General features: G+C 53.4%; 9 protein-coding genes across 15 annotated transcripts in view; 5 read left to right on the top strand and 4 right to left on the bottom strand.

Annotated features, from left to right (window-relative positions):
- Window positions 1-6,826, bottom strand: part of LOC141735039 (uncharacterized) — a 10,038-nt gene extending 3,212 nt beyond the window's left edge. Inside the window, exons 1-7 of the mRNA XM_074567465.1 lie at window positions 6,277-6,826; window positions 5,521-5,835; window positions 5,331-5,438; window positions 4,775-5,089; window positions 3,943-4,098; window positions 1,029-3,830; window positions 1-429 (exon numbers count right to left, since the gene is read on the bottom strand). The exon at window positions 1-429 is cut by the window's left edge and continues 372 nt beyond it. Coding sequence (XP_074423566.1) covers window positions 1-429; window positions 1,029-3,830; window positions 3,943-4,098; window positions 4,775-5,089; window positions 5,331-5,438; window positions 5,521-5,835; window positions 6,277-6,460 — 4,309 coding nt within the window. The 5' untranslated portion in view covers window positions 6,461-6,826. The remainder of the gene's footprint in view (window positions 430-1,028; window positions 3,831-3,942; window positions 4,099-4,774; window positions 5,090-5,330; window positions 5,439-5,520; window positions 5,836-6,276) is intronic.
- A 3,706-nt stretch (window positions 6,827-10,532) lies between these two features.
- Window positions 10,533-16,193, bottom strand: ZNF628 (zinc finger protein 628). The gene is made up of 2 exons (XM_074567483.1): window positions 16,055-16,193; window positions 10,533-15,480 (listed from the first exon to the last, which is right to left on the bottom strand). The coding sequence occupies exon 2, from the start codon at window positions 15,468-15,470 to the stop codon at window positions 10,866-10,868; it is 4,605 nt and encodes a 1,534-aa protein (XP_074423584.1). The 5' UTR covers window positions 15,471-15,480; window positions 16,055-16,193; the 3' UTR covers window positions 10,533-10,865.
- Window positions 16,194-17,433: 1,240 nt separating this feature from the next.
- LOC141735057 (scavenger receptor cysteine-rich domain-containing protein DMBT1-like) lies at window positions 17,434-29,412 on the top strand. Of its 2 annotated transcripts, XR_012584629.1 has the most exons (12): window positions 17,434-18,511; window positions 19,707-20,027; window positions 20,675-21,004; window positions 21,387-21,701; window positions 22,636-22,950; window positions 23,360-23,674; window positions 23,924-24,238; window positions 24,891-25,205; window positions 25,922-26,236; window positions 28,067-28,213; window positions 28,472-28,620; window positions 28,995-29,412. XR_012584629.1 is itself a non-coding variant. In XM_074567487.1 (11 exons), exons 1-11 carry the CDS (start codon window positions 18,439-18,441, stop codon window positions 29,144-29,146), a joined length of 2,913 nt encoding a protein of 970 aa, XP_074423588.1. In that variant the 5' UTR covers window positions 17,434-18,438; the 3' UTR covers window positions 29,147-29,412. The 2 variants fall into 2 exon arrangements, 1 of the variants encoding a protein (XP_074423588.1); XM_074567487.1 differs by lacking the exon at window positions 28,472-28,620.
- Window positions 29,413-37,093: 7,681 nt separating this feature from the next.
- Window positions 37,094-44,274, top strand: LOC141735058 (scavenger receptor cysteine-rich domain-containing protein DMBT1-like). The gene is made up of 8 exons (XM_074567489.1): window positions 37,094-37,223; window positions 38,271-38,600; window positions 39,700-40,047; window positions 40,756-41,094; window positions 41,624-41,953; window positions 42,553-42,882; window positions 43,342-43,461; window positions 43,604-44,274. The coding sequence occupies exons 1-8, from the start codon at window positions 37,130-37,132 to the stop codon at window positions 43,654-43,656; spliced, it is 1,944 nt and encodes a 647-aa protein (XP_074423590.1). The 5' UTR covers window positions 37,094-37,129; the 3' UTR covers window positions 43,657-44,274.
- Window positions 44,275-46,955: 2,681 nt separating this feature from the next.
- LOC141735053 (scavenger receptor cysteine-rich domain-containing protein DMBT1-like) lies at window positions 46,956-63,412 on the top strand. 3 transcript variants are annotated; one of them, XR_012584628.1, is made up of 16 exons: window positions 47,374-47,684; window positions 50,034-50,366; window positions 50,483-50,812; window positions 51,597-51,926; window positions 52,305-52,628; window positions 53,206-53,535; window positions 53,806-54,135; window positions 55,195-55,533; window positions 56,177-56,506; window positions 58,787-59,116; window positions 59,308-59,637; window positions 60,205-60,525; window positions 61,056-61,385; window positions 61,741-62,070; window positions 62,629-62,822; window positions 62,968-63,000. XR_012584628.1 is itself a non-coding variant. In XM_074567481.1 (16 exons), exons 1-16 carry the CDS (start codon window positions 47,573-47,575, stop codon window positions 63,102-63,104), a joined length of 4,653 nt encoding a protein of 1,550 aa, XP_074423582.1. In that variant the 5' UTR covers window positions 47,389-47,572; the 3' UTR covers window positions 63,105-63,412. The 3 variants fall into 3 exon arrangements, 2 of the variants coding, with proteins under 2 accessions (XP_074423583.1, XP_074423582.1); XM_074567481.1 differs by having other exon boundaries at window positions 47,389-47,684; window positions 62,706-62,822; window positions 62,968-63,412; XM_074567482.1 differs by lacking the exons at window positions 58,787-59,116; window positions 59,308-59,637; window positions 60,205-60,525; ... (2 more) ...; window positions 62,629-62,822; window positions 62,968-63,000 and having other exon boundaries at window positions 46,956-47,684; window positions 55,195-55,543; window positions 56,177-56,342.
- A 2,228-nt stretch (window positions 63,413-65,640) lies between these two features.
- On the bottom strand, window positions 65,641-75,036 carry LOC141735059 (uncharacterized). 2 transcript variants are annotated; one of them, XM_074567490.1, is made up of 4 exons: window positions 74,939-74,995; window positions 71,495-71,554; window positions 71,352-71,418; window positions 65,641-68,342 (listed from the first exon to the last, which is right to left on the bottom strand). In XM_074567490.1, the coding sequence occupies exon 4, from the start codon at window positions 68,332-68,334 to the stop codon at window positions 66,667-66,669; it is 1,668 nt and encodes a 555-aa protein (XP_074423591.1). In that variant the 5' UTR covers window positions 68,335-68,342; window positions 71,352-71,418; window positions 71,495-71,554; window positions 74,939-74,995; the 3' UTR covers window positions 65,641-66,666. The 2 variants fall into 2 exon arrangements, with proteins under 2 accessions (XP_074423591.1, XP_074423592.1); XM_074567491.1 differs by lacking the exons at window positions 71,352-71,418; window positions 71,495-71,554 and having other exon boundaries at window positions 74,939-75,036.
- A 7,311-nt stretch (window positions 75,037-82,347) lies between these two features.
- On the top strand, window positions 82,348-86,217 carry SULT2B1 (sulfotransferase family 2B member 1). The gene is made up of 6 exons (XM_074567500.1): window positions 82,348-82,483; window positions 82,785-82,993; window positions 83,363-83,489; window positions 84,003-84,097; window positions 84,185-84,365; window positions 84,791-86,217. The coding sequence occupies exons 1-6, from the start codon at window positions 82,348-82,350 to the stop codon at window positions 84,904-84,906; spliced, it is 864 nt and encodes a 287-aa protein (XP_074423601.1). The 3' UTR covers window positions 84,907-86,217.
- A 5,708-nt stretch (window positions 86,218-91,925) lies between these two features.
- LOC141735056 (scavenger receptor cysteine-rich domain-containing protein DMBT1-like) lies at window positions 91,926-112,405 on the top strand. Of its 3 annotated transcripts, XM_074567484.1 has the most exons (13): window positions 91,926-91,970; window positions 93,520-93,648; window positions 96,763-96,942; window positions 98,907-99,230; window positions 100,675-100,998; window positions 102,309-102,632; window positions 103,241-103,564; window positions 104,023-104,346; window positions 104,767-105,090; window positions 107,058-107,381; window positions 108,135-108,458; window positions 110,783-111,106; window positions 111,423-112,405. In XM_074567484.1, exons 3-13 carry the CDS (start codon window positions 96,834-96,836, stop codon window positions 111,431-111,433), a joined length of 3,036 nt encoding a protein of 1,011 aa, XP_074423585.1. In that variant the 5' UTR covers window positions 91,926-91,970; window positions 93,520-93,648; window positions 96,763-96,833; the 3' UTR covers window positions 111,434-112,405. The 3 variants fall into 3 exon arrangements, with proteins under 3 accessions (XP_074423585.1, XP_074423586.1, XP_074423587.1); XM_074567485.1 differs by lacking the exons at window positions 91,926-91,970; window positions 93,520-93,648 and adding an exon at window positions 93,702-96,426; XM_074567486.1 differs by lacking the exons at window positions 91,926-91,970; window positions 93,520-93,648 and having other exon boundaries at window positions 93,703-96,942; window positions 99,046-99,230.
- A 621-nt stretch (window positions 112,406-113,026) lies between these two features.
- LOC141735060 (scavenger receptor cysteine-rich domain-containing group B protein-like) lies at window positions 113,027-120,901 on the bottom strand. Its single transcript, XM_074567492.1, has 7 exons — window positions 120,778-120,901; window positions 118,895-118,921; window positions 117,544-117,873; window positions 115,939-116,268; window positions 115,222-115,551; window positions 114,225-114,554; window positions 113,027-113,331 (listed from the first exon to the last, which is right to left on the bottom strand). Exons 1-7 carry the CDS (start codon window positions 120,806-120,808, stop codon window positions 113,297-113,299), a joined length of 1,413 nt encoding a protein of 470 aa, XP_074423593.1. The 5' UTR covers window positions 120,809-120,901; the 3' UTR covers window positions 113,027-113,296.
- Window positions 120,902-134,435: the final 13,534 nt, after the last annotated feature.

Raw genomic sequence — 134,435 nt, forward strand, 5'->3', positions numbered from 1 at the left:
ATGCTGGGGGGGTCTGAGTGTTGAGGGTCTCTGTGGGGTGCTGGGAGGGTACTGGGGGGGGCTGGGTGCCGAGGGTCTCTGTGGGGTGCTGGGAGGGTACTGGGGGTGTCTGGCTGCTGAGGGTCTCCATGGGATGCTGAAGGAGTGCTGGGGCTATGTGGGGGCTGGCGATTTCCATGGGGTGCTGGGGGGGTGCTGGGGGGGGCTGTGCACTAGGGGTGTCCTTGGGGAGCTGGGTGGGTACTGGGGGGCTCTGGGTGCTGGAGGGCTCTGGGGGGCTCTCGGAGGGGATGCTGGAGCCTGTATCCAGTTGTACTGCAAGGGCAGGAGGGGCTGCTGACATCAGGGTGGGGTTCTGTGATGGAGGGGGTGATGGGGGCTCTGTGGGGGGAGCAGAAACCCCAGAGGGGCTTGGGTCCAGGTCTGCACCTGGGGAGGGAAGGGACACAAAGATCTGTGAGGCCCCTGCACCACTGTCTCCAGGCCCCTTCACCCTGGGTGCTGGGTGAAGAGCACCACATCCATCCATCCATCCATCCATCCATCCATCTATCCATCCATCCATCCATCCAAACAGCTGTCCATCCATCCAAACATCCATCCAAACATCCATCCAAACATCCATCCATCCTTCCGTCCATCCATCCAAACATCCATCCATCCGTCCATCCATCCAAACATCCATGCATCCAAACATCCATCCGTCCATCCAACAATCCATCTGTCCGTCCATCCATCCATCCAACCATCCCTCCATCCTTCCATCCACCCACCCGTCCATCCATTCCTCTTTCGTTACTGTCCATGCCTTCATTCTCCAACAAATCCTTCCTTGCCATCCATCCATCAATCCATCTACCCTTTCTCCTAACTTTCTGTCCTTCCTTCCCTCCACCTTTCTCTCCATTCAGTCACCCCTTCCCCTCTCAGTCTACCCATGCATAGCCCCTACTGTCTTTCCACCCACCCCAGCCCTCCAACATTTTATCCTTGTCCTGAAAATTTCTTCCATGAGATTTCTTGCTTACTACCATCTGGATCCAGATTTGCTGGAGGATGTGTGCTCCTCGTGGTAGCTTCTGGACCATGTTTGGCTCCTGGATGTATGCTCCATGTGATAGCATCTGGACTCAGTTCTGCTGGAGAATGTATGCTCCTCATGGTACCATCTGGACCCGATTCTGATGCAGGATGCGTGCTCATCATGGTACCTTCTGGATCTGGTGCTGCTGCAGGGTGTGTGCTCCTCAGGGTATCATCTAGACTGAAATCTGCTAAAGAACCTGTGCTCTGTGTGGTACCATCTGCATCCAGTTCTCCTGAAGGATGTGCATATGGTGTGGCACCACTGGGACCAGGTTCTGCTGTGGGATGTGCACTCCACATGGTATCATCCAGACCCCTTTCTGCTGAAGAATGTGCTCTCTCCATTGTGCCACCCGGACCCAGATCTGCTGGAGGACGAGTGCTCCTCATAGTACCTTCAGGATCTAGTTCTTCTGCAGGACGTGTGCTTTGCATGCTACCTTCTGGACCTGGTTCTGCTGGAGGACGTGTGCTCATCATGGTATCTTCAGGACCTGATTCTGCTGGAGGATGTGTGCTCCATGTGGTACCACCTGGAACCAGTTCCACTGGAGGACGTGTGCTTCTCATGGTACCTTCTGGACCTGGTTCTGCTGGAGGATGTGTGCTCCATGTGGTACCATCTGGAACCAGTTCCACTGGAGGACGTGTGCTTCTCATGGTACCTTCTGGACCTGGTTCTGCTGGAGGATGTGTGCTCCTCATGCTACTTTCTGGACCTGATTCTGCTGCAGGATATGTGCCCCATGTGGTACCATCTGAATCCAGTTCCACTGGAGAACGTGTGCTCCACATGGTACCACCTGGAACCAGTTCCACTGGAGGATGTGTGCTTCTTGGGGTACCTTCTGGACCCAGTTCTGCTGCGGGATCTGTGCCCCTTGTGGTACCATCTGAATCCAGTTCCACTGGAGAACGTGTGCTCCACATGGTACCACCTGGAACCAGTTCCACTGGAGGACGTGTGCTTCTCATGGTACCTTCTGGACCCAGTTCTGCTGCAGGATGTGTGCTCCGTGTGGTACCATCTGGAACCAGTTCCACTGGAGGATGTGTGCTTCTCATGGTACCTTCTGGACCCGGTTCTGCTGCAGGATGTGTGCTCCGTGTGGTACCATCTGGAACCAGTTCCACTGGAGGATGTGTGCTTCTCATGGTACCTTCTGGACCTGGTTCTGCTGCAGGATATGTGCTCCATGTGGTACCATCTGGAACCAGTTCCACTGGAGGACGTGTGCTTCTCATGGTACCACCCGGAACCAGTTCCACTGGAGGATGTGTGCTTCTCGTGGTACCTTCTGGACCTGGTTCTGCTGGAGGATGTGTGCTCATCATGGCACTTTCTGGACCTGATTCGGCTGCAGGATATGTGCCCCATGTGGTACCATCTGAATCCAGTTCCACTGGAGAACGTGTGCTCCACATGGTACCACCTGGAAACAGTTCCACTGGAGGACCTGTGCTCATCATGGTACCTTCTGGACCCAGTTCTGCTGCAGGATGTGTAGTACTCATGGTCCCTTCAGGACCTGGTTCTTTTGCTGTAGGATGTGTTCTCTGCATGGTACCTTCAGGACCTGGTTCTGCTGCAGGACGTGTGCTCCTCAGGGTATCATCTAGACCAAAATCTGTTGAAGAATGTGTTGCCCATTTGGTACCATCTACATCCAGTTCTGCTGGAGGACGTGTGCTCTTCATGGTACCTTCAGGACCTGGTTCTGTCACGTTCTGGTTACTCCACATGGTATCCCCTGTTGGGACCACCATGGTGGGGGCCAACTCCTGCCTTGCTTTGGGCCTGGTCCCTTGTGTAGTTCTAACCAGATGCTGCCCCACTTTGGCTTGAGTGGCATCAACAGGATGCTTTCCTGGTAGGGGCTGGGTGGGCTGGATGTCAACTGCCACATCCTGCCCTGTTGGTGGTTGAGTGGCACCAAGTAGATCCCACCCTGCTTTGAGCTTGGTACCTTGCATAGTCCCAACCAAACCCCGCCCTGGTGGTTTTCTGGTGGTCCGGTTGGCACCTGCCAGAATCTGCCCAGCTTTGGGTTGGGTGATCTGTATGGTACTGGTTGGATCCCGCCCTGCTTTGGGCCGGATGACACGGATGGTACCGACTGGATCCCGTCCTGCCTTGGACCTGTTGGTACTGACTGGATCCCGTCCTGCCTTGGACCTGTTGGTGCCAGCTGAATCCCATCCTGCCTTGGACCTGTTGGTGCCAGCAGGATGCCATCCTGCCTTGGACCTGTTGATACTGGCTGGATCCCGTCCTGCCTTGGACCTGTTGGTGCCAGCTGGATTCCATCCTGCCTTGGACCTGTTGGTGCCAGCTGGATCCCGTCCTGCCTTGGACCTGGTGGCACCAGCTGGATCCCGTCCCACTTTAGACCTGGTGGCACCAGCTGGATCCCGTCCTGCCTTGGGCTTGGTGCTCTGGATGATGCCAGCGGGGTCCTGTTCTGCCTTGAGTCGGGTGATCCTGATGATACGAATGGGATCTCGTACCGCTTTGGCTTGCGTGACACCGATTCGACTTTGTCCTGTGGGGCGCTGCGTGCCGGGGGTGGCACCAGTTGAATCCCATCCTGCAGGCTGCTGGGTGCTGGGGGTGACACCAGTTGCATCCCATTCCGTGGGGCGCTGGGTGCCAGGGGTGGTGTTGGCCGGACCCTGTCCTGCAGGGTGCTGGGTGCTGCTGGCCGGTGGAGATGTCCCCGTTGGTGACAGCAGGTCCCCTTGCCCTGCAGCAACGAGAGGGTCGCTCAGCCCAGCTCTTGGGGGACACTCAGCCCCAGAGGTGTGGGCATCTCTTGGGGACAGGGTCTCTGGGACCCCCATCCCTGCTCCTCCTACCCTTGCGGGCTATCCGTGCGGCGGGTGGGATGGCTGCGGTGCTCCGGGGAGAGCCAGGAATGTGGGGCCGGGCGGAGGGGAGCACCCGGGATGGCTTCGTCGTCGGCTGGTGGCGAGTGGGCTCTGCAGGGCGGACATCCAGGGTGGCCAGCTCATCTGCGGGTGGAGGAGACCAGCGTGAGCCCTGCAGTGCGTGCACTGGATGTGCACTGTATACACACTGCATCCTGCCTACGAATGCACTGCATGCATGCACCCTGCCCTCACATGCACTGCACAGACTCGGTGTCCCCATGCAGCGGAAACACGCACTGCACACACACTGCACCCTGCCCATGCACGCACTGCACAGACCCCATGTCCCCGCGCACTGCACCCACACGGCACCGTGCCCACGCATGCACTGCACACACACGCTCCACCCTGCCCACATACACACTACACACGTGCGCTGCACCCTGCCTACACACGCGCTGCACAGACTCCTTGTGTCCGTGTGCTGCACACACGCACTGCACCCTGACCATGCATGCACTGCACACACGCATGCACAGCACGCACTCACTGCACCCTGCCCACGTGCGCACTGCACAGACTCGGTGTCCCCATGCACTGCGCACACACACACGCTGCACCCTGCCCACGTGCACACTGCACCTGCACTGCACTCTCACTGCAGCCGCTTGCGGCAAAGCCGCGCTGCACCCTGCAGACCCTGCACCCACAGGGTTTGCAATTCAGACGCGGTGTCCCTGTGCCCACCCACTGCCCCGTGCCCACTGCATGGGTACGGGGACTGCCCGGCCCCCAGCCGCCCCCCCATCGCGGGTACCTGCGCAGACAACAGCCGCATCCTCCCGGTGCTGGCAGTTGGTGAGGCCCCAGGGGGAAGCCGGGCACCCCAGCAGAGACGACTCGTTCCCCTGACACCGCACGTCGTCCAGCCAGATGGGCCCAGTGCCCTCGCCGAAAAAAGCTGCCCGGGGTGCATCAAGGGCGGCACCGCAGCCCAGCTGCCGGCAGACCACCGCCGCATCCGGCAGCCCCCACAGGTCATCGCAGACGGTGCCCCAGTGCCCGTCGTGGAAGATCTCCAGCCGGCCGGCGCAGCGCCCCGCGGCCCCCACTAGCCGCACGGTGGGAGCCCCTGGGAGAGAGACCGGGGTCAGCACCGGTGCAACCCAGGGGAGCCGTGGGTGGGGGGTGCCTGTGCACACCCTGCCTGGGCACACCGTGACCGTGCACGCTGTACCCGTGCATGCCATGCATATGCACACTGAACCTGCGCACGCTGTACCTGTGCACGCCGTACCTGCACACACTGTATCTGTGCACGCTGTACCCGTGGCATGCTGTACCCGTGCACAACGTCCCCGTGCACACCGTACCTGCACATGCTGCGCCTGCACAGGCTGTAAGGGGTGGCGGGGTGAGGGTGGGCGGCGGGGTGGGCATCCAGGGGGGCTCGGTGGTGCCGAGGGGCTGGAAGCGGTGAGCTGTGGGGAGCGGCAGTCAGGCGAGGGGTCCCCAGCTCGGGTCCCCCCGCCCCGGCTCACCCACCTGCCCGCTGCAGCCCACCTGAGCAGACGGCGCTGGCATCCTCTTCGTGGGCGCAGACGTGGGGACGCCAACCCCGGTGCCGGCATAGGACCAGGCGCTCCTCGGTGCCCCGGCACCGCAACCCGTTGAGCCAGATGGGACCCAAGCCCTCTCCAAACCAGGCTCCTGGGGGGGCAGCCAGGGCGGCCCCGCAGCCCAGCTGCCTGCAGACCACCGCCGCGTCTGGCAGCCCCCAATCATCGTCGCAGACAGTGCCCCAGCGCCCGTTGTGCTGCACCTCCACTCGCCCGGCACAGCGCCCGGGGCCCCCAGCCAGCCGCACCGGGAAGGGCCCTGGGGACAGCCCGCGCTCAGGCACCGGGGCCAATGGCACCCCACAACACCCGCTGGGACCCACTGGGATCCTGGGACCTGCTGGGACCTACTGGGACCCGCTGGGCTCCTTTGCGCACACTGGGACCTGCTGGGATCCTTTGCACAAACGGGGACCCACTGGGATCCTGGGACCTGCTGGGACCTACTGGGACCCGCTGGGCTCCTTTGCACACTAGGGAACCTCGTGGGACCTTCTGTGACCCCTGCACCCACTGGGACCCACTGGGACCCTCTGCACACACTGGGACCTGCTGGGATCCTGGGACCTGCTGGGACCTACTGGGATCCTTTGCACAAACTGGGACCCCCCAAGAGCTCCCCCTCACTGGGACTCACTGGGAGCCACTGGGTCAGACCCCTCCCCACCGCGCTGCCCCCCTCCCCCCCCCACCCCAGTACCTGTGCTGCGGGGTCCCAGCAGCCCCACTGGAGACCAAGTGGAAGGATGAGTGGGGGACACAGGCGCCTGGGCATCTCCCCCCATCCCAGGCTCCCCCGGGGGGCCCGGGGCACCCAGCAGTGGGCACCAGTGCCCAGAGGCCAGTGCCCTTCCCAGTTCCCTGTGCCCACTGCCCAGTGCCATTCACAGTTCCCTGTGCCCAGTGCCTTTCCCAGTGCCTGGTGCCCCACGACCAGTGCCCTTCCCAGTGTCCATGACCAGTGCCTGGTGCCCTTCTCAGTGTCCAGTGCCATTCCCTGGACCCAGTGACCAGTGCCCTGCCCAGTGCCCACTGCTCCATGCCCAGTGGCCTCCTGCAGGTCCCAGTCCCTACTGCCCCAAGCACAGTGCCCCTCCCAGAGACCAGTGCCCAGTGCCCAGTGCCCTTCCCAGTGCCCAGTGCCCTGTGACCACTGCCCTTCCCAGTGCCCGGTGCCCCATGCCCAGTGCCCAGTGCCCTTCCCAGTTCCCAGCACCCAACGACCAGTTCCCTGTGACCAGTGACTGGTGATTTTCCCAGTGCCTGGTGCCCCATGGCCAGTGCCCACTGCCCTTCCCGGTTCCCAGAGCCCAGTGCCCCATGTCTTTCCCAGTGCCCACTGCCCCATGACCATGACCAGTGCCCTTCTCAGTGCCCACTGCCCAGTGCCTTTCCCAGATCCTGGAGCCCAGTGCCCAGTATCCGGTGCCCCATGATCAGTGCCCAGCGCCCTTCCCGGTTCCCAGAGCCCAGTGCCCCATCATCAGCAACCAGTGCCCAGTGCCCATCCCAGTGTCCATGCCCAGTGCCCAGTGCCCTTCCCAGTTCCCAGAGCCCAGTGCCCCATCACCAGCGACCAGTGCCCTTCCCAGTGCCCATCACAGCCCACCCTACACAGTTCCCCTCCCAGTGACCAGTTCCCAGGACAGCCCAGACCACCCAGTGCCCTGCCCAGTGTGTCACAGCCTTCCCAGTATCCTGCAGAGCCCAGTACCCAGTTACCAGCACAGCCCGCTGTGCCCCACACCCAGTGCCCATTATGGCCCATGGCACCCAGTGCCCTTTCCCAGTGCCCAGTTCCCAGTGCCCCATGCCCTTCCCAGTGCCCATTATGGCCCGTGGCACCCAGCGCCCTTCCCAGTGCCCAGTGCCCCATGCCCTTCCCAGTGCCCATTATGGCCCGTGGCACCCAGTGCCCTTCCCAGTGCCCAGTGCCCCATGCCCTTCCCAGTGCCCATTATGGCCCATGGCACCCAGTACAATTCCCAGTGCCCAGTTCCCAGTGCCCCATGCCCTTCCCAGTACCCAGTATGGCCCATGGCACCCAGTGCAATCCCCAGTGACAACTGCCCAGTGCCCCACACCCCTCCCAGTGCCCAGTATGGCCCATGGCACCCAGTGCCCTTTCCCAGTGCCCAGTTCCCAGTGCCCCATGCCCTTCCCAGTGCCCATTATGGCCCATGGCACCCAGTGCCCTTTCCCAGTGCCCAGTTCCCAGTGCCCCATGTCCTTCCCAGTGCCCAGTATGGCCCATGGCACCCAATGCCCTTCCCAGTGACAAGTGCCCAGTGCCCCACACCCCTCCCAGTGCCCATTATGGCCCATGGCACCCAGTGCCCTTCCCAGTGCCCAGTTCCCAGTGCCCAGCCCAGCTCCCAGCACCACCCACGGTGCCCAGTGCCTGTCCCCCCCCCCGCAGTGTCCCACAGCCCCATGCAGTGCCCCTGCAGCGCCCAGCCCCCTTTGCAGCTCCCAGTGCCCCCCCCCAGCAGTGCCCTTCCCTTCCAGTGCCCAGTGCAGCGCCCAGTCCTGTGCAGTGCCCAGGGCAGTACCCAGCCCCCCCGTGCAGTGCCCACTGCAGTGCCTGTGCAGTGCCAGTGCCATGCCCAGTCCTGTATTTACCCCCCCCCAGCACCCACGCCACCCCCGTGCTCTAGCGCTGCCATACGCACACCAACCCCATGCAGTGCCCGTGCAGTGCCAGTGCGGTGCCAGCACTGTGCCTGTGCAGCACCCAGTGCCGTGTTCAACCCCCCCCTCCCAGCACCCATGCCATAGCCGTGCCATACGCACACCAACCCTGTGCAGCGGCAGTGCCCGTGCAGTGCCAGTGCCAGTGCCAGTGCCGTGTCATCTCGGTGCCTGTGCAGTGCCTGGTGCTGTATCCAACCCCTTTCCAAGCTCCCGCACCGCAGCCATGCCATACGCACATCAACCCTGTGCAGTGCCCGTGCAGTGCCCGTGCCGTGCAGCGCCAGCACAACACCCTTGCAGCGCCTGGCGTTTTATTTCACCCCCCCTCCGAGCACCCACGCCGTACCCGTGCCGCATGCACACCCACCCCGTGCAGGGACTTTGCCAGTGCCAGTGCCAGTGCCATGCAGTGCCAGTGCAGTGCCAGGGCCCATGCAGCGCCCATGCACCCTTCCCAGCACCCACGCCGTACCTGTGCCACACGCACACCCACCCTTGCAGTGCCGTGCCGTGCCATGCAGCGCAGTGCGGTGCAGTGCCAGTGTCAGTGTCAGTGCCAGTGCCAGTGCCAGCACAGGCAGTGCTGCCCGGGCTCACCCAGCAGCAGGATGGCGAAGGCCATGGTGGGTGCTGGTGGCGCTGGGGCCAGCGGGGGGGGCGAGGCCGAGCCGGGGCTGCCGGGCCAAGGATGACTCAGTCCGTCCGTCCATCCATCCAGGGGCCAGGCTGGGGGGCGGGGGGGGGGTGCTGGGACCCCCTGGGCTGGGGACGGGTTGGGGGGGGGTGGAAGGGGCAGGAGGGTCCCCCGGTTGTGTGTCACCCCCCCTCCCCCCCCAGCCCCAGGGCCAGCGGGGGGCAACGCCGGAGCCACGTGGCGCCCAGGGGACACACGTGCAGCGCCCACGCGTGTGCACGTGGCCTCCCGCCGCCCCAACACACGTGGGCACGTGGCCTCTCACCAACGCACGTGTGCACGGGGCCTCCCACGACCCCGACACGCGTGGGCACGGGGCCTCCCCCCAACACGCGTGGGCACGGGGCCTCCCATCAACACGGGTGTGCATGTGGCCTCCCACCAACACACCTGGGCACGTGGCCTCCCACCAACACACGTGTGCACGTGGTCTCCCGCCGCCCTGCCATGTGTGGGCACATGCCCTCCGCCACCCCGCCATGTGTGTGCATGTGGCCTCCCACCAACACGTGTGTCCACGGAGCCTCCTGTTACCCCAACACGCGTGGGCACATGCCCTCTGCCGCCCCGCCACGCGTGTGCATGTGGCCTCCCACAAACACGCGTGTGCACGGGGCCTCCCGCAGCACGACACATGAGCACAGGGCACATGCAGCCGCTGCCCACACGCTCATACGTGCACGGAGATGGGCACACGCGTGGGCACAGATATGCACACGTGCACACACATGTGCAGATGCACACACGCACTTGCACACACTTGTGCATACATACGCACGCTTGCACACACGCGCACACGTGTAAACGAAGACACGCACATGGGCACATACATGTGCAAACACGTGCACATGCAGGCGGGTAGACACACATGCACATGCACACACGTGTAGACACACACACACGCGTGCACACACACACACACACGCAGGCAAACACATCCAGATGTACACATGCACATGCACACACACGCGTACATGCACACAGGAGCAGACATGTACACGCCCCTCCCACACGGGTACATACATGTGCACGGACACGCGTACACATGCAGGCACACACGTGCGCGCACACAAATGCACACACACCCCCCCCTGCACACACATACTGGGCGTCAGCGGGAACATACTGGGGAAAGTTCCAGCACCACACTGGGGGCCATACTGGGGTCAGTTGGGCTGCACTGGGGGGGGCTCACAGGCACGGTAGGGCTGATGGGGGGGGATGAGGAGGACTGGGAGCATGGCCGGGGGCAGCGAGGCAGGGTTCGGGGTCCCCCGATGTCCCTCAGAGCCCACCCCTCGCCTCCCAGTGCCCTCTATTCCCCCTCCCCAGTGTTCCCAGTACGCGCCACCCCCCCCCCCCGCTATAGTCCCTCCCGCGCTCCCCCCTCCCCGCCACGCTCATGGACCCGCCCGCGGCCGCGCTGCACCGCCCCCGCCACGGGTGCAGCGGCCCCGCCCCCTAGCGACGCCCCGCCCCCTAGCGACCAGCCCGTAGCAACAGCGCCCCCCCCCTCCCCGCCTCCCGCCGCGAAGGAAGAGCCGCACGGCGCTGGGGCGGGGGGAGACGGGGGGGGGCACCGTTTATTGACCCATCCCACGGCGGACCCAGCCCCCCCCCTTCCCCCGCAGGCGGATCCAGGCGTCAGGGGGGGCCGACCCACCCCCCTCTCCCCCCGGGACTCCACGGCTAAGAACCCCCACTCCAGCTCCAGCTCCGCAGGGGGGGCCGGGGCGGGGGAGGTCCTGGGTGCCCGTGGTGGGGGGCCCTGGATGTCTCGAGGGTCATGGGGGACCGCCCCCCCCAGAAGATGTGCATAAGTGGGACCCCAATGAGCCCCCCCAGCTCCGGCTGCACAGCGGTGTTCGCGAGGGTCCCGGGGAGGTCCGCCCCGCCCCCCCTCAGAAGGTGTGAACCAGGGGGACACTGGGCAGCTCTGGGGTGGGGGGGCCCGTCCCCCCTCCACTGCTGCCACCCCCAGCCGCCCCCAGGGCCGGGGTGGGGGGCTGCCCCCCGTCGCTGCCCCCCGGTGCTGACTCACCCCGGACCAGGAGGATCCGGGGGGGGCCGGGGGGGGGCAGCTGGGCCAGTGCCTGCAGGCAGAGGCGGGCAGGTCCCCCCCCGGCCCCCCGCAGCAGCAGGACGGGGGGCAGCCCTCCGGCAGCCCCCACCACCGCCAGCCGTGGGGATGCGGAGGGGGACGGGCACCCCCCCGCCACCAGCACCTCGGGGGGCTGAGGCTGGATATTGGGTTCTTCTGCGGCCTGGAGATGGACATTTGTCACCTCCGCGGGCTCGAGGTGGACACTGGGCACCTCCATGGTCTGGAGCTGAATGTTGGGCACCTCAACAGTCTTCAGTTGGATGTTGGGCACCTCCACCGTCTTGAGTTGGACGCTGGGCAGCTCCATGGCCTTCAGTTGGATGTTGGGCACCTCAACAGTCTTCAGCTGGATGTTGGGTACCTCCTCCACAGTCTTGAGTTGGACGCTGGGCACCTCCATGGTCTTGAGTTGAATGTTGGGGACCTCCTCTGTGGTCTTGAGTTGGACATTAGGTACGCCCATGGTCTTGAGAGGCATGTTAGGCATCTCTGTGGCCCTGAGTTGCACGCTGGGCACCTCCATCATTTGGTGACAGGCATTGGGCACCTCAGTGGCCTGGAGATGCACATCTGTCACCTCCATTGTCTTCAGTTGGATGTTGGGAGCCTCTGTGATCTTGAGATGGATGTTGGGCACCTCCATCATTTGATGATGGACACTGGACACTTTGGTGTCTTGGAGATGGACATTGGCCATCTCCGTGGTCTGGAGATGGATGCTGGGCACCTCCGTGACTTGTAGCTGGACACTGGGCACCTCAGTGGTTTGGTGACACACACTGGGCACCTCAGTGGTCTGGAGATGGACACTGGGCACCTCTGCGGCCTCAAGATGGACATTTGCCACCTCCACGGTTTGGGGATGGACACTGGGCACCTCAGTGGCTTGCAGCTGGACAGTGGTCACCTCTGCATCCTGGAGATGGACGGTGGGCACCTCCACAGTTTGGTGATGGATGCTGGTCACCTCGGTGGCATGCAGGTTAACGTTCGTCACCTCTGTGGCTTGGAGATGGATGTTGGGCACCTCAGTGGTTTCAAGATGGACATCGGGCACCTCAGTGGATTCCAGATGGACATTAGGCACCTCTGTGCTCTGCATCTGGATGTCAGACACCTCCGTGGCCTGGAGCTGGATGTCGGGCACCTCCGTGGCCTGGAGCTGGACATTGGGCACCTCTGTGGCCTGGAGCTGGACGTTGGGCACCTCCATGGCTTGGAGCTGGATGTTGGGCACCTCCGTGGCCTCGAGATGCACACTGGGGACCTCTGTGGTTTGGAGACGGATGTTGGACACCTCTGTGGCTTGGAGATGGATGTTAGGTACCTCTGTGGCCTGGAGATGGACATTTGCCACCTCTGTGGTCTGCAGCTGGATGTCAGGTACCTCCGTGGCCTGGAGATGGACACTGGGCACCTCTGTGGCCTGGAGATGGACATCGGGCACCTCCAAGGCCTGGAGATGGACGCTGGGCGCCTCCGTGGCCTGGAGATGGACATCTGTCACCTCCGTGGCCTGGAGATGGATGCTGGGTGTCTCTGAGGGCTGCGGCAGGGCTTGGAGCTGGATGTTGGTGATGTCCGAGGGCTGTGGCAGGGCTTGGAGCTGAACATTTGTCACCTCAGTGGCCTGCAGCTGGATGTTGGTGACATCCAAGGGTTGTGGTAGGGTTTGGAGCTGGATGTTGGTCACCTTGGAGGGTTGCGGCAGGGCTTGGAGCTGGATGTTGGCGACATCCAAAGGTTGTGGCAGGGCTTGCAGCTGGACATTTGTCACCTCGGTGGCCTGCAGCTGGATGTTGGTGACATCTGAAGGTTGTGGCACAGCTTGGAGCTGGATGTTGGTGACATCTGAGGGTTGTGGCAAGGCATGGAGCTGGATGTTGGCCACCTTGGAGGGCTGTGGCAGGGCTTGCAGCTGGACATTTGTCACCTCACTGGCTTGGAGCTGGATGTTGGTGACATCCAAGGGCTGCGGCAAGGCTTGCAGCTGGACATTTGTCACCTCGGCAGCCTGGAGATGGATGTTAGTGACGTCCAGAGGCTGTGGCAGAGCTTGGAGCTGAACGTTAGTCACCTTGGAGCGTTGCGGCAGGGCTTGGAGCTGGACATTTGTCACCTCGGCAGCTTGGAGCTGGATGTTGGTGACATCCAAGGGCTGTGGCAGGGCTTGGAGCTGCACACTTGTCACCTCCGTGGCTTGGAGCTGGACATTCGTCACCTCGGCGGCTTGGAGTTGGATATTGGTGACCTCCAAGGGTTGTGGCAGGGCTTGCAGCTGGATGTTGGTCACCTCGGCTGCCTGCAGCTGGACACTGCTGACCTCGGGCGGCTGCGGCCCCCGCGGGGGGAGGACACCACTGACGCCACCCCTCAAGACGATGACATTGGCCCCCGCCGGGGTCCCCGCCACAGCCTGGAGCTGGATACTGGGCAGCGCCTGCCCTGTGCCGGGTACCAAGAGGATGCTCTGCCCGGCAGCAGGGGATGCCGACACCTGGGGGCCCTTCCCCACCTGGGGCGGGGGACCCTCAGTAGGCAGAAGGGTGAAGGTGGGGGGCTCGGCTGGGGTGCTGGGGAGCAGGAGCACCTTCCGCGGGGGTGCCGGGGGGCTGGGGATGAGCTGCAGGCCCTGGGGGGTCTGCACCAGCAGGAAGGTTTGGGGTTCAGGGGGAGGTGGAGGGGGACGGTGGGGGGTTCCGCGAGGACCAGGGGTGTGGGTGCGGAGGTGACGCTGGAGGTAGGAGGCCATGACGAAGGCCTTGGGGCAGAGTGGGCAGCGGTAGGGCCGGGCAGCGGAGTGCGTGCGGCGGTGGAGCTGGAGGTTAGAGGAGTGGGTGAAGGTCTTGCCGCACTGGGGGCAGGCGTAGGGCCGCTCGCCGGTGTGGACCCGCTGGTGTTGCCGGAGGTTGGAAGTTTGGGCGAAGGCTTTGCCGCAGATGGGGCAGGCGTGGGGCCGCTCGCCGGTGTGGAGCTGGCGATGGCGGCGGAGGCAGGAGGTGTTCTTGAAGGCTTTGGGGCAGTCGGGGCAGCGGTAGGGTCGTTCACCGGTATGCTGCCGGAGGTGGTACTGGTAGTGGGACGCCCACTTGAAGGTGAGACCGCACTGGGCGCACTCGAAGGCCCGCAGTCCCGTATGAACCCGCTGGTGGATCTGGAGGAGGGAAGATCGCTTGAAGGCCTTGCCACACTCACGGCAGGCGTACGGCCGCTCACCTGTATGGTCCCGCATGTGGTACCGCAGCCCCGAGGAGCCCTTGAAAGCTTTGCCGCACTCAGTGCATTGGTAAGGGCGCTCCGGGGTGGGCTGGGACACTGCCGGGGGGTGAGGAGCCTCGGGGAGGGGACGCGGTGGGACAGCAGTGGTGTGGCTGCGTTGGTGGGCCAACAGCCCAGCCAACTGGGTGAAGGTCTTGGGGCAGACGGTGCACTTGAAGGGCCGCTCGGCAGCGTGGCCATGCCGGTGCCGGGCCAGCCCCGAGCTGTTTTTGAAGGTCTTGCCACAGGTGGAGCAATGGTGGGGAGTAGCTGGCGGGGTCATGTCTGTCACCGAGTGGCTGCTTCGGTGGCCCAGCAGCTCCTCCTCACTGGTGAAGCTCATGGGGCAGGTGGAGCACCTCCAGAGTGTCTCCGGCAGGGTGGCGGGGGCTGGGAGGAGCGGCGGCACAGCGGCGTGGCTCTGCAGGTGTTTCTGCAGGCAGGCGTCGGAGACGAAGGCCTTGGCGCAGGTGGGGCACTCGTGGGGCCGGGCAGTGGCGTGGGTGCGGCGGTGGAGGAGGAGGTTGGAGGAGTGGGTGAAGGTCTTGCCGCACTGGGGGCAGGCATAGGGCCGCTCACCGGTGTGGACCCGCTGGTGTTGCCGGAGGTTAGTGGCTTGGGCGAAGGCTTTGCCACAGATGGGGCAGGCGTGGGGCCGCTCGCCAGTGTGGGTGTGCCGGTGCCGGCGGAGGCTGGAAGAGTTCTTGAAGGCTTTGGGACAAGCCGGGCAGCGGTAGGGTCGTTCGCCGGTGTGCTGACGGAGGTGGTACTGGTAGTGGGACGCCCACTTGAAGGTGAGACCGCACTGGGCGCACTCGAAGGCCCGCAGCCCCGTGTGGACCCGCTGGTGGGTCTGGAGGAGGGAGGACCGCTTGAAGGCCTTGCCACACTGGGGGCAGGCGTAGGGCCGCTCGCCCGTGTGGCCCCGCTGGTGGTAGAGGAGGGCGGAGGAGCCCTTGAAGGCTTTGGGGCACTCGGGGCACTTGTAGGGCCGCTCGCCTGTGTGGCTGCGTTGATGGTGGGCCAGGCGGGAGGACCACCTGAAGGCCTTGCCACATTCCCGGCAAGCGTAGGGCTGATCGGGCGTCCCCGGAGCCCCGGCCCGGGGTCCAGCTGGCCCCGCTGGTGGCGTGGCTCCCGTCATGGTGACAGTCCTGGGGGTTGGGGACATTGTGGAGTTGGGTGGGCAGGATGCGACATCCCCCCAAGACACAGACACACACGCGCACACACACACCCCCCCCCCCCCCCCCCCCATCAGAGGGACCCGGCGCGGCCACGTGGACAGTGGGGGGCGTGGCCTGGCAGGTGGGGGGCGTAGCCACCGCACTGAAGGCCCACCCGCCCGCCGGTGCTCCCCGCCAGGCGACGCCCCCACGGGCCCCAAAGCCGCCTCAGGCCCCGCCCCCGTCCAGCTCCTCCCTACAGACCACGCCCCCGCCCCACTTTCCCCCTCAGGCCCCGCCCACACCGAGCCGTGAGCCCCGCCAGGCCCCGCCCCCGCCGTCCCTTAAGTCCCGCCCGCCGCCCGCCGTCAAGCTCCATCAGGCCACGCCCCCGCCGCGCTTTTCCCTTCAGGCCACGCCCCCACCTCGCCTACAGGCCGTGCCCCCTCCTCCCCTCAGCCTCCCCCCCCAACCCCAAGCAGGCCCCGCCCCGCGCAGGCGCCGCCGCCGCCGCCCCGGCTTTGCCGCTGCTGCCGCTCCCACCCCCCCGCTGCCCGCTCACCTGCCAGGAAGGGCGCGGGGAGGCGCCGCCGCAGCGCGGCCAGGCCAGGCCGGGCCGGGCTGGGCAGGGCACGGCAGGGCCCGCTCCTGCCGCCGCCGCCGCCGCCGAGCGACGACTGGGCCGCGCCGCGCGCGGAGCCACGCCCCTCCCCCCCCCCGGCGCCGCGCCGTGCCGTGCCGCGCCGCGCGCGCCCAGGGGGCGGGGGCGGGCCCGCGCGGGGGCTGCTGGGAAATGGAGTCCGCGGCGCCGCCATCTTGGAGTGGGGCGGGGGGTGAGATGAGGGGTGCGACCTGCAACGGGGGCCGGGGGTGCCCCTGTCCCCTCTTCCAGGGAGACGCAGGGGATTTGGCGGGGTCGGAGGGAGTTGGAGGGATTGGGGGCCTGGGGTGGTTCAGGGGGGTCCGGAAGGTGTTGGAGGGACTGGGGCCCTGGCGGGGGGGTGCTCAGAGGAGCGTGGCTGTGGGAGGGGATGAGGGAGGATGCGGGAGGTTGGGGGGCTCGTGGGGATTTTGGGGGCTGATGGTGATTTGGAGGGGTTGGGGGCTCAGAGTATAGTTGGGGAGGCTCAGGAGGGTTGGGGGAACTGGGGGGCAGAAGGTTGGGGGGCTGATGGGGATTTGGGGTTTAGGGAGGCTCAGGGGGGTTGGGGGAACGGGGGGGGCAGGGGCTTAGGGGAAGCTGGGGGGGCTTGGGGGGCTCGGAGAGGCTTGGGGGGAGCTGGGAGAAAGGAGTTGGAGGAATTGGGGGGGGCTCAGAGGGGGTTGGGGCAACTGGAGCACTGTTGGGGGGCAGGGTTTTGGGGGAATTGGGGGGCTGGAAGTGACTGGGGGGGAGCTGGAAGTGATTGGGGGGACCCAGGACACCCCCAAGACCGCCAAGAGGACGTGGTTCCACTGGGATGTGGGGTGGGGACAGGAACAGGCAGGATCCCAGGACCCCTGTCACCTCTTGTCCCCATGTCCCCTAGCCCCCCCAGCAATGTCCCCTCTCCCGCAGGCCACCCCCTCCCTGGGACACGAAGGACGCAGTGATGGGGGCAGAACAGGAGCACACACACACGCCCTCACCCCAGCCAAGGAGCCTCCTGAGGGGGCCACCCCACTGCCCCCCCCAAACTTGGGGACTCCCCCCCCGCCACGTCCCTTCGGGGATGCTTGTCACTTGGGCAGGGTTGCCATAAGAAAGAGGGTGGGGGTCCCCTTGTTGTCCCCCTGCTTACAACCCCCCCACATCCTCCTCTCTCTTCCCCCCTCCACATTGTTGCCCCATCTCGCTCGCAGCCCCCGGGACTGGGATCGAGCAGATCACCACCCTGGAGCCACCAACGCGTTGTGTCCCCCCTGGGGGCGGGTGGGTGGGTGGCAGGGGAACAGCGGAGGTGGGGGGGCAGCATGTCTTGGAGGTTGTGGTGGCCCATGTGTCCCTGTGCCTGGGGTGCCCCATAGCCCCCTGGGGGGCTGGAGCTTGGCATGGGGCAGGGGACCCTCCTGCTGGCCTGGGCCACCAGTACAGGGGGGCTGCCCCACTCCTGCCTGCCCCACGTGTCCACGTTTGCTCCTGCACACCCCCCTTGCCCCACATCTCCCCCTTTCTCCTGCACCCCCTCCCTGCCCCACATCTTCCGTTGCTGCAGGGCCGCGTGCATCTTCTCTGTCCCTATATTGTCCGATGCTATATATTCCTTATATCGTTTATTTTTGTATTGCCCCTCCTTCTATTGTCCATCTTTATGAATGAGGTGGCAGCTGAAAGTGGATGAGGCTGCTCTCCTTCCCCGCGAGAGCCCCTGCTCCTGGCCCAAGCGGCTGAGATGCTCCTGGAGGGTTGCCGTGCTGGTGCCCGCACCTGATCTGCTGGTTTTAGCCCCCTTGGTGGGGCCGGACCTGAGGCTGCTCCTCACCAAGGCGATGGGCCATTTGAAGCTTGTCCATTTTCTTGTCTGTTGGCTGTGGAGTCTACTTCGCTTACGAGCAGACGCACTCACTCAGCAAAGTTACAAGCCTACAACCAAGCCCTGCAGCTCCCTCAGCCCTCCCCGTCCACATTCTGATGTCCTCTTGCGCGGTGGACCCATGGGACGTCACCCACAGCAGCTGAGGCCAGAGGATGCTTGCTGGTCACCAAGGATCAAGCTGAAAGCAGAAGATTCAGTTCCCCTTTATCCACTGGACTCCACGTGATGCAAGTGCCACCAGGGAGCTGGGGGACAGAGCGACACGTAAAGTGTCCTCTCCCAGCTGCCTTCATCAGGTCTTCGGTGTATTTCTTCTCCAGCTGGTGATGGTGGACCTGATCTCCGCCTCTGCCAAGCCTACCTCTTCCCGCACCCCTGACACGCTGGGAGCAGCTTCTCCAAAAGTCCGTTGCTGTCAGCTGGGCACCCTATGGGCGACAGACTATCTACCCATGCCGGGCTTGGGGCTGCAGAGGTCCTCCTTGTCCTAGCAGGGCTGTGTGGTGAGTGCTCTCGCATTTTTCCCCCACATCCCCCCATCCTCAGTGCTGGCCGCATGCCGCATTTTGTGACCGCGGCGTGTCAGAGGGCTGCCGCTCCTCTTTGTTTCTGGACAATTTGATTGTGGTTGCTGCAAATTTGGAAGGTGCACGCTTAGAGCAACACCCATGGTTTCATGGTTAAGGCGCACGTGTAGATCAACCCCCATGGCTTCATGGTTTCTTAAGGTGCGTGCTTAGAGCAATACCCACGGTTCCATGGCTTCATAAGGTGCGCGTGTAGAGCAAGGCCCATGGTTTCATGGGTGCTTCTGCGAGTAGGGTGGACACAGACCTGTGAAGCCGAGCTGCAACGAGCAGCTCTCCTCCAGCTGTGGGCTGCAGAGGGCTTGAAGCTCCCTCAAGTGCCAATATCTTCTAGAAAGTGCAGGCCGCAAAGAGGGGGGGAATTTTTATGCAGTAGAGTCACACAGCACATTAGGAATAAGCAGTGAAATGGGGGAAAAGTGTAGAAACCAAGTGTGTCCTTGCCATTTCAGTAGTGCTGACGATGGGCTATGGAGCTTGAATGGCCAAAAAAATGAGGAGGAATGGGATTTACCTGCCCTGTGATGGGGAAGGAAATATCACGGTGTTGATGTGCTTGGGTCAGGCTGATCCGAGGAAGCAGGGTGGGTGCTTGCAGAAAATACAAGAGCCCTTTGCTCGGCTCCATTCTTTACCCTGGGGGAAGGCTGCTCATCCAGCAGAGCCAGGTTCCAGCTGTCGGTGCAGAGTTCCTGGCATCTTGTGCTCTGCCTGCACGGTCTTCCTCAAAATCTCTCCCACAAAGAGCCCACAACTCAGTTGCCCACGCTGGTGTTGTGCTTAGGGAGTTCATCCCGCAGCCTGCGCAGAGCCGCGCACTTAAAAAGCAATTAGCAAAATGTCTTCATGTATTTTGGCCTTCCTGGTTTTGAGGGACTGTATTCTCAGCTGGAAAAGCCTGGAGTTTGCTCAAGGGCCAGCTTCCATGTGTCTCCCTGAAAATAATTATAATAAAATTATAATTACTCATGTCTCTGTCTTTTTCTTACTTGCTCTTCTCCATTCTTTTTGGCCAACAAGTATCAAGATGCTTTCCCAGCTGCTGCCCAGCCTCTTCTTTTGCGTGATTTCCCATTAACATCTCCTTCCCTTTGCTCTCCATCGTTGACAGCGTCAGGTCCTGCCAGCGTCAGGCTGGTGAACGGCCCCGACTCCTGCACGGGACGGCTGGAGGTGTTCTACAATGGCACCTGGGGGACCGTGTGCGATGACCACTGGGACCTCAATGGAGCCCGTGTGGTCTGCCGGCAGCTGGGCTGCGGGACGGCGCTATCGGCCATTGGCGGGGCTCGCTACGGGCGAGGAGCAGACCCCATCTGGCTGGACAACGTACGCTGCGCCGGGACGGAGGCCGCCCTTTCCGAGTGCCAGGCACGGCCCTGGGGAGCCCACAACTGTGGGCACGGGGAAGACGCCAGCGTTGTGTGCTCGGGTGAGGAACACGCAGCCACCATGACTTGCATCAGCCACTGTGGACAACCAGCAGGGATATAGTCTTGCCCCTTGCGGTTGACTGGTGGCCAGTTCTTGTTGACGGGTTGCCCCTTGTTGACTGGTGACCAGTTCTTGTTGATGGGTTGCTTCTTGCTGTCGACTGGCTGCCCCTTGTTGGCTGGTAGCCATTTCTTGTTGATGCATTGCCTTTTGCTGTTGACTGGGTGTCCTCTGATTGTACAGTGAGTGCAGGCACCCAGCTCACAGATAGACACGTACCTATGGCCACTGGCAGGTAGGAGCCGTAATTTTGAGCTGGAGCTGGCCCCTACAGGTAGACAGAATTACTCCCTCCCTACCTAACTTTGTGAAGATTTAGCCTCTTCACACCATTACTCCAGGCGATTTCCAGCTGCCATTCTCACCTTCCAAAGCTCCCCATGTCGCCTGGCATCGAGGCTGCAGCTCCCTGGCCATTTCTCAGCCCAACAACCTCTTTGGTTTTGTGGGGATGAACCCCTTCAGGGGCACAGCCTGTTGGATGCCACCCAGGCTTGCTGGGCAGGAGACCCAGCTCCTGTGCGTTGCCGGTGATGGCATGCCCAGCAAAGTCTCTGACCATTTGCTCCCTGGGGGTGTTTACAGGGGCACCCGCTCCAGGTGCGACCCGTACCAGGCTGGTGAACGGCTCAAGTTTCTGCTCCGGCAGAGTTGAAGTCTTCCACAATGGCAAATGGGGCACCGTGTGTGACGACAGCTGGAGCCTGATGGACGCCGAAGTGGTGTGCAGGGAGGTGGGCTGCGGCCAAGCACAGTCAGCTCTGTTCCAGGCTGCCTTCGGGCAGGGGTCAGGGCCCATCTGGCTGGATGAAGTGACCTGTGCTGGGACGGAGGCCACCCTTTCTCTGTGCTCGGCCAGGTCCTGGGGAACCCACAACTGCCACCACGGAGAGGATGCTGGTGTTGAATGCGCAGGTAACTCTTGACTCCTACTCCATCAGGGCTGGCACACAATTTTTTATTTTTTTTTTTTTGAGGGAGAGGTAGAGAAAAGAGAAGACCTTTGAAGTGGTCCTGGATGTAGATGTCTCCATTGCAGCTCTGATGGCTGTATGTGCGCTGGGAAAGGGAAGAGGGAGCTTCGGAGGGGACACCCATCCAGATGCCCCCTGCTAGGGAGGGTGATGAGTCTGGGGAGGTGGTGAGCACCTGAGGGGAGCCTGCTCTTCTCGTTTTGGGTGGGCAACCTCCTCACCCTCCAGCTGTGAGAATATGGAATGATTGAAGGACGGGGCAGCTCCAGCCCTGTCACCTCTCCTGGGATATCCGGATGTTTTTCGTGCTTGTCTCTTTCCAGAACCAACTCAGGTCCGGCTGGTGAATGGCTCCAGCCGCTGCTCGGGGCGAGTCGAGGTCCACCACAACCAGCAGTGGGGGACAGTGTGCGATGACAGCTGGGACCTGAGTGATGCCGAGGTGGTCTGCCGTCAGCTGGGCTGTGGGCTGGCCGTGTCAGCCCCTGGCAGGGCACTGTTTGGGCAAGGACACGGTCCCATCTGGCTGGATGAAATGAACTGCACAGGGACAGAAGGTGCCATCACTGAATGCAGCTTCAGGCCCTGGGGAGCCCATAACTGCATCCATGGTGAAGATGCAGGTGTTGTGTGCTCAGGTAAGCCCGGTCCAGGTCATGGCTTCAGGGAGAAGTTTTTCTGTAGGTGCGCTTGCATCTAGTTTAGTTTGCTTCCCTCTCTGCACACGTTCTTTCCCTTTGGGCATAACGCCATTGCAAGCAACAGTCAAAAATGCTTGGGAGGTGAGGTGAGGTAGCTCTGCTTCTGTAGGCATCATATCAATGGACTATCTGTATGCAATCCTGCCTGTTTGCGGTAATCCTCTATCTGAGACCTTAAAATGTCAGTTCTCAAGTGGCTCGCCAGGTCCATCATGCACACCTGCATGTGGTCAGAGGAGGCATTTGGCCATCAGTGCTTTCCATGCATGGCTACAAGCTTCTCCATCTCTGCGTCCCAAGCTTCTGGATCTCTAGAGGTGGTCCAAGATGGAAAGACAACCTCCCCATCCCTCCAGCTTGCAATGGGATGCCAGCCCTGTCTTACCAGAAGACAAAACCTGGGTGACTTCATGGAATATTTCCAAGGAGCTGCAGTGGAGCAGAGAAAACAGAGAAACAGCATGGAAAGACTCTCCTCCTTGACAGAACCAAGCCTTAATTTGGCTAGAGTAAATGCATGCAGGTTTTAAGTCTTTCCTCATTAGATGTGTTCTCCAAGGCAGATGTAGTCACCCTAGCAGATGTCAGAAGCACACTCATAATTTGGACATGGATGTCCAAGAGTCTTCTTGCCTTTGCCCAAGGGAAGCGCTCTCTGTGAGGCATCCCACAGTGTTTTTACCTTCTCCTAAAGACAACCGGGTCTTTCTGTTGCTTCCAACTGAAGATGCTGATGTGGATTGGGGAAGCATGACTGTACACTCATACCTTGTATGGTTGCATGTTGTCGCCAACATTAGCAGGACATCTGCCTCAGAGGGTTGAGGTGCACCATGCCTCCATTTATTCATTTGTCTCATTCCCCCTTTAGACCCCACGGAGCTACGGCTGGTGAATGGCCCAAATCGCTGTGCTGGGCGCCTTGAGGTGCTTCATGACCAACAGTGGGGGTCTGTGTGTGACAACGATTGGGACATGGAGGACGCCAAAGTTGTGTGCCGGCAGCTGGGCTGCGGCGCTCCAATCTCTGCTCCAGGCTGGTCTAGGTTTGGCAGGGGCTATGACCCCATCTGGCTGGAGACCGTCAGCTGCCAGGGGACGGAGGCTGCCCTTTCTGAGTGCAGAGCCCAGATGTGGGGCACCCACAGCTGCCACCACGGGGAGGACGCCAGTGTGGTGTGCTCAGGTAACCCCACCATGTTCCTCCTGCGTGTCCATAGGAAGAGCCGTGCCACCACCAAGCTATAGCTCCCTTTCCTCCAGAGGGCAAGGGAATGATAATTCCCTTCATACTAATGATAATAATAATGGTAATAATGGTAATAAGGGCAAGGGATGCAGGGGGGATCCCATCACTGCTGTTTTTCCCATGTTCCCTGGCTCATTTTCAGTCCAAGTGGACAACCACACATGGTGGACATTCACACCATGGTGTGAATGACTATGCTGGGGTCCCACAGGAATCCCTGTTTCGTGAGGGTGTCATGTCAGGGAGCTGAGAGTAGAGGGGGCTACGCTCCTGCATGAGATCCCCTGCCCAGGACGATCTCCACCAGTGCTTCCTGAAGGGTTGTTGGTGTCTTTCTTTGTTCCAGACCCCATGGCGATTCGGTTGGTGGATGGCCCACGCCGCTGTGCCGGGAGGGTTGAGGTGCTTCATCAGCAGCAGTGGGGAACGGTGTGTGACGATGGCTGGGACCTGCACGATGCCGAGGTGGTGTGCTGGCAGCTGGGCTGCGGGGCAGCCGTTGCAGCCCTGGGCTCGGCTCACTTTGGCCGGGGACGTGATCCCATCTGGCTGGCTGAGGTGAACTGCGCGGGGACTGAGTCTGCCCTCTCTGAATGTGGGTCCAAGCCAAAAGAAGTCAATAGGTGCCACCACGGAGAAGATGCTGGTGTGGTGTGCTCAGGTAGCTGTTGTTCCTCTGCTGATAAGCTCCTGGGTACCAACACTGCAGGAGTTCTGTGACCAGTTTTCCTTGCTTATCTCTGGCGATGGTCTTTCCACATCAGAATCCTCACATCTCTGAGTCAAGACAAAGGGGAATTCATGTGGGGGAACATGTGCGGATTCATTCTCCATCTCATATCCAACACTTGCTTTCTCCATCACTAGGTCCACCACCAGAAGGCGACACCTCTCTATCTTTCCATTTCAGACCCTATTGAGGTACGGCTGGTGAACGGCTCAAGTCGCTGCTCTGGGAGAGTTGAGGTGCTGCACAACCACCGATGGGGAAGTGTGTGTGATGACGGCTGGGACCTGGATGATGCACAAGTGGTGTGCCAGCAGCTGGGCTGCGGGATGGCTGTAGCTGCTCCGCCCAGAGCTCAGTTTGGGATGGGGTACGAGCCCATCTGGCTGGACGATGTGAACTGCACCGGCGCTGAAGCTGCCCTCTCCCAGTGCAGGGCCAGGCCATGGGGAGACAGTAACTGTGACCACCGAGAAGATGCCAGCGTGGTGTGCCTGGGTAAGCCACCCCATACCCCATCATGGTGCAGCTCTGGAAGAAGCAACATTGGCACATGGATAACTCGGTAGAGAAGCGCCTCTGCTCTGCTCACGTTAAGCTTCTTGTGTCTGTATAGCAACAAATTTCAGGTTGTCTGAGAGCAGCAACTCCTCTTGGCCATTGTGAGGACTTTCTCCCAGAACAAGTGTCCATCCACAACAACCACCTTGCTCTCCCCTATAGCTCCTTAACTGGTCCCTTGACTCTTCTGCTATGAGCATCCCTTCCTTTTTCACACGTGTACAGTGCTAACATGAGATGCCTTGTCACCATACCCTAAAGTCCATTGAATATCCCTTCTACCTTGGGTCGATCTTGTCTGGTTGGACGGCCAGGACACCAGCATCTAGTGCCACTTGCGATGCACTGGCCTCCTGCTATGACTCCAGATGGGGGTGGGTCTCCCATTCAGCACTGTGTCACAGCTGCCCACCCCTCCAGGGTTTCTTGAGTGCCTGAGGGCACCTAAAATGGGATCAGATGCCTGTGTTTGTGCTGGTGATGGTCTCCACATCACCTTGCAGGTGGCCACCGTTTGAGAACCCATCTTCTAATGCATGGGCAAGAAATACGTATGTGTTTGACTTCCACATGTCTTTCATCATTCCAGGACCAGCTCAGCTCCGGCTGGTGAATGGCTCCAGCCGCTGCTCCGGGAGGGTTGAGGTGCTTCATAACCAGCTGTGGGGGACGGTGTGTGGCAACGGCTGGGACCTGAGTGATGCCGAGGTGGTCTGCCGGCAGCTGGGCTGCGGGGCAGCCCTGTCAGCTCCAGTCTCAGCTCAGTTTGGGCCAGGGTCCAACCATATCTGGCTGGGTGATGTTGAGTGCACGGGGGCAGAAGCTTCCCTCTCCGAATGCAGGTCCAGGATGGGGGAACCCATTAATTGCCACCATGGGGAAGATGCTGGTGTTGTGTGCTCAGGTAATTTTATTTTTTTAGTCTTGAATGGCATTATTCAGGGGAGCGTTGGGTTGTGTGGCTGGAAAGGTGGAGGGTGACTGCTGGTGGCATGGTCCCCTCTGAGCCTGGGTAGCACCAAACCCCACAGAAGAGCTCAGGTCACTCTTCTGCAGAGGTCTGTCTGCCTTGTTTGGTGACTGGTCTTGCTGATGAAACCCCAGGGGGTAGAGCACCTGAGCAACCTGAGAAATGCTGCGCACAAGAATCAGCAAAGCAATGAGAGATGCATGACCAAGGCATCAAGGGGACAGGAAGAAAGAGGCTTTGCTTAGGGAACTAGAGGGTGAGATGTAGAGTTTGTTGCAATCCAGAAAACCACCAAAAGCTGCTGGATTGAGAGCAGGGTAGGAAGAAAGGACCTATTGTACAAATGGTTAGGAAGGGAAGAGTTTTACGACTTCCACTACTTTTACACCGTTCCAGCAAGTGTGTCTGAATTTTCTCTATTTCAGCAGTTTTCTTATTCTAGCTGATGTTAATTAAAGCCTAGCTTTAAATATCCAACATCCCTCCGGTGTTTGAGGATGTTCAGTATAACGGCAGGACCAAGTACATCTTTCTCAAAGGCCCAGGTTGGCAATGGCATAAAAGGAGCAAAAATGGGCGATTAGCCACTATGAGCAGCGCAGGTGTGGAAGGAGACCTCCAAAAAGGGTGTCTGCCTCATCCCGTTTCAGACCCCACAGTGCTGCGGCTGGTGAACGGCTCAAGCCTCTGTGCTGGGAGAGTTGAAGTGCTCTACAAGCATCACTGGGGAACCGTGTGCGATGACAGCTGGGATGAAGAGGACGCCGCGGTTGTGTGCCGGCAGCTGGGCTGCGGGACGGTGATCTCAGCAACTGGCGCGGCTCAGTTTGGGCAAGGGCGTGATGCCATCTGGCTGGACGACGTGAACTGCACGGGGAGGGAGGACACCCTCTCCGAGTGCCTGGCCAGGCCATGGGGGACGCACAACTGCAACCACGGGGAAGACGCTGGTGTTGTGTGTTCAGGTGACGTGGCCACCATTGGTTTGGAAAAGGGTGTGAGCGTGCCCCAACCTGAAAAAATGGGAGGTCACAGGGCTCTGAGCAACCTGATTGCGTTGAAGGTGTCCCTGCTCATTGCAGGGGCGTTGGGCTAGATGACCTAGAGTCTAGAGAACAAGTCTTGTGAGGAGCAGCTGAGGGAGCTGAGGTTGTTTAGCCTGGAGAAAAGGAGACTGAGGGGAGACCTTCTCACTCTCTACAACTACCTGAAAGGAGGGTGTAGAGAGGTGGGGGTCAGTCTCTTCTCCCAAGTAACAAGTGATAGGATGAGAGGAAATGGCCTCAAGTTGCACCAGGGGAGGTTTACATTGGTTATTAGGAAAAATTTCTTCACCGAGAAGGTTGGAACAGGCTGCCCAGGGAAGTGGTTGAATCACCATCCCTGGAGGTCTTTAAAAGATGTGTAGATGGGGCATCTGGGACATGGTTTACTTCTGGACTTGGCAGTGTTAGGTTTACAGTTGGACTCAATGATCATACGGGTCTTTTGCAACCTAGACAATTCTACGATTCTGTGACCTTTAAAGGTCCCTTCCAGCCCAAAGTGTTCTCTGCTGGTGTGGTCTCCTTGCTTAAGCTCAAAAAGTGCATGCCTGCTAGTGACTCAGGTGACAGAAACAGGGATATTTCACGCTGGAGAGTGAAAATGGGCTTTCATTCAGCAGAAGCTGGGTCCTACACTTGTAGACCCCACTGGAATCAACTCGAGCACCACAGCCTACAACATCATCTCAGGATGGGGGTTCCCGAGTATGTGTTCAGGAGCAGAATGATCCTGGCCATAGGCAATATTATGATGAAAACCTTCCAGGAGGAAAAGCTACAGCATGGGGAATGTCCTCATGGCTGAGCTGGGAAGATGAGGGTGGTGGTTGTTGTTGGAAAGACTTGTCCCAGTATCCAGCCTTGCCCTTCTCTTCCCACCCAACTTCAGACAAACCTCAAGGCTTCTGTGGTCCCCTCAAGGCCAGTGGAAACAGAGAGGTATCTCTGTTTCCATGTCCTTCTAAGAAGGATGTCTGCATCCAGTGAGTTATCCAGGATTGGATGCACTTGCTTGGGAGCCATCTGGACTCAAACACAGTCTCCTTGAGGAGAGTACCACAAGGGTGGCACATCCCATGGGCACCTCTGTCTTTATGGTCCCCCAGGCTTCTTTGAGAGGAGAACCAGGTGACCATGGGGTGTTATGCACCATTATGCAATCGTCCAGCTCTAGTAGGGCCCACCAGGAATAAGCTGCTGTGCAGATTGCCCTGCTTGGAGCAGTCAGAGTGGTGTCACCTTGCATGGCCTTGGCTTCCCCAGCAGCCCACCCTTGAAGCATAGACAGTTGTGATGCAGCAGATGGCACGTGAATGTGGGCATTGAACAGCCATGACCAGTGCAAAGGTGCTGTAGCACCGGTGGGACTGTGCCTGATGGTGACAGGGTCTTTGCAGAAGCTTTCTTTGTATCTCCTTTCCTGAATCATATGACCACAAAACAATGTAGATTGGAAGGGATCTCTGGAGAGCTCTGGTCTAATCTTCCACCCGCTCTTAGACAAACTAGACCATGGTGTTCATTGCATTGACCAGTGAAGATGTGAAAGTCCCCAAGGATGGAGATCCAAATGCCTTTCTCATCTCTGTTGCAATATTTAACCATCCTCATGGGGGGAAAAAAGTATTTTCTGCTGCCTAATGTGAATTGGCCACGGCACACGCTGTGCCCATCTCCTCATGTCCTTGTGATGTCCGTTTATCTCCTGAATTAGCTCTGGATGAAGAGACGTTTGCTTTCTCTCCCCAGGCTCCATTACCATCAGACCTCCGCAGCCTCTGCCGCTGCTCCCATTGCTGGTGTCAGTCATCCCTCCAGTCTCGATGCTGCTCTGTGGGGCCCTTCTGTACCTCAGGAGGAGGCGAATGCAAAGCAGGACTTTTAATTTCCCCCCAGGTAAGCTCTGCTGTGGGTGAAGAGGGCAACGGAGTTTGCAGAAGAAATGTGGAGTTGGAAGTGAGTTTTGTTTAAAACATTGGTGTCAGCAGAGCTGGGGCAGAAAGTTTTTTTTTTTCCTGTGGCTTGTGTTGAAAGGAACTTCTTTTTCTGGTTTGACCACTTCTCTGGACATCCCTTTCCCCTTTCGCTTTCTTTCCACTCTTCCCCTTTCACTTTGACACCATCTTCCCTGCTGGGTTATGGAAACGCTGGGAGGTGAGACAACCCTTGAAGCCTCCTCGAACACAGCCTTTGCTTCCCTCTGCCTCCACTGCCTGTACGTTGGAGAGGAGCTCTGAGAAGAGGATGGCTCTATGGATTCCTAGCTCCCCGTTGGCAAGGGATGTTCCATCCTTTAACCCAAGGTGTGAGAAAAGACCAAGAATTGTGTCTGTTCCTGAAGTTTTAAGGCTGTGGTGGAGACTGTTGGAAAGTGGGGTTGAGCACTTGGGGTTGCCCGTGTTGAACATCCCCATGTTGTCTTGTTGAACGTCCATCACATTGATGAAAGGTGCTGTGTGTGGACCAAATGCTGGATCAAGGGTGGTTTCTGCAAAGCAGGCTTCACATCTGGGTGCTGGCAGGGGTGATGGTGGTACGTCCTGTGCTGCCACTGTTGTTGGCCAAGCCAAAGTGATTTGTGCTGTCTCTAATGGAGCGAGCATCCTCGGTCGTGTTAAAAACAGGAAAATTCGGGCTGTGTGGAGCAAACTGTTGACTGAATCACCGTTCTCTGCAGGTTTTGTGCGCATGGAGGAGCTGGTTGTCTCTGACATATCCCTCTCTACACCTGGAGAAGAGCAAGCAGCAGCCAAGGTGGCTCCTGCTGGGAATGCTGACAAGAAGACCTCAGCACAGCCTGTGACCAGTCCAGGCCTAAAATTCCAGTGATGCAGCAATGTCCCAGCACACACCTCTTTCGCCGAGGGCCCTGGACCACCTTGTCTCTACAGAGCTAGGTCACTAGATCCACCACCCATCTCCATCTCCACCTCATACAGTTACCCCAAGTGGTACAAGGCGTGACAGACACCGTGCAGCACCAATGGTCTGCACGCAGAAGATATTTGAAGCGTAGAAATTTTAATTTTTTTTTTAATTTCTCTTTCAAATTTTTTTTCGTGCATTTGTGAAAATAAAAACATTCTCTAAGACTCGCGCAGCGTTTTACTCTTGGACGGTTTTCTTTTTTCTTTTTTTTTGTGGAGACTACAAAGTTTAACCTGAAGTATTTGCCAGCAGTTAAGTTGAACAGTTTTGCAAAATCCACCTGAGAGCTCAGTTTAGGCCTCAGGCAGATCTTTAGAGTCATCCGAGATGCCCTAGTTCTCAGACATTGATATGTCACTGGCAAGCCTGACAAAGGACCTACACCTCACTAGATGGGTGGAAGCAACTTGATTTCACTGATCTGTTCCATCTGCTGTGCTCCCAAACACGCTCCTGTGCTGTGTGTCCTTGGACATTAGTCTCCTGGATTCTCTCAGAGGTCAGGGCTTCTTGAGAAGGGCTTGGATGTGCAAGTCAGCCATGCAGAGGGACACTGGCAGGAGGTTTAAGAAACTGGTCGTAGAAATAAGCACTGGGCACCACTGTGGCTCGCGCCAACCCAAGTGGTGTGGGACTACAAGCAGCCGAGCAGGACCCCGTGCAAGCGCCCTGCAGTGTGTTGGCAGGACAGTCCTGCTCACAAAAGACCAAGAAAATAGCCAACCAGAGGGAAAGGGGATGAGGGATGTGATCAATACCATGGATGTGGTGGGGTAAAAGCATGAACATCTGCAAGGCAGGGGACGAGAGGAAACAGAGGATGCGTGCTGGGTTGTAGGGGCTCAGAAGATGAAGGCTTGGAGTACCCTGAGAGGACTGACCAAGCTGGAAAACAGAAGATTGCTTGCAAGATATGTGGAAAGTATCTGCCAAGGGAAACAAAGGAGTGCATAAAGAGCCCAAACAGGCCAAAAACCTGGAGAACTAATGAGTAAAAGCTGACCCTACAGCATGCAGGACACTCGCAAAGGAGAATCAGGAAAGATTATGGCCAAGTCTATGGCTGTGGTATGTACAGAGAGGTATTTAGAGTGTTCCCTCAATCTGAAGGTCAATGGCACCAGTTTTCTTTATGCAAGGGGGCTCAGCAGCAGGTTGTCAGGGGTCCAAGATTTTTCCAGGGAAGAGTGTCATGTTGATGGGGGGGTTTATTCTTCCTCCTCACCTTCTTCAATTTTTGGATTCACATGTTTTCTGACATACTTTCACATTTTGTTCTTCCCTTATCCATCTGCAAATCAATATTACATCCAAACTGACTATACGTGGGGCTTTTTGACTGTGTTGGATGCTTTTTCTTCGTTACCCCTAAAGCTGTTTTTGTCCAGATCCAGGCCTGCAAGCTGAAAATCAATGAGCTGCTGATTTGGGCTTTCCAGTGTGCCCTATCTCTTATCATCCCATGCCTGTCCTCTACACCAACCTGTGTCTCAAGGCTTCTGCTGTAACACCAGGTGAATGTTTCTTTGCGGGTTTGAGAGCCCCAGAACACCCCCAGATGTCCTGCACTCCATGGGCTGCTTCTGGGGGGTGGTAGGGACTAAAGCAGGGCTGGATCCTTCACCCCTTATCCAGTTTTCCAAAGCTATCTCAGCAGGGCTTGTCCCACTGGGCACCCAGGTCCTGGGGAATGCAACACATGGTACCTTGTGCCGCAAAAACACCCCTTAGGCAGCTGAAACACACCTTATTTCAGGCACTTTGAGATGAAAATGTACATCAGAATGAATAGTTCTGCCTTAGGCCACAAGGACATCCTGTGTTGACCCCGGACTGCCTTGATCCTACTCTCTGCTAATGAGCAGGGTAACGGTCACTCCCCTGACGACCCAAATGAGGGTAACAGAGTTGCATGCATCAGACTTTGCAAAGTTAGCTTTTCTTTCTTCTCCTTCCCAAAGCTGTGGCCCAGGGTTACACTCTACTTACTTTCACCCCTCAGAAGCACAGTTCCCTTTTCAGCCTTTTCCCGGCATGGTTTAGAGTTCAGCTCTGGGGTCCTCTCTCGTATGGCTGGGTGATCATCTCAGGCTGCTGCAGAGCCTCCCACTCCTTGCTCAGCCTGGAGAAGAGAAGGCTCCGGGGAGACTTTAGAGCACCTTGCAGTACCTCAAGGGGCTCCAAGAAAGCTGGGGAGGGACTCTGGAGCAGGGAGGGGAGTGGTAGGACAAGGGGGAACAGTTTCAAACTGAAAGAGGGGAGATTTAGATGAGATCTGAGGAAGAAATTCTTTATTCTGAGGGTGGTGAGGTGCTGGCCCAGCTTGCCCAGAGAAGCTATGGCTGCGCCATCCCTGGAGATGTTCAAGGGGCTTGAGGTTGGACGGGGCTTTGAGCAACCTGGTCTGGTGGGCGGTGTCCCTGCCCAGGGCAGGGCGGTTGGAACAAGGTGATCTTTAAGGTCCCTTCCAACCCCAACCATTCCATGATTCATCTCCTCTGCAGACGAACTATTCTGGACACATCCATGAGTTGCTCCAGTTCGATGCAAGCTGGATATTTGACCAGGGATGTTCAGTTGGATCTCTGCAGAGGGCTGGGAGGTGAGACAGGAGATCCAGCCACCAATGTGGTGGGACAGGCAATCCACATACCACGCAATGTCTCCTTGGGCACTAACTTTGACCCTACAACCTGCCCAGCTTTCAAGTTGTGTTTAAAGGCCATGAAGGTGTCAAGAAAGGGTTAGGAGTGGGGTAAAACTCCTTTTAAGGGTAGAAATGGGATCTGGGTACCTGAGTGCATGTGTTTGACAGCCCTGAGGGACATAAGGGCACCTTGCAAAAAGGAATTGACACCCACACACAGGTCTCAGAAACATCCAAGGTTGGGGTGTGCTGATCCTACAGGCATTTTCCAGCCTGTCCCCACAGTCCCCCTCAGTGCCCTCTGCAAATGGGCCCTGGGGGTAACTCTGGTCCATGCTCTGCCACCCCAGGCCACTGACACTTCTGACCCATCAGTCACGCTGCGTTCTCTGAGGGATGATAAATAAGGCAGTGGCCCTTGCTAACAGAGATACTTCTCCATGGGGTATCCGGTTTTGTGCCTCCTGAGTATCACTGCAGTGATGATCCCCTGGGAGGGAGCTCTTTCAGGAGGTCCTTGAGGGACATTCCGTACGGAGGACATCAAAGGATGGGCAGATGAAGGGGAGGGGGGATCAGTGTCTGAGCAGGCAGTGATTTGCTTTGTACCCTCCTTCTCTATTCCCCAGTTGGGGCCATGACACTGAGCACAGATTAGGTCGCTCCCTCGTACCATCTCCTCCCCACTCCCAGCCCTGATGGGCTGACTCAGCCCCTGGAGGCTCTGGGAGAGCGTTTGGGTCTGCTTGGCTGCCTGTGCCAGATCCAGAACTACAAGGATCCTTAGGAGCTCTAGGGTGGATCTGAGGGGCTGCCAGGGCATGTGGCAGCCCAAACGTCCAGGGATGGGGCTGGGGAGTCCTAGAGCTTATCTGCAGGGTGAGAGGCATTAGGTGTGTTGGAGAAAATCAAGTCATTGCCAGCATCAGGCCATTTATAAGAAAAATCTTCAAGCTGTGTGCTTCCCCCTGCTATGGCTGATGGATTTTCCCCAGCTCAAGTTATTCCCTGGTATCTCTTCTTTACCTGTATCTAGACACAGTTTGCAACATGGTTAAAGGGAGGATGAGAAATTTTGGATGCTTCAGATCAGCGGGAGGTGCTGAGATGTGAAGGCCACGGGATAGCACAAGATGAGTCCTTGTTGCGTGGTGTTCAGCCGTGGTGGGCTGAACCATGGAGGTGCTGGCACATGCAGATCTCACTCATTTGCAAAGACCTCAAGTGCTGATCTGTGCTGGGCTGCCATTACAGTCACGGGGAGCAGTCAGCAGAGAAAAACGAGCTGTGTGAGAAGATTGTGATGGCTTCTGCCATCTTGCATCCTTGCCTTGCGAAGAACTGTTGGTGACGCTCAGCTCTTGGCACATATGTGATCTCTTTGCTTTCCCTGGAAGGTGCGAGCAAGCATGAAGACTGCGAGGCAGTCACAGGATAGTGTTTCTAACTGCTTGCCCTCGAATAATAAGGCGATTTTCTGCCATCTAGCTACACATGTGTGCAATGCAATGCAATGAAGTTCATGGTGCACCATGTCAGGCTGAGAGAGTTGGGGGGGTTTCAGCCTGGAGAAGAGAAGGCTCATGGAGACCTTAGAGCCCCTTGCAGTACCTCAAGGGGCTCCAGGAAAGCTGGGAAGGGACTCTGGATCAGGGAGGGGAGTGATATGACGAGGGGGAACAGTTTTAGAATGAAAGAGGGGAGACTGAGATTAGACATCTCTTCAACTACCTCCCTCTTCAACTACCTGAAAGGAGGGTGTAGAGAGGTGAGTGTTGGCCTCTTCTCCCATGTGAATAATGACAGGACCAGAGGAAATGGTCTGAAGTTGCGGCAGGGGAGGTTTAGATTAGATATTAGGAAGAATGACTTTACTGAAAGAGTGGTCAGGCACTGGATCAGCCTGCCCAGGGAGGGGGTTGAGTCACCATCCCTAGAGGTGTTTAAGAAACGTCTAGATGTGGCACTTCAGGGCATGCTCTAGTGGCAGAGATTGTAGGTTGTTTGGTTGGACTCGATGATCTCCAAGGTCCTTTCCAACCATGAAGATTCTATGATTCTATGATATTAGGAAAAAATTTTTCACTATGGGGGAGGTGAGCCCCTGGCCCAGGTTGCCCAGAGAAGCTGTGGCTGCCCCATTCCTGGAGGTGTTCAAAGAACAGGTTGGACGGGGCTTTGAGCAACCTGGTCTGGTGGGAGGTGTCCCTGCCCAGGGCAGGGGGTTGGATGTAGGTGGTCTTCAAGGTCCATTCCAACTCTTACCATTCTATGATTCTATGAATATTTTCCTTTTCCAGTACCCAGCTGCAAATGTGTTCTCCAAAATCATCATCTCCATGTGCTGCAGTAGCCAAAAAAAGAACCCCAAAATGTTGCATACCCTAAGAAGAACACTGAGGACAAGACAAGGGGTATAATATTGCTGTGATATACGAACCTGGTTCTTCCACGTCTTTTGTAGTGTGTGTAGTGCCGGACACCACATCTCAGGAAGGGTGCACTGCAACTAGAGCAGGTCCAGAGACTGCACAAAGGACTGGAAGCTTCTAGAAACTGCCGCCCCAGGGAGGGTTTTGGGGGCTGATGCTGTCAGCTAGTTCAAAGAGAAATTAGGCAAAAGTGTGAACGAAGTGTCTAAAAGCAGATGCTGAAGGGAACATGCTTAATGCAAGAAGTCTAGATGCTGCGAGGCTGGAGGCCATCAGAAGTGGCCTGGTTTGCTTGTTGACGCCATCTCCTGTGCCACTTATGGGGTGGATTGAATCAAAAAATTCTCAGACCCAGTGGGAAATGCTGTATAACTTCCCTTTAGCTCTTACTTAGGAGTTAGAGTTAAAGGTAAGTTATGCAATGATCTCTTGGTCAAATACTTGGCCAAAATGGGCATCCCCCAACCCCAAACTTGCTTCCATGCCTCTGTTCCACAGAACCCTTAAAAATGGGTCCATGAGGGATGTCAGCTCCCATCGCACGAACGCAAACCCCTTTGCACTTGCGCTCAACAAATGCAGAGAGGGTTGGGTTTCAAAACGCAGCTGCTGGGATAGCAATGCTGAAAGTGGAGCACAGTTTTGGTTGGTTTTTTTTTTTTCCTCTGTGTACTGTATTACTAGCCGAAATTCATTTGTTTACCCTGGACATCAGTGACTTCATGAGCATCAGGCATTTCACACCTTGCAGGACACCGCAGCCCATCATAGGCAAGCCTGCAGGGATGCAATCTTACTCTGTTCTTCTGGCTTCAGTTATTGCACAGTGCTTACATGGCTTCTCAAGGAGACGTTGCACCATCCAGGCTTGTGTTTCCAGGTTGAAGGGTACTAGTAGCTGGGCAAGCAAATCACGGTGGCAAATTGTCATGCTTCCATGCTGTGTCATGACAAAGGCTGCACCTTAATTACCAGGGTGGAGCAGGTAACAAACTTTCATGCAGCCCCTAAGATGATGTTCAGGCTACTGGGAGCTGGAGGTGGGCAAGGAAGCCTTTAGAGCTCTTCTTCTTGGCATGAGCCTCCCATGGTGACAGCCGTGAACTGAGAAGATGGGCAAGCTCTCTTTAGAAAAGGCTTAAACTTTGCAACCACAAAAGGCTGAAAATTAACCGTCATCTTCCACCAGAAGGCAGTAAGGATTTTATGTAGGGGCCGGACTGTCTCCAGCTGGGCAATGTGGGCACTGAAACTGCTCTCTCCAAGTGCCCAGCTCAGCCCTGGGTTGCAGGCTCCCGCTACAGCGGGGAAGATGCCAGTGCTGTGTGCTCAGGCAACTCTTCCCCAGGCCACGTTTGGCACTGGGAGGAACACGGAGCATCCTTTTGGGACTGCTTTTTTTGCTGAGAATCTTTATATTTGTTTCAGCTCGCCTTGCACGGCCATGGGAGCCCTGGGGAGCCAGCAGCCCAGCATGGACTGAATGGGTTGTAGTCATTTCCCATCTCACAGTCATGAAGAGGGGTGGTGTGCCCCACGGGGTCATCTCAGAAATGCCAATGCCTGTTGTCCATTGTGCCTGGTGTTGTGGGGGCTGCAGGCTGGATTTGAGTGGAGGTAGCCCAGGAGAAGACTCATCTCTGGAGAATGGGTGACCTTCCTCCCTGGCCAGGAGCTGGGAAGGGAAACAGCCTGCAGGATGCTTGGCTGCGGAGTCAGGAGGTGATGAGCTGCCCTTTTATGCTCCCTTTGCCAGGCATGAACATGCCCAGCTCCATCATCTCTGATGATGGCATGGCCAAGATTCCACTTGGTCCAGTGTCCTGGTCCCGGGGCTGCGCGATGCTCTTGCACCAGCCCCTGGAACCAGGCAGGCTCCTTGCCCCATAACCATGCCTCTGACCCCAGCCTTGGGACGCAAAAACCTGCAGGTCATCCCATCCTGCTGCTTGCAGTTGACCAGACTATTTACCAAAGCCCCAAATTATAGTAGGAGCATGGGGATGTTTAGCGCAAACCCGAGGGTTTCTGCCAAACTGTCACCCGCCTCAGAGTTTAGTCGTAAATTCCCTGAATTCCCTTAAACTCAGGATGAGAATCAACACAACAGGGGAACCCCAAACCTGAGTGTTTTTGCAGCTTAATCTCAGTGGCTACAGCACAGTTTCCGGACCAACACCTCCCCACTCCCCCTTTTTCTTTACATTCTGTGATACACCCAGAACACAGGCTGGGCATTTTATACACGCAGTGGGATCAGTGACGTGACTTCAGGAGAGATTCCAGCCAGAGCATGCTATTCAGTGTACACAGCCCTGCGAAACTCATTATTTTGGCAGGGGAAGGGAGGCTTCTTGCCCTCTGCAAGCAGCCTGGGGGTATCTCCGGGTGGCAGGAGTCCACCTTTAGATATCTGCAAGATGAGACTCGGCTTTTCCCAAGGGTGCAAACCTCTGTAAGTGAGCATTGCAAACCCTCCTGCTGCCGGATCCGCAGCCCGGAACCTGGCTGTGGACCGGCGAGGTGGGGATGAAATGGGGCAGATGCATCTGTAAAAAGTGGGGAGCCTCCCAGTAGATGTGTCTGTGGTGGTGAGGGGTGACCTAAACCCCTTACAACCAGAGGGCAAAATCTCGGGGAGAGCAGGGAGGAGGGGTCAGTGCAGGAGGAGGGATGAATGCCGGGCAAACACGGGGCACGTCGCTGCAGAGGAGGGGACAAACCTGCTCTCGCCACCCACCGCACCCAGCTCAGCTTGCAGCTCACACTGGGACAGTCGCCTGTCCTAAGGCACATGCGACGGGCATGGGGCTTTGGGGATGTTGCCTCCTGTCCCTGCACAGCAACCTGGCTGGCTTCGCTGGAGCAGGGCTCCTCATCTACCTGGCATGCCTCTGTGGTGAGTGGCTCTTGCACGTGGGAAGGAGCATCCTAGAAGAAAGACAGGGTCAGAGATCTGCAGGAATGGGGGAGGGGCGCGGCTTGCAGATGGATAGGCAAAACCTTCTTTGACCCACCAGCCTTTAAAAGGAAGAGAAAGCGGCGTATAGGGAAGGAGACCTCGTTAGCTGGGTAATTATCCTGGCCTGTGTGCTGCTGCCCTTGCACAGAGCAGTTGGGAAATGCTTGGAACCTTCCCAACTGATGACAGTCAAGACCAGAAATTGCTTATTTGTGTTGGCCACCTCTTCAGGGACGGCCAGTTCATTTACAAAAGGCACAAAGTCCTCTTCCCGCCAGCGCAAACAGGAGCATTTATTCTGTTCTGTGCCCTGCAGACACAAAGGCTTTCACGTAGGTGACCAGTTGTGCTGCAAGTGGGATGCTAAGGGGCTTTTCTTATTTTTTTCTGCCTCCACCTGCCTTGTTTTGCATCCAGGAGATGCTGCAACCTCTACCTAGACCCTAACCCAGGCATCCCACAGCGGTTCCACAGTGATTAAACACCTCATATTTACCTTTCTTGCTGTAGTTTCAGCCCATTTAATGCCCTTCTCTAAGACGCACCTTCCATTTGGCTGGGGGCCATGGGCCAATTTACTGTGCAAGCTATCGCGTCTTGCAAATTGCTAATTAAAGCACCAGCTTGCACACAGACAGGCCCCCCCTTTCCATCAGACAGCTGGCAGCTACTCCCTACATGCAGTTGCCCAGAGTTTTCCATCCAGCCGGCAGTGTTTTCTTTTTCGTTGATTGGGAATACTAAGCAAAAAAATACCTGAAGCCCCTTTAAAGATAATTGTCTTTCAGAAAGGTGTTTGCAGAGGATTTTCTCTCCTGGACTTGATTTTTTTAATTTTTTTTTGGTTTGTCTTTGAGCCAGAGGAGGAGCAGACCCATAGTTCACATAAGCCGTTGGCAGCGGTTCCACGAAGCTTGTGCAAGTGATGCAGCTTTTCCCGGTGCTGCTCTTCCACACTGGACCCTCTCCATATCCCTCTTGCAGATACGGTTGCTTCCCAGCGGGCTCCCCTCCGCTTGTCAGACGGCCCGCACCGCTGCGCCGGCAGGGTTGAGGTCTTCTACGAGAACCAGTGGGGAACGGTGTGCGATGACCACTGGGACCTGGAGAACGCCGGTGTGGTGTGCCGGCAGCTGGGCTGCGGCGCGGCACTGTTAGCCCCCGGGGCTGGGCATTTCAGGGCAGGGTCGGGTCCCATTTGGCTGGATGACGTCAGCTGCATGGGGACGGAGGTCGCCCTGTCTTACTGCAGGTCGAAGGGCTGGGGAAACAACAACTGCCACCACGGTGAAGATGCTGGTGTGGTGTGCTCAGGTAACGCCCAATGGAAATTATGGGGCAGGGAGTCATGATGATACATGATCTGCAAAGCAATTCCTGTGCAAGGCGCGTTGCCCCCTCCCAACTTTCCAAAAGCTCCCTGCGGCACAGAGCGCCCGTGGCCCAAGGAAGGGGTGGTTTTTTGGTTTGTCCCGTACGAGGGACTGCAGGCTCAGGAACAGTTTGGGAAGCAGGGTTGGAAACATTATCGGTGCTAACTCCACCTTCCTGAGATGCTGAACCACTTCTGGGGGACCACTTGTGCATCACACGCCTTCATGGTGAGCAGGACCCTTTGTGCCTTGATTTGGCTGCAAATTTTAGGGCCATGGGCAGGGCTAGAGATCCGTTGTGTTTTCCAGGCAGGCACTGTGAGACACGGCCTTAGACAGGGGAGAGAACAGCCAGGAAGAGACATCCAGATTCACAGAATCACAGAATGGTAGAGGTTGGAAGGGACCTTCAGAGATCACAGAGTCCAACCCCTGCCAAAGCAGGTTCACCTAGAGCAGGCTGGACAGGAACACATCCAGGCAGATTTTGAATATCTCCAGAGACGGACACTCAACAACCTCTCTGGGAAGCCTGTGCCAGTGCTCTGTCACCATCAAAGTAAAGAAGTTTTTCCTCACGTTGGGCTAGAGAACACTATTTTATGGCCACAAACTGTGGGGCTGTAAAAGCTTGGAGCTCAAAGAGCTTGGAGCTTTGGTGGTTGATCGAGGTGCAGATGCTCATGGCAATTGGTAGATGCCGGACCCACCTCTGCCAGAACTGTCCCAACATACCTCGGCACACAGGTGTGCTGAGCCCCCTCAGTTGTCACCTCCACCTGCAAAGAGGATGTAGTGCCCCAAAAACACCACAAAAAAAAGCTTTCCTCCTTCTTCTCTCCCAGCATTCTCAGGATCTCCAGCCACAGCTTGAAAGAGCGTGAGTTGCTGTGACACAGCATCACCCCTGTCCAGGTCCCACAGTGGCCACACGCTGATAGCAACTGGGGACAGCCAACAACCATAGTGGATTGCAGAACGTTCCTGCAGAAATGAAGGGCAAGGGCGTTTTCATGGTCCACCTCTTGTTCCCTCCGTAGACTCATCCAGCCCTGCTATGGACACCCCAGCTGGTCCTGCAGAGGTCCGCCTGGTGAACGGCCTGAACCGCTGCTCTGGAAGAGTAGAGGTGATGTACGACCACCAGTGGGGAACCGTGTGTGATGATGACTGGAGCTTCCCCGATGCCAGTGTGGTATGCCGGCAGCTGGGCTGCGGGACGGCAGTCTCAGCCTACAGCGGAGCTCATTTTGGCCGGGGATCAGGCCCCATTTGGCTGGACAACGTTCAGTGCAGTGGGACTGAAGCTACCCTGTCCGAATGCCAGGCCAGACCTTGGGGTGTCAGCAACTGCGACCACGGGGAAGACGCCAGCGTCGTGTGCACAGGTAACATCATGCTTGCAGACCAGGAGAAGTTTAGCAGAGGATGCTCTGCTCCGGGGATTTGTACTGGTTTCACAGCTGTGGCCAAGGGCTGGGCAGCACACGCCTTGTCCCATCTCCTACAACGTGCCATGCCGGCACTTTTTAGCACACAATAAGGAGCAACAGGGATAATAGGAAGGGCAGCACGCAAAAATTGCGCTTGCGTGGGCACCAAGGAGAGAGGGGAAGCACTGGATTGGATGCTAGATGCTCCAGGCAAGGTCCCAACCCACCACACTTCGGGCACCAGTAGCCCACAGGCTGTACAAAGGTGGGGCGCAGGGGCCTCAAAATCTTTTTGAAGAAGGGGCACTGGCCAGGGGGATCTGCAGAAAGTCTCTGCCTTTGGGAGCTGCTGCGGCCACGTGAAGAGTTCATGGTTGGCCACCTGGGACAACTGAAAAAAAAAGAATTGCAGCCATTTATGATATGCTTGCACTCATGTTGAACATGCGCAGGCTCTGAGGTTACATGACTGCTTTTGCCCATACCTGAGCTATTTGGCCCCAGACATTAGATATTCCTCAATGGCTCTCTGTGGGCATGGGAACCTCCCTGTGCAAAACACAGAGGACCATCCTCCAGCACAGGTCTCACCATGGTGGCAAGAAGAGGCACCTTGGGGGAGACCTGGTCTGATGCTCCCTTTGTGTCTCGTGTCATGAGCAGGCACAGACACCAACACACCAGGTCGTCTGCGCCTGGAGAATGGCCCTGGCCGCTGCGCGGGGCGCGTGGAAGTTCTCTACAACTATCAGTGGGGGACGGTGTGTGACAACGGCTGGAGCATGGCCAATGCAGCGGTGGTCTGCCGGCAGCTGGGCTGCGGGACGGCTGTCTCAGCCCCCAGCTCGGCTCACTTTGGGCAAGGTTCCGGTCGCATCTGGCTGGATAGCGTGAACTGCACGGGAACAGAAGTCACCCTCTCTGAATGCCAGGCCAGGCCATGGGGATCCAACAGCTGTGACCACCGGGAAGATGCTGGCGTGGTGTGCTCAGGAGATCCACGTTAGTTGGGATAAGTACAATGTGGGTTGGGGTGCAGGATCAGCTCAATCATGCCACAGGTAGCCAGGGACTCTGTAGTCACTAGTCACCCCAGGACCTTCCCATAGTCTGTGTTGACCCCAAGATCCTCCCATAGTCACTAATGATCCCAGGATCCTCCTGTAGTCACTGTTGGCACCTGGATCCTCCCATCATCGCTACTTACCCCAGGACTCTCCTATAGTTGCTATTGACCCCAGGCCCCTCCCATAGTCACTACAGACCCCAGGTTCCTCCCATATTTGCTGTTGACCCCAGGACCCTTTCTTAGGCTCCAAACCCCAAGCTCTGGAACTGCAACTCCTCTTTATCCATGCCAATGAGAAGCAGATCCCAAGCCAGCCCTGTCGGTGTAGCACCTTTCCCAGGCAGCCAGAGGCTGCTTGCTCAGAAGGATGCTCTAACTTTCCTGTGGCTTAGCACGTTGCAAAGCCCAACTGGAGCAGTGGCTGATGGTGAGGCATGAACATGCCCCTTTCTCCCTTCACAGATGCGGACACTTCCGGGCAGCGCCTGCTGCGGCTGGTGAATGGCTCGAACAGCTGCCTGGGGAGGGTTGAGGTCTTTCACGACCAGAAGTGGGGGACCGTGTGCGATGACAGCTGGGACCTCCAGGACGCTGCTGTCGTGTGCAGGCAGCTGGGCTGTGGGACAGTGCTGTCAGCACCGGGCTCGGCTCATTTCGGACAAGGGTCAGATCCCATCTGGCTGGATGACGTTCGCTGCAGGGGGACCGAGTCCACTTTCACCGAGTGTGAGCTGAACAGCTGGGGAGAGCACAACTGTGGCCACAGCGAGGATGCTGGCGTGGTGTGCTCAGGTAACACCAGGCTTCAGGGAGCGGGGTGGGCGAGCCAGGATGGTTGGTGTCCATCCAAGGGAGGGCTTGAGGGGTGCTGGAACAACTGTTCTGTGCCAGGGTCTCTTCTCCCTGCTCACTCTTCCCCATCCCCAGCTCCAGAGCAGAAGTCAGCTTTCACCCAGCCACTTGGCTTGAAGTTGAGCAAAAATGCCACGCTGCCTTAGAAAGGAGTTGTGCACCTAGCTCATATTGATTTAATCTAGACTATGTCCCTCAGCCTCGTCAATGACAACATCCTGGTATGGGCAAAGCCTTGCTTAAAAAAATAATCCAGGTGCTCCTTTCCTAGACACAGGAGTCCAATGCCACTGGGGAGGCGGGTGTGGGTCTCCCACGAGCCCCATCTCACAGATACCAGCCCTGCGGTGACGTTGCTTATTAAGGAATATTGTACAAGGGGATGGAGTAAGGCAATCCATGCCTCGTAACTCGTCGCAGATCCTCGTGGCTTGCCTTCAGCAGGGCACCAGAAAAAAATGCCCAGGAGCAAGTCAGAAGCTCTCATTGCTGTGTGGGGTCGGAAGCACCACCTTACCCCCTTGTGCTCTTCCTCGCAGGCACAAACCCCTTGCAGGTGCGGGTGCAGGACGGCCCCGGTCCCTGCGCGGGGCGGGTGGAGGTGCTCTACAACGCTACCTGGCACGGGGTGTGCAGCACTGGCTGGAGCTTGCTGGAAGCCAGGGTGGTCTGCAGGCAACTGGGCTGCGGGCCAGCCCAGTCGGCGCCCATCGGAGCCCAGTTCAGGCTGGGGGACAGCCGTGCCTTGCTGGAGGGGCTGAGCTGCCGGGGGAGCGAGTCGCTGCTCCTGGAGTGCCATCAGAGACAGATGGGTCCGGGGCCGTGCAGGCAGGGCTCGGCAGCCGGTGTGGTGTGCACAGAGCAGAGAGGTGAGTGCCAGGGTCCCCCGTCATCCACTCTGTCTGCATCGGGGCCAACCCAGTGCAGATGCATGGCGCTCCCAGGCCATCCCACTCTTGGCTTCCTCCCAGGCAGGAAGAAGTGTTGCCATAAACGTTTTTGCAGGAGACTTTAGATGGGCTGGGTAGAGGCACCTGAAGGCAGCAGAGTGGGACCAACTGGGTGAAGGTGTCTCAGTGGGCATGGAGATCCGAGCATCCCCGGCGGACACTCTCTGTTTGCATTAGCCCAATGGGGGCAGTGTCCATGAGTCCACCCTCCCGAAGAAGAGGGTGAGGTGTCACTGCTGCTGCTGCCCAGCACCCAGGAGGGGCAGTGAGAGGGGGTGTTGAAAGTCTCCCAAAACATGCAGCAGAAGGGAAGGGTGAGAGGGGCAGAGAGGGTCAACCCATCCAAGCAACCCCCTCTGAGCTTCACTCTTCCTGCAGACCTTATACAGTCCTGCTCAGTGCTGGCAGGCCTGCTCGGCGTGGGGGCAACGCTCTGCGGGACCCTGTTGGTCCTGTACCTGTGGACAAGGTGTGGAAGAAGGGCTGGACGCTCCTCAGGTAAGAGCAGGACCACAGCACATGGTGCACCTGGCCTGCTTGTGGCCAGGACCTGGCTGCACTCCTACCTGGCATGGATGCACACCAGCCTGGGTCTGGGGATTGCACCCTCCATGCATCACCCTGGTCCTTCATTTTGCAGACAAGCCACTTTTAATGAAGACAGAGGACACCGGGACATCATCCGAGGCTTAGGCAGCCACACTCCCAGTGTCCAAGGCAAGGGTCCCTCAGGACCCCGGAAGACCCCGTTCTGTAGAGCCAGAAGAGCAGAGCAGTTGCTGCGATGGTCAGCAGAGAGGACCCCCTCTGGCAGAGTGGAGACCTCTGCCCTGTGTGCCCCATAGCCCCCAGCTCACCATGCTGAGCATCTGTGGGTCCCAGTTCCTAAATGCAGCACTGCAAAATCCCTCAGTCTCCAAGCAAGGTCTTCTCAGAATAACCCCCATCTGATCCTCCGGATAGGTTTCAGCATTCTAACTCCAGACTCCTCTTATTCCCAGCCCTATAACCACTATAATCCCTATTCCCAGCCCTATAGCCCCCTATAATCCCCTGCAGTGGCACCCAGTGCCGTCACCCTCACCACATTCCCAACGGGATCATACCTTTTCCTCTAATCTCCTATGGAAGTGAGGATTATTGCCTGATCCAGGAGCAAGTGATCAGGGTGCTCTCCTGCACTGTACGCAGCCGCCTTTGCAAAATGACGAGTGCGCTTAAACGCCCATCCAGAATGGAGTGAAAAGTCCCTCACCCATTGTATTTATTCAATCCACTTTTGAATACCAGTAAAAACCCTGAAACCTGAAAGATTGAGAGTGCAACTTTATACAGATTACTCAGGGCTATGGAATGACTTGGTGAGGTGGAAGTGGTGTAAGAAGAGGCCCCTTGGTTGTAGAGGGTTTGTAGATGATCGGGTCAGATACAGGACATTCAAGATTGCTAAAATTGGGTGAGATATTGTCCTGGCCACCAACAAGGAAGGGTCACTAAGGTTCCTGATGGAGCAACGCATGGAGTCAGGTCTGAGCCCCACACTGTCCACCACTTTGTTGAAGCCAGGAAGGGCCATGGTCAGAGGAATGTCCCAATGCCTTGGGAGGGAATGAAAGGACCACAAACTTGACCAGGTTGTGATGAAGGTGTGCCTTGCAAGCCGAGCTGATCCCCACTTAAGGGCATGGAAGGGAAAAGATACATGTAATGAAAGAGTCACAGCCCTGAGTGCTGAGGACAGCCACAAGAAGGACTTGGGGGTGTTGGCTGATGAGAAGCTCCACATGAGCCGGCAATGCGTGCTGGATGCCCAGAAAGCCAACCACATCCTGGGCTGCATCAGAAGAAGAGTGTCCAGCTGGTCGAGCGAGGGGATTATCCTCCTGTACTCCGCTCTGGTGAGACCCCACCTGGAGTACTTCGTCCAGCTCTGGAGCCCTCAGCACAAGGAGTGGGGCCTGTTGGAGTGGGGCCAGAGGAGGGCCACAAAGATGATCAGAGGGCTGGAGCACCTCTGCTATGAGGACAGGTTGATAGAGTTGGTGGTGTTCAGCCTGGAGAAGAGAAGGCTCTGGGGAGACCTTAGAGCCCCTTCCAGTACCTAAAGGGGGCCTACAAGAAGGCTGGAGAGGGACTTTTTACAAGGACATGTAGTGATATAGGGTATCACTTTTTATAATGACATGTAGGATGAGGGGTAATGGCTACAAACTGGAAGAAGGGAGATTTAGATTAGATATCAGGAAGAAATTTTTCACTATGAGGGTGGTGGCCCAGGTTGCCCAAGGGAAGATGCCCCATCCCTGGAGGTGTTTGAGGCCAGGTTGGATGGGGCTTTGTGCAACCTGCTCTAGTGGGACGTGTCCCTGCCCAGGGCAGTGGGGTTGGAACGAGATGGTGTTAAAGGTCCCTTCCAACTTAAACCATTCCATGATTCTATGTATTTCAGTGCATAGAAATACATTGAAATACAGGTCCAGCTCCCACTTCTCCTTCCCTCCCAGCCCACGGCTTGCAGCTGGCCTGTTCGCATCTTGCTACTTGTCCTAAGCCCCAGCCATACAGCCCCCCTGGCCATGTGTCTCCTGTCCATATGTAACCACAAGGTCATCTTCTGCTCCTCCATGGACATCCATCACTCCTGGGACTTCAAGGTTTCTCATCCTCCTGCTGGTACTTGAGCCTTCTCATCTTCCTGCTGGCTGCCCCAGCAGGCTTGGTCCTCCAGCCTTGCCTGTCCAAAAGCTTACATCAAAAGCCCAGGGTTTCTCCTAGCTCTGCACAAAGTGTCCTCAGAATAGGAGAACACAGGACTTTGGACACAGTTTTGTGCAATAAAATATGTGCACTGTTGGGAGAAGGTCTTTGTAATAAAGCTGGAATGAGTTGATGCTCTTCAGGGCTCCAACATGCAGGATCAGCACCTGCCAGATCCCAGCTCGGGCCATGGGTTACTCTACAGAGTTGTTCTGCAGAGACCGCAGTATCTCAAGAAGGGGTTTCAAACTTCCCGGGGGGACACAACACAACACACAAATTTAAAAGGAGAAGAAGGGACGTAGGACATAGGACGTGACTCACTCCCAGAGTGGCTGTTTGTCCAAACTGTGAAAACAGCCCCAGCAGAAACTCCCTGGCCCAGAGCTGCATCAGGCGCGTCAGGCTACGACAGTTCAGGGCATTTCCGTGCCGCTCAGTGTCAGGAATCACTTCGCTGCTGGCCTGTTTGTTTGCAAAGGGGAACAAAGTCCTTGGGCTCACTGAGCCTCAGTACAAATGAATACAGTCACCTTTCCCGACTGCTCGACTTTTTATGAGATGAGTTTTGACTCGTTTCCAGACTAATTTTCATTTGCTCATTCTTGTACCTTTGTTTAGTACAAATCTTTTTTCCTTTTGGTCTTCAGCCCTAGCTCTGCATGCCTCTGGGATTTGGATTTCTCCTATTTGGTCTTCCTGCAGGCAGCAATCTACTCTCCATTCTACTACCCCTCTCAGGTTTTGCCAGGCTGAACAAGTTAAACTCAGCCTGAGACCTTCCTGGCCATGCTGTCCTCTTCCCAGCACATGCTCCAGTTTTGCTTCTTATTTTTGCACAGACATGGGCAGAACCATCCTCCCTGTTTCTGCCAGGGGTCACATCCTTGCCCAATGCACCACCAGCACAGCACCCACCTCCGTCTGAACCCTCCCGTTCGGAGGAACGAGTGATGTTAATTTGATGACTCATTCTTTCCAGCAGCACACTGCTCTGTCTTCAGGCCCTTTCCTTGCACAACTTCACATGCCACCATGGAGGGATGGGAGGACAGCAAACTCTTCCATCCTCTCAGCTTCTTGGGACGTGCTTGGGGCAGTGGTTTGCAAGGGACATGCCTGGAGCATCAGCTGCATAACAGCAATCAGGAAGCAAACTGCTAATCCAAAAGGGACCCTTGGGGTCTTGCAGGTGCAGCCACGGTAGGACAAGACAACAGCAGTTGCCCTTGTTTTCCGAAGCCAACTGCGTCGTCCAAATCATCGCAAGGTGGGTGCGAGACCCTTTCTCATCGCTGATGGTGTCCAGGCTCACCTGATGGCAAATGGCTACAGCACAGGTGCTGGCTCCAGCCTCCACAGTAAAGCCATTTCCAGCCTTTAGTAACCTATTTTCTGCAGTGGGTGGTCCCTCACCTCCCAAAACCCAACCAAACACTTTCTAATGCAGATAATGTAGCTATATTTCCCCAGTTCCGTGCACAAAGGCTTGATTTAGCCTGTCAAAAGTAAATATCTTGTACCAGGGCAGTCGAGATGCCTGCAGGGGCTGGCACGTATGAGGCGGGACCTGAGTGTCGAGCAGGTTTTGTTTGCTCCACGTTTTCCTGGAACAGGTTGCTGTTTCGCAAGCCAATGACAAGACTGGCCGCTGCATGGGGCAGTGGGTCACCTGCTGGCAGAGCTTCACAGGAGGTGAAGCACCCAGCGGGGAGCAGGGCAGAGGAAGAGGAGAGATCTTTGCAGAAATCCCATTTTGCCCTCCCAGTTTGCCAGTGGGACACTGGGCTCAGCTGGCCTCTCTCACAAGGACAATCCACTCCAGCCTCCAGCCTGTGGCCAGGCTGCAAACATGGGGATGCCGAGTGGTCTCCATCCCTCTTCCAGCCGCCCTGGGGGCAGAAAACCCACCTGTGGAGGGGCTAAGAGTGCGGGGACCCTCCTGCTGATGGCCTGCCTTTGGGGTGAGTGACGTTTGCCTTCGCTGATGACTGCAGGGAGCCCACCGGCCACGTCGGTTCCTCCAGACTGTTCAGCTAGCACTTCTTGGGGTAGAGGCTTGTTGGGGGTCCTGGGTTTCACTTGGGGGTCTTGGGCAGTGGGGAATGGCTTGTCACGGCCTTGGAGGCAGGTGAAATGATTTTTTACACAAAGTCGGGACCTCATCTCTCTGCGCTGCCCTCCAAGAGCCATGCATTGCAGGTCTACTTCTGCACACATGGTTTTGTCCCATAATCAAAGGCTTGTGCTCCATAATTAATGGCTTGTGAGCATTACAAGAGTGGAGGAAAGCATGCCCGGTCCTGAAACTGTCTCAGAGCTTGCCATGGCCTCCTGCCCTGCTTTAATCTTGGGTTATCCTGGACCGTACATGGCAAACTCACGGTATTGCAGCACAGAGGGGTTTGGTCAAACCCAACAGCACTCTACATTAAGAGGGGAGGCTCCCTGTATGATGGAGCAAGTAGAGACCCACAGAGCCAGGACAAGGCTGGGTGGCTCATGGCTGTGCACACAAGGAACCAAATATTTGTTGGGCTAATGGGGCAGACAGGCAAGATGCTGGCAAGAGACATGACCCTTGTGCTCAGGCAGAGCTGTATGGAAGCTGCAGACCCTACAGGTCCCTTATTCACAGCCATGGTGTGCTGTCAGACATAGGCGCAAGGTGGGGGAGCAACATCATGCGGATGGTTAATGGCAGCTTTGCTTTGGGAATGGTTAAGAAAGGGCTTAAGGCTTTGTCCAAGCTGCCCTAGCTCAGAGCATAAGCTGGTCGTTTGAGCTGGGTGACCTTCTTAGAGCTGTTTCACATTTACAAAAGGCATGAGCAGAAAGACTCTTCTGATCAGGTTTGGAAGGAGCAAAATTAGGAACATCCTTTCCCTACTGGTAGGGATTTTGTTTTAATTTCCAGGCTGATTAGTTGCTAAGGACAGTTTGTACCTCTTGGAACTAAAATTTTGCTTCTACTTGCTTGGGTTTTCTCTTTCTTTAGTGTTCTACTCACAAACAGTACAATCTTCCCAATTCTTTGGGAAATCCTGCTCCTGCAATTTCAGTACAGTCTTTTCCTCTGCGACAGTCAGTATCTCCTGGCTGGCTGGAGACACCTGGGCCGGTGTCAGTGCACAGTCAATGCACAAGCAAGCGGGCAGTGCTTGCCAGAAACGTGCCAAGAAGTATATCAGCTCTTCTAAGTCTCAGCTGCAGGGCTGATTTATTGCTAATACAGAGTAGCCTCATCACTTCTGGTAAAAATAAGGAAACAGAGCAAAAAGTGCATGGGGAAAGCGGGCAAAGGATGAAACAGAAGAGACAGCCATTGTCAGGACTGTGCTCTTACCTTGGGGACAGGAGAGCTTGCAAACTGGAGACCCAGTGCCAGCAAGGCATCTGGTTCAGCCTCCTCGTAGAAGGGAATTTTCAGGGGTGGTTTTGCAAAGATGTTGTTTTATTGCAAAGACGCTTTCCTGCTCCCCGCTGTACAGCCTGAATGAAAGAGCTGAGCTACACACTCCTGCGCCCAGCGTGCTGCAGCTGCCCAGATGCTGTTCATATGTGAATGACTCAGGGATTTGATTTTTAACCTGTTTTGTACTCTTTCGCCTCCCTGTGACTTCCCAAGTGCTACGTCTGGTTCCCTGCTTGCTGATAGTTGGACCTATGCACAGATCAGTGCCTGAGCACTTTGGAAATCATTATCCATGGTCAAAAAGCTTATTTACACAATGCAATCATATCCCTCTTGAACTTTTTTTTTCTTTTTGCTGCTTGCCCAGTTGAGCTCTCCATGTGACTAACGTCCAGTTACGGCTTCTTTCTGCACAGTCTTCCTTTGGTTAATGCTCTTGCACAAAAGTGTGTCTATGGGACCCGCAGCAATCTCATGCCGTGGGTCTTCATACTGCCTTAGTTCAAGCACTTTTCTACTCATCCTTGCAAGCTTGCCACGCAGATGGACCCCAAGGCATTACTCACTCTTGAGTTACATCTTTGCCACTGTCCGCTTGTAGAAAAACATACATAAGCTCAAATACCCTTGTTTTTCTGCCTATTACATGAGCAAGAAAAGGGCTCCTGGGGTGTGGGATCCACACTGAGGTTAATTCAGGGATTTAGATGCAGACATGGGGCTCAGTTGCCTACAAACAGATGCCCAGGGCCATCTGAGATGTCCAGGGCAGGTGTGGAATTGTCAACAGCACCTCTGAAATCCTTTTTTGGGGCAAGAGCCATCTCAACGTGTGAGCAGCCAAGCCCCATCCACCCCCAGGGTTTCACCTCTCCTCTTTCCCCTCTCGGCTTTGCAGGCACAGTCGCTGAGAGACCAGGGGAGCTTCTTCGCCTGGTGGGTGGCCCTGACCGCTGCGCTGGGCGGGTGGAGGTGCTCCACAATGGGACGTGGGGGACAGTGTGTGATGACGGCTGGGGTTCCCCTGAGGGCCAGGTCGTGTGCCGGCAGCTGGGCTGTGGGACAGTGCTGTCGGTGGCACCAGGAGTTCGGTACGGAGAAGGAACTGGACAGATATGGTTAGATGAGGTCAACTGCACTGGGGAGGAAAAGGACCTCTCTGAATGCCGAGCTAGGCCATGGGGGGAACACAACTGTCACCACGTGGAGGACGCCAGCGTTGAGTGCTCAGGTAGCCCAGGACAGCAGCCACCTGGCTGTGCACCACCTCCACCCCTGCATCCCTTCCTGCTGTACTGGCGGTGATGCACAACCGTTCTCCGACTATTCCCCTTGGGGCACCCACAGACTCCAGCATCACTGCCCTGGGCACCCTCCAGTTGTTCAACGGCCCCAACCGCTGCGCTGGGAGGGTGGAGGTGCTCCACAACCACATGTGGGGGACGGTCTGCGATGACGGCTGGGACCTGATGGATGCAGCAGTGGTGTGCCGGCAGCTGGGCTGCGGCCCAGCGCTGTCGGCCACCAGCGGCGCTCGCTTTGGGAGGGGCCACGATCCCATCTGGTTGGACGAGGTGGACTGCACTGGCACTGAGGACACCCTCTTCAACTGCCGGGCCAGCAAGTGGGGGGACAACAACTGCTTCCACGGGGAGGATGCTGGAGTGATATGTTCAGGTAACTCACCTCAAGGCGCAAGAGGGATCAACTTCAGACTCTCAGGGTTTCCTAAGGGATCATGGGATGGCTCCTACTTTCCCAGGGGTGCTCACCCGTGGCATCCCCTTTGCAGCTCTGGGGAGCACCTGCAGCACACAGGTGGGCAAGTCACCCTGCAAAGCCTTCACCCTCCTGCTGGTGCTGTGGATCCAGTGATGGATCCACAGGCTGCCCAGAGAGGGTGTGGAGTCTCCTTCTCTGGAGATATTCAAAACCCACCTGGGTGCGTTCCTGTCCAAACTGCTCTAGGTGACCCTGCTTTGGCAGAGGGGTTGGTTCAGCCCTGACTATTCTGTGATTCTGTGATTCTAAGCTGCAGGAACAGCAAAGGGCCATTTATTTGCAGTCACGTGTATGAATTACAGCAAACCTGACTCAAAGCCTTGTTTACCTTGGGGGCAACTAGGCTTTACCATGAAAAGCTTTCTGCAGGTGTAACTCGCCCTCCCCAGTTTCTGCCCATCCAACCAGGCCAACCAGGCCAGGTTTGTCTTGCCCATCATCTGTGCTTTACGGCTTTTGATGAAGTTTTTGGTGCACATGTAGCTCAGGTCTTTTATTTGGGCTTTGCAATAAAGCCTCTTTGCAAAGCCACCCTTCAAAATTCACTTTTAAGAGGATGCTGAGTGTTGCAGGCACTCAGTCTCCAGTTTGGGTGCTAAGCATGCACGGAGGATGCTCAGGCTGGAGCAGAAGCAGCCATGGCTCTCCCAGTGCACTTACCCTTGCATGTCGTTGGCAGCTTCAGGGATGTCTGTGGCCGCTGAGCTCCGCCTGGCCAACGGTTCGACACGCTGTGAAGGCAGGGTAGAGGTCACGCACAACGGCACCTGGGCAGCCCTGTGTGACGAGGGCTGGGGTCTGGCCGAGGCTCGAGTGGTGTGCAGGCAGCTGGGCTGCGGGAGAGCTCTGTCAGCACCCGGCGGGTCGCATTTTGGGCAAGGACCTGGGCAAATGTGGCCTGACAGCGTGAGCTGCGTGGGCACGGAGACTGCCTTCTCTGCGTGCAAGGCAAAGCCCCGGGGACACGGCACTTGTCACCGTGGGAGAGAAGCTGGCGTGGTGTGTGCAGGTAACCCCCTCAGGAGCGACATGGCATGAGAAGTGGTGGGTCTTGGTCCATCAACTTGATTTTTCACCTCTGCAAGCAGCCCCAGGCAACGTGCCTTCTTTATGAGCATTTCCATCATGGGTTGTCTGGGGGGCAATTTTGGGCATCCTCCTGGAGGAGCTGGTGCTGATGCCAGTGGATGGGATGCTGCTGTGGTGCAGCTTGCAGCCTCTCGCCCCTTAGCCAGCAGGCACTGAGGATCAGCCAGCTCTTTTTGAGGTGATTAGATGAGCCTGCAGCACTTGGTGCAACACTCAGCGACCTGAGAAGGTGCCAGGACAGTTTTCCTTACCCAAGGGTCGCAGCATGCTGTCCCTTGCCCATATTTCCTTTTTTTAGGTAACTCAGAGGGTGACCAGGTCCGTCTGGTGAACTATGGCAGCCGCTGTGCTGGCAGGGTCGAGGTCTTCCATAGCAAGCAGTGGGGGACCGTGTGCGATGACAACTGGGACCTGCTGGATGCCGAGGTCGTCTGCCGGCAGCTGGACTGTGGACGAGCACTGTCAGCCCCCGGCGGGGGTCAGTTCGGGCGTGGGGTCGGCATCATCTGGATGGATGAGACGAACTGCACGGGGATGGAGAGCACACTGTCCTCCTGCCGGGGCCGGCCATGGGGCATCAATAATTGCTACCATGGGGAAGACGCTGGCGTGGTTTGCTCAGGTTTGACCATTGTTCCTTCAGCATCGCTCCACACAAGGCAGTGGGAGGGGGGTTTATGTCATGATGGCAGGTCTGCACCCCTAGCTGAGACTGGGGGTCAGCATCAGCAGCCAGTGGGGTTTTTCTGGACCCTCCCTACACCTGATGGTCCCATCAGGGGGCTACTTTTCCCATACCAAGGTGTTTATTTGGGGTGGCTGGAGGCATTCCTGCAATGATCCCTATTTCCCACCCCTCCCAGTACCTTCCAGCTCTAACAACAGGACCAACTCATTGCAGGGAAGCTCGTCAAAGCCACCCGCATGGCAAGGAATTCTTGCAGGGAGTGGGTCCCCCAGTGCGTCCTGGGGTCCATAAGGATGCAGGACCAGTGTGGACCACCCTCTGCAGGGAGATGCTCTTGTGCAGGGTACTCCTGGGTGGAAGATTCGGGTGGTGGTGGGGACCCCTCCTGTTCTCCCCTTCTCTGCTTTTTGACAGCTTGAAGACGGGCCAGGAGCTTAACTGCAATATCATAAGCATGGAGGGAAACTGGCCGCCATTTGAAGGCATTAATGAATCTCTCGGATGTTTGCAGACTCAATCATCCCCGAACCAGCTCATCTCCGTCTGGCAAATGGCTCACACCGCTGCGCTGGCAGAGTCGAGGTGCTTCACCAGGAGGAGTGGGGAGTCGTCTGTGACCGTGGCTGGGATAAGAAGGATGCTGAGGTCGTGTGCCAGCAGCTGGGCTGTGGGACGGTGTTGCCAGCACTGGAGGAGGTGGACTTCGGCACCGGACCCCTGCGCGTCTGGCTGGACAACGTGAACTGCCAGGGGACAGAGTCAACCCTTACAAAATGCCAGGCGAGCCCGTGGGGAGAGAGCAGCTGCAGCCATGGAAAGCATGCCAGCGTGGTGTGCTCAGGTGCGTTTTACTCCAGCCCCAGCAGTGGGTCAGGATGCACCAGTAATATCCCCCCCATCCCAGTTGGGAGCAAGGTGCTAGCTTCACCCCACTTGCTGCTGGGTCAAGTACTCCCAAGCCCTTTGAGAAGTGTCTCCACGGGAGGGCATGAGATGCTGTGGGTTCAGAGGTGACGTGACCATGCAGCATCGGCTATGTGCCGAAATGCAGGGTCTTTCCTCTAACCACAAAGGCACTGGATGATCTGAGCATCTCCCTGCCTGTTTGCAGGCTCGGCTGTTTCCAGCTTTGCCCCGGTCCGGCTGGTGGATGGCCCAGGTCCCTGCGCCGGGAGGGTTGAGGTGTTTCACAGTGGGAGATGGGGGACAGTGTGTGATGACAGCTGGGACTTCATGGATGCCAAAGTGGTGTGCCAGCAACTGGACTGTGGGGTGGTGATATCGGCTCCACGGCGGGCTTACTTTGGGGAGGGACAGGGACCCATCTGGCTGGACAACGTGCACTGCACGGGGACAGAGGCTGCCCTCTCCGAATGCAGAGCCAACACCTGGGGCGTCCATGGATGTGAGCACGGAGAAGATGCCGGCGTGGTGTGCTCAGGTAACCACCACCCATCCTGGCACCGGGAACACCACGGCAAACCTTCCCACAGTCCTCTTGTGCTGGGGTTTGACTCTGCTTTCCCCTGTGGGTGCAAGGACTTGCAATGACGGAACAGTTTTCAGCCAGCCTGGAGACCCTTTGCTTTGAAATCAGTGGTCCATCCTGGTGGAAGAGGGCACCACCTGTATACAGACATTAAAGTCTCAGAAAAACAAACACCTTGCCCATTTGCACTACTATCACTAAAAATACGGTCTCCAGCTTTTGACTGATGTTATTTATCACAAATCCTGGCAGTTAGCACAGGCCGGAGAGACCATTCCCATCAAGCAAATTACAACATGGCCACCTACTTCTTCACAGTGGGGCAGACTACAGTATGAATGGTTCTTTGCCCATTACAGTCAGGGAGGACTTTGTTGATCCACGGTAGAAGTACCCTGTGACGCTCAGAGCTGCGTGAGCCCACGAGAGCCCATCTCCCATCCCTCTATCTCCTCTCCAACTCTGACTTTCTGCCAGAGGAACCCCACAACCCATTTTAGTGGCTGTTAAAAAGCTGGGGCCACTGGTTTGCTTGATATCAGGGCGGACTTTGCTTAATATCCGTTTGTCACTGACCAAGACAGCCAGCATTGAATTCAGTCACCCCAGCATGGGAAGGTAGCATCTCACCCTAGTTGGGCTAAGAGATCCTGCAAGAAAACCTGTGCCCTTCAGAAGCAGCAGCTGGAGGGCGGGTGAGGTATCCCAGGAGTCCCAAACGGCACAAGGATGCCTACATCTTGGCAACTAGACCCTGCCCTATGTGCCTGTTTAGGAAGGCAAACTATATAAGGTCCATTGACTATATTCTGGTCAAGCCCACGCTAATCAAGACTTGGGCACCACTTGGGCCAGTTCACATCACACCTCAAAGGTCATCTCTGTCATTGCAAGAGCATCCTTGAACTCCCAAGGCTGCTCAGCCTCTGGTGTGAACCCATTGGTGGCAGCTGGAGGTTTCCCAGTGCAGAAGGTATCTCCGTAATGTGTGTACGCTCTCTGGTGTTGTAGAATCGGGCATTGCCGACCTTGGAAGCCTCCGCTTGGTCAACGGCTCAGACTCGTGCTCTGGGAGAGTTGAAGTGTTTCATGATCAGCGCTGGGGAGGCATCTGCACCGATGGCTGGGACCTGGCTGAAGCCCACGTGGTGTGTCGGCAGCTGGGCTGTGGAGCGGCGCACTCGGCCACAGGGTCTACCCAGTTTGGGACAGGAGATGGCCTGATCTGGGTGGATGCTGTGGAGTGCACCGGGACAGAGGGGGCCCTCTTCGAATGCAAGGTCAAGTTCTGGGGCACCAAAAGCTGCAAGTCGAAGGGGCACGCAGGTGTCTCATGCTCTGCAGCCGCAGGTCAGTGGCGGTGAGTCAGGGATCAGTCCTCCCTTGGGGGAGGCCGTGCAGTCTGATCAAATTTGCCCATCCAGCTCCTCCTTGTCCTGGCTCAACCACCCCTTGTTCCTGAGGTCCCACCAGGGAGCACAAGGTGTTTTCCATTTCAAGGTCTACCAGTCTCTGGCTTCCCTGAGGCAAAGTGCTTGGAAATCCCAAACCTGGGATTCCCACAAATCCCAAGCCTGCAAGATATAGGCTTTCCATCACACACAAAGAGCCCTGGCACACCAGGGTTGCAGCTGCCCCTGTGGTTTTTTTAACCCATTCTACCACACAGCCACTAGTCCTCCAGGAGTCCCTTCTCTTCACCAAGCTCAGGTGCACTTGGTGCCTCCTTGCCTGGTTGTTCCCGTGAGGATGCTCACATCATGGGAGCCCCTTGGTAACTTGGCCAGGTTCACAGTCTCCTGGGCATGGTCCTACCAGGCTTGTCCCCGAAAGTGTTCATGTGTGCACACCCAGGATGCAGCAATAGCAGAAGTGCTCCATGCTGGTGGACACCTTGCAAGACCCCTTACAAGGGGAGGTCCACCACGTTGCCAGCCACTGGACAGGCAGGCATTTCTGGCCATGATTTATTGTCCTCCTATTCTGTTTTTAGACTTGAACCTAGGGAGCTCAGAAGCCTTGCGGTTGGTGAACAGCCCGCACCGCTGTGCTGGGAGGGTGGAGGTCTTCCACAACCAGCAGTGGGGGACCATCTGTGACAACGGCTGGGACCTGAAGGATGCAGCCGTAGTGTGCCGGCAGCTGGGCTGCGGGACGGCCGTGTCAGCCCCAGGTTCATCCGGTTTTGGGCAAGGATCTGGTCCCATCTGGCTAGATGGGGTGGGTTGCCTCGGGACAGAAGCCACCCTTGCTGAATGCCCAGTCAAGCCTTGGGGACACCATGCATGTAATCACATGGAAGACGCCAGCGTTGTGTGCTCAGGTAACCCTCACCACTTGTTTTCTCTGTAAGATGGACCAAGCCCTGCCTTCTGCAGGCTGGGAACAGTTTGGAAACAAGCTGACCAACAAATTGCCCAGGTTGGTAGAAACTGCGTTGAAATACAGTGTTCAGAGACAAGGAAAAACATGATAACCCGGGAAAAAAAGCAGCATGGCTTAAGACATGCCTCAGTGGCTGGTACTGTTGGAGGTGTCCAAGATGTTTTCATGAGGTGAAGCACCTGCACCCTTGGGGAGCGGTGGCTGGAGGGTGCATGGGTGCTGCTCAAGTGGCAGCAGATGTGACTGAGAGCAGGCAGAGCACCTTGCGCTGCTGGCACTGGGAAATGTCAGGATGCACAGATAAATACAGAATGATGCACTGGAACCAGCTGCTCTCGTGTGGTACACCACATTTGAGCTGGCTGCTGCCGGTCTAGCCTTGGCCTTAGAAGGTCAACCTCCATGGACAGGTCAGTGTGGCAGTCAGAAGCAGTCAGGACAGGGACAACCAGATAAAGATCCTTTGCCATTTCCTCTAGGGCAAGAAGTGTGTTAGTGCCGGGTGAACCTTGGTGATGCAGCTTCCAAAGAAGGGGGAAGGAAAGTACGGGGGAAAACTGTGAAGGATCCTTGTGATCCCTTCTTCCCCAGCACGGTGTCCCTCAGGTGGAGATGTGTGCTTCCTCCTGTCCCGACCTCTGAACCAGGGTGCAACCACCCTCAGGGTGCAGCTGGTAGAAGGGACCTTCTGCGTCTCCTTCCACCCTGCAGAAACCCCTGTGCTCACTTTGCTGGAAGTCCCTGCTAAAGGGCAAGGGACACACAAGCAACACCATCCAGAATGGCCACAGGGATGTCCTGTCTTCTCCAATCCAGCAGGTGTTAAGATGCACACGCGTTTCCCTAATAATGCCCATTCTTGGGTATTTTTCAGGCTCGGGGATTGCCAGCAGCCACAGGCTTCGCCTGGTGGGTGGTTTGAGCGAGTGCGCCGGCAGAGTCGAGGTGTTTTATAACAATGAGTGGGGGACAATCTGTGACGACGGGTGGGACCCTAAGGATGCAGCGGTGGTCTGCTGGCAGCTGGGCTGTGGAGTGGCCCTCTCGGCCCCCGGCTTGGCTCGGTTTGGGTGGGGAGCCAGCCCCATCTGTCTGGATGATATGAGCTGTACAGGGGAGGAAACCGATTTCTTTGAGTGCCAAGCCAAGACGTGGGGCATCCACAACTGCCACCATGGGGAGGATGCCGGCGTGGTGTGTGCAGCTGAGATCCGGGATGAGGGTGGACAGAGGCAGAGCTCCTGCTGGTACCAAGGGGCAGGCAGGTGGCCTCCTTTGGAGGAGATACTGTGTACAAGGCTGGCGTAGGGGCTTCTTGCCGTCTCACCCATGCGTATCTCCTGGACCTTCACCTCAAGGCCAAGAGCAAGGTCCTGCACCTGGGTTAAGGCAATCCCCACTATCAATACAGACTGGGGGATGGAGGGATTCAGAGCAGCTTTGAGGAGAAGGACTTGGAGGTACTGGTGCAGGAAAAGCTGGACATGAGTCTGCATTGTGTGCTCACAGCCCAGAAAGCCAACCGCATCCTGCGCTGCACCAAAACCCACACGGTCAGCAGAGCGAGGGAGGGGATTCTGCCCCTCTGCTCTGCTCTGGGGAGACCCCACCTGGAGTACTGCGTCCAGCAAGAAAGACATGGACCTGTTGGAGCAGGTCCAGAAGAGGGTCATGAAAATCGTCAGAGGGCTGGAGCACCTCTGCTATGAAGACAGGCTGAGAGAGTTGGGGTTGTTCAGCCTGGAGAAAAGAAGGCTCTGGGAAGACCTTATAGCAGCCTTTCATTATGTAAAGGGGGCTTATAAGAATGGTGGGGACAGACTTTTTACCAAGGCCTGTAGTGACAGGACAAGGGGCAGGGTTTTAAACTGAAAGAGTGTAAATTTAGATTGGACATAAAGAAGAAATTCTTTACTCTGAGGGTGGTGAGACACTGGCCCAGGTTGCCCAGAGAAGCTGTGGCTGCCCCATCCCTGGAGGCGTTCAAGGTCAGGTTGGATGGGGCTTTGAGCAACCCGGTCTAGTTGAAGATGTCCCTGCCCATGGAAGCGGAATTGGACTAGATGCTCTTTAAAGGTCAATGCTGTCCCTGCCCTGCCCCTCCCTGTAGGCACATGGGATGCTGCAAGAGGGGGTGGTCCACGGATGCAGGCAGGAGGTGGTCCAGGAATGTGGAGGTTCCCAGCAACCGCACACTCACCTATTTCCCTCTGCACAGAAGGGAGCAACTCCAGCTCAGCGAACCTGCGGCTGGTGAATGGGCCACACCGCTGTGCCGGGAGGGTGGAGGTGCTCCACGATGGGCAGTGGGGGACAGTCTGCGACGATGGCTGGGACCTGAATGACGCAGCAGTGGTGTGCAGGCAGCTGGGCTGCGGCAGGGCCACGGCAGCCTCTGGTCGGGCTCTCTTCGGGCAGGGGACAGGGCACATCTGGCTGGATGATGTGGGCTGTGCCGGTAACGAGGATGCCCTCACCCAGTGCCGAGCTCATCCCTGGGGACAGAGTAACTGCAACCATAGAGAAGACGCCAGCGTCGTGTGCTCAGGTACATCCCACTCCTGCAACATGGGGTGTCCAGGGGGGCCCAGTGTGGGATCCATCCTGCTACCTTCAAGGTGACGCTGCAGTGGGATGGTCAAGCCCTGCCTGGGGTGGGGGGTCCTCTCGCCCCAGTTCTGGGCATTGCCACTGGCACTGGTGTGTGTCCCCATCACGACGTTTCTGCGGTGCTTCCAGACACCGGTGAAACCAACTCATCCACTGTCCGGCTCATGGATGGCCCACATCGCTGCGCCGGGAGGGTGGAGGTGCTCCACAACCACATGTGGGGGACGGTCTGCGATGACGGCTGGGACCTCGTGGACGCAGTGGTGGTGTGCCGGCAGCTGGGCTGCGGCGAGGCCATCGCGGCCCCAGCAGGGGCTTCCTTCGGCAGGGGACTGGATCCCATCTGGCTGGACAGGGTCGCCTGCACTGGTGGGGAGAAGGCCCTTGAGGAGTGTAAGACCAGGCCCTGGGGAATCAACGGCTGCAGCCACGAAGAGGATGCTGGCGTGGTCTGTTCAGGTGATGCTCATTCCTGCAGGGTCCTAAAAGTATAGCTTGGAGCTCTTTCCTCCTTTTTCCTCACAAGCTTTTTCCTCTCCAAGCTGACCTCAGGAGCGTTGGGTGCAGAAAGGAGATTTGCAGAGCATGGGGGCTCGTCCCCTTGGCAGATGGCATTTGTTTCCCATCCCCACATCCTAGTAGCTGCCCCAGCCCAACTGCCCTTTGTGCAGCTAAGCAGGGAAGGGGGCAAAAAGGACATTGACACCTGGTTTGTGATGTGGGCTGCACCGAGACTCTGCTGGGTCTCAGTGAGACTCCGAGAAAGGGGATTTATTTCTCCCCTTCCCCATCAGGGACCGATTCTGGAGGCCAAATGTAGACGCCTGGTGGTGCTTATGAAGCCCCAAGGGCCATGCCTGCCCGCATGTCTCCGCAGGCAGGGCTCAGGCCGGGATCTGTCCTCCCGTCCCACCACGGCTGGGCATCTGCCCTAGGTCTGCACCCCAGCTGCCGCCACCAGAAAGCCCTGCTGGACACGCAATCCTCTTATCCTCAACCCTACGTCACCTGCTTCTCTGCCCGCAGACCTGGCCCGGGCAGAGATCCGCCTGGTGGAAGGCCTGAACCGCTGCGCTGGGAGGGTGGAGGTGCTCCATGATGGGCAGTGGGGGACAGTCTGTGACGACGGCTGGGACCTCAGAGAGGCGATGGTGGTGTGCAGGCAGCTGGGCTGTGGCAGGGCCACGGTAGCCCCTGTCCGGGCTCGCTTTGGGCAGGGGATAGGACGCATCTGGCTGGATGATGTGGTCTGTGTCGGGACTGAGGACAACCTCGCCCAGTGCCGAGCTCGTCCCTGGGGAGAGAGTAACTGCAACCACGGAGAAGATGCTGGCGTGGTGTGTTCAGGTACATCTCATCCTGTGACACAGAGCATTGGGGATGGGCACAGGAGGGCCTATCTGTCTGCCTCCAGGGTGATATTAGCTCTGGAAAGGTGTGATTTTTGGGGAAGGGGGCTGGCAAAGGGTCATAGTCTCTTGGCCAGGCTTGTCCCCAACCCAGCAACAGGTTCCCACCCCCTTCACAACCATTATCTTATCAAAACCATCACACCCCGCCTCCCGGTGGCACTAAGCGAGCCAAGCCCTGTCTCGAGGGGAACCAATTGACCCAAAACCCCCAGCCTGGTCTCCATTGCCTGGTCCACACACTTGCGTGGAGGAGACACCACGATTTTAGGGTATGAAGGTGCAACTGAAGTCCATCCCTACAGCCATGCTCCTTCTGGAAGGGTTGGAGGGTTGCATCCCTTGCCAGGGGGAGGGGGGGGACCAGAATGACTCTGTATTTGCACTCTGGCTTCTGGTTTGGGGATTTTTTTGTCATGAGGTTGTGGGTGTCCTGTTCTCCTTTCCTAACTGTTTTTCTCCTAACAGATGCCAACATCACGGAGGAGGTACAGGTCCGCCTGGCTGACGGCCCGAACCGCTGTGCTGGGAGAGTGGAGGTGCTTCACCAAGGGCAGTGGGGGACCATCTGCGACGACAGCTGGGATTTGAACGACGCCAAGGTGGTCTGCCGGCAGCTGGGCTGCGGGACAGCTGTGGCGGCCCCGGGCCAAGCTCACTTCGGGCAAGGGTTGGAACCCATCTGGCTGGATGATGCAGAGTGCACCGGCCTGGAGACCACCTTCACCCAGTGCAGCCTTAGCAGCTGGGGAGTCCATAACTGCAACCACGAGGAAGACACGGGAGTCGTGTGCTCAGGTGGTCCACAGGGAGAATGCTCAGATGCCCCAAAAAAGCCTTTTATGCAGGACTGGGAGGCTGGTAGCACTGGTGGGACATCAGTGATGGGAATCACTGGTTTCAAGGCCAGGCTGGACGGGGCTTTGAGCAACCTGGGCTAGTGGGAGGTGTCCCTGCCCAGGGCAGGGGGGTTGGAACTGCATGATCTTTTAAGGTCCCTTCCAACCCAAACCATTCTATGAATGACCTTGCAAGGGAGCAGGGGGGTATGTGAATTTTGCAGCAGGTACAGGTGGCAAATGGCATGCATGGCCCTCTCCATCTACCTGCTGGGTCTTAGGGGACATCTCACCCTCTCTGCTCCCTCTTGCAGGCACAAACCCCTTGCAGGTGCGGGTGCAGGACGGCCCCGGTCCCTGCGCGGGGCGGGTGGAGGTGCTCTACAACGCTACCTGGCACGGGGTGTGCAGCACTGGCTGGAGCTTGCTGGAAGCTGAGGTGGTCTGCAGGCAACTGGGCTGCGGGCCAGCCCAGTCGGCACCCATCGGAGCCCAGTTCAGGCGGTGGGATGGCCTTGCCTTGCTGGAGGGGCTGAGCTGCCGGGGGCGCGAGTCGCTGCTCCTGGAGTGCCAGCAGAAAGGGACAGGACTGGGGCCGTGCAGGCAGGGCTCAGCAGCCGGTGTGGTGTGCACAAAGCCAAAGGGTGAGCATTGGGATCCTCCGCGGTGTCCATGCCGGGTAGGGGGAAAAGGTCCCAAGGTGAGAAGAAAGGGGAAAGGTGGCACATGTTCACCCCAGGCAGCTCTTGAGGGCTTTTCCTGGGGGATGCACCTCGGTTTCCATCACCCTCGGGAGCATCAGAGATGCCTTCACCACTCGAAACACACTCATCCCTTCCATTTCTTCTTCTTGGAGCCCAAATTTCCTTATCCCCCAGCTCAAACCCTCTGGGCTCCCTCCAGGACCAGCCCTTGTTTCTCAGATAGGTTGTGGTAGACCTGAAACAATTTTGAAGGACAGGGAGTGCGGGGAGGGTCAGAAATAGGCTTGTCTGAGGTGTAGCACCCCAAATCCAAAGTGGGACAACACAACAGAGAGCTGATGGGGGCTGTAAGAGCAGCAGGAACGTGGAAGGTCGCTCTGCCCCGCCCCCCCCCCCGCATTGTCCACCCAGGGAAATGGGTCTTACCGTGAAGCCTAATTAAGGAAAGCCCATCTCCGCCACCAGCTGAGCTGCTGTGGGGTGGTCCGGCTGTGTTAGATTTTAGGTTTTCCTGCACGCTGTTACTGGTCTTGGCTGGAAATGGGATCCCGAGTCCGCTCTCCCCATAACTCCAGGTGCTCCACCCTCCTGCTCGGCACTGATCGCGCTGCTGGTCCTGGTGATGCTGCTGAGTGGGGTCCTGCTGTGGCTCAACCTGCAGAGGAGGTGCATGGCAGCAGCCCATGCTGGAGGTGACAGTCCCATCCTTCTGTGTGTCCCCCCTCAACTTACAGTCCCCGCTCTGGCCACCCCGAAACCCAGGTGGATGCAGAGACGGGGATCAGCTCAGGGGCTGCCACAGCCTGGTGACAGCCCAGTGTCCCCTCCACCTCACAGCCCGTCGGCACCCCCAGAGGCCTTCAGCGACGTCCTTCCAGCCCATGGGGGCCATCTATGTCCCCACCAAGGCAGATGCCCCCGAGGATGCCAACACCGAGACGATGCAGCTCATGAAGGAAGACGCTGCCCCATGATGCCAGCCCCCGCAAGCTCATGTCCCAGGGGTCGCACCAGGCTCCTGCTGCCCCCCACCTTTTCCCTAATCCGCTCTCCTGAAGACTCCAAAGCAGCAGCTGATGGGCAGAACATTTCAAAAACAGCTGGTACCAATGACTTATATGAGGAGACTCGAAATAGCCGGTGCAGAGGGGTCTCCCAGCCTGCTGACGTTTATTTACCTGGCCTTGGCAGCCTCCGGGCAGTGCAAGGCTGAGCTAAAGGAGCAGAGAAGCAGAAGGAGGGGTGCAAACGAATTAAAAGGGGACTCCCAACCCTCCTGGCATGACGGGTGTGAGCGCTGTGGGGGGACACGACAGGAGCTGCTTTTGTGCTTTTCTGCTACAGCTTCCCCCAGACCTTGGATGGAATCAAGACCCCCAGTTCTTGACCATCCCAGGTGCCAGAGCTGCAAAGCGTGTTACCCCACAACCGCAAATACTCAGCCGTCCTCCCTGGATGCATTTTGGGGTGGCCACACAGACCCATTTCCCTTGCCCCCTGCCCCCAACCTGCGACAATCCCTTGGGCACCCAAGGGAATGCCCCTGATGAGGTTCATGGGGTACAAGACGTGCTCTTGCCTGGTACTTGTAGTTCTCTGCTGGCACCCCATGCCTAAAAGCACCCCAGTGCAAAGGGACCCCACTCTCAGCCTCGCCTCAGGGTCCCATCAGACTCGCCAACTGAGGGCTGTGCCCCCAAAGCACCAGGGATGATGGGAGGGGGGGCCAGGACACCCAAAAAGCAGAGGTCCCAGCAGCAGGAGATGGCCTTTGCCAAGGCAGTCAATGCCTCCCTTGCCAGAGATTCAAGTAAACATTGTGCCCAGTCCTCTCTCCAGCTTCCCCAGGGATGAAAGACATCCCAAAACTGGGAAAGGCACAGAACCAGAGGTTTCCCCACATTTCCCCTTTTTCCTGTGATGCTTCAGAGGGTCTGGAGAGTACTGTCCCCAAATTAGGAGCAAAATCAGAGCCAGGGCATCTTGGGGTCCACCACATGTGGAAATAAACTGAAAGTCCTCCACGCTCCTCACCCCAGGTGAAGCTGTCCCCTAGATCCTGCCAGAGAAACCCCAGGAGTTCACCAGGTGCTGGAGCAAACATCTGAAGATGGATTGGAAAAGCTGGGCAGTGCCAGCATGAGATCAGTCCCCTGGCCAGGGCTGAGAGGGGGCAGCGGGGCCGCAGGACATCCAAGCAGTGCAAAACCTGAAATAACTTCCTCCAGCAGAGAGGGCGAAATGGGGATCATGAAGGTAAACCTCCCTTTGGCCAATCTCCCTCCAAGAGATCCCACGGGGCATGATGACGATCAAAGGCTGGGGCTTGTCCAACCATGAGAGCACAGAGAGTCTAGCTACCACCCACCTAGTGCCACCTGAGATGCCCTCAATCACCCAGGCGCTCACAGGGAAGCTGGCACATAGGACATAGGGACTGTGAGAGATGCAAGCTCTCCTGGAAGAGGAGCTGAAGGCCTCAGCAGTTGAATGCAACCCCAGATCCCCATCAATCATTTGCAGTGCTTGATTGGGCTGCTCCTACAAAGGCAAAATACACCTCTGGAGGTGCCTTCGGATGGGTGAGACACCCACAGAGGCAAAAATGTGATGTGGAAGAGACCTGGAGTGACCTAAATGACCCTACGTAATCAGCCACCTCCTGCCACCAGCACCATCAGGTGTCCTCCAAATCCCATCCTCAAGTTTTTTCCTTTTTTATGAGAATCTTCCCCTCTTCTCAGGACCATGAGTGAAAGGAGAGGGTGAGTTTGGGTGGGATATGGCCTAAGGGGAGCTGCCTCTGCTCTGGGGTTGGGGTGAAGGGGCCCCCACCGCTACAACACACACCACGTAGGTGCTTCACGGCCAATACGACATCTTGGGAGTCTCATCAAGCCTTAAAGGATGAAGTACCACCACCAGCCCAGGCAGCCTGTTCCCAGGGCTGCAGGCGCAAACCCCATTCTCTGGAGACACATGGACACCACAGATCCCAGGATGGGAACCTATTGAGATGCATCCACCACCGGCTGGGCTACAGAGGATATTCAGAACAAGCTCAACCTTGAAATCAAATCACAACCTCATGATCTGCAGCCAGGAACAGCATTTGTTAGAGGCCAGAGCTTCCCCTGTGGTGTCTCAAGGGCTGAAACAGGAGGAAGCTGTGGGACAGGGGAGACCATCACAACCAGGAAGCCCACAACCATCTTTGCAGGGGGATCCACCAGCCCAAATCCATCTCACTGGCCCATCTTGCAACCAACCTCTGCCGGGTACAGGCTCAGTGGTGCCACGTGAGATCCACCTCACACCCAGGATTTGGTGGGTCTCTCCTTACCAAATCTGCCAGCAACATGCACCAGGTGACCTCCCACGCACGTCTGAAGGACTCTGGGAGAAGGTACTGGGTGGGAAGGAGGAGAGACCACCAAGGGGCAAAAGCCCATGTCAAGACCCAGCCAGACATGGTCACGGGCTGGAGGAGGCAATGAGACAGAGTCATCGTTAAATAACCATCCTGTAATTAGTGCGCAGAGCGCTGAGGAGCACACACCTCCCACCCTCCGCCCCGTTCCCAGTGCTACAGGGACCATACGAAAAGTGGGGATGAGGTGAGACCTCTCCAGGAGTCTGAGGGATGGCACAAGGGCACTGGCGCGGGCAAGGACAAGGCTCCTGTCTCACCCTTGCGAGCAAAGGTCCATGTGCCACCCTCCGCCCAGCAGCCATCAGGCAAGGGGGGACAAATCCAGGCTCCAGTGGCAGCACCAGGGTAGCTCTGGGAAGCAAGAGTGGAGGAGGAGGAGGAGGAGGATGCAGAGAACTGGTTGTGTCTTGCTTCCCATACCCCATCCAGGTTCCTGCCTGGAAAGTCCCAGGAGCGGTTGGAGGACTTACGGCGCTGGGCGTCACTTGCTGAGGCTCCCAAAGTGGACGGCAACAGTGTGTCCCCCCCTTTCTTCTGCTCCCTACCAGTCCCGCTAGCGCCCTGGGGCAGAAAAAAAGGGGGCAATTAACCAGGTCATTAGCAGCAGCATGAGATATGGACGGGATATTTGGACTCCAAAAGTCTTCAGGGGTAAAGGGAGGTGCTCACTCTTCCCCGTGATCCTTTCCACTGCCTGTACCGTTGCCACACCCCTCTCCCAAAACCCAGGCAGGTCTGTCCCCTCCTGCGGGAAACTGCGCACCCCAAGTCCCTGGGAGCCTCCAGCCCAGGCTGAGGCACGCTCACTGGGATGACTGGGGAGGGGGTCTCGGGATGACTTAGGGGGTCTCAGGCCTCCTCTCCGCACGAGGACAAAGAAGAGGGCTCCTGCCTGCCCACCAGCAGTGTGCCACGAGCCATGGCATGCCTGCCAGGAGCCCCATGGGCTCAGGGAGGGTCCTGCTGATCCTGCGGGGGTCTGCGCCGGTCCTCGGGCGCACATATGGGGTCCCCCAGGCTGGGGCTCGTCTGCTGCCTGTCAGCAGTGCGCTGATGGCCACTGCGGCGTGGCAACACTGGAGCTGCGCCGACCACGCCGGGGCTCAGCCGTCGCGGTGCACGCGCTGGTGTTGCAGCAGGTTGGAGGGGTGAGCAAAGCCCTTGTCACAGACACTGCACTTGTAGGGAGTCTCCCCTGTGTGCACCTTCTCGTGCACGGCCAGGTAGGCCAGGTCCTTGAAGAACTTGTGGCAGAAGCTGCACTTGTAGGGCCGCTCCTGGCTGTGCACGCGGTGGTGCTGGAGGAGCAAGGATGGCCGGGCGAAGGCCTTCCCGCACACCTCGCACTTGTAAGGGCGTTCCCCCGTGTGCGCCCGTTCGTGGATCACCAGGTAGGACGACTGCTTGAAGGCCTTGCCGCAGGTTTTGCAGACAAAGGGGCGCTCGCCGGTGTGCACCCGCTCGTGGGAGGAGAGGGCGTTGGACTGCTTGAAGCCCTTGCCGCAGAGCGGGCAGATGAAGGGGCGGTCACCCGTGTGCACCCGCTCGTGCACCTTGAGGCTGTGCCCGTAGGTGAACTTCTTCCCGCAGACCCCGCAGACGTGGGGTTTGTCGTCGCAGTGCTGGCGCTGGTGGAGGAGGAGGGCGTTGGAGGTGGGGAAGTCCTTCCCGCAGTCAGCGCACTTGAAGGGCTTCTCGGCGCAGTGGGTAAGCGCGTGGCGCTGGAGCTCGTAGGGGGTCTTGAAGCTCTTGGCACAGCGGGGGCAGCGGAAGGGACGCTCGCCACTGTGGATGCGCCGGTGCTCTTGGAGGTTGGAGGAGCGCTTGAAGCGCTTGCCGCAGAGCTCACAGCGGAAGGGTCGTTCCTCCGTGTGGACCAGCCGGTGACTTTTGAAGTCCGAGTGGCGCTTGAAGGAGGCCTGGCAGAGGTCACAGCGGAAGGGACGCTCCTCGTTGTGCACCACCTCGTGGCTGAAGAGCTCCCAGGCCCGCTTGAAGGCCTTCTCACAGACGCCGCACTGGAAGGGCTTCTCGTCCACGATCACCTCGCGGATCTCCAGCTCACCGACGCCGCTTGCTCCCCGCTTCGGGTGGGCAGGCAGCCCCACTGCCGCCTCCTCCAGCTCGCCCACTGCGCTCCCCAGCACCAGCTTGGCGGTGGAGTAGATGCCACGCTCATCAATCAGCTGTACGAAGTCCGGCTTGGGGTGGGCATCGTCGGAAAGAGGCAACTCAGGGGAGCAGGACCGAGACCGTCTCTCCTCCTCCTCTTCCTCACTGCTCTGTGGCACCTCCTCCAGCCCATTCTCCATCTTCCTCTGTCTGAATTCACCTGTCCGGCCCCAGATCAACCGCAGCCTCTTCCCCCGGGAGGGTCCCGGCTCTTCAGCGCTCTCCCGCTGTCCCAGGGATGCAGGGACACGGCTTGTCTCAGGCTTCAGGCACAGACGGTGCTTCCGCCGGCATGGCCACAGCTCCTCTGGTGCCTGGTGGCATGGGGAAGCCCCCTCATCCTCACCAGTCTTCTGGCACAGCCTGCCTGCACCCCGGAGAGTGAGAGAGCCCTGCCCGTGGCAGTACTGTCCCAAGCGGCGTGGAGAAGCTTGCCCCAGCCGCTCCGGGGAGCTTTTCCCCAGCTCTTCTCTTGGTTTCACCCCAGCTGTGTCCTCCTCCTGCTCTTCTTCACCTTCAGGCCCATCTCCTTCAGAAAGCGGGGAGAGCCTCTGTGAAAACGGGGGCTCGCAGGCTGGAGGACCTGGATGCCCTTCCATGGCAGCCCCTGCAAAAATGAGAAAGGAGAGAGCATGAGAGCGATGACGGGCCAGGGGCAGGACCAGGAGGGAAGGGGCGTGAAGATGAAGAGGTGGGTGGCGGCAGCAGAGGGAGGTCAGAAAAACAGAGATACATAGAGAGGGAGGGATGGTGAAGGAGGCAGTGGGAGAAGGCAGAGAAACAGGCACTACAGAGAGTTTGTAAAACCTGGTGTCACCAACCCCTTTCCCCTTTGGGGGACTGAGGTGACAGGCAGACCTGGTGCCAGAGAAACATCCCAGATTGGCACTTAAAAGCCTTTTTACCCATGAGCCTGTTACTAGCACCCAAAAGCAGCAGCTACTCATAGCAGAGTGCGACTCACTTCCTTGCAGGACCTGCTCATGGTTAACTGGTTGTAGCAACAGCTGAAGAACCAGCCTCAACCGTGTCCCCACTGTCAAGGGCCATACCGGCTGGCCAGCAGCTTCCAGGCAGGGCTTTGAAAAGCTCCTTGGAGGGTGCTCAGTCTCCACAGTGACCTCCGTGACCCCTCATCTGCAACAAGGAGGTGCCAGCCCTGCTTTGGGTCCAGGCTGTGGACGCACAAAGGGATTCAGCCCCCAGCTCCTGGGGATTCAACAGCACAACTCAGCTCCAGAACGTATCGGGGCGGTTTTTCAGATCACCTTTTTAACAAATGCTCCTCTTGTGGGCCGGTGTTTTTCCAGGCTCCATCCAAGCCCACTGATACCTCTGGAGCCTGTTCAGTGCTGGCGCAGCTCGACAAGAGATGTCAGGCTCTGGTATCCACCTGGGAGATCCCCTGAGCTGGATTTGCTGTTCCCATTCGGGATATCACGCACAGATCAGTTTAGCCAAGGGAGGGAAAGAGGGTTAAAGCACGATTCGTCTCCCGAAACCCCGCATGAAATCAGACCCCACAAGGGCCTGGTGCACAGCCAAGAGCAACCAGGTATAACAAGGAGCTCTTCATCGCAAACAGCTAAATTCAGGTGGTTCGGTCTAGCCTCACATGTCTAGAGCCATCCTGGTGAGAGGCAGTGGGGTGGAGGGGCCATCAGGCGCAGCAGATGCTTTAAGAGCCTCCAAGCACCATGTTGCACAGAGAACACGACCACCGACCCGACACGGCGAGGGAGCTGCCACAAAGCCATATGAAAAACTGCCCTAAAGGTGCCTGAGAAGAGACTCCCAGGGGTGTGAGCAAGGAAACAGCTGCCAGAGAACAAAAAGCAGAAGAGAATAATGATATGGGTTGGGAAGGCAGCATGCCAAAGCCTCCCAACGACTGATAAGTGCTGGAGACCAGTAGTTGGTTCCGCAAGAACCGATAAACTCTGGGCACAAAGATATCACCGCCTCTGCCCAAGGCCACTGGCCCACACTGGCATCTGCAATGGGGGCTGTAATTTGGTATAGCTCGATGGCTGCTATGAACGAACAGACGGGAGTTCGTGGGATTACAAACAGACAATGACATGATGTGGTCTTTCCGAGGGATTTTCCGAACGCTTCCAGCACCCTGATACCAGGGGGAGCCCGCTGGGGATGGAGCTTCAACCAGGCAACTGCAAGGGAAGGCAAGGGGGTGAGCGACAAGTGAATGAGCTTAATGTTGTTAATCACCACTTCGATCCCATTAAAGCTTAACAAGTAAAAGGTGCTCCAAGAAATGCGGCTCCTTGCCCACATCTCCCACTCCCAGACAGGTCTCAAGGTGGAGAGAAGGAAATTCACAGCCAAAGCAAGAGGGTTTCCAGGTGTGATTTCGTCTCGCTGGCACAGAGTGAGTACCGTCAACCCAAAGGGTTGCAGGAGCACCGGGATGGGACGCGTTGAAAAAGCAACACCGAGGAATCCCACGTTGAAAAGGCAGATGAAGGTGATGGTCAAATATATTATGAACAGAAATGGGTGAAGGGGACAGCAAGTGAAATAAAAGAGGGTTAGAAGTAAGGAAAACCAATTAAAAAACCCCAAACCAGCAGAACTCATTACTTAGCCAAACTGAGATGAACATTTTTGCCACCTGCTGAGGTGGGCACTCACAAGACGCTCGGCCCTGAGTCTTTACTGCACAAGTAGCACTGGACCCAGAGAAGACGGCTCAGCACTACACTCTTCAGGGCACGCCAACCTTTCTGGGATGGATTTGGACCATTTCTTGGCCAGGACTCTCACCCGGAGACTGCAGAGCCCTTCCCTTTGGGTTGAGACATCAGGCTGACACTGGGTGGGGGGATCAGAAAGCCTCCCAAAGCGGAGGGGTGAATGAAGCTGCCATCTCGGGTCCCCCTGCTCTCAAATCCTGGCTTTAAAAGAGGGAATTGCCAGCATGAGTGGAAAGGGATGGCACAGACTGGGCTCGGAGCGGGACATGCACACAGCGGGGCATAGCTCATGGGGCACACAAAGGAGGAGACTCACACAGGTGAAGAACCCCGTGCCGGGCCTTTCATTGGAAACATGCTTCCCTGACTCCGAAAAAGCCAGTTATTAGGGCTGCCTTTGCTGCCAACTGGACATCCAGCACATCCTGGCTGACTCAGCACAGTGAAATTGCGCAGGATGATAAATTCGGTGTTTTCTGGTGCTGTGTGATGGCCACAGTGAAGTCACCAGGGGGTTTCAGGGTCTCCCTACCTGCCACAGCACTGGGCATGGCTACGTGGAAGTCCCTCAAGGGCAGGGCGATGTTAAACATGAGAGAAGTGGAGCCAGACACCGGACTTACTGAGGGCCAGGATGGAGCCTGTTTCATTGAAACCACGGGGTTTTGGAGGGCTCTGCTGTTGGGGAAGGGGTCCAAGTGTACAGGCAGTGCCCACAGACCTTGTGAGCCAGAGGAGCAGAAAGGGATGAAGCAAGAAAAGCACAAGGGTGGCAAGGCGACATATCTGGGGGAAAAAAGCAGCAAGCATCTGCCAGATTAGAGCTTCTATGCGCCAAAGCAGAGAAGATTTGGGGGGTTCAGCCCGAGACAGGTGACTAGGAGTGTCCCAAGAAAGCTTACGTGCTCCTAAAACGCAGCAGGAGAGGTATCCCCCAGGCAGGCAGCGCCGCAGCAGAGCCAAACCCTGCTGAAAAGGGCTTTGGTGAAGATGGGGCGACGGCGAGTTGCCATTTCGGAGAGAGTCATGGGGTGCCCAGTCCTACCTGCGGAGCAAGAGCTGGGGGTATCGAGCATAGCTGCCACGGAATTGCTGCCCGCAGGCTCTAAATAAAATTGAGAAAATATGTTGGGAAAGGAAAAAGACTAATTTCAGTGAAGGGATGGGGCTGGTGTGGGAGCAAAGAGGCAGCGATGAAGGAATTGACAGCAGCAGCAAAGGCTCCAACTGCAGCTTCTGGGCCAAAAATACATGATTTTTGTCACCCCCAGCAGCGTCAGTGATACCCCCAACATCCCCAGTACCTGTGGGATGACCAGGATGGCCCCCCAGTCTGATCCTTCACGCCTTTTCCACACCCCAGAACACCCCAGTTACTCCCAGCATGGCCCAGTTTTCCCCCAGAATCAACAAAGATCCTCCCTGCATATCCCAATATCATCCCCCTAAGAACACCACAAGCCCTCCCAGCACGTCCCAGTGTCCTCTGGTATCACCCAGACACTTCCATCCATCCATCCATCCACCCCCTCCCAAAATGCATTACAACCTGAACCTCCCGGTATGCCCCAGCAGAAACCAGACTCTCTCATCTCATTCCCAATCCCCATTACAACCAGATCCGACCCAGTATGTCCCAATCCTCACCAGTATAACTAGACTCTCTCATCTCACAGTCCACCACTCTTGCTGTTACAACCAGACTCTCCCAGCACACCCTGGTCAGAGAATCATAGAATCATTTAGGTTGGAAAAGACCCTTGGGATCATCGAGTCCAACCATCAACTCCACTCTACAAAGTTCTCCCCTACACCATATCCCCTAACACCACATCTAAACGAGTCTTAAACACATTCAGGGATGGTGACTCCACCACCTCCCTGGGCAGCTTATTCCAGTGTCTGACCACTCTTTCTGGGAAGAATTTTTTCCTAATGTCCAGCCTAAACCTCCCCTGCTGCAGCTTGAACCCATTCCCTCTTGGTCTATCGCTAATTACCTGTGAGAAGAGACCAGCACCAGCCTCTCTACAACATCCTTTCAAGTAGTTGTAGGGAGCGATGAGGTCTCCCCTCAGCCTCCTCTTCCTCAAACTAAACAGTCCCAGCTCCTTCCATTGCTCCTCATAAGATTTATTCTCCAGGCCCTTCACCAGCTTCGTTGCCCTCCTCTGTGCTCGCTCCAGCACCTTGAGATCTCTCTCATATTGAGGTGCCCAGAACTGGACACAAGTTCCTCCCAGTATCAACCAGACTCTCTCATCTCATCCCCACTCCCACTACAACCAGAGCCCCCAGCACACGCCAGTCCCTCCCCGTATCAACCAGACCTCCTCATCTTTCTGCACTCCAACATCTCCATTACAACCACAACTCCCCAGTATGCCCCAGTCCCCCCAGTATCAACCAGACCCTCTCATCTCACTGCCCTCCCCCCTGCGATGACAACCAGATCACCCCAGCATATCGCCATCCCCCCCAGTATCAACCAGACCCTCTCATCTCACTGCCCTCCCACCAGATGCCCCCAGTGTGCCCCAATCACTTCCCAGTATCAACATGGGCCCTCACATCTCATCCTCTCCCCATTACTGATGTACTTCAAGAAGGCAGAATGTACTTTTAAAAAGGTAAAATATATTTTAGAAGGTAGAATCTCTCATTAAGTAAGAATAAAGAGCTGTAAAAAGGTCACAAGGCCCTGTGAAAGCAGACACTTGGTATAAACAATAAATGCCTTGCTAATGAGTATATCCTTGAAGAAGAACAGAAGGCTGATAATAAGGAACATCCCACCACAGGAGGCACCAAAACCGGCTGAAAACCAGCCAGCTGCTGGATAAGGCATAAAGTCAACAAAAATTTGCAATAACTGGGAGATCGCGACCACCAACTCAACTGGAGACTGGGCTCCTGCCCCGCCTCCCCCGTGCTGGAGCATGAACACATCAATTAAAGGACCTTGTAACTTTAAATGAAAGCGAGAGACTGTACTAGCCAACAGAATTTCTTAAGATAAGGTACTAACCAATAATTATAATTAAGGCTGTGTATTTCTGCGTTTTGAACCATGTAAATATTCCTAAGAGTTTGCAGGCCGGCATGCCAGCTGTGCGGATTCCCGCCTAGCACCCGTCTCTGCAGAAATTCAATACATGAATACCTCTTCTCTGTGCGTATATTGGCGTCTGCACACCGGGTAAACGACCCCGCTTTGGGACAACACTACCATTACAACCAGTCTGCTCCCAGCGTGTCCCAGTCTTCCCTGTATCAACCAGACCCTCTCATCTCATCCCCCGCTCCCGGTACAACCAGCCTCCCCCCAGCACACCCCAGTCCCTCTCACTATCAACCAGACTCTCTCATCTCTCTGTGTTTCAGCACCTCCACCACAACCGCAACCTCCCAGTGTGCCCCAGTCCCCTCCCAGTATCAACACGGGCCCTCCCGTCTCATCCTCTCCCCCACTCCATTACAAACAGCCCCCTGCCAGCATGTCCCAGTCTTCCCAGTATCAACCTGACTCTCCCATCTCATCCCTCACTGCCATTACAACCAGACCCCCCAGTATTCCCCAATCCCAGTATCGACCAGATCCCCTCATCTCTGTGCTCCATCACCACCAATACAAGCACACCCTCGCATCACGTCCCAGTCCCCCCAGTATCACACAGACCCTCTCATCTCGCCATTCTCCCCTATCCCCATTACAGGCACACCCTCCAGCAGCTCGCAGTCTTCCCAGTACCAACCAGAACGCTTCATCTCATCCCCTTCCCCCATTCCAATCAGACACCCCAGTCTCAACCAGACCCTCATCGCACTGCCCTCCCTCCTCCCATTAAAACCACATCCTCCCAGCAAACCCGTGCCCCCCAATATAAACCAGAGGCTCTTATCTCACTGCCCACCCCCTACCAGTACAACCAGACGCCCTCAGCATGCGCCAACCCCCTCCAAGTATCAACACGGGCCCTCCCATCTCATCCTCTCCCCCACCACATTAAAACCAGGCCCCTCCCAGCACCTCCCAGTCTTTCCAGTATCCACCAGACCCTCTCATCTGTCTGTGCTCCACCACGTCCACTACAACCACAAATTCCCAATATGCCCCAGTCCCCCCTAGCATCAACCAGACCCTCTCATCTCACTGCCCTCCCCCCCACCATTACACCCAGACACCCCCAGGACGTCCCAGGCCCTTCCCAGTATGAACACGGACCCTCCCGTCTCATCCTCTCCCCCCTGCCATTACAACCAGCCCCCTCTCACCACACCCCAGTCCCCCCCAGTATCAACCAGACCCTCCTCGCTAACCCCCCCCCCCCGCCTCGGTACCACAACCCCGCTCCTCAAGCCCCGCCAGACCCCGGCCCAGTATGGCGGTGGATCCTCCCAGCCCGCCCGCTCCCCGCGGTGAATGCCACGGCCGGTTCCCCGCTTCCCCCGGTGGTGCCGCCGCCAGCCCAGCCCCCCCCGGGCTCACCGGGCCCGGTGGGGTCGGGCCCCGCCGCCGCTCGGCCCGGCCGGTGCCGCGGCCCAGCGCCTCCCCCGGCGCCGCTTCCGGCCGCGCTCGCGCGCTGCGCCGTGACGCCACTTCCGGGGGCGGGGAGGAAGGGGGGGAATGCGGTGGAGGAGCGCGCATGCGCGGGGCGCGGGGCCGAGCGGCGGCGGGCGGGGCATGCGCGGGGAGGGGCGGGGGGGGCGTGCGCATGCGCGGGGGGAGCCGGCGGTGTGAATGGGGTAGGGCTTGGGCGTGGGAGCACGCGTGTGCGCGTGGGGGGGACACGTGTGCGCACGGCACGGGGACGTGCCTGGAGCACGTGCGTGGGCGTGGGGACACGTGCGTGCGGTGCGTGGGCGTGCGTGGAGCACGTGTGGGCATGTGGGGACACACCAGAAGCACGTGTGTGGGCATGGCGACACGCGTGTGCATGTGGCTACACGCGTGTGCAAGGCAGGGAGGTGCCTGGAGCACCTGTGTGCGCATGGGAACGTGCCTGTGCATGTGGGAACGCGCGTGTGCAGTGCGGGGATCCACCTGGAGCACGTGTGTGGGTGTGTGGGGACACACGTGGGAAGTGCACGGACATGCTTGGAGCGTGTGTGTGCATGTGGGGGCACACGTCCAATGCAGGGATGTGGCTCGAGCACATGTAGAGGCAGGGGGGCACGTGTGCGTACAGCGGGGATGTGGCTGACGCATGTGTGTGCATGTGGGGACATTGTGTGCGCGTGGGGACACAGGTGTGCATGGCAGAGACATGCCTGGAGCATGTCTTTGGGAGTTGGGACATGTGTGTGTGTGAGGGGGACACATGTATGTGTGGCAGGGACGTGTCTGGAGCACATGGGTGGGCATGGGGGCATGCGTCTGCATGTGGGAACACGTGTATGCAATGCAGGGGCGTGCCTGGAGCACATGGGTGGGCATGAGGACACACGTGTGCATGACAGAGACACTCTTGCAGCACATGTGTGGGCATGGGGACAGGTGTGTGCACGTGTAGACACGCACATGCAATGCGGGGACATGCCTGGAGTATATGTCTGGGTGCAGGGACACGCATGTGGATGTGGGGACACACCAGAAGCATGTGTATGGGCATGGGGACACACGTGTGCGTGTAGGGACACATGTGTGTGATGCAGGGACGTGCCTGGAGTACATGCGTGGGTGGGTGTGGGGACACACATGTGGATGTGGGGACACAAGTCCAATGCAGGGATGTGCCAGGAGCACCTGTGTGGGCATAGGGACACACGTGTGGGTGTGGGGACACGCATGTGCAATGCAAGGAGGTACCTGGAGGATGGGATATGTGTGTGCATGGCAGGGACGTGCCTGCAGTACAGGTGTGGGGACACGTGTGCAATGCAGAGATGTGCCTGGAGCATGTGTGTGCGTGTGGGGATGCGTATGTACGTACGGGGACAGACATGTGCAATGCAGGGATGTGCCTGGAGCGTGTGTGGGGGTGTCGGGACACGCATGTGTGTGTGTGTGGGGACACGTATGCAATGCAGGAACATGCCTGGACCATTTATGGGGACACTTGTATGTGTGGGGACACACATGTGCATATGGGGACATGTGTGTGCAATGCAGGGACATGCCTGGGCCATATGTGTCCGCATGGGGTTATGCGTGTGCATGTAGGGACACGCATGTGCAATGCAGGGATGTACCTGGAGCATGTGAGTAGGCATGGGAACACGTGTTGGGGGGGCATGCGTGTGCGATGGAGGGACATGCCTGGAGCACGTGTGTGCACGTGGGAACAAGCGTGTGCATGTGGGAACACGTGTGTGCAATGCAGAGACATGCCTGGAGCACAGGTGGGTGTGAGGACACACGTGTGCATGTGGGGACACCTGTGTGCAACGCAGGGCCACTGCAGGAATGTTCCCAGGCTGGGGCATGTCCCACCTCGCTGGGCAGCCTGGGCCCGTGTCTCACCACCCTCAGGAGGTACATGGCCCCGCTCATCCAGCCCCGGGCCCCGAGGGTTCCTGTTGTTGGGCCACCACCCTGCCAACCAAACTGGTTGGGGTCCACCATGGGGAAGCTCTTGAGATGTTCCTACTGCCCAACCCTGCCTCCACCTCCCGAAGTGACAATGTGAGAGAATGCCAGATAAACCAGTAACACAGACAATATAATCATGGAATGGTTTAGGTTAGAATGGACCTTAAGGACCATCCAGTGCCACCCCCTGCCCTGGGCAGGGACACCTCCCACCAGCCCAGGTTGCTCCAAGCCCCGTCCAACCTGGCCTTGAACCCCTCCAGGGATGGGGCAGCCACAGCTTCTCTGGGCAACCTGGGCCAGGGGCTCACCACCCTCACAGCAAACAATTTCTTCACAAGATCTCACCTAAATCTCCCCTCTTTCAGTGTAAAACCCTTCCCCCTCATCCCATGGCTCCCCTCCCTGATCCAGAGTCCCTCTGAAGCTTTCCTGGAGCCCCTTGAGGGACTGGAAGGGGCTGGAAGGTCTCCCCGGAGCCTTCTCCAGGCTGAACACCCCCAGCTCTCTCAGCCTGTCCCCACAACAGAGGGGCTCCAGCCCTCCCAGCATCTCCGGGGCCTTCTCCAGCCCCGCTCCAACAACTCCGTGTCCTTCTGCTGTTGGTGCCCCAGAGCTGGAGGCAGCGCTGCAGGGGGGTCTTTCCCGAGCGGAGCAGAGGGGCAGAATCCCCCCCTCGCCCTGCTGCCCACGCCGCTGGGAGTGCAGCCCAGGCTGCGGGGGGTTTCTGGGCTGCCAGCGCACGTTGCTGGCTCATGTTGAGCTTCTCGTCCACCAGCACCCCCAAGTCCAGGGCTGCTCTCCATCCATTCTCCACCCAGCCTGGATTTGTGCCTGGGATTGCCATGACCCGGTGCAGGACCTTGCACTTGGCCTGGTTGAACTTCATGAGGTTGGCACGGCCCCACCTCTCCTGCTTCTCCAGGTCCCTCTGGATGGCCTGTCGACCGCGCCACACAGCTTGGTGTTGTCAGCAAACTTGCTGAGGGTGCACTCAATCCCACTGTTCACGTCATCTACAAAGATGTTAAACAGCACCAGTCCCAGTACTGACCCCTGAGGAACACCACTCATCACTGGTTTCCACGTGGACATTGAGCTGTTGACCGCAGCCCTTTGAGTGCGGCCATCTAGCCAGTTCCTTATCCTCCAAGTGGTCCATCCATCAAATTCATGCTTTTCCAGTTTAGAGACCAGGATGTCATGCGCGACAGTGTCGAACACTTTACATAAGTCCAGGTAGATGACGTCGGTTGCTCTCGCCTTATCTACCAAGGCTGTGGCAACACCATAGAAGGCCACCAAATTTCTCAGGCACAATTTGCCTTTGGTGAAGCCATGTTGGCTGTCACCAGTCACATCCTTGTTTTCCATGTGCCTTAGCAGAGATTCCAGGAGGATCAGCTCCATGATCTTGCCAGGCGCAGAGGTGAGATTAATAGCAATTACTCAACATTTAAAAGCTAAGAATGAACAAATGCATGCTAGCCTTTTAAAACACAGTGATGAAGTAGGAATAGAATAAATTAATTTCTTCAGCACTAAGGTTTTAAAAAGAAATCCCAAACTTACCCAAGCCGGAATCCGCGGCAATTTAGAATTAATTAAAATTAGTTAATTAATTAAAGCTATCACTTTAATTAAAGCAGTAATCAAGGAGTGAATTCTAATTAAAGACAACCCATTTGTGCTGAAGTGGAGCAGAAATGGAAAACCTCAGGCTTTCCAGGAGCCTGGGCAGTTCCCCTGCTGCTGCAGCTCCAATGGGACATTGTCCCTGCTTGGGTGGAAAAGTCAAAATAAATAAATAAAGCAGCAAAAATATAAATATCAGTTTTGCAATGGTGTTTTTTCAGACCTTGACTGGATGGAAACACGCTGTTTAGACATTTCGGGCAGGAACAGAATGGTTAATTGAAGATAGAGATGGCAAAAGGTGGTTTGTTTGAGGATCGATCAAGCTCTGGGTCTTCTTGACCAGTCGCCTTCCTCAAGGGTTGTTACTGGGACCCGTGCTGTTCAACATCTTTGTTGGTGACATGGATGTTGGGATCGAGTGCACCCTTGGTTGCTGACGACACCAAGCTGTGTGGTGTGGTCGACACGCTGGAGAGAAGGGATGCCACCCAGAGGGACCTGGAGAAGCAGGAGAGGTGGGGCCGTGCCAACCTCATGAAGTTCAACCAGGCCAAGTGCAAGGTCCTGCACCTGGGTCATGGCAATCCCAGGCACAAATCCAGGCTGGGTGGAGAATGGATGGAGAGCAGCCCTGGACTTGGGGGTGCTGGTGGACGAGAAGCTCAACATGAGCCAGCAACGTGCGCTGGCAGCCCAGAAACCCCCCGCAGCCTGGGCTGCACTCCCAGCGGCGTGGGCAGCAGGGCGAGGGGGGGATTCTGCCCCTCTGCTCCGCTCTGTGAGACCCCACCTGGAGTACTTCGTCCAGCTCTGGAGCCCTCAGCACAAGAAGGACATGGACCTGTTGGAGCGGGTCCAGTGGAGCCCATGAAGATGATCAGAGGGCTGGAGCCCCTCTGCTGTGAGGACAGGCTGAGAGAGTTGGAGCTTTTCAGCCTGGAAAAGAGAAGGCTCTGGGGAGACCTTAGAGCCCCTTCCAGTACCCAAAGGGGGCTACGGGAGAGGTGGGGAGGGACTCTGATCAGGGAGTGTAATGATAGGGCATGGGGTAACGGTTTCAAACTGAAAGAAGGGAGATTTAGGTGAGATCTTGTGAAGAAATTGTTTGCTGTGAGGGCGGTGAGCCCCTGGCGCAGGATGCCCAAAGAAGCTGTGGCTGCCCCATCCCTGGAGGGGTTCAAGGCCAGGTTGGACGGGGCTTGGAGCAACCTGGGCTGGTGGGAGGTGTCCCTGCCCAGGGCAGGGGGTGGCACTGGGTGGGCTTTGAGGTCCCTTCCAACCCAAACCACTCTATGATTCTGTGAATTCTGACATGACAAGTTTGATTTGGAATTGTTGCATGTTAATATTTTTAATACTTGACAATCTTTATAATTACAGGCTTTTCCTTAAAGTTTAACTTGAATGCACTGGCTGCAGTTTAAAATCCTTTTTTTTCTTCCTTTTTTTTTTTTTATTTTTTCCCCAGTAGCATGGATATTTTTTTTTCAATAAGAAAACTTAAAAAATCTAAAACTTAATATATTAATTTCTGGGCTTCTTTATATCTTAACTAACCAAACACTGCTTTAAATGTTTTAATGCCTTTTAATATGATGAAATCTGTATTTCTAAAATAGAGATGATGCCATTCTTTAACAATTCATCTCTGCCAAGGTGTTTACAAATGTATTTGTTATCTAATATTTAATAATTATTTAGGCTAGTATACTTACTTTTTGGAGGTCGGCAAGCCTACAGGATCTATTGAGTGTTGATTATAAAACACCAGGTGGATTTCTTTTAGGCCTGTTCTGCAAAAGATACCCACTCGGATTGCAAAGAAAAAAAAATAATTTGGTAATAATTTCCAGTTTTCCCTGTAGTTTTTAGTTTTGCGTAACTTATTTCTTAACTGGAGGCAGGGAAGGTGATGGGTTAATTTAATTTCCCACTTCCACTGTTGACCTGCTCTCTGAGGGTGGGTTAACATTCCTCTTTGAAGTGTTTAAACATTTCTTAATCCCATTTTCTCTCCTGTTTGCTTGGAAAACAAAGCAGAACCGAAAGTGAAATTGTTGCTTTAATTGGTTGTTTTAAGAAAAAACAACTGTCCTATGCACTCAATGCCAATGATTACTGTCCCAAACACTCTGTGCACACCCCATGCGGTCGTTTGTCCGTCTTTTTATTGGCATATTACATAAAATTTCCAACACAGCAGTCCTTTGGTGAGAAAGTGTAATAATTGCTGCGTTCCTAGGGGAACACGTGGAAAATACTTGGAATTTTGCAGATGACTGCGTGGCTGCCCTTATTTACAGGAAGCATTGGTTGTTTCTAATTTATGGCACTAAAGGTCCCTTTCCTTGGATCTGCAGCAGGCCGCCTAGTGCCGCAGTGGAGGAAGAACTTCTCCTCTTCCTCTCCCTGTAGCACGATCGTGAAGGTTTTGAATGAAAAAGATCTGCCCCATCCCTTATATATAGCTGTAGCAGCGTCTCTGCCTTTCCTGCAGGGACTCTTGTGTTGGTTTTGTTGTTTGTTTTTTGTTTTTTTTTTTTTTAATCAGCCATTTTAATAATCCATTTTTAATGGATTTGTGAAATTTACTGGGATTTACTGGGAAATTTACTGGGAAATGATCTTCGGCTTGGGGAAATCGTTTGTGTGTTTGGAGGAAAAGGGAGAGGGTTGGGTGGGAATTCAAAGGGACATGGGAGAAAAGTGGGGTTCTTGGGGTTCAGGGCAGAGGACACGGGACACCAGCTTCCCACCGCACTCCCAAAAGGACCTGCGGTGGTGCGCTACCCACACCCCAGCCCACCCACCCCATTCCCGGGAGAGGGATGTCCTCTGGATCCTCTGGACTTTGGATCTTGTTAATCATTGCTCCAGAATGGTGGCAACAAGGGCAGAAAACTTTTCCCTCCCTTTTTATTCTCCCTCCAGTTCCTGGCGCCTCTGAGGACCTGTAGCTCCTGGAGCAGAGCAAAGCTGGATTTTGGGTACCAGACGGGGAAGTTCTACCTCCTCTTCCCCTGTCTGGCCAGAAATTCTGCAACGATGACTGCTTGACACACCTCCAAGCTGTGAGGGCAGGTAAACACGTCAGGTAAAGATGGGAGGTTGGTCCATCAGGAAGAACTTAGAATCATAGACTGGTTTAGGTTGGAAGGGACCTTAAAGATCATTCAGTTCCAACCCCCCTGCCCTGGGCAGAGACACCTCCCACCAAACCAGGTTGCTCCAAGCCCCACCCAGCCTGGTGTTGAACACCTCCAGCCATGGGGCAGCCACAGCTTCTCTGGGCAACCTGGGCCAGGGGCTCACCACCCTCATAGTGAAAAATTTCTTCCTGAGATCTAATCTAGATCTTCCCTCTTTCAGTTTGAAACCATTCACCCTCGTCCTACCACTACATGTCCTTGTAAATGTAAACTTAGCCCTAAAGCTCCTTAAAGGCCCTATGAGCCAGGAGTCCCCCATCCGTACAACCCGCTGCTGAGGTGGGGTCTCCATGAGGAAGGACTGCAGAGTGCCCAGCTGGGCTATCCCGTAATGCACATCTCGTATCCCCAACACCTCCTGATACTGGGGATATGGGATGGCTGGGCTCCTCTCTGGGAGCTGCTATGGCGGGGAAAAAGTTTCTTGGCTTGGAGTCAGCACCCTGATCCTGTCTCTCTGCTTCCGCATCGCAGTGGTGCAGAGCTGCAATACCCTGTCCCCATCCCCACCCAGGCGCGATGCCGGTCCACTACGTGACATATGAAGGCATTAAGTTCCCACCTGCCTATAACTCCAAGCACAGCTTGAGTTTCGCCCACAATGAATTCCTGGTGCGGGACGATGACATCTTCAACGTCACCTACCCCAAGCCTGGTGTGACGGGTGACAGCAGGGCTGGCCAAGGGTGGAGAGGGGCAGGAGAAGGACGAGGACTTTGGAAACATCTCCAGATGTTATTCAGAATATTAATCTTCTCTTGTGGTGGGGAGCAGGAATGTTTGGGGTGGTGTTTGCTGCAGTGGTTGTGCATGGGCAGGGCAGTACCATCACTTGGCGGGGGCACAGACTCAGCGCTGAGGGTGCTGCTGACCATGGACCCATGGCACAGTGAGGTCCTCCCATCCTGATCCCCCAGACAAGGTCCCCTGCCCTGCATCTCTGCTTTCCCTGGCAGACACTGTGTGGATGACCGAGATCTTGAGCCTCATTCGCAGCCACGGCTGCCCCAGCTGGAACCGAGCCGTCCTGAATTCTGACCGCATGCCCTGGTTCTCAACCCGTCTGGGTCTGGAGTCAGCTCTCAGCTACCCCTCACTTCGCCTGCTGACCTGCCATCTCCCCAGGCACATCTTCCCCAAGTCCTTCTTCCTTTCCAGTGCCAAGGTGGGATGGGCATCCATGCAGAGCTTCAGGGGGAACACCTGGGAAGACTATTGCCCAGGATCTGGGGAACCTTGGAGAGAGGGGTGTTGGGTGAGAACCTTGGTGTTGGCTGAGGAGAGTAGTGAGTGTCGTCCATGCCCTCAAGATGGAAATATTCAGAAATGACTCACATCCTGCTCCTCTTGGATATTTTTGAGATGGCTCTAGGGGACTTGTGTGTTCATGGAGATCCTTTCCCAAGGTCTGCATGACTAGCACAATTTATCCTTGTGTGGCAGACCTCTCCATCTTCAGATCTACCCTAGTGCTAGGGCCTGCAACTCCTCTTCCACTACCGAGAGCTTATCACTCCTGTTGGCACTACCCCAGGTTATTTACACCCTACGGGATCCTCGAGATGTTGTCGTCTCCTACTACTACTTCTCCAAGATGTGCAACAGCTATGAGTATCCTACATCCTTCGAGCAGTTCTTGAGGGACTTTCTGAATGGAGATCGTGCGTGTGGTTTGGGGCTTATTCAGGGCACAGGGGTGGGTGGTGTTTTCCATTGCCTCTGGCTCAAAGGTCTTTTGCTAGTGTCCACTGGTGATGGCTGTGAAGGCAAGCTTCCCACAGGACGGGGGTGAATGCCTCAGGAGGAAAGCAAACTTCTGGATAGGCAGGTCCACAAAGCCCTGTTGTACTTTGAAGGAGATGGAAAGTGGATTTCCCTGCCTTCTCCTGCAGAGTTCAGATGTCTTCAGGAAGTCTTGTCCAAGAAACCCTATAAAGCCCTGCCATGAGCCTTGCACACCTCTGTCCTCAACCTCTTCCCACCATAGAGATGGCTGGAGAAGAACCCATTACTCAGCTGCAATTGCAGTTGAACCTCCCAGTCCCACCTGCTCCCTGGACACCGTTGCTCTGACCTGCATCATGGCTGCCCTCCCCCCAAGCTTGTGTGAACCCTCCTCAGCTTTGCACATCCCCTGCCCTGTCCTGACCTAACTGCCTTTTGCCTCCCATCAGTGCCTCATGGCTCCTGGTTTGAACATGTCCGAGGCTGGATGGAGATGAAGGACATGGAGAATTTCTTCTTCATCACCTATGAAGAGCTGAAGCAGGTAGACACCTGGGCAGACCCCACAGCTCCAAACGTGCTGGTGTGTCACAAGCCACTTGGTGGTAACAGGCTCTGTCTGTCCCTCCAGGACCTGTGTGGCAGCATGAGACGTCTCTGCCGGTTCCTGGGTCAGGATTTGGATGATGAAGCCATCTCCTCAGTGGTGCAAAATGCGTCTTTCACGGCTATGCGGGAGAACCCAATGTGCAGCTCCATCCTGCTCCCAGCAGACATCATGGACCAGACGAAGGGCCAGTTCCTGAGGAAGGGTGAGCAAGAGGGATCCCATCACAACACCTCAGGGAGACCTCTCGTCAGGTGTCGTCCCCAATGAGGACAGCCAAAGCAAGGGTGTCTTGGCGAGCTGCATCACGGTGCACTTGAGTCTGAAGAATGGGGTCCGTAGAATCGTAGGATAGAAACATAGAATGACTTGGGTTGGAAGGGACCATAAAGGTAATCTAGTCCAACCCCTCTGCAATAAGCAGGAACATCCTTAACTGGATCAGGTTGCTCAGGGCCCCATCCAACCTGACCTTGAATGTTTCCTGGGATGGGCATGGTCTCTCATTGCGGACAACCTCCTTGGGGTGGTAGCTGGACCCAGGAGCTGAGCCTCTCCCCTTGTGCCTACAGAGCAGAGAGTGAGCTACGTGGTGGGTAGGGCTCTGAGCCTGAAACGTTTCTTCCTCAGGCATCTGTGGGGACTGGGAGAACCACTTCACAGCGGCGCAGAGTGAGACCTTCGACAGGATCTACCAGGACAGGATGCAGGGGCTGAACATGACTTTTCCTTGGGACAGGCATTAGAATTCGTCCCTCTGAAGCCAGCTGAGCACTGGGTATAAACCAGCCACCGACAACTGGGGTAACTGGCTGCTGTTCGACAGAGGGGGCTGTGCCCGGGGCTGCAGATGGTACTGAACCTCAGCATGCAAGCAATTAATTTCATGGAATCATAGTATCAGAGAATCATTTAGGTTGGAAAAGACCCTTCAGATTATCAAGTCCAACTGTTAACCCAACACTGCCAAGTCCACCACTAAACCATGTCCCTCAGCGCTACATCTACCTGTCTTTTAAACACCTCCAGGGATGGTGACTCCACCACTTCCCTGGGCAGCCTGTTCCAATGCTTGATAACCTTTTCGGTGAACAAATTTTTCCTACTATCCATCCTAAACCTCCCCTGGTGCAACTTGAGGCCATTTCCTCTTGTGCTATCACTTGTTCCTTGGGAGAAGAGACGGATCTCCCCTCACTACACCCTCCTTTCAGGGAGCTGTAGAGAGTGATGAGGTCTCCCCTCAGCCTCCTTTTCTCCAGGCTGAACACCCCCGTCTCCCTCAGCTGCTCTAGACTTGTGCTCTAGACCCTTCACCAACTTTGTTCCCCTTTTCTGGACACGCTCCAGCATTTTATGCTGCCCTTTTACACTCTTTTTCCTTGGGAGATCTTTTTCTCCTGGGTTGTGCCTCTCCTCTCTGTCCCATCCCTCAACCCTTTTTCCTCTGAGGCAGTCTCTAGGGTCTCCCATCATAGGACTCACCTCCCTGTGCGCCAACACATCCCTCTTCTTCAGGCAAAGGGGAGTAGCATACGCCTGAGAGCACACAGCTGAAACATGTACTGCCTGTCACATCCACTGGCTGTGGCACCTTGTTTGGGAGCTGCAATTAGCCAAAATGTTCTCCTGGGGCGGCTCATCAAGCAGGAGAGCAGCAGGGAAAATGGGGAGGACCACTAGAAGGCAGGTGTGCTGCCAGTGTTAACACAAATGATGAGATAATAATAATAATATTAGTAGTAGTAACAATAAAAATTGTGAGCAAAAGCAGGGCTGGCCGGCTACCAGACCCCGGAAGCGTGGAAGTCCGCTCCGTCCCTTGCATGGGACGGGTTGAACAGCAGAATGGCAAAATATCCCCTCCACTTTCCAAGCCAAGAATGGGAATTCCCAAGAACGGGAATTCCCAAGAACGGGAATTTCTCACTGTCTCTTCACCTTCAGTCTTCCTCAGAAACAACAGCGAGGTTCACAACACACGTACATGTTCAGCACCAATAAATTGCACAGCAGCCCCTCAGCCCCAATGAACATACAGTGCTAATATTTCTTAATTTAGAGTCTGGTTGGCGTTTTTTTTGTTGTTTTGTTTGTTTGTTTGTTTGTTTTTAAATGCCTTTCCTATTTGTATATAGCTTAGTTGCATGAATAGCACTAGAGAAAAGTTAAGTGAGCATTAGCCAATCACTGTCACAGCTAAACAAAGCTAAAATCTGTTCGTATCAAGGCAAATCCTGTGCCCTACATTGGTGTATTAACACAAAGCCGATAACCTTTTACTACCAAATGAAAGACCCTTATCTACTTGATCTACAAGGCTGGAGCGTGCAACTATCACAGCTGGGTGAAATAAATAGACATGGCAGATCATAGAATCATTTTGGTTGCGAGAGACCCTTAAGATCATCCAGTCAAATCATTAACCCAGTACTGCCATGTTACCACTAAACCATGTCCCTCAGCACCACGTCTACACGTCTTTTAAACACCTCCAGGGATGGTGACTCCACCACTTCCCTGTGCAGCCTGTTCCAATGTTTGATAACCCTTTTGGTGCAGAAGTTTTTCCTAATATCCATCCTATGGCACAACTTGAGGCCGTTTCCTCTTGTCCTATCTCCTGTTGCTTGGGAGAAGAGTCCGACTCCCACCTGGCTACACCCTCCTTTCAGGGAGTTGTAGAGAGCGAGAAGGTCTCCCCTCAGCCTCCTTCTCTCCAGGCTAAACAACCCCACTTCCCTCAGTCACTCCTCAGATGTTCTCCAGACCCTTCTACTTGTTCTCCAGACCTCTCACCAGCTTCGTTGGCCTTCTCTGGACGTGCCCCAGAATCTCAATGTCTTTGTTGCAGTGCGGTGCCCAAAACTGGACACGGTACTCAAGGTGCGGCTTCACCAGTGCGGAGTACAGGAGGACGATCACTTCCCTAGTCCTGCTGGCCACAGTATTCTTGATACAGGCCAGGCCTGGGCAACTGCTGGCTCCTGTTCAGCCAGCTGTCGACCAACACCCCCAGGTCCTTTTCTGCCAGGCAGCTCTCCAGCCACTCTCCCCCCAGTCCTGTAGTGCTGCATGGGGTTGTTGTGACCCAAGTGCAGGACCTGGCACTTGGCCTTGTTGAACCTCAGACCATTGGCCTGGGCCCATCTATCCAGCCTGTCCAGATCCCTCTGTAGTCCCTTCCTACCCTCAAGCAGGTCAATGCTCCCACCCACCTTGATGTCATCTGCAAACTTGCTGAGGGTGCACTTGATCTCCTCGTCCAGGTCGTTAATAAAGACATTAAAAAGACATTATTAATTCTATTCATAAATATTATTATAAAGATATGTTTTCAACCTCCATTCTGCAGATGCTGAGCTTGTTACAGAGCCCTCGCACTTGGGTGAGCCCGTGAGAGCAGGCTGAGCCTGGCTGCCACTGACAAACATCCCTGTCGGCCTGTGACCATAAGGCCATGCATTAAATCAGCAAAAGCCACAAAGACGCTGAATGTATACAAACAATAAAGTATTTTGGTGAAAGGTCAGGGTGACCTCAGCAAGAGAAAAGCAGGCTAAGCCAAGGCTGAGCAGCCACCTCAAGCTGGGCTGAAAAGCTGGGAAGCAAAAGGGACAAGCGGCAATCCAAGACAGAAGAGTTGAGGAAAAGCAACACCTGCCCTGAAAGTTTGGGATTCCCAAGGAGCCAGGAGGGGTGGCTAAAATGGGAAGGGGTGAAGTTTCTGAATGTTTCAGTCACCCTGAGCTGTGCCACAAGTAGCTGTGCATGGAGGGACACGCTGGGATCTTGTCTAGCTGGAGGGGTTTAGAGCAGAGGCAGAAGAGATCTCGGGCAGCCTTGACAGCACACCCAGGTGGGGGCAAGGGAGCCCAGACCACCAGAACAAGCAGAAGAGATCATGGATCTGTAGGAAGAGCATTTGTCAGAGCAGCTCCTTACAGATTCGATGAAAGAAAAAAATAGCAGATAGGGTAGCCTGGACAATAAAAACGAATGGTGCAAAATCCCCCTATGGTCAAGTGCCTGGGGGTCTTTATTTTTTATAAAAATAAGAAAGAAGTGTTCTCTCCTTTCATGATGAATACTTTTAAAAAAAAAGGTAGACGATGAGCAAAGTTTCCTCTAATCACAATGCTACAAAAATAAAACCCGACTCCACCCTGCAAAACACAAATACCCACTGGTATGGCTACTAATGCCACTAGAATATCCCCTCCACTTTCCAAGCCAAGAACGGGAACTCTTCAATTGCACAGGACCTGTCCAAGAGTGACATGCACGGCCAGCTCCAGGGCCAGGGGTGCTGTACAAGAGTTTAGGAAAGGGTGTGCAGACAAAACAGCGTCCCATTGCACCTCTCTTGATCCAGCCTCATAGAGTCTAAACCAGGTGGTGGGTTTGAGAGAAGCAGAGCCAGTTGTGCAAGATGCAGTGGGATTTAGAAGCACAGTGTTGTCCTAGTGTGGAGGGAGGTGTAGTGCAGGACGGCATCTCCCTGGGGACCGCAGCCAAAAGCATTACAGGTAATCAGATTTTTGCGAGATTTAGATTATTATGCCCACACAGTGGCTTTGGGGAATCAAAGAAGGGGAAGGACCTTTGTGGACCTTGGCCAAGAGATGGCTCTGTGGTTTGTGTTCAACAGAGCTTGCGGGGAAGCCCAGCTCCTTCAGCTGCCAAAGTAATTACTGCTTGTAATTAATGACAGCTTCACTTCCTGATAGAGGCAGCCAGTGACACCAAGGGATTGAGCAAGGGATCATCTTCAGCCAGAAAATGACCTGACTGTAATTGATTACGTGTATCAATTAAATCATCAGTAATTATAAAAGGAATGTCTGCTAATCAGATGTAGGCACACTGCAGACACACAGGAAAGGGCGCATTTGTCTAATATGCCACAGTGGATGTCAAGGAGTGTCATATAGTACAAGGGATAGCATTCCATGCAAGAGCCCTCATGCACAGTCCGTTGCTCCAAGCCTCCTTACGTGGTCAAAATTGCACCCTGATCCACTTGGATCTTAATGAATGAATAACTGAATGACAGAGGGAGAGAGAAAGAAAGAGAGGAAGAAAAGAATAAAGGAGGGAAGGAAGCAAGCAAGGAAAGAAGGAAGGAAGGAAGGAAGGGAGGAAAAGTGGAAGGAAGAGAGGAATGAAGAGAGAATGAGGGAGGGGGCAAGGAAAGGACTCCAGTGAATTTTAGAAGATTCAGTCTAAATTCAGTTCCTGGAAAAACATTGAGCACAAAGTCAATACTTCTATTTGTAACCACCTAGAAGATAACATGCCAAGTGTTGTCAATGACCACAGGTTTGTTGGGATTAACTATCAAGTGAATAATCGACTGTACAAATACAAACCAGGGGTTACTGGCCAGAATCCCCACAAGCAGGAAGAACCTGAGGATCAGCATCAAAGTACAACAGGCTGTGGCTCAACAACCTACGGGTATTGCGAAAAAAGCAACCCTCACCTGAGACTTCTGGAACAGGGGGTCCCCCTGCGTACAAGATGCCCCCATCCCCGTCTTCTTTTCCCAGGAGTCCTGAGGTCTCTGCTGCACAGCAGTGGCTGAGTGTGTGCATCACCTTTCAAGAAGGGCATTGGCCAGCTGTTGGCCTGCTGGAGACTGGCCAGAAGGGAGGCGCTAACAGCTATCTAAGCAGAGAAAACAGGACAGAGATGGAGAGATTGAAAATGTCCTCGGTGAACAAAACTGAAAACTAAGCAACCAGATGAGAATGGTCTTCAAATGCCAATATGGGGAGCTCGTCTGTATTCTCTTCTGTGAAGACAGGCTGCAAGAGCTGGGGTTGTTCAGCCTGGAGAAGAGAAGGCTCCTGGGAGGCCTTCTTGTGGCCTTCCAGTACCTAAAGGGGGCTTATAAGAAAGATGGGGACAAACTTTTTAGTAGGGCCTGTTGTGACAGGACATGGGGTTCTGGTTTTAAACTGAAAGAGGGTAGGTTCAGACTAGCTATAAGGAAGAACTTTTTTAGAATGTGGGTGGTGAAACACTGGAACAGCAATGTGATCGACGTCCCATCCCTGGAAACCTTCAAGATGAGGTTGGGCGGGACTCTGAGCAACCTGATCTAGTTGAAGATGTCCCTGCTCATTGCAGGAGGGGTTGGACTAGATAACCTTTAACGGTCCCTTCCAACCCCAAGTATTCTATGATTCTATGATTCATCTGCTCTCGGTTGGATGCAATGCTCTCCTCCACCACACAAAGTTTTGATACTGAATTTAATACGGGCCTGACTTAAGCTTGGACTGATGCATGTCTTTGAGAAAGCCATGGTCCTCGGTAGCCTGAGATGTTTTTTTATTCAAGCCTCTTTTTCTTCATCTGCCGGACCAGCTGTTGCAAAGAAGAGCTGCTACCCGTACCTTCACTCACCTTCCCTGCGCCTTGTCACCCACTCCTACCCTCCTTTTCTGCCAGGGATGTTCTCTCCTTGTCTCTCATCTCCAGAGGCTATCTTCACACTCTTCCTTGGCATGGGGAAGACAAAGGAGGGGTTACAAGTAGTCCCTGGCTCTAAAGAGCGGAGTAACTCAGAGCTGCACAAACTCTTGTCTGTCCAACGCACACTCCCCGGGGCGAAAGACATTCCTTGCATCATCAAGATGTGTGCCTTCAGTGGTAAAACCTATTTTTTGTGTGTTCAACTGAGCTCGTTTGCACCCACCTCTGTTTCTAGAGATGATGCTGAGCAATGGTCCTGTGGGCCAACCTTGCCCAGATAGCTAATGCAACTGAAAAGAGGGGGTCGAGGATTTTGTGGTGCGGTGGAGGTTGCATAGCAATTCTCCCAGCAACGCATCACCTTCCCTTCAGAATATCCACCTTCTCAGCCAGGCCTGGGGCATCTTCCCCCTTAGACATCTCCAGTACGTGTGTCTGAGCGTGACACCTGGCTGCAGCTGCCTCCTAGGAGTGCTTGATGACCTCTGCTGAGCGTACAAGGTATCTAAATGCATTTTCCGGATAGAGAAGCTGCCACGAGGTAGAGCCCAACCATGATAGCAGCATCATATCCCTGCTCAGCTGTGCGACTGCCTGGGTGATTCAGCCTCACAGGGGACCTTGGAGCCTGTCTGTCCCATCCAGGGACAGAGTATCCTGCCACTTTCACATCTGGCTTTGTCAAGACTGGGAGGAGGTCTCACACCAACCAAAAAGTTAACTGGGTTGTGAACACACACACAAACCAACAAAATTTGCAAAGCCTTCCCATCTCTTGGGACAAACTCAGGAGAAAAACGAGAAGAAACTTCCACTTTTGGAAGATGCTGTTTTCAGCAGTGGGAAAAGGTTTCTTAAATCCTCTCCTGCTGCGTCAGCGTCATCGGATCCTACCCATTTTCCCAGATAAACCTGAGCACTGATGCCATGTTTCTGAAGCCAGTCCTGCAAGACAACTTGCAAAACCCTGTCTTCCACCACCGATGTCACTGATAGTCCAGAAACAGCTGTCCAGAGAGGACTTGTTTGCTTAGCAGCTTCCCAAAACAGCCCAGTTTCACAATCCCATGGCTTACGTGATGCTCATGGCACAAGGGCTGCTTCCTGGCAGAGGCTTGGCTTTTCGTACTTGCTGAGCACCTGCCATGGGGCACAGAAAGAGGTTTTTGGGGTGAAGGGGAGGAGCCACAACAAGGAGGACATCTCAAATAGCCAGTCCCTTGGGTGCATGTCCTGCCTCCTCCTTGCTCTGCTCTCCCGCGGAGACTAAAAGTGCACGGTATCTTTGCTACCAACATGAGGCTCGTTCTCCTGGCATGTCTCTGGGGTAAGTTTGGTGGGATTTTTTTTCTCTTTGCTTTTGGCTTGGCATCTCTTTGCCAGTGGTTCCTCTCTTCCACTATTGCTTCTTCTACAGCCCGCAGCACAAAGCAAATAGGACATTGTGAGGGACTGAAATGCAATCAGTGTCATCTGATCGGTAGCTGACAACTGAGTGTGGACACTCAGATCCCCTCAGATGTCACTAGACAGCCATAGGTGGACAGCTGGATGCTGCCCCACCGTGGCACCAACACCTAGACGCCTTGAGAGGTGTCTAATTTGGGAACTGAATCCCAGCCCTCATGAGCACAGACAGCAGCACACAGGTGGGGTTCCTTGCCCCTGTTTCTCTGCTGTGTAGATTCATCAAATCATAGAATGCTTTGGGTTGGAAGGGACCTTTAAAGGTCATCTAGTCCAACCCCCCTGCAATGAGCAGGGAGGTCTACCTTCAACTAGATCAGGTTGCTCAGCACCCCGTCCCTGGTACATGAATAGGCACTTCAGGCTGACAAGGTGATATGTTTTTCGAATGCAGCTGGAACTTAGAGAGAGAAGGGTTATAAAAATTAGGCATCTCTACCCATAAACCTTAAAAGTAGCTTAAAAAAAAAAAAGGCAGATGGAAAAATGAATTAGCTGGGCAATAACTGTAATGCTTGTCCTGGTGTCAGCAGTTCTGCCCTTGCCCAAAGCTGTTGGTCAATGCTTGGGATCTTGCCAGACTGCTGCATTTGGGATAATATGGGGAGCTCGTCTATATTCTCTTCCGTGAAGACAGGCTGCAAGAGCTGGGGTTGTTCAGCCTGGAGAAGAGAAGGCTCCTGGGAGACCTTCTTGTGGCCTTCCAGTACCTAAAGGGGGCTTATAAGAAAGATGGGGACAAACTTTTTAGTAGGGCCTGTTGTGACAGGACAAGGGGTTCTGGTTTTAAACTAAAAGAGGGTAGGTTCAGACTAGCTATAAGGAAGAACTTAAGCTTGGACTGATGCATGTCTTTGAGAAAGCCATGGTCCTCGGTAGCCTGAGATGTGTTTTTATTCAAGCCTCTTTTTCTTCATTTGCCGGACCAGCTGTTGCAAAGAAGAGCTGCTACCCGTACCTTCACTCACCTTCCCTGCGCCTTGTCACCCACTCCTACCCTCCTTTTCTGCCAGGGATGTTCTCTCCTTGTCTCTCATCTCCAGAGGCTATCTTCACACTCTTCCTTGGCATGGGGAAGACAAAGGAGGGGTTACAAGTAGTCCCTGGCTCTAAAGAGTGGAGTAACTCAGAGCTGCACAAACTCTTGTCTGTCCAACGCACACTCCCCGGGGCGAAAGACATTCCTTGCATCATCAAGATGTGTGCCTTCAGTGGTAAAACCTATTTTTTGTGTGTTCAACTGAGCTCGTTTGCACCCACCTCTGTTTCTAGAGATGATGCTGAGCAATGGTCCTGTGGGCCAACCTTGCCCAGATAGCTAATGCAACTGAAAAGAGGGGGTCGAGGATTTTGCGGTGCGGTGGAGGGTTCGTAGCAATTCTCCTAGCATTGCATTGTCTTCCCTTCAGGATATCCACCTTCTCAGCCAGGCCTGGGGCATCTTCTCCGTTAGACATCTCCAGTACATGTGTCGGAGTGTGACACCTGGCTGCAGCTGCCTTCTAGGAGTGCTTGATGACCTCTGCTGAGCGTACAAGGTATCTAAATGCATTTTCCGGATAGAGAAGCTGGCACGAGGTATGGCTCACCCATGATTGCAGCATCGTATCCCTGCTCAGCTGTGTGATGTCTCTGTGGTTTGTGTGCCCCTGAGCCTCCACAGAACCTGCAGGGAAGCAGCTCCTTGCAGTGATGAGCTAACATGTAAAGAGAGAGATATAAAACTGCAAGGTAAAACCACCAAAATCAGGACGAATTTTTTCCCCTCTTTTATTGTCAGGATGCTCAATGCATTAGTAGGCCTTAATTGCCCTGAACCTGGAGCCTACACCTACACCCACACTCTCTGCCCAGGGACTCCATTGTAGCCCATGGTTGGAATTCAGTCCTTACTTGAGCTCTGATGTGCGTGTGACTGTTCCCAGCCCTGTTGCTGAGCTTTTGCTTGGTTTTCCTGGGTCTGCCTTGGTCCTGGCTCCTTACCTTGTCTTCACCTGGTGATTGGTGGGTCTACTGTTGATAGGTCCCACTTCTATCATTATCCTGCTCTGCTCTTCTGGTGCTATGGGACTGTTCCCTGTGGGTGAGGTCATTGGTTTGTCCTCAGCTCCTGTCTTTTCTTCCTTTAGAAAACATCTCTGGTCTTATATACTATAGTCAAATACCTTCACTCATGTGCTGCGCTCAAAATGTCTGTGTGCCCTATTCAAGCACTTCCATTCAAGCCACATGTGGCTCATCCTACATCTAGCACAATTTGGCTTTCCTTCCCATCCTGTTCATGTGACAGATTTACGTCAATGCTGCAGCACAGCTTTGCCTGAACAAATTATGTTACGTGCTCTTAAGAAGACTTTAGAAAGGAGCAATGCAGCAGATTCCCCTCCTCCAAATACAGGGAGGGGTAATAAGCCAAGTCAGGATGCTTTCAAAAGCAGAGGGAGAGGTAGGAACAGAGGAATGCAGAGCTGCTACACTACTCAGCCAAAGACGTATTGTTTCCAGTAAGTGGGGACAAAGAAGATATATAGGGTTATATTCAAGGTCAATAGGAATTGGATTGAAGGGTAAACAAGGAACTACAAACCCAATTGAAGCTGAAGCAAATAGTAAATAGCAGGGTCAGAACGCAAGCTGAAGGAACAATGGCTACTTGAGAAAGACATATCCTGATTGAAAATGTGAAATACTAAGGCATAGCAGGGAGACTAATTTGCACTTCTGGCAAAGATCTGGGCACAGAGGACTCAGTGGCTCCTTTCACAGATACAGAGGGTGTTGCTTATATTTTATCCACAGAAGGTAAGGTTTGTCCATTGTTGCTCTGATATCTCATGGAATCGCTCCTCTTGGCTTATGGCCTCTGTGCCTCTTGCAGGCTGCTCTGTTCCAAGCCTTTCTTCCCAGTTGGCCAGCTCATCTGTTCAATTTTCTTCATGGCATTTGATTCAGTAAGGTCCACTTCTTGACACTTTTTCTGTGCAAATATGACTCAAAATGTGCTTCCTCTTCCATCTAGTAGTCTTCCATATCCCCATAATGCAGAGAGGAGAAAAAAATAGGAGAGATCAAATAAATTGAACCACCCGAATATCTGCTGTCATCCAAAGAGTTTCTGCATTCAGTCTTGGTCTGTACCATGGTTTGGCTCAAAGGTAAGAGATACCAAAATGGCCAGGGACTTAGAACATAAGATCAATAAGGAGAAGTCAAGAGAGCTGGTTTTGTTTCTTCTGAAGAAGGGAAAGCAAAGGATGATGAAATAGCAGCTTAGGAACACTTGAAGGTCAGCAGTAAAGATGACATACTAATAAAGCTTCTTGACAGGGGCAAGACAGGTAACAAGGCAATCAGGTGAGTCCTGCACCTTATATTGTTCCTCATGCTTCCAAATGTCCATGTTGGATATCTTCTGCAGTCAAGGCCAATCATACTATCACAGATGTCCAATAATTCATCCATGATTTCTGTCCACAAAAAACCTGGTCCATGGCATTGAAAGCATCTTCATCAGGCTGAATCTGAACTGGAGACTGTGAGTTTGACCCAGCAGGTCTCAGAAAGTCTGCTTTTCAGGAATTCACCAGTGAAAAACACTTCTCTAAGGGAAGACTTAGTCCTGAAAATAAACAAACTGCAGGCTAACTTAAAGTTTTTCTGAAAACAAACAATATTTTAATCACCAGTATTAAATACCAGGAATGTAGGTTCACCAGTGTTATTTATCCAAGCTGATGTTAAGCAGACTTATCTCTCCAGAGGCCTTGTTTGCCTTCTGCTCCCTACTTCAACCTCTTACTTGCACACGCTGCATTGCTGTCCTCGGACAATGTCTCACATTGAGCTCTTTGATCCTGAAGTTCTCATTATTGCAAGAGGTTTACAGTGACTTCATGAATGTGGCCCCAGCCAGTTCCTAAGAGACCCTTCCCCACCACCACTCAATGAAGGCCGTGTTTCTCTGTCCCCCAGTTCAGTTCAGGCGGGATTTAATCCACAGAGTCACTGAGGTGGGAAGGAACCTCTTCTTCCTCATCTAGTCCAGCCCCCTGCTCAAGCAGGGTCATCTGGAACAGGTTGCCAAGGACAATATCAAGTCAGGTTTTGGATATCTCCAAGGATGGAGACCCTACAACCTCTGTGGGCAGCTCGCTTTGGTGTCTGATCATTCTCACAGTAAAAAAAAAAAAGTGTTTTCTTGTTTTCCATACAATCCCTGTTCCTAGGCAGCATTTAAGAGTCAGAGGAACAAGCAGACACGGAGACCATTCCTACCTTTTCCAAGAGGTCTTCCTAGAGCACTGCCTGTTCACGAGGTAGTCCTGCCAGGAGAACCGCGGTTTTAGAAGTGCCGGAAACAGTTTGCTTTTGATAAAACAATAACAGAGGAGAAAAGATTCAGTGCTTTCTAGCAGGGATTATTTTCCCTTGATATATTATTAATGAACAGAAGAGCATGGGAAGAGGGAAGTAGCGTAGGGATATGCAAGGAACAGGAGGGAGGGGGCCAGCACTGGAGGCTGAAGGGGGAGAGGTCAATTAAAGGGAGGAGTCAGGGTAAGGAATATTTGTCATCTACCTCCTTTCTTGGTCCTTACTGTCTTCTCTCCTGCCTCCCCAGGCAGTCATTAACTCTTTATCTCTCCTACAAGGACGATCTTCCTGCTCTACCCTGCCAACCAGACCTTCAGGAGCTGGATTGTATAAAGTCTCAGCTGCTACCATGGGACCGCCAGGAAATCACCCATCCAGGGATGGCCATAGTGGGACCCTGGCTGCCTTCACTGGAATCAGAATGGAAACCGTGCTCTTCCTCTTAGCATGTCTTTGGGGTAAGTTTTCTCCTTTACTCATGGAGAATGGGTTTCTAGATACAGCCTGATAATGGGACTCATGGTGGATTGAACCCTCTTGTATCCCCAGCCTTGGCGAGGAAACGGGTTTCGTGGCTGGAATAAAAGACTGAAGATCCAGGAAGCCTGGGGTTTAACTCCTGGCACTGGAAAAGGATTTAACATTTCTGAGACAAGAGAAGACAGTAGTAGAGATGATAATTTGTCTTCTGAAGGTCACCTAGAGATTTAGAGGCATTAACTGTGCAAACATACAGAGACAAACCCTGGGAACAAAACAAATGCAAGCATGAAGATAGAGCTTCCTTTGACTGATCTGTGTAATCCAGAACGTAGTCCATTATTTTCCCCCACCCTAGAATCTCAGTCTGTGTGGGAACCAGGACCTAAGAGTGAATAAGCATAGCTGACCTCCATTGCCTCCCTGTCAGAGTCAGTGCTTAATACAGCTGCATTTATATCCTGCAAATCAGCATAATCCAATAATTTAAACCAAAAAGTAGTAAAAGAATTGGATAAGGATTATCCCAAGACAGTGACGTTGTTTTTTAACAGAACCCGGTACAAGATGAGGATGTTTTAGGGGCTAAGATGAAGTAAAGGCTGTGACAGACCTGCAAATGATCAAGGGGGATGATCTGGGAATTTAAAGTTTGTTAGAAAAATATCCGTGCTTTCCAACAGCGTAGAAGAGTGGACCTGGCAAGCCTTAGGTGGCAACCCTTGCTCTAGAGCCTCTGATATAAGTGTAAAAGGGCCGTGGGGAGCAGCACTCAGGACGAAAGATGTAGACACAGTTTAAGCACCTGACAGGGCCTTTCTGAATAAGGAGGGATCTTTGGCATCTTCTTCCAGTAGCCTAGATTTTCCTTACACCCATAAAGAGAAAGAGGCCCTTCTCTACTTCAGGTCTTCCTCCCTTATGGATGGATGTTGACTGGAAATACCTTCTTTTCTGCATGATGTGGGAGTCCAGTTGTTTAGCACGGACAACACTGCAACTGTCAGCAGCTGGGAGGTGAATCCTACCCTATGGACTCTAGGCAGTTGCCTTAGTGTAGGCGCCAATAGCTATTTGATTTGCCTTAGTTTCTCAGTCCTGGACTCCAACTACTGCTCTGGAGGGTGAAGGTCTATAAATGGCACTCGAAACTTTCGTTTAGGTGAACAAACCATGCTCCACATGGCACCAAGTGAGCAAGCCCTGGATAGCAAAGTTCTGACAAATGTTGTGGCCAAGGATGTGGATATCCTAGTTTTTACTGAGAGAAGTGACCTGAAAGCTCTCTTCTACAACTTGCACAACACAAGGAGAGTGGCAGACCTCAGGAGGAACATTCACAGTCTTGTGTATGGAGCAGGGAGCTGCACAATGAAGGTGGGGAGGGATGATTTGAGACACATAGTGCGGCAGCAGCGCAGGTTGTACAGAGGCACTTAATCTGGGACCTCCGTCTTCCTACGGACCGTAATCTGAGGTTTTCTTTTCATCTTCCTGACTGTGTACAGGGTACAGTCTAGGGTTTCTGTGGTGCAGAGCTGTCACACACCATGTCAGACACCATGTCAGAGTGTGCCTGGGATTGTTCCATGGCTGGAAATGATTGGTTCTCATCCAAGGTTTTAAATATCTGATGTGTGTCTGGGAGGGACATATTAGTAGGAATCCCATTGTCAGATGACTAAGATCTTGCAGCTGCTTATAGAGATACAGAGATGTGTTAGAGGTCCTAACACTATCTGGGCAAGAAATTTACACCACTAATTAGCCAGCAACCTTTTCTTATAATGTTCCTGCTGGAAAAAAACTGGTGAGCATTCCATCAATCCTTCCCCAGTCAGATCAAAATGCAATTCCTGCAGGAAAAGGATGTTACATTCTCCACTCTCAGTCGAAACCTGTCTCATGCCCATTTTTCACCTTGGCTTGTTTTGGGATTCAGGTGTTGCCAACTCGGCTCCCATCAGACTTGTGAGTGGCCCAAGCCACTGCGCGGGGCGGCTTGAGGTGCTTTGGAAACAGGAGTGGGGAACCGTGTGTGATGATAACTGGGATCTGTCCGATGCCATGGTCGTATGCAGGCAGTTGGACTGCGGGAAAGCACTGTCAGCCCCTGGCTCGGCTCACTTTGGTGAAGGAACTGGTCGTATCTGGCTGGATGACATGAACTGCACCGGTACAGAAGCTGACCTTTCTGCCTGCAGGACCAGACCCTGGGGAGAACATAACTGCAATCATGGAGAGGATGCAGGCGTTGTGTGCTCAGGTAACTCACGTTTACACTGCTCCCCATGTGATCCCAGGAGGCTGTGCTGTGTAGAGGGAGGTTTTTAAGCCTGTTTGCAAAATTTTATTTCTCCCTCAGTGCTACCCTTAGGGCTCAGGATGGGGTTGACTGCTTCAGGCACTGGGTTCGGTCTCTTCTCCCAAGTAACAAGGGATAGAACAAGAGGAAATGGCCTCAGGTTGCACCAGGGGAGATTTAGGATGGATATTATGAAAAATTTCTACACCAAAAGGGTTATCAAATATTGGAACGGGCTACTCAGGGAACTGGTGGAGTCACCATCCCTGGAGGTATATAAAAAAAGGGTAGATGTGATACTGAGGGACATGGTTTAGTGATGGTTTTGTCAGTTGATGTTTGGACTCGATGATCTTAAAGGTCCCTTCCAACCTAGACAATTTTATGATTCTATGCCAAGGACAAGGTTACCCATCTCAGTTCTACCAGTTAAACAGTGTGTGTGTGGGGGTAATGGTGGTGTTTCTGCTAGCTTTGTTAGTGGGGCAGAACCAAGATCATAGGGGTTTTTTCCCCTGTTCCACACTATTCTTGCCTCTTACGCCACCACCATGAAGTTAATGGGCAAGGAGAGTGAAGGATCCCCACCTGGAGACACATGCTTTCTGTGCACATATTTCACGGCTGAAATATGCCAGGGAAGTTCAGCATTTAAGTGGCTTCTTTCCATTTGTATTTTGTGACAATACTCTCTCCTCGAGGATGGGTTTATTCTCCAGACCGGGACTGTGGGTCACTTGTGTGGGAGCCACACCTAACTCGAATGTCACAGCATGATGCTAATGAATGCTGAGCTCCAGGAACTGGGTGGGGAAGGCCTGAACGTGTATCCTACCCCTCTACATCATGGTTAACTGGGGAGTAAAACTTGATCAAGTGAGCCATGGACCCCAGGAGATGGAAAGGGGATTGGGAGGTTGTCAGGCTGCCCATTGGCCTCTCTCAGGTCAGTATTTCCCAAACGCTGCTCCACTCAGCACTGCTGAATGCTTGTTTGGGCAATTGAATCCAATGCCAACATTTGGCCAGCTGAGCAGCTCCGCAGATGTCATTGACTAACTAGAATTTCAACATCCATCTCACATGAAGCCACCAACAGGTCCATAAGACATGTGGGTGTCTTGATCTGTAGTGAGTCCCCACCCATGGAGTAACGTCACAGCGGGAATTGCACAGTGCTGTTTCATATGCGATTCCCAATCTATGCTATTGATCTTTCTAATTCTGAGCTCTGAAACCACAGAGGAAGATACAGAACTTGGTCCTCATCAGCCTTCACCTTGTCAAGTCCTGACAGACTGGCAGAGAAATTTCCTTGCCTTTGAACTCTAGGCAATCTTTCCATGTGCAATCCCTGATCCTGTTTTTGTTGTTGCTTTTTTTTATTTTTTTTTTTTTAATGCAGAAATTAAAAAACCAATTAAGCTGCAATTAGTGAATGGTTCAAGTCGCTGTGCTGGGAGAGTGGAGGTGTTTTATGGCCAGCAATGGGGAACCGTCTGTGATGACAACTGGGATATAACTGATGCTGAAGTTGTATGCCGGCAGCTGGGCTGCGGGACCGCTTTGTCTGCTCCTTCCTCAGCTTACTTTGGGCGAGGGCCTGACCCCATTTGGCTCGATGATGTGGCCTGCAAAGGAACTGAAGCTGCCCTTTCTGAATGCAGTGCAAAACCTTGGGGAAGCCATAACTGTGTGCATGGAGAAGATGCTGGTGTTGTGTGCTCAGGTAAATCCCACTCTGCATGACACAAGTGGGTTTTTGTGGGGTGTGGGGAGATGCTGGAGGTGCTGTAGGAGGCCCTGTTCCCTTTAGAGCAGCGCTAACCCCGACATCCAAGAGAACTGTAAGATAAAAAAGTGATTCATACTGTTAAGCCCTAGAGTTGTCTTGCCTCTTCTCCTACATTAAAATCCACCACCACATAAGCCACTGGTAAAAGACAGTGGTGCTGCAGGAATTATTTGTAAGGCTCCCCATGCACATGTCTAGTGGATGCCTTGGTAGAGCATCCTCTCTCACTGCAGAGAGCAGTGGCTTTGGCAGCCCCAACACCTCATCCTCATGCCGGTAGACACAGTTCCTTCTGAAGCTCCCCAAAACCTCTTGCATTGAGCGAGGTTCTTCCCATGCTCTGCATCATCCCTCCCAGTGTATTAGTATCAGGTCCTCCCATGTAACTGTAGTCCAAGGCTAAACCTCCAAGTCTCCCTTCATGATTCCCAGAGCCACCTTCCCAGTTCACCAGCTGTCTGGTCAAGCAAGAGTCATCATATGCCACAGCTGGATCACCATTAGGCATTTGCTGGTGTGCTAGTTATTATGAACATATTGATTGTTTAGACAACACTGGAAGGAGAAGAGCTGGTTTCTGCTTGCCTTTCCTGTAACAAGGTGCCAATTAGTTCCTTTCCTTTGTAACCAGAGTTTTGCAAAGTTTGTAGGGTCTTAATATATTGAGAAGTCCACATTTTGGTCATTGACTTGTCGGTAAAAACATCATTGACATGAGGCTGAGAGGCGCATAGAGATAAAGAGCATGAGAGTGATTCTGGCACCTCTAGGTATCTAGCACCTTCTAGTGTGTGTTAAGGGACCTGCAACATCTATAAAGGCCTGGCAGCAAGACACACAGCAGACCTGAAACCCCATGGAATGACAGACAGAGGCTAGAGCATCTTAAAAGCACTAGAAATCCATATTCAGACAAGACTGGGGCTTGTCCTCCACCATCCCAAGTATATTTAAGTTTGTAAAATCCATTGCTGAGCAGCTCATGATGTGGTGGTGGAAGAGGTGCTTGTGTTGCCTCTTTACACAATGTTTTCCCATGCAAAACTGTAAGAGATACTAAGTTCATTGGCAGGTGGAGGACAGATACACCAGACCCTGCGCCAGATACTTTCTTGGGTTTTTTTCTTTTTTTCTTTTTTTTTCTTTTTCTTTTTCTTTTTCTTTTTCTTTTTCTTTTTCTTTTTCTTTTTCTTTTTCTTTTTCTTTTTCTTTTTCTTTTTTTTTTTTTTTTTTTTCCACTGTAGGCTTTGCAGAACCTGCCCCACTTCGATTAGTGGATGGATCGACCCACTGCTCTGGGAGAGTCGAAGTGTTTTATGGACAGCGCTGGGGAACTGTGTGTGATGACAACTGGGATTTGCTCGAGGCGGAAGTGGTGTGCAGGCAGCTGGGTTGTGGGAAGGCCTTGTTGGCTCCTCATGGGGCTTACTTTGGGCAAGGATCTGACCCCATTTGGCTTGATGATGTCAGCTGCACAGGGAAAGAAGCTGGTCTCTCCCAATGCAGAGCGACTCCTTGGGGAAGCCATAATTGTGGGCACGGAGAAGATGCTGGCGTGGTTTGTACAGGTACCCATCACTCATGGCATGTCATGGGGAAAGCTGTTTATGGGTGACCCTTTCAGGCAGATCCTGAAGGACATCCAGGTCTTCCAAAGAAAGTGAGACAGAATGCTTCAAAAGTGGGTTGACTTCACATCTGTGAAGGAAATAGGCAGCTCCAGTGAGATTTGTCTGGCCTGTCTCACAGTCCCCAGAACCAGATACCTGATGTTCACCAACACCAGAACTAGAAAACTTCAACACCAGATAGTAGTAGTGGGCCAGTGTTAGTCCACAGGTCCCTGTCCCTTCCCAGCTCAGCTGGCCAGTGCAGTGCTACTCCCCCTAGTCTGCTCCACCACAATAAGAGGCTGCAGGCGTAGCTGTCGTCATCTGATGAGATAAAGGTTCAGAGCTGGCTGATTTTAGTATGGACTAGTCAACAAGAGAAGTCAGCTGGAGACCACTGCTCTAAGAAACTGAAACTACTGCAAGGGTCTGCTGAGCTGATAGGAAAAAAAGAGCAAAGTCATGCCAGACTGATGCAATCCAGGAGTGAGCAGCACAGTGCTCTACCCTGTTAACACAGACCAAAATACAACAGAAATGGAGGTCTTCATTATTTCTCAAAACAGGATTTGCTGAGCTGCTTCCAGTCCGGCTGGTGAATGGTTTGAATTTCTGCTCTGGGAGAGTCGAGGTGTTTCACAGCCAGAAGTGGGGAACTGTCTGTGACGACAGCTGGGATTTAACAGACGCTCAAGTGGTGTGCAGGCAGCTGGGCTGTGGGACAGCAGTCTCAGCCCCCGGCTCTGCTCAGTTTGGACAAGGAACTGGGCAAATTTGGCTGGATGATGTGAACTGTGCAGGGACTGAAACTGCCGTCTCTGATTGCCGGGCCAGACCCTGGGGAGACCACAACTGTAACCACGGAGAGGACGCTGGTGTGGAGTGCTCAGGTACCACTACTGCATGTCATGAAATGTGGGGTACTAGGGACAGCCTGTATTTGTAGGAAGGGTGCCAGCGTCCCTGGACCTCCCCTGTGGACGAGGGTGCCAGCAACTTTGTTGGCCAGTCCTGATGGACACACTTGTAGAGGCTCCTGAGTGGGGACTCATCACTATCAAATGCACTATTTCCTCCTCCCCGTTTCGGTGCTCTACTGTTAGGGAAGTAACCTGCGTGCTCGTCTGTCGTCTGTGATCACCCTGCAGGTGACTGATGTATTGCAAAAGCTCCAGCCAAGGACGCGGGAGCAAGCTATGAGGCCATAGGCATCTAGTGCCACTTTACACATCATGGATCCAAGCCCTGTTCAGTTCCAGACCCCTGCAAGAAGGGAGTTTTGCCCTCTCCAGAGAGCTCTGAGGTATGCAAAGCTCCTCGAACACTTTGCAATTGTGTTTTGGTCCAGGTGTTGTGGAACCTGCTCCTGTCCGGCTTGTGAACGGTCCAAATCATTGTGCTGGGAGAGTCGAGGTGTTTCATGACCAGCAGTGGGGAACCGTGTGTGATGATGGCTGGGATAAAAACGACGCCAGTGTTGTGTGCAGGCAGCTGGGCTGCGGAGCAGTGCTGTCAGCCCCTGGTTCAGCTCATTTTGGGCAAGGGCCTGACCCCATCTGGCTGGACGATGTGGATTGCTCAGGGAACGAAGCTGCCCTCTCTGAGTGTAGGGCCCAGTCTTGGGGGTCCCATAACTGCAAACATGGAGAAGATGCTGGTGTGGTGTGCTCAGGTAACATCTCTCTGTGTTCATCTGTATGACGGGGAAGGTTTTCTATTTCCAAGAGGGGTATTCATGCACCACCTCAGCAGTAGGATCTGTCTTGAAGTGTCCTGAATCCAGATTGCGAGCTCCCTTTCATGGTGGAGACCTGTTAAAAATTTCTCACTTTTCTTTGGGGTGTGTGTAGCTGTTTCTGTAACCAGAAGCTGTGTGCTATCGTTAGCTTGGATTTCTAACGTATTTTGCAGAACAAATTACGCTGTCTGTTGTCCACTTATCTCAGAATAAGACACTTGGGAAGATATCCCAACGTTATGCAACTCAATAAATACATCCTGGATGTCACTAGGCTCAAATACATTTTATCTTACTTTTAATCACACAAATGGCAACTTAATGTATATCCCTGCCCTTGTTTTTTTTCTTCAGATACACTAAGAATAGCTCCGCTGCGATTAATGAATGGACCAAATCGTTGCAGTGGGAGGGTGGAAGTTTTTTATGGCCAGGAGTGGGGAACAGTATGTGATGACAGCTGGGATATAAGTGATGCTGAAGTTGTTTGCCAACAGCTGGGCTGTGGGAGAGCACTAGCCACTCCAGTCTCTGCTTCTTTCGGAGAAGGATCTGGCCCTATTTGGTTGGATGATGTGAACTGCACAGGGACTGAAACTGCCCTCTCCAAATGTGAAACCACTCTATGGGGAGTCCATAACTGTAACCATAGAGAAGATGCTGGTGTTGTGTGCTTGGGTAAGTCTCATGTGTTTCACCAGATGCTCAACCTTGGGGGCATGTGGAGGGATGTTTGAAATGCTGTGGGGTACCCTTTCCCCATCTTATGATGCTAAAACCACAGCACTGTCCAGAGAAAGTGCTTCAAGCAGGGATGTGGGTAAATCATCTGTGTTCCCCTCTCCTTCCCATTCAAAAGCTAATCATGACACATGAAGTGGTGCTGCACTCCAGCCTGCTGCTGGCTCTGCAGAGAATTTAAATTTGGGACTCTTTCCCATGTAAGTTACCAGTAAACCCAGTAGCATTGCGGGACTGGTGTGATTCTCCCTGTTACAGAGGGTATAGAGTCACTTGGACTCTTTGCTGCCAATGACAATCCCAATGAATTTATCACACTTGAAAAAATCAAGATACACTGCCCATCTTTCTTTCTCTTTCCACTTCCAGACAAGAATATGAAAAAATCTTACAGAACCCCACTTAATCTACCTCTCTTCCTCCTTCATTTGCTAGAATCACCTTATGAGACCTTTTTTCACCAATGTTTTTCCAGTGTCTTCTCTGAAACCCCCCCAACCGAGACAAATTTTCTCAAAGTGTTGCAGCACTGCACTTTGTTGCCACTAGAGGGAAACCCTGAGCTCACTATCATTTCCCAGCATTTACTTTGCAGTGCACACTACTACCGTTTATTTTTTGCATCTACCTTTTATTAAGACTGTTACATCCCTTTTCCATTACCTCAGCCTCGTCCCATTTCCCTCTTGAGACACATTTTAAAGCTTCTTTTCATTCCTGTCATTCTCTGTTTTCTCCTTAACTGTTGGGCATGTTTCTTTTAGTCGGTTATGCCAGCTGAGGCTTTGCCAGTGCTGAGTAGCTCTGAAGGCTTGGTTTGCATAACTTGCAGTCATCACTCCAATTTATACATGTCCATGTCTTTCTCAGAACAGCCTGACACAGTAGAGTGTCACTCTCAATCCTTTATATCCCTAAAATCCCTTTGGGAAGACTTGTTGCTTGATTCATTCTTCTTCATCTTCTATATGATCATTTTACCTCCCAGAAGCGGTGAAGTTTTGCCTTGCCCTTGCAGGAGAGAAGCTGATTTCCTCTGATTACTTGCCCACATCTTGAAAACATCCAGTGGATTCACTGACTAAACACAGACACCTGTCTCCGGATTAAACACCCTGCTGCCCCTTTGCAGCCAGTGAGGACTGAATCAGTGCAGTCAATGGCAGTATTTGGCCGATCCTGATGTAGATGCCCAAAGCAGATAAAAGAAGCTGCAACCCAGCAGTGCTCATTTCCTTCCATTGACTATAAAGGGTACCGAGGGTCTACAGCAGAGTAGTAAAAGTGAGGTTCAGCTGCCTAAACATAGGTGTCTAGTGTCATCTGAGATGTCCCACTATATCCTGCCCAGACTCTAATTGCAGATCCAGAAGGGCACCAATCTCCTTTGAGTCCTGCGTCAAGTCTAACTCCGTTGGGTTGTCTGGGATTCCCTGGGCATCTTGGATGGCACCAGGTACCAATGCTCAGCCCTTTAGCCCCTTTATGTTTATCCTTATGTTTATGCTTAAGGGCTCTGAGACTAGCCGAGATAAATCATATCCCAGTTTTCTCATGGTTCTGCTTTCTTGCTAAAGCAAGAAGCCTTGCTTGCTAAAGGCTAAGACGCCCTTCTTGCTAAAGTCCTTTCTCTTGGTCAGTAAAGTTACTTGCACTTGCTGTCTGGGCACAGGTATCTTTCCAGACAAAGACAGGGAGGAAAGAGGTCTTCGGTTTTGGACAGCACTTTTCCTTGACTTTGGGGGCAAGAGGAGGGAAAACAACCATGTTGAACTTTCTGTCTCCATGTTGCTTCTTCCTGTAGGTCATGCTAAACCAATGGGTACACACTGCGTTTGCTGACGTGACTAGCAGCAACCTTTTTGCCAGAATAAAACTTCCTTGGTCTTACTTTTTTCGTTCAGGTGTTCCAGAACCATCCCCGATCCGACTAGTGAACGGTTCGAATTTCTGCTCTGGGAGAGTCGAGGTGTTTCATGGCCAGAAGTGGGGAACTGTCTGTGACGACAGCTGGGATTTAACAGACGCTCAAGTGGTGTGCAGGCAGCTGGGCTGTGGGACAGCAGTCTCAGCCCCCGGCTCTGCTCGGTTTGGACAAGGAACTGGGCAAATTTGGCTGGATGATGTGAACTGTGCAGGGACTGAAACTGCCGTCTCTGAATGTGGGGCCAGACCCTGGGGAGACCACAACTGTAACCACGGAGAGGACGCTGGTGTGGAGTGCTCAGGTACCACTATGCCATATAATCTGGGGTGCAATGGGGGCTACGTTTCAGGAAGAGTTGTCTGTGGCCCTGGGGGACACATTTTACCACGATGTTGCTTTTAGATGAGATACAGAAGGAGTGAATCCAGTGCTATTTTAGATTTCTTAAGGGTTACAAGACCCTGTGCTTAATATGAGAGAATCCAGTGCTCCTCCAGAGCAGCAGCTGGAAACCAAGAAGAAATTGGCTCACAAAATGGGCAGGGCCATTTAGGTAGTTAAAATCCCATCTGCAGTATGGGCCAAGCAAGGAGAAGGCAGGCCCAGGTGCTGTGGGGTGTCATCAGTGGGTGGTGTGCGGGAGGGTTTTGTTGAGTAATGAGGTAAAGTGCACTCTAGAATCAGAATGGTACAGCTGTGACAGAGACCTGTGCCACAATGGCTGGGGAATATTCCTGGGAAGGTGATTTGGGGAGGAAAAACAAGGGAGACAGGCTGCCCTGGCCCTTCTTGACCTGGCTACACAGAACTCCCATTTTCTGTCCACATCTGCAGCTTCCCTTAGGGCCCTGAGCCAAGAGTTCAGCTCCTTGAAGCTCTTTCCAGTAATAATCTGCTGATGATTGGATCATCTAGGTAGCAAAGCTTACATGCTCCGGTGATCAACATCCATGTCTACAAATTTTTTTGGAAGAAGACCCCATGAGGAGGGGTTTTTGCCCTCTCAGAGCTATGCAAAGCTTCTCGAACACTTTGCAATTGTGTTTTGGTCCAGGTGTTGTGGAACCTGCTCCTGTCCGTCTCGTGAACGGTCCAAATCATTGTGCTGGGAGAGTCGAGGTGTTTCATGACCAGCAGTGGGGAACCGTGTGTGATGATGGCTGGGATAAAAACGACGCCAGTGTTGTGTGCAGGCAGCTGGGCTGCGGAGCAGTGCTGTCAGCCCCTGGTTCAGCTCATTTTGGGCAAGGGCCTGACCCCATCTGGCTGGACGATGTGGATTGCTCAGGGAACGAAGCTGCCCTCTCTGAGTGTAGGGCCCAGTCTTGGGGGTCCCATAACTGCAAACATGGAGAAGATGCTGGTGTGGTGTGCTCAGGTAACATCTCTCTGTGTCTCAGTCTCAATGTCATTGGGAAGGTAAACATGGAGGAAAGATTTTCACCCTCAGTGGAAAGTCTTCTATGAGCTCATGTTGCTCCTGGTGTGTGCTGTTAATCATAAACCCATTCTTGTGTAATCTTTCATTCATCTCAGTGGGCCGTCTGGCCCAAATCACGACATTTATGCAATGCTTATGGCCCTGGCCACAGTCAGCAGTCACCACTGGAAGCTGATCCAGAATCATGGAGTTATCATCAGCAAGCCCCAGGCTGTATCAAGGTTTGTATTCCATGTTTCAGCTCCTGAGGGCTCCAAGGCTTTTCCAGGGCTGGACAGGTCCCAGAAATATCCTATTCCTGCTGAGGTATGGGCTTGTGGTGTCATATAGACAGTCACCTCCAAGACTACGCTTATACATGAAGATCACACGTAAACCTAAGCAGTGTTGTCAGCAAGCCTTCGTCTCTGGCTCATTGAGAAGTCCATTTCACTCTATGATGAGAAGCAATAAAATGTCCCATTTCAGGATTCATAGATAATTTTAGAAACCTGAAACCACTGAATGTGTCTACAGCACTTGTATCTAAGTGCTCTTTCAGTTTTCTCTCCAGTGTCTCTTGCAATCTGTGGTCCTGAAGAAATCTCTTGCTTTGTTAAGAGCAATTGGGAGGCTTGTAGGGTATTTCAGGTTGAAGGGACCGCAGGCACCAGTCACCTGCTCAAAGTGAGGTCAGCTATGAGGTCAGATCAGCAGAGCTCTATCCAGGCTCAAAAAAACCTAGTCTAATAGTCTTCCAGGGCAATCCTAAACAATCTCAATGTTTTCTTTAAAATCAGGCATCTTGTTTTCTCAACCTGTAGGCATTCTTTTCTACATTTCTGGGATGTCAGAGTGAGAAGCTGGCAGAGCTTTCCTGGAGTCCCTCCTTCCTTTCATGAAGAGCTTTGGGAAACTTCAGGAGAATTCAATGCTCTTTTAGGAGGAGTCATCTCCCCTGCCATCAGAGAATCATAGAATCATAGAATCATAGGGTTGGAAGGGACCTCTGGAGATCATCTAGTCCAATCCCCCTGCCACAGCAGGGTCACCTAGAGCAGGTGGCACAGGAACGCATCCAGGTGGGTTTTGAATGTCTCCAGAGTTGGAGACTCCACCACCTCTCCAGGCAGCCTGTTCCAGTGCTCTGCCACCCTCAAAGTAAAGAAATTCCTTCTCATGTTTAGGTGGAACTTCCTATGGTCAAGTCTGTGCCCATTACCTCTTGTCCTGTCTCCAGGCACCACTGAAACGTAGCAAACTACATGCCTGCAGCTGAGCTGGTTGAAATGCTGTCACCCAGTGCTAGGTTCTCAGCTACGGATATGACAGACCCTTTGTTAAAAACCTAATTTTAACCTTTCCTTTTGACTAATTTTATTTGGCACACTGGTCCAGTGCAGGAAAGTGTTGGATGATGCATTCATGACCATTTATCGTCCAGTTAAACTGGCTTTACCAGCCATGAGAGTTGTCAAGGAAGTCTATTAATATAAATTACCATAATCTGCTTTCTCCTAGCAAATTATCCAGAACACATATGGTGAATATTGCAATAACTGCGGTAAAATGTGTAACGCCAAAAGAAAGTTTCAGGAATATGGGCATTGTCCGTTCTGTTCATATTACGAAGTTCACATGTGTGACCCAGTTTATTTGAGCATGTGTCATGTTCCTGGAGATAGGAGTGATGGGTATGTCCCTGGACGTACCTAATGCTATATAAGACACCTGACAGTATGTGGACACCTATGTGGGACTGGCTGATATGACCTGGAGCTATGAGACCCACAATCTTCTGACATGACAGCTGGAGGATGGCAAGGATGTCCCATCACATCTCAGATGGGAAACGACACCTAATTGGAGGCTCTTGAATTGCTCCCTTTGTACAGGTTTTGTCTGTAGACAACATTAGATTTTTGTTTCAGAGCTCAGTCCAGCAGACTGCTATTTATACAGAGCAGGCGCAGGGTCCCATGTCACCGGAATCAGCAGTGATTCAAACAAACCATTTGAAACATACCTTAGCATGCCTTAGTGGCTGGGAGCCTGAAGTATCACTCCCAGTCCTTACTGGGGTGTTTCTGCCAGTCTGCAGGCAGCGCAGAGCGACGCAGTCTTTGGAGCAACACTGAATGGACACCCAGAATGTCCTCTTTAGCCATCTGTTCTTCATCCATGGGACAGCCTCGTTGGCACTTATCCCCTACAATGTGCCAGCAGGGTTCAGGTACAGTGTATTTGTGTTCATTTGTCCTTTTTGATTGCTTTTTGTGCAGGTACTCCAGAAGTGCCTCTGCTCCGGCTGGTGAATGGCCCCACTCGTTGTGCTGGAAGAGTTGAGGTGTTTCATAGCCAGCAGTGGGGGACAATCTGCGACGACAGCTGGGACTTGAGTGAGGCTGCAGTCGTGTGCCAGCAGCTGGGCTGTGGGACTGCCCTATCTGCCCCTGGTTCAGCTTATTTTGGGCAAGGTTTTGGCCGTATCTGGTTGGACGATGTGAAATGCTCTGGACGAGAAGCAGCTCTCTCTGAGTGTGCGGCAAGGCCTTGGGGAGTCCACAACTGTAATCATGGAGAAGATGCAGGCATCGTATGCTCAGGTAACCTTTATCCATGTCCCATCCTACTGGGAGTTACATTAATCTTCTAGGCTGGATGTTGGGGCTGGTGGGTCTTTGTCCTTTCCCAGTTTAACCCTCTTGTCTTAGACAATTTCAAGAGTGTGACATTGGAGATGTGGAGTTGGAGTTTGGTGTTTTGAGGGATGATTCCCATCTCTCCATGTGGCAGCACATTTTTCCTATTTGCATTTTTTAAATAACATTTAATATTATAGGCACACTAGTAACGTTCAGTGGCTTGACAGGCTAAAGCAAGCTGCTTTTACAGGTCTTGATTGCATACGTTTCCTTCCAGGTGGGATCTAAACCTCACAGATGTTCCAGAGTGGAGAAGAGAGATGATATTTACAGCCAACATGAGTACGACATTCCTTTAACCCCCCAAAAAAGTGGTTTCTGAAGTCCAAAGAGCATGCAATACAGAAGCAAACAACTGAGATTCAGATCTATCACATTCAAATGCAAACACCCAACTGACGTACCCAAATCAGGGGCATCTTTGCCCTGGGAACCTATTCAGTTAATGAAGAGAGAGAGGCACTTGCACAGAGCAACACAGCCCAGCTACCCTCTGAATCACCTCAGATGACTCTCACTCCCCTGGCTGTAGAAGGAACTCTGGGTGATGTGTCTAATTTGGGTACCTCTGTGGATGCCTGCATGTGGTCCCACTGGCCACAATTCCTGCCACAAGACAAGTTTACAGGCATCATCTCTCAAGGGTGGAGGGAATACTTGGAGAACATTGCTGAGCACCTGAAGTCAACTTGAATCCTTGAAACATCTCACATTAGCATGCCTTCCCTGCCCAATAGGTCACACAGTTCCATGCCAGTTCATCCTCTCCTGCCAATATTGTCTCTAATCCACAAAAGTTGTCTCGTGCTGATGGTAGGGACACAATACATAAACATTTGGCTCTTGCTGTGTGGGCTTGGACAGGCCTGGGTAGCCAGCACCCTTCCCCCATAAGTGTTCAGTTACTGCAGTGAAGTCCTCGCATAGCTCGCCCTCTCCTCAGTAAGACACACTGAAACCTCGTGGCTCTCTGAGATATTCCTTCCAAGCCTTAAACCATTTCTGTGCCTCTTCTCATCTTCTGTTTTAAACAAATATGAACGTAGACATGTACCTGAACTTCCTGTTCTGTGAGTCTGTGTGATGCTCTGTGTTGTGGTCAGATTCACCTCATTTCTGCCCTCCCCAAAGCCACACTGAACTAGGGCACCTCCCAAAAGTACAATGATATGAGCTGCTTTAGACTGACTTTGCAATGGGGTAAACTGGTCTGGGGGGAGGTGGGGGAGGGGACCCAGTCATCTGTCCTTCCCATAAAACTAGCTTGAGGCGGCCAACTAACTTGGAGACACCCGATGTCAATATTGAGCTAAAGACCTTTGCTCTTTGCTTCATTGGGATTAAAGCATTTGCGTTGTGCTGACAGGCGCAAAGCACATTGCTTTTTGGAAAGTTCTGTGTTGGAGGCTAAGTCTTGAATGGACGTCCCTGAAATGGAAAATTATCCACGGGTAAAGTGCCAGCTTTTTTCTGTGGGAAAAGTGAAGAAGAAAAAGGGGTGAATTGTTTCCTGGGGGGGGGGGGGGGGGCAGTTCCCCCCCCCAAGGAGGGACAGGCAAACCTTCAGAAATAAGCTTGTGTTCTGCAATGTTCAATAGCTTACCCAAGGCTTTTATGGCTGCCCTTGTTACTGGTCTAAGTATTAGTGGAGGCAAATGTTTCTCTGCAGACCTGAGAAATGGTGTGCTGTCATACCATTGATAAAAATATTCATCGTATTCATTCATCACGTAAATATTCACCATGTTGGACCAACAGCTCCCTGCCAGATTTGTGCTCAGGCAGCAGAGATCCACGAGCAATTTATGAGACAGCCAGATGTTCAGTTTTAGGGAAACTTTATTGATACCTGGCGATGTTTGCTTTTCAGTGGGGATAATGTGTTGAGCTGGGTTTTCCATCAGTGCAGTTATAACCAAGTTTGTAGATCCTTCAAAGGATGAGAGAGGATGATTTTGCCAAACCCTGGATCCCATTATGGCACACAGATGGTTCTGCAATATCCCTGCCCTTTGCCTTCTCAGCTGAATCTTGCTGGCCCATCTCAGCCTGCAGCAAGATAAGGATGGTCCAGTGGGGCCAGTCTGGCACTTATGGTGCTTCTGGTTCTTCCAAGTTCTTGTTAACTGCAGAGAAAGGCAGGAAGATAAAGCAAAATTTACTTCCAGGAACTCTCTAACACCAGAATTGCCTGATAGAAGTGACAAGGACTCCGGTCCTGAAGAAGGTCTGTATGTTGGGTATCCATACATTTGGGGCTGTTGGGAACCCGCCACCTGAGCTTTGGACAGTGCCCTGTGGGAGCCAGGACAGGACTGCATGAAGTGCAGACTCTGACCCTGACGCATAATGCACTGCTTGATGCAGAAACCTGCAGCACAGGGTCCTGACAGCACGACCTTGTGCAGCACCCAAGTGAAATCCAAGCCCCTACAGCGCTGCTCCTCCATAATAAAACCAGCCAAAGACCCACAGGGATTCCTCCCTTCACCTATGCCAGGCCCATCCAAGCTTCTCTCCCAAGAAATAGGGCATGAGGAGTCAGGAACTCAGCTCCCAAGAGCTCAGAGAGCCCAACTCGGACAATTACTGAGTAATGATCAAGTACCAATACTCAGCAACTGTTGCCCCCACAGATGCTCATCGTTACCTCCTGCCCCAGAAACTACCCTATCTTCCCTCTTTCTGCCCTTTAGGAGCCTTGCCCTGTACAAAACCTCCTTGTCAGCATTTTCGCATCAGGATCCATCCCATAGTCAGAATGTCACCGGTGTGTTTGCCTCTACTCCGCTTATGCCCCTCTTCCACCAGCTGGCCCCACCGCATTCATCCTAATCAGATGCTCTATATTCCTTACAGCTCCCTGCTGTATCCATTTCCTTGCCTCCACCAGCATTACCCTGAGCTGGGGGTAGCCTTTCTGCCCTGTGATTCCCCTTCTGTCCTCTGCAGTCCAGCCTGCTGGCTCTGTTAGAAGTGTCCCCACATCACTTCAGATGCCATGGTGAGGGGTGGTTACCTGCACAGACAACGTCAGCGTCCTCTCCGTGATAGCAGTTATGTTCACCCCATGGCCTGGCCTTACAGTCAAAGATGCTCTCTTCCGTCCCGTTGCAATCAACATCGTCCAGCCAGATGATGTCTGACCCTCGCCCATAGCGGGCGCCTCCCAGAGCTGACAGTGGTGACCCGCAGCCCACCTGCTTGCACACCACCTTGGCGTCCTTCATGTCCCAGTAGTCGTCACACACACTGCCCCACCGGTTATCGTGGAGCACCTCGACTCTCCCAGCACACTTGTTTGGGCCATCCACAAGCCGGATCGGACCCTCCTCAGGAATGTCCACCTCTGCACCAATGCCCAGAAAATAAATGTTAGGGGAGCATCCTACACACACTACTGCCTGTGGAAAGCTTGCCTGTGGAAAGCTTGCCTGTTCAGCAGAGGCTCAGGTGTCACTGAGGACACTGGAGATATGGGTAGGGCTTCCATGGGGTGGGAAGGAACATGGAAAAGCCAGGAAGAGGGGCTGTGGTAAAAGGGCAGGCGGAAGCTTTCCTGGTCTTCGTGGATGGCTGCAGGCTGTACTGTGTGTCTGCTTCAGGGAGTCTGTTGATGCTAATCACCCTGCAGCCCAGAGATGAGATATGGGACCAGAGCAGACTCAGATAGGAGAGGATTTAATGCTGTTCCTGGGTCAGCTACATCCACGTGTCACCCCTGGGTCATTGGGCAAGCGCTGCACCCAGTGATGGAGGTAATCAGCTGCATTCCTCTCTCGTTCCCACCAGCAGACAAAGAATCATAGAATCACTTAGGTTGGAAAAGACCTTTAAGATCATCCGGTCCAACCTTTAACCTAGTACTGCCAAGTCCACCACTAAAGCATGTCCCTCAGCACCACATCTACACTGTCTTTTAAATACCTCCAGGGATGGTGACTCAACCACTTCCCTGGGCAGCCTGTTCCAGTGCTTGACAGCACATGCAGGATTGGGGATGGAGGGGAATTTACCTGAGCACTCCACACTGGCATCTTCCACGTGGTTGCAGATGTTGTCTCCCCATGGCTTCGCCTCACATTCGATGAGGGACGCTTCTGTCCCTGTGCAGTTCACATCACTCAGCCAGATCTGGCCTTTCCCTTCCCCATATTTAGACTCCCGAGGGGCTGATAGCGCCGTCCCACAGCCCAGCTGCCTGCATACAACCTTTGCCTCCCGTAAATCCCACTGGTCGTCACAGACGGTCCCCCAGACACCATTGTGAAGTATCTCGACTCTCCCGGAGCAGCGGCTGGGGCCACCCACCAGGCGGACTGAAGTGGAGACGGTGATCCCTGAGTCTGCAGACACATCCAGAGAGGGCATTGGTGTGTGTCCCCCTTATTCCCTGAGTATCCCAGCCCGGGCCTGCACACAGCAGCCTCTCCCCCATAGCTTTCTCCACATTTGATACGCACCTGTCCAAGCAAGAAGCACAACGGCAGCCTTAACCTGACGAAAAATGGCCACAGAGCACCCCAATGAGCAGGGAGGAGAGAATCTCCCAGACTGAAGCCCTCTTCCATGGTGTAAGGACCCCAGGCCACTAGCAGGACTATCAGGGTAGTACCAACTCAGTAGGAGAGTGCTCCGTAGGAAGTCCTTGTTCCTATCCAAGGTTGTGCTCATGTTGACTGTGAGGACACCCTAACATGTGGCTGGCAAAAGCAGGAGAATAAAAGGATTACCTGAACAAATTGCACTGGCATCTTCCCCATGGTAACAATTGTGGTCCCCCCATGGTCTCGCCGGGCACTCAGAGAGAGCAGCTTCCACCCCTGTGCAGTTCACGTCATCCAGCCAAATGGTTTCAAATCCTCGTCCAAACTTGGCTCCAATAGGGGCCAGCACCGCATCACCACAGCCCAGTTGCTTGCACACGACTTGGGCGTCATTTAGATCCCAGTCATCATGGCACACGCTGCCCCACCGTTCTTCATGAAGCACCTCAACCCTCCCAGCACATCGGTTTGGGCCTCCCACCAGCCGGATTGGCCCTGGCTCAGGTATTTCTGTTCCTGGAAAAAGCAAACAAGGGAGAAGTTTTGTGACAAGTCTCTGTGCCCCTTATCACACGGAGAAAGCAGAATCTTCCATGATGCACCAAACCTGCCTCTGCTCATCCCAAACACCTGTCAACTTCCCAAACGCCTAACTTTTATCTTGAGAAGAAAAGTTGAAGGGAAAATAATATCAGGATGGAGGCTGTCAGGGGAGGCAGGGTACTATCTGTATCCACTCCCAGCTCTGTAGGTTGTTCCAAGTCCAGGTGTTGTGTTGCAACTTCTCTGGATCAAGTGGAGTAGGAAGCTGGAGCTCACCAGAGTCATTCTGCATCCCTGACCTCCTAAATGGATGGGTCAGAAATTGCACCCTGGCTTATTTCATAGAATCATAGAATTATCAGGGTTGGAAGGGACCTTAAAGATCATCTAGTTCCAAGCCCCCTGCCATGGGCAGGGACATCTTCCAGTAGATCAGGTTGCTCAGAGCCCCATCCAGCCTGGCCTTAAAAACTTCCAGGGATGGGGCTTCCACCACCTCTCTGGGCAACCTGTTCCCGTGTCTCACCACCCTCATGGTGAAGAACTTCTTCCTAACGTTCACTCTGAATCAACCCATCTCTAGTTTTAATCCATTCCCCCTAGTCCTACCATTACCCGACATCCTAAAAAGTCCCTCACCATCTTTCTTGTAGGCCCTCCTAAGATACTGGTAGGCCACTCTAAGGTCTCCCCGGAGCCTTCTTTTCTCCAGACTGAACAACCCCAACTGCGTCAGTCTGTCCTCATAGGAGAGGTGCTCCAGCCCTCTGATCATCCTCGTGGCCCTTCTCTGGACACGTTCCAGCACGTCCATATCTTTCTTGTAGTAGGGGCTCCGGAATTGCATGCAGTACTCCAGGTGGGGTCTCACGAGAGTGGAGTAGAGGGGGAGAATCACCTCCCTCAACCTGCTGGCCACGCTTCTCCTGATGCAGCCCAAGATATGACTGGCTTTCTGGGCTGCTAATGCACACTGATGGCTCATGTTGAGCCTCTCATCCACCAGCACCCCCAAGTCCTTTTCTTCAGGGCTGCTCTCAAGCCAGTCACTGCCCAGCCTATATCAGTGCTTGGGATTGCCCCAACCCAGATGGAGGACCTTGCACTTGGTCTTGTTGAACTTCATGAGGTTGGCATGGGCCCACCTCTCCAGCCTGTCAAGGTCCCTCTGGATGGGCAGAGGGCCCATGTAGCATATTTGAGGCAGAAGGGCCAATGTAGCATAAAGTAGAAAGACCTGGGGCTTACCTGAGCACTCCACACTGGCATCTTCCACATGGTTGCAGATGTTGTCTCCCCATGGCTTCGCCTCACATTCGGTGAGGGACGCTTCTGTCCCTTTACAGTTCACGTCACTCAGCCAGATCTGGCCTTTCCCTTCCCCATATTTAGACTCCCGAGGGGCTGATAGCGCCGTCCCACAGCCCAGCTGCCTGCATACAACCTTTGCCTCCCGTAAATCCCACTGGTCGTCACAGATGGTCCCCCAGATGTCCTTGTGAAGTACCTCGACTCTCCCGGAGCACTGATTGTCACCACCCACCAGGCGGATCTCAAGTTTGGTTCTGTCTACATCTTCTGGAGAGAGAAGACACCTCAGGGTGAGGGCAGGGAATGATAAAGAGGGCTCTTCCTCCCCAGACACGCTGTCTTTATCGCCAAACCAGGAGGAAAAAAAGCCCAGGGTATTCTAGCATCCAAAATCTTTGTGGTTGGGAATGGGGTTTTGAGCTGTGAATGGCCAAAAGCCATAGGTGTTTGTGGGTCCATAAGTCTGTTTTGAGATAAAAAATCACAGGGTTTATTTTTTCAGCAGCAAAGGGTGAGGTGTAGCTCCCCCCAAAACCTACACCAGCATTTAGGTTCTGGGCAAGTTTCCCCATAGTTAAGTCCAGTATCTCCCAGCAAATGCTGCTACATGGACTGAAAGCAGGGAGGAGAGAATCAAAATATTTCTACCCATTCCGCAATGGAAGGGCTGGGTTTGCTCGGCTATTGGCAGTGACTGCTGGGTGCTGTTGTGGACCTACAGACAGTCAGCACTCAGGAGTGGAAAGGACCTACTCGATTCTGCTGTTGAAGCCACCAGGACATACAATCCCTCTCAAAACCTGACTCCAGTTGCCAAACCTCTGATCACAACACTGTTTTCCATCCAACAGCAAGAATCAAATCTCTCTGGATACCGTTGCCCCTTTGCACAGATCTAGGGTGCTGTAGTGGGAGAAAATCAGGGTCTGAAACCCTGAAGCACCTCCGCACTGGCTCATGGAGCCAAGGGGACACCAGGCATTTCTCCATCTCATGGTGATGAGACCCCAACGTCAAAGATATACCGAGTTCTGGTTTAAATTTGCTAAAATGGGCAGCTGCTTTGTCAATGTTTTGGATCAATACTGCTCGTTTCAGCCAGACATAACCAGCAGGTACAAGCCACACCTCACAGGGCATAGGGCACAGAAACAGGTTTCAGGCCAAAGTCTCTTGGTCCTGAGCAACATATTTCAATCTCCAGATCAGACGCAGGCTCATTCTGCATGACATTTTATGATAGCTGTGTGTGTGGACTCATGCTCCACGCTCTACTGCAAATACTGACCTGCCAGCAGGACTCCTGCAAGGGAAGCTGAAATAGAAGAAATACAGGACGTGAGTCTGAGCTCTGCAGAGCATGGAGATTCAGGACAGCAAAACACAGACAAGAGACAAGACCGCAAGCTCTGTTACAGCCCATCATAGCTCTCTGTCTCCCAAACCCAGCTGTCAATGGCTTTTGCCTAGTGCATGCCCATGGGACTTTCTTGATAAAGAGATCAGATAAGGAGAGAAAACTTAAAAAACAGTGTCTATGGGAAAAAATGTGAAAATACCATAACAGAGCAGTTGGGATTTCTTTCATCCGGATTCAGTCACCTGAAAGTCATTGTCCAGACAGATTAGATTACATGGTTAGGTTAGGTTAGGCTAGGTTTGATTCAACTTGATTCAACTTGATTCAACTTGATTCAATTCAATTCAATTCAATTCAATTCAATTCAATTCCATTCCATTCCATTCCATTCCATTCCATTCCATTACGCTACATTACGCTACATTACGCTACATTACACTACATTACATTATCTAGATTCCTCTGACATCCAGTGGAAAGAGTTGAGTCATGGTTGATGGATACCCATCTCATCCTAGGGCTCGTGTCCAGAGCAGAGCATTGAATTGGGGCTGGAGGTGCTTGTCTCTCCCTAGACACTGGATGTGACACCCAGCTCTTATCAACCATAAGGCAAGAGGTACACCGCTGAATGAAACTGCTGGAAATATGACGAGTTGCAAGCAGCACGACACTTATAGTTTTTCCTTTCAGTCAGAGCCAAGCCATGAAGAAGCATTGCCATCTCTGAACTTCAGGGTGACACCAGACGAAATTAACCTCAGGACTGCTGTCAGTCCAGCAAACATTAATGGCAGCAATGAAATGCCATGGGAACAGCTAAGGGCCTGCTGATGGGGTTGTGAAAAGAAGCATCTTCCATGTGGGATGCGTCTGGAGCCTTGTGCAAAGAGGCTGTTCCCATTCAGAAGATTTCTCTGAGGATTAAGTAGAAGTGGAGGCAAACCCTGGGAGGGAAAGCCTGAGAAAAACTTGCCAGGATCTCTTTTTGCTGGACACTGAGGAGAAGGGGACTTTGTGCCCACTGTAGAAGATCAACAGCAAAGAAGAGCTCAACACAAACAATGATTTCTGATCCCAAATGCAGCAGTCTGGCAAGATCCCAAGCATTGACCAACAGCTTTGGGCAAGGGCAGAACTGCTGACACCAGGACAAGCATTACAGTTATTGCCCAGCTAATTCATTTTTCCATCTGCCTTTTTTTTTTTTAAGCTACTTTTAAGGTTTATGGGTAGAGATGCCTAATTTTTATAACCCTTCTCTCTCTAAGTTCCAGCTGCATTCGAAAAACATATCACCTTGTCAGCCTGAAGTGCCTATTCACGTACCAGGGACGGGGTGCTGAGCAACCTGATCTAGTTGAAGGTAGACCTCCCTGCTCATTGCAGGGGGGTTGGACTAGATGACCTTTAAAGGTCCCTTCCAACCCAAAGCATTCTATGATCTGATGAATCTACACAGCAGAGAAACAGGGGCAAGGAACCCCACCTGTGTGCTGCTGTCTGTGCTCATGAGGGCTGGGATTCAGTTCCCAAATTAGACACCTCTCAAGGCGTCTAGGTGTTGGTGCCACGGTGGGGCAGCATCCAGCTGTCCACCTGTGGCTGTCTAGTGACATCTGAGGGGATCTGAGTGTCCACACTCAGTTGTCAGCTATGGATCAGATGACACTGATTGCATTTCAGTCCCTCACAATGTCCTATTTGCTTTGTGCTGTGGGCTGTAGAAGAAGCAATAGTGGAAGAGAGGAACCACTGGCAAAGAGATGCCAAGCCAAAAGCAAAGAGAAAAAAAATCCCACCAAACTTACCCCAGAGACATGCCAGGAGAACGAGCCTCATGTTGGTAGCAAAGATACCGTGCACTTTTAGTCTCTGCGGGAGAGCAGAGCAAGGAGGAGGCAGGACATGCACCCAAGGGACTGGCTATTTGAGATGTCCTCCTTGTCGTGGCTCCTCCCCTTCACCCCAAAAACCTCTTTCTGTGCCCCATGGCAGATGCTCAGCAAGTACGAAAAGCCAAGCCTCTGCCAGGAAGCAGCCCTTGTGCCATGAGCATCACGTAAGCCATGGGATTGTGAAACTGGGCTGTTTCGGGAAGCTGCTAAGCAAACAAGTCCTCTCAGGACAGCTGGTTCTGGACTATCAGTGACATCGGTGGTGGGAGACAGGGTTTTGCAAGTTGTCTTGCAGGACTGGCTTCAGAAACATGGCATCAGTGCTCAGGTTTATCTGGGAAAATGGGTAGGATCCGATGACGCTGACACAGCAGGAGAGGATTTAAGAAACCTTTTCCCACTGCTGAAAACAGCATCTTCCAAAAGTGGAAGTTTCTTCCCGTTTTTCTCCTGAGTTTGTCCCAAGAGATGGGAAGGCTTTGCAAAATTTTGTTGGTTTGTGTGTGTGTGTTCACAACCCAGTTAACTTTTTGGTTGGTGTGAGACCTCCTCCCAGTCTTGACAAAGCCAGATGTGAAAGTGGCAGGATACTCTGTCCCTGGATGGGACAGACAGGCTCCAAGGTCCCCTGTGAGGCTGAATCACCCAGGCAGTCGCACAGCTGAGCAGGGATATGATGCTGCAATCATGGTTGGGCTCTACCTCGTGGCAGCTTCTCTATCCGGAAAATGCATTTAGATACCTTGTACGCTCAGCAGAGGTCATCAAGCACTCCTAGGAGGCAGCTGCAGCCAGGTGTCACGCTCAGACACACGTACTGGAGATGTCTAAGGGGGAAGATGCCCCAGGCCTGGCTGAGAAGGTGGATATTCTGAAGGGAAGGTGATGCGTTGCTGGGAGAATTGCTATGCAACCTCCACCGCACCACAAAATCCTCGACCCCCTCTTTTCAGTTGCATTAGCTATCTGGGCAAGGTTGGCCCACAGGACCATTGCTCAGCATCATCTCTAGAAACAGAGGTGGGTGCAAACGAGCTCAGTTGAACACACAAAAAATAGGTTTTACCACTGAAGGCACACATCTTGATGATGCAAGGAATATCTTTCGTCCCGGGGAGTGTGCGTTGGACAGACAAGAGTTTGTGCAGCTCTGAGTTACTCCGCTCTTTAGAGCCAGGGACTACTTGTAACCCCTCCTTTGTCTTCCCCATGCCAAGGAAGAGTGTGAAGATAGCCTCTGGAGATGAGAGACAAGGAGAGAACATCCCTGGCAGAAAAGGAGGGTAGGAGTGGGTGACAAGGTGCAGGGAAGGTGAGTGAGGGTACGGGTAGCAGCTCTTCTTTGCAACAGCTGGTCCGGCAGATGAAGAAAAAGAGGCTTGAATAAAAACACATCTCAGGCTACAGAGGACCATGGCTTTCTCAAAGACATGCATCAGTCCAAGCTTAAGTCAGGCCCGTATTAAATTCAGTATCAAAACTTTGTGTGGTGGAGGAGAGCATTGCATCCAACCGAGAGCAGATGAATCATAGAATCATAGAATACTTGGGGTTGGAAGGGACCGTTAAAGGTTATCTAGTCCAACCCCTCCTGCAATGAGCAGGGACATCTTCAACTAGATCAGGTTGCTCAGAGTCCCGCCCAACCTCATCTTGAAGGTTTCCAGGGATGGGACGTCGATCACGTTGCTGTTCCAGTGTTTCACCACACGCATTCTGAAAAAGTTCTTCCTTATAGCTAGTCTGAACCTACCCTCTTTTAGTTTAAAACCAGAACCCCTTGTCCTGTCACAACAGGCCCTACTAAAAAGTTTGTCCCCATCTTTCTTATAAGCCCCCTTTAGGTACTGGAAGGCCACAAGAAGGCCTCCCAGGAGCCTTCTCTTCTCCAGGCTGAACAACCGCAGCTCTTGCAGCCTGTCTTCACAGAAGAGAATACAGACGAGCTCCCCATATTAGCATTTGAAGACCATTCTCATCTGGTTGCTTAGTTTTCAGTTTTGCTCACCGAGGACATTTTCAATCTCTCCATCTCTGTCCTGTTTTCTCTGCTTAGATAGCTGTTAGCGCCTCCCTTCTGGCCAGTCTCCAGCAGGCCATCAGCTGGCCAATGCCCTTCTTGAGAGGTGATGCACACACTCAGCCACTGCTGTGCAGCAGAGACCTCAGGACTCCTGGGAAAAGAAGACGGGGATGGGGGCATCTTGTACGCAGGGGGACCCCCTGTTCCAGAAGTCTCAGGTGAGGGTTGCTTTTTTCGCAATACCCGTAGGTTGTTGAGCCACAGCCTGTTGTACTTTGATGCTGATCCTCAGGTTCTTCCTGCTTGTGGGGAGTCTGGCCAGTAACCCCTGGTTTGTATTTGTACAGTCGATTATTCACTTGATAGTTAATCCCAACAAACCTGTGGTCATTGACAACACTTGGCATGTTATCTTCTAGGTGGTTACAAATAGAATTATTGACTTTGTGCTCAATGTTTTTCCAGGAACTGAATTTAGACTGAATCTTCTAAAATTCACTGGAGTCCTTTCCTTGCCCCCTCCCTCATTCTCTCTTCATTCCTCTCTTCCTTCCACTTTTCCTCCCTTCCTTCCTTCCTTCCTTCTTTCCTTGCTTGCTTCCTTCCTTCCTTTATTCTTCTCTTCCTCTCTTTCTTTCTCTCTCCCTCTGTCATTCAGTTATTCATTCATTCATTAAGATCCAAGTGGATCAGGGTGCAATTTTGACCACGTAAGGAGGCTTAGAGCAACGGACTGTGCATGAAGGCTCTTGCATGGAATGCTATCCCTTGTACTATATGACACTCCTTGACATCCACTGTGGCATATTAGACAAATGCGCCCTTTCCTGTGTGTCTGCAGTGTGCCTACATCTGATTAGCAGACATTCCTTTTATAATTACTGATGACTTAATTGATACACATAGTTCAAAGCAGTATTTTGGCTTCTGCAAGACATTGAGCATGGCCCAGCCCTTTGTCAAAAAGTCCTGTGCCAGGGTCCTTGGGGACCTGACAGCTCTCCATGTCCATTCCCACATCCCACTCTCCTTTAACCTTGGCTTTTTTACTTCCCATACTTTGGGTTGGGGGAGGAGTGGGGGCTGTTGCGCCAAGGCTCCATGGCATTTGCTCTTGCAAGGCCTTCTTCAGGCATTGACCCAGACCTCAAATTTTAGAAGGATTTGTGGGGAGAGACTGTTATGCTGAGTGTAGAATGAGCCACATATATCTTGAAGGCAAACATTTCAGTAGGACAATCAGACATCTGGAGCGTAACATGTGAATGGGGTCATTTGACTGTACTTTATAGAAGAAGAAACAATTTTGACTGTGGTTTTGGGGGGCACCTTCCAATGCACTGTCACAGACTCTTTCTCGTTACTTCTCAACTCCTGACCTTGTGGTCATTGGGTAGAATGTGTTGGCCATGAGTAGGTGTGCAATAAAGGTGGCCCAGTCTCCACTGGGAACAGGGCTAGGTTTCCTCTACGTCAGGTCATTTTCTGGCTGAAGATGATCCCTTGCTCAATCCCTTGGTGTCTCTGGCTGCCTCTATCAGGAAGTGAAGCTGTCATTAATTACAAGCAGTAATTGCTTTGGCAGCTGAAGGAGCTGGGCTTCCCCGCGAGCTCTGTTGAACACAAACCACAGAGCCATCTCTTGGCCAAGGTCCACAAAGGTCCTTCCCCTTCTTTGATTCCCCGAAGCCACTTTGTGGGCATAATAATCTAAATCTCGCAAAAATCTGATTACCTGTAATGCTTTTGGCTGCGGTCCGCAGGGAGATGCCATCCTGCACTACACCTCCCTCCACACTAGGACAACACTGTGCTTCTAAATCCCACTGCGTCTTGCACAACTGGCTCTGCTTCTCTCAAACCCACCACCTGGTTTAGACTCTATGAGGCTGGATCAAGAGAGGTGCAATGGGACGCTGTTTTGTCTGCACACCCTTTCCTAAACTCTTGTACAGCACCCCTGGCCCTGGAGCTGACCGTGCATGTCACTCTTGGGCACGTCCTGTGCAATTGAAGAGTTCCCGTTCTTGGCTTGGAAAGTGGAGGGGATATTCTAGTGGCATTAGTAGCCATACCAGTGGGTATTTGTGTTTTGCAGGGTGGAGTCGGGTTTTATTTTTGTAGCATTGTGATTAGAGGAAACTTTGCTCATCGTCTACCTTTTTTTTTTAAAGTATTCATCATGAAAGGAGAGAACACTTCTTTCTTATTTTTATAAAAAATAAAGACCCCCAGGCACTTGACCATAGGGGGATTTTGCACCATTCGTTTTTATTGTCCAGGCTACCCTATCTGCTATTTTTTTCTTTCATTGAATCTGTAAGGAGCTGCTCTGACAAATGCTCTTCCTACAGATCCATGATCTCTTCTGCTTGTTCTGGTGGTCTGGGCTCCCTTGCCCCCACCTGGGTGTGCTGTCAAGGCTGCCCGAGATCTCTTCTGCCTCTGCTCCAAACCCCTCCAGCTAGACAAGATCCCAGCGTGTCCCTCCATGCACAGCTACTTGTGGCACAGCTCAGGGTGACTGAAACATTCAGAAACTTCACCCCTTCCCATTTTAGCCACCCCTCCTGGCTCCTTGGGAATCCCAAACTTTCAGGGCAGGTGTTGCTTTTCCTCAACTCTTCTGTCTTGGATTGCCGCTTGTCCCTTTTGCTTCCCAGCTTTTCAGCCCAGCTTGAGGTGGCTGCTCAGCCTTGGCTTAGCCTGCTTTTCTCTTGCTGAGGTCACCCTGACCTTTCACCAAAATACTTTATTGTTTGTATACATTCAACGTCTTTGTGGCTTTTGCTGATTTAATGCATGGCCTTATGGTCACAGGCCGACAGGGATGTTTGTCAGTGGCAGCCAGGCTCAGCCTGCTCTCACGGGCTCACCCAAGTGCGAGGGCTCTGTAACAAGCTCAGCATCTGCAGAATGGAGGTTGAAAACATATCTTTATAATAATATTTATGAATAGAATTAATAATGTCTTTTTAATGTCTTTATTAACGACCTGGACGAGGAGATCAAGTGCACCCTCAGCAAGTTTGCAGATGACACCAAGGTGGGTGGGAGCATTGACCTGCTTGAGGGTAGGAAGGGACTACAGAGGGATCTGGACAGGCTGGATAGATGGGCCCAGGCCAATGGTCTGAGGTTCAACAAGGCCAAGTGCCAGGTCCTGCACTTGGGTCACAACAACCCCATGCAGCACTACAGGCTTGGGGGAGAGTGGCTGGAGAGCTGCCTGGCAGAAAAGGACCTGGGGGTGTTGGTCGACAGCCGGCTGAACAGGAGCCAGCAGTTGCCCAGGCCTGGCCTGTATCAAGAATACTGTGGCCAGCAGGACTAGGGAAGTGATCGTCCTCCTGTACTCCGCACTGGTGAAGCCGCACCTTGAGTACCGTGTCCAGTTTTGGGCACTGCACTGCAACAAAGACATTGAGATTCTGGGGCACGTCCAGAGAAGGCCAACGAAGCTGGTGAGAGGTCTGGAGAACAAGTAGAAGGGTCTGGAGAACATCTGAGGAGTGACTGAGGGAAGTGGGGTTGTTTAGCCTGGAGAGAAGGAGGCTGAGGGGAGACCTTCTCGCTCTCTACAACTCGCTGAAAGGAGGGTGTAGCCAGGTGGGAGTCGGTCTCTTCTCCCAAGCAACAGGAGATAGGACAAGAGGAAACGGCCTCAAGTGGTGACATAGGATGGATTTTAGGAAAAACTTCTGCACCAAAAGGGTTATCAAACATTGGAACAGGCTGCCCAGGGAAGTGGTGGAGTCACCATCCCTGGAGGTGTTTAAAAGACGTGTAGACATGGTGCTGAGGGACATGGTTTAGTGGTAACATGGCAGTACTGGGTTAATGATTTGACTGGATGATCTTAAGGGTCTCTTGCAACCAAAACGATTCTATGATCTGCCATGTCTATTTATTTCACCCAGCTGTGATAGTTGCACGCTCCAGCCTTGTAGATCAAGTAGATAAGGGTCTTTCATTTGGTAGTAAAAGTTTATCGGCTTTGTGTTAATACACCCATGTAGGGCACAGGATTTGCCTTGATACGAACAGATTTTAGCTTTGTTTAGCTGTGACAGTGATTGGCTAATGCTCACTTAACTTTTCTCTAGTGGTATTCATGCAACTAAGCTATATACAAATAGGAAAGGCATTTAAAAACAAACAAACAAACAAACAAAACAACAAAAAAACCACCAACCAGACTCTAAATTAAGAAATATTAGCACTGTATGTTCATTGAGGCTGAGAGGCTGCTGTGCAATTTATTGGTGCTGAACATGTACGTGTGTTGTGAACCTCGCTGTTGTTTCTGAGGAAGACTTAAGGTGACATTCAGGAAGGAAGGAAGGAAGACTGACAGCAAGATATTAAGGACTGAGTTGTAACCCCAGAAAAAAAGAGTGGGTTCTAGGTAGTTTATGTGTACCTCTTGTAACTATTATTTTTCCTGTGATAATCATATAATAAGGGCTATAAGTGTTAATATAATTGCAATTAGACCAATAATCTTTGGTCTATCTTTGTTGCCAATATTGACAACAATTGTTGGTCTATATTTTTTGCCAATTATTGAGTAGGTCAATAATTGTTGCCAATAATCCTTGGACTGTTAAAACATGAATTAAGTTATCAGTAAATTCTTGTCTGTCTGTATAAGGTATGTTCCCCTTGTTTGCTCATGATAAAGAAGGAAATGAAATTAAATAATAGCTCACAAAATATTGCAAAAATTGGATTCATACCTGCCTGTATTTTAAAGGAAGTGGAATGATCTTTGTTTTTCAGACCTGGTAATTGTGCATAGTGTAATAAAGGGCCTTTTTTTCTAGAAATATTTATAGTTACATTTAACACCTTGAGAGAACATGTTTGAAAGTGAGTCATTGGGCTAATGAGATAGGAATGCCATTAAATCCTTAAGTGTTGTGACACAGCCCTGCTAAGGACACACGCGAGTCAAACCAGCTCTAATTGTGCGGTGGTTTCCCTACCATTCCTATCTCAGCAATTTTGCATCTGTCTGCTTTCCCCTTTCTTCCCTTGCTTGTCTTTTGCTTGTGAGCTGCCTGGCAGCTCAGCCATGCTGTCAGGCAAGAGAGCCAGGCACACCGCGGCACTGTACCAAACTGTTGCTGTCTACCAAGGGCAATATTTTTCTCCTGTGTGTAGTAGAAAGGGGTTAGCACTGGTGATATTTGACCTGTGTCAAACTGGACCCTTGCATGGAAAAATCATGGCAGCTTCTGGGACTGTTTAAAAAAACCCAACCAAACACACCAAAAAAAAAACCAAAACAAACAAAAACCATTTTTGTTAGGAACAAATGGCTGTAAATTTATTTCATTAGCTACCTGAAATTGGGCATGCTGTGTAATAGTCAAGACTTTTACTTGTTCTGCAACTTTGGAAGTTTGAGGCATTAAATAGCTCATGAAAGAGTTAAGTTCTATAGTATAGTTGCAAGAATAGCTTTAAGTAGACATTAATTTGTTTACAAATCTTTTCTTTACACATAGAGAGAAGTTTGATTAGTGCAAAATGCTTGATCCTTCATATTAAAACGTCATGTTCTAATGTATGCATGTTTTTGTTTGACATCAGTCATTGCAGACTACTTATATCCCTCAGGCAAAGTAGGAAAGGATTTTCTCTATAAACATCAGTTTGTAAGGGTGATGAAAGGCACAGGAACTGATCACCACATCTACGACCATTAGAGGTATGTACTGTTTGCTAATGACTAGATTTTGATGAGGTTGTCTAATTGCTGCCTGAGATAAGGCAACAGTACAACTTTGCCAAGGACCAACAATGGCCCAACTCTTGTGATTTGTTTAAGTTTGGTATCAATAGCTATGGGTGGGGGGTTTTTAGGGCTATAAAGTTCATTTGCTTTTTCAGTTGTAAAACATTTGTTGAGTGATATTTGTGGACAGGTTTTGTTGACTGACGTCTTTCTTCTGAGTTCAGGTGCAGTCATCTTCTTATGTGCAAAATAATGTAATAGATTACTATGCAGGCAAATAATATTGTCTTAATACTCGATCTTCTCTACCACTCGAGGAAGTTACCTATTGAACAAATTGCTCATCTTTTTTAAAAAGTCAATTACTGACTTTAGTTCTCACTTCAAATACATAACTTTTAGTCTCTTCAACTGTTAATGTCAGTTTCTGAAGGATTAACACCTCTTAGTGTGCTCTTTTGTTTGAAATTCATTTTCCCACTAGTTTTGCTGCTGACTTTGCTTTAAATGTCTCTACCTCACCTACGCTTCCTTTAGAGAAATACTCACACATTTACCCAAAAGCTCATCATTCTTTCATATGAGATGGCCTTTCCTCTTGATATGCTTGAGGTATCTTCCTGCTGCCTTAAGTTCCTGAGAGTAGAACTGCAGCGGAAAGGGTCATTTCAGGTGATGAAAGAAATAAATATTTTCATGCCAAGGTGAACAACATGTGAATTCCTCCCTGTTGTCTCAGCATGAGTCTGGTGAGGTGCCTCAGGCACTCTCTGTTGGAGAACAGACCTGTCGTTATTCATTACAGCTCTTGGAAACCTTCCAACTAAGGACTAAAGCAAAGCAAATCTTTGTCAAGTACAAACCAGCTCTGCAGGAACAAGGTGGGTTCCTCATTTGTGAAGCATATCTTGTGAGAAATCAACAGTGCCACATCTTTTTCCATGAGCGCCTTGCTTTGGGTGAGGGTCTGGGGCTCCTGTTGCATAGACCTCCAGCAGTGACAGCAAAAACCCTCTCTCATTCTGCTCAGAGGGGTTTAATCCTCAAAGGAATAGCTAGCTTGGATTCCTAGTCAGCCTCTTCCAGGGGGTGTGTTTCAATGATAACGAATAAGGGCCAAAGCCAAATTGGGGTGTGAAGCAGAAAGTTGCCGGTAAGGAGCTGTTCAAGAACATAACTGTACCCATGCAATCTGTTTATTTTTTTTTTTTCCTCTGAGCACCTGGAGGGCCATCCTGACCAGCATGGTGTCACTCCCATCTCTGTTGTCCCGCACGAGACCAGCAATGAGATGCTCTGTGTTGTAGCTGTTATGTCATGTAATGTCTCATGGATGATATCCATGTGTAGATGGAGACAGTGAGAACTCACCTGTGAGATCTGCAAGATGGAAAAGGGATGGGGGAGGAAAAACCCATTAAGCTCTTGCCAAACCTTTAGAAATGTCTCTCCGCAAACAACAGCCCATTATCAATCTCTGATGAGGATGATATCAGGAAGGTACTGGGGTGTGGTGGAACATTTAGCCAGCACTGAAGAAAGGCCCTGGACAAACAGTGAGGGATAATGTTTGGCTGGGATGTGTCCAGATCATCCATTACTTCAACACTGTGCTTTTGTTGTCCACCAACTCATTAATTCCCAGACTGCATTAGTAGGTCTCTGCCCCTTTTTCTACATCAACTTGTGATTCCTCTCTTCTCTGAGTGACACAAGTGGACTGACATCCAAAACCAATCACGGTTGGGGGTCATCGCAGGCACACAAGTGGTTAAGTTGTAGGATAGTGGAAATGGAGTGCAGGGTGCTCCAACTCTTGCCTGATGCATCACCCAAAGGCATGCTCTTTGGCAGGCATATGCATATGTAGCCTGGTCATGGATGAAATGAGCTTTCCTAAGGCTGCAGAGACTTTCTAGGAGGTCCCTGTGTCTTAACTGACACATTTCTATTTGAATGGGAATCTTAGATTAGGCTGTATTACATGCAAAATTAACATAGTCCTTCACAATGAAGTTTTTCCCAGAAAAGAAGCCAAAGAGTTTCTCCCAGCAGAAGAGCAAGAAGCTCCTCAGATGCTCATCCATGTTCTTCCAGAAATCCTGTATGGATAGTCCACCACAGCCTGTAAGTCCCAGGGCAGAAATCCACTGATGAATGGCTACGGACACAAGCTCCAAATCCTGTTGGAGCAGAGACCTGGAGGTGTTCAAGCTCCAGACCTTCACTTCACTGCATATCATCACCAGGTACTTTGACAGATCATAGAATCATAGAAAGGTTTAGGTTGGAAGGGTCCTTAAAAATCATCTAGTTCCAACCCCCCTGCCCTGGGCAGGGACACCTCCCACTAGACCAGGGTGCTCAAAGCCCCGTCCAACCTGGCCTTTAACGCCTCCAGGGATGGGGCAGCCACAGCTTCTCTGGGCAACCCGGGCCAGGGTCTCACCACCATCATAGTGAAAAATGTCTTCCTGATATCTAATCTAATCTCCCCTCTTCCAGTATGAAGCCATTACCCCTCGTCCTACCACTACATGCCCTTGTAAAAAGTCCCTCTCCAACTTTCCTGTAGGCCCCCTTCAGACACTGGAAGGGTCTCTAAGGTGTCCCTGGAGCCTTCTCTTCTCCAGGCTGAACACCCCCAACTCTCTCAGCCTGTCCTCACAGCAGAGGGGTTCCAGCCCTCTGATCGTCTTTGTGGCCCTCCTCTGGATCAGCTCCAACAGGTCCATGTCTAGGTACAGCTCATTTTTCCAGCTTCCCTTGTCAGCATATTTACACATGTACGTGTTTTGTAGCATTAAAAAAAAAATAATGGTGAGACACACAAAGTTGTCATAATTTTCGGTACTAAGGGCTTTATTGGGTCAGGTAAGATAATTCCAAAAGCACATTTGATCACGGAACAATAGACACTATACAAAATTCATGCTTTATAGAAAATAATATTTACTGTCTTCATCATTGGGGATATGCAGTTGTAGTGACTGGGGAATGAAAGTGAACAGTTCATAAAGGGAACTGCACATCTCTAGGGAAAACATGCCATTTGTCAGAGATAATACAAAATCTTCCCATGACCTGTTGAAGGAAAAGGAAGCTCTTCGTGGTTTCCAAATCCGTAAGAAGCAGAAGCATTGGCAGAAGTAGGACTTACCTTTTATCTCATGCCAAACTCGACGCAGGTCGGCCGAGGTCACAACTCCCTCTGGTGGGATGACACTGTCTTTGTATGGAGTATTTTGTCAGACACAATAGCACGAGTTTCTGTTTGACTTCCCTTCCCCCTGCCCTTTCACTTGCTAAAACTCCCCCCCTGCACTGTGTGCACGTTTTCGTTGAAGGGAATCTTTTAATTTTTTTTTTTTTTTAAGTTCATAGAAATAGCTTCAGAAGAGTGCAAGATTTCCAGAGGGGGTAGGTTTTATGCAAAATACTTAACATCTATTTATGCACAGGCAATGCTGTCAGTTTGGGGAGGGCACACATTTTGTCTTCTAATATCAAGACAAGTGAGGCCATAGGTGTCACATTGCAAGTAGGAAGGCTTTTTTTCTCCCCAAAGAGACCTCCTCCAAGACATCTGTCCCGGTTTGGGGTGGAGCAGAGCCAACTTTCTGTACGGTGAGAGCGGCTCATGCTTATACTTGTTGCTGTGGCAACTTGTTGCTGACCCCCTATGGAGGGGTCCCACCTGTGGGGAGGAACGGACAGGTACAGGTCAGGTGACCCAAACTGACCGATAGCGTATTCCATCCATCTGCCATGCTCTGGATAAAAGCTGAGGGATCAAAGGGGTCAGGCTGGCTCTTAATCAATGGCTCTCTTTCTTTGATGACTGGTATCTGAGGAGGACCCTGTCTGTTCATCTGCCTTTGATCCTGACCCATGGGTTCCTGAATCAAGATCCAGAATCCAGTTCCCATTCATCACTAAGTCCAGCCTGGAACTTCTCCGGTGCCTGCCAGTGACATCTCCCTGGGAGTTTGATATTTGTATAAATTGTATCTATTTCATTATTTCCTTTTTTTTTTATTTTATTATTATTATTTTATTAGTTTAGTTTTTTCTAAACTCATGAAGCTCTTTATCTCTCTTCTTCCTCTCCTAGGAGTGAGAGGTGGGGGAGAGCATCTGTTGTTTTGCCATTGGAGAACCTGGCCCAAACTGTGACAACATCCAATGTCAAGCAGCCACTGTCACCTAGCAAAACCTACTGTTCCCTTGTCTCCTTTGCTCCTTGTTCCTCACCATGTTTTGTCCTTATATTAAAAGTAGTTCGGAATGGGAGACAGTCCACTCCCCTGCTTTACCTCCAGGTCTTCTAAACCTGTTCCTGCACAACACTTTGGAGCATGGCTAAGGCAAACATCAGGTAACTACCGCAATGGTAAAACAATGCATTTTTTACACCACAGTCAATAACTGTCATTCTTTTTTCTAGTGATTATTCTGCTTTTAGATTAACTATAATTTATTGGCCAGCCCTAACAGTATCTTGAGGTCCATTTTCCACAGCATTATAGAAAGTTTCCACTGTTTGAAATTTTCTAAGGGGTCTTTACACTTCTTTTTAATTATCATAGATTAATTCACCACAGATACTATTAATCCCCAGCCCCACCCATTTTTATTTTCTTTCACTCTCACTGTACTGCATTGCAAAGGTTAATAGCTAACCTTTGGAAATAAAAGGATTAGTTTTATGGTCAGGATTGCAGTGTCTGAGAGGGTCCAAAGGTACCAGCAGCCTGCTGAGCATTTCCAACTGATTTAAGCTGCACGCGGATTTCTTCAAGGGCAGCTGCGTTTCTGGAAATCCAGGTTTGTGTTTCTCTCTGTCAAAGCAATGCTTTATTTGTCTGCTTCTGTAGGGAAGAGCTCTGGATGGTTTCTTACCCCTCTGTTTCTTGGGAGGGTTTGTGTTGTGTTGGTTTGGGTGTTATCCTGAAATATCTGGGAATTATCTTTGCAGAGCTCTGCTTTGTGCATATTTTTACATGGTGAACTGCCGCTTGGGAGAGAAAGAAAAACCACACACATAGCTTTATAACTACCTATCCTGAAGCCATGCTTACTGTTAGATTGGCTTCGGGACTGAGGAGGGTCGGATTTAGTGGAGAGAAAGCCACACTGTGACAGTGAGATGTGGATGTACAGACCCTTTGGAAAGCCCCAGACGAGCGTCGATATCATAAAATGGGTACAGATCCCTAACTCCACCTCTCCATCTTGGTTTGGTTTTTTTTTTTCCCTATGATATAATGCATTACTTTCATTTTTGTTGTTCATCTTTCTCTTTGCCCCTGTTTTTAGCTGCCGTGCTCAGTGTGCAGCGTTTTTCTTCCCGTTCAGGGTGTTTGTTGCAGTCTTTTTTTTGCTACAGTGTTGGCATTGGAGTCTCAACAGAGTACCTGGCAGGCACTTTAAGGCTTGCTATTTGTTTTCATGGCTTTTTTTCCTATGTGTTTTGCAATAAGTTGTGCTTATTCTAGTCTATTTTTCTCCTTTCTTATTTCCTTGAATCCCAAGCGTCGCAGGTCTTGTAGCACTATCAGACTCAACTATAACAAAAAACCAAAATGGAACAATTTCTCCAGTTATCCTGGCAGCAGAGGAGGACCTCAGGATGGTGTGTGAAGGCTCAAAAAAAGAGGAAATTCAGAAAACAAATAAAAAATGTGTTGAAATCTCACATTCTTAATGGCTATAGGAATAGACTATATTATGCCTCAAAAAGATAAAAGAAGTAGGACTCATAAGATATGTCATTAGCTAGCTAAGTGTTAGGCTTCTAACATA

Source organism: Larus michahellis, chromosome 28 (genome assembly GCF_964199755.1).
Source record: "Larus michahellis chromosome 28, bLarMic1.1, whole genome shotgun sequence".
In the NCBI taxonomy this organism is placed as follows: Eukaryota; Metazoa; Chordata; class Aves; order Charadriiformes; family Laridae; genus Larus; species Larus michahellis.

Excerpts from the sequence above, each read along its gene's own strand:
- ZNF628 (XM_074567483.1), bottom strand. The coding sequence starts at position 15,470 with ATGACGGGAGCCACGCCACCAGCGGGGCCAGCTGGACCCCGGGCCGGG.
- LOC141735057 (XM_074567487.1), top strand. The coding sequence starts at position 18,439 with ATGGGCGACAGACTATCTACCCATGCCGGGCTTGGGGCTGCAGAGGTC. Across the intron at positions 18,512-19,706 it reads TGTCCTAGCAGGGCTGTGTG|CGTCAGGTCCTGCCAGCGTC; the intron begins GTGAGTGCTCTC and ends CATCGTTGACAG. Across the intron at positions 26,237-28,066 it reads CGCTGGTGTTGTGTGTTCAG|GCTCCATTACCATCAGACCT; the intron begins GTGACGTGGCCA and ends TTCTCTCCCCAG.
- LOC141735058 (XM_074567489.1), top strand. The coding sequence starts at position 37,130 with ATGGGGCTTTGGGGATGTTGCCTCCTGTCCCTGCACAGCAACCTGGCT. Across the intron at positions 37,224-38,270 it reads CTACCTGGCATGCCTCTGTG|ATACGGTTGCTTCCCAGCGG; the intron begins GTGAGTGGCTCT and ends TCCCTCTTGCAG. Across the intron at positions 41,095-41,623 it reads GGTGTGCTCAGGAGATCCAC|ATGCGGACACTTCCGGGCAG; the intron begins GTTAGTTGGGAT and ends CTCCCTTCACAG.
- LOC141735053 (XM_074567481.1), top strand. The coding sequence starts at position 47,573 with ATGGGGATGCCGAGTGGTCTCCATCCCTCTTCCAGCCGCCCTGGGGGC. Across the intron at positions 50,367-50,482 it reads CGCCAGCGTTGAGTGCTCAG|ACTCCAGCATCACTGCCCTG; the intron begins GTAGCCCAGGAC and ends GGGCACCCACAG. Across the intron at positions 62,823-62,967 it reads GGCAGCAGCCCATGCTGGAG|CCCGTCGGCACCCCCAGAGG; the intron begins GTGACAGTCCCA and ends TCCACCTCACAG.
- LOC141735059 (XM_074567491.1), bottom strand. The coding sequence starts at position 68,334 with ATGGAAGGGCATCCAGGTCCTCCAGCCTGCGAGCCCCCGTTTTCACAG.
- SULT2B1 (XM_074567500.1), top strand. The coding sequence starts at position 82,348 with ATGCCGGTCCACTACGTGACATATGAAGGCATTAAGTTCCCACCTGCC. Across the intron at positions 82,994-83,362 it reads TCTTCCTTTCCAGTGCCAAG|GTTATTTACACCCTACGGGA; the intron begins GTGGGATGGGCA and ends GCACTACCCCAG. Across the intron at positions 83,490-84,002 it reads GGACTTTCTGAATGGAGATC|TGCCTCATGGCTCCTGGTTT; the intron begins GTGCGTGTGGTT and ends GCCTCCCATCAG.
- LOC141735056 (XM_074567484.1), top strand. The coding sequence starts at position 96,834 with ATGGGACCGCCAGGAAATCACCCATCCAGGGATGGCCATAGTGGGACC. Across the intron at positions 99,231-100,674 it reads TGCAGGCGTTGTGTGCTCAG|AAATTAAAAAACCAATTAAG; the intron begins GTAACTCACGTT and ends TTTTTAATGCAG. Across the intron at positions 105,091-107,057 it reads TGCTGGTGTTGTGTGCTTGG|GTGTTCCAGAACCATCCCCG; the intron begins GTAAGTCTCATG and ends TTTTTCGTTCAG.
- LOC141735060 (XM_074567492.1), bottom strand. The coding sequence starts at position 120,808 with ATGAGGCTCGTTCTCCTGGCATGTCTCTGGG. Across the intron at positions 117,874-118,894 it reads TGCAGGAGTCCTGCTGGCAG|AAGATGTAGACAGAACCAAA; the intron begins GTCAGTATTTGC and ends TTCTCTCTCCAG. Across the intron at positions 115,552-115,938 it reads TGCCAGTGCAATTTGTTCAG|ACTCAGGGATCACCGTCTCC; the intron begins GTAATCCTTTTA and ends ATGTGTCTGCAG.